Source organism: Magallana gigas, chromosome 6, assembly GCF_963853765.1.
Source record: "Magallana gigas chromosome 6, xbMagGiga1.1, whole genome shotgun sequence".
In the NCBI taxonomy this organism is placed as follows: Eukaryota; Metazoa; Mollusca; class Bivalvia; order Ostreida; family Ostreidae; genus Magallana; species Magallana gigas.
Genome location: NC_088858.1, coordinates 47,288,339 through 47,418,414, shown reverse-complemented (window position 1 = coordinate 47,418,414; position 130,076 = coordinate 47,288,339). Strand labels below are relative to the sequence as shown.

General features: G+C 33.3%; 10 protein-coding genes, 1 long non-coding RNA gene and 1 pseudogene across 20 annotated transcripts; 4 read left to right on the top strand and 8 right to left on the bottom strand.

Annotated features, from left to right (window-relative positions):
- Positions 1-30,815: 30,815 nt before the first annotated feature.
- On the bottom strand, positions 30,816-33,233 carry LOC136276590 (uncharacterized). Its single transcript, XR_010715109.1, has 3 exons — positions 33,032-33,233; positions 31,155-31,449; positions 30,816-30,944 (listed from the first exon to the last, which is right to left on the bottom strand). It is a non-coding gene; the product is annotated as an uncharacterized lncRNA (long non-coding RNA).
- A 1,205-nt stretch (positions 33,234-34,438) lies between these two features.
- Positions 34,439-40,098, bottom strand: LOC105337001 (uncharacterized). The gene is made up of 4 exons (XM_011441536.4): positions 39,952-40,098; positions 38,526-39,154; positions 37,346-37,554; positions 34,439-36,642 (listed from the first exon to the last, which is right to left on the bottom strand). The coding sequence occupies exons 2-4, from the start codon at positions 39,133-39,135 to the stop codon at positions 36,466-36,468; spliced, it is 996 nt and encodes a 331-aa protein (XP_011439838.3). The 5' UTR covers positions 39,136-39,154; positions 39,952-40,098; the 3' UTR covers positions 34,439-36,465.
- A 199-nt stretch (positions 40,099-40,297) lies between these two features.
- Positions 40,298-66,757, top strand: LOC105337002 (uncharacterized). 3 transcript variants are annotated; one of them, XM_066088817.1, is made up of 13 exons: positions 40,298-40,475; positions 43,605-43,637; positions 43,840-43,964; positions 45,161-45,294; positions 46,730-46,870; positions 47,984-48,079; positions 50,048-50,162; positions 56,997-57,118; positions 62,291-62,413; positions 63,332-63,431; positions 63,939-64,022; positions 64,137-64,232; positions 64,380-66,757. In XM_066088817.1, the coding sequence occupies exons 1-13, from the start codon at positions 40,444-40,446 to the stop codon at positions 66,326-66,328; spliced, it is 3,150 nt and encodes a 1,049-aa protein (XP_065944889.1). In that variant the 5' UTR covers positions 40,298-40,443; the 3' UTR covers positions 66,329-66,757. The 3 variants fall into 3 exon arrangements, with proteins under 3 accessions (XP_065944889.1, XP_011439839.3, XP_011439841.3); XM_011441537.4 differs by lacking the exon at positions 43,605-43,637; XM_011441539.4 differs by lacking the exons at positions 40,298-40,475; positions 43,605-43,637; positions 43,840-43,964; ... (1 more) ...; positions 46,730-46,870; positions 47,984-48,079 and adding an exon at positions 49,650-49,898.
- Positions 48,306-48,825, bottom strand: LOC136276542 (uncharacterized; annotated as a pseudogene).
- Positions 66,758-67,707: 950 nt separating the features above from the next.
- LOC105337000 (protein lin-52 homolog) lies at positions 67,708-71,602 on the bottom strand. The gene is made up of 6 exons (XM_011441534.4): positions 71,490-71,602; positions 70,341-70,409; positions 69,493-69,527; positions 68,713-68,785; positions 68,325-68,408; positions 67,708-67,890 (listed from the first exon to the last, which is right to left on the bottom strand). Exons 1-6 carry the CDS (start codon positions 71,521-71,523, stop codon positions 67,838-67,840), a joined length of 348 nt encoding a protein of 115 aa, XP_011439836.1. The 5' UTR covers positions 71,524-71,602; the 3' UTR covers positions 67,708-67,837.
- Positions 71,603-71,678: 76 nt separating this feature from the next.
- Positions 71,679-75,440, top strand: LOC105336998 (centrin-3). Its single transcript, XM_011441532.4, has 6 exons — positions 71,679-71,791; positions 73,215-73,350; positions 73,810-73,924; positions 74,135-74,249; positions 74,332-74,408; positions 74,749-75,440. Exons 1-6 carry the CDS (start codon positions 71,775-71,777, stop codon positions 74,790-74,792), a joined length of 504 nt encoding a protein of 167 aa, XP_011439834.1. The 5' UTR covers positions 71,679-71,774; the 3' UTR covers positions 74,793-75,440.
- LOC105336999 (uncharacterized) lies at positions 75,140-79,591 on the bottom strand. 3 transcript variants are annotated; one of them, XM_011441533.4, is made up of 12 exons: positions 79,286-79,591; positions 78,503-78,572; positions 78,050-78,271; positions 77,570-77,690; positions 77,340-77,456; positions 77,160-77,239; positions 76,893-77,064; positions 76,666-76,748; positions 76,365-76,581; positions 76,196-76,278; positions 75,946-76,092; positions 75,140-75,858 (listed from the first exon to the last, which is right to left on the bottom strand). In XM_011441533.4, exons 2-12 carry the CDS (start codon positions 78,558-78,560, stop codon positions 75,665-75,667), a joined length of 1,494 nt encoding a protein of 497 aa, XP_011439835.3. In that variant the 5' UTR covers positions 78,561-78,572; positions 79,286-79,591; the 3' UTR covers positions 75,140-75,664. The 3 variants fall into 3 exon arrangements, with proteins under 3 accessions (XP_011439835.3, XP_065944891.1, XP_065944890.1); XM_066088819.1 differs by lacking the exon at positions 79,286-79,591 and adding an exon at positions 78,807-79,040; XM_066088818.1 differs by lacking the exon at positions 79,286-79,591 and having other exon boundaries at positions 78,503-78,727.
- A 1,303-nt stretch (positions 79,592-80,894) lies between these two features.
- Positions 80,895-87,186, bottom strand: LOC117688859 (uncharacterized). Its single transcript, XM_066088816.1, has 5 exons — positions 86,855-87,186; positions 85,558-85,624; positions 81,665-81,886; positions 81,146-81,279; positions 80,895-81,063 (listed from the first exon to the last, which is right to left on the bottom strand). The coding sequence occupies exons 2-5, from the start codon at positions 85,610-85,612 to the stop codon at positions 81,058-81,060; spliced, it is 417 nt and encodes a 138-aa protein (XP_065944888.1). The 5' UTR covers positions 85,613-85,624; positions 86,855-87,186; the 3' UTR covers positions 80,895-81,057.
- Positions 87,187-89,151: 1,965 nt separating this feature from the next.
- Positions 89,152-95,506, bottom strand: LOC105336995 (dehydrogenase/reductase SDR family member 4). Of its 2 annotated transcripts, none has more exons than XM_011441531.4 (9): positions 95,301-95,496; positions 94,837-95,014; positions 94,216-94,293; positions 93,501-93,524; positions 93,299-93,369; positions 92,800-92,851; positions 91,941-92,075; positions 91,758-91,819; positions 89,152-89,488 (listed from the first exon to the last, which is right to left on the bottom strand). In XM_011441531.4, the coding sequence occupies exons 1-9, from the start codon at positions 95,417-95,419 to the stop codon at positions 89,374-89,376; spliced, it is 834 nt and encodes a 277-aa protein (XP_011439833.2). In that variant the 5' UTR covers positions 95,420-95,496; the 3' UTR covers positions 89,152-89,373. The 2 variants fall into 2 exon arrangements, with proteins under 2 accessions (XP_011439833.2, XP_034323454.2); XM_034467563.2 differs by lacking the exon at positions 89,152-89,488 and adding an exon at positions 90,223-90,803 and having other exon boundaries at positions 95,301-95,506.
- A 262-nt stretch (positions 95,507-95,768) lies between these two features.
- On the top strand, positions 95,769-101,448 carry LOC105337036 (thymidine kinase 2, mitochondrial). Of its 2 annotated transcripts, none has more exons than XM_034467565.2 (10): positions 95,769-95,887; positions 96,111-96,151; positions 97,488-97,562; positions 97,904-97,957; positions 98,211-98,300; positions 98,491-98,564; positions 98,681-98,769; positions 99,472-99,551; positions 99,741-99,821; positions 100,170-101,448. In XM_034467565.2, the coding sequence occupies exons 1-10, from the start codon at positions 95,809-95,811 to the stop codon at positions 100,248-100,250; spliced, it is 744 nt and encodes a 247-aa protein (XP_034323456.2). In that variant the 5' UTR covers positions 95,769-95,808; the 3' UTR covers positions 100,251-101,448. The 2 variants fall into 2 exon arrangements, with proteins under 2 accessions (XP_034323456.2, XP_034323455.2); XM_034467564.2 differs by having other exon boundaries at positions 96,108-96,151.
- Positions 101,449-104,224: 2,776 nt separating this feature from the next.
- On the bottom strand, positions 104,225-117,537 carry LOC105336992 (probable tubulin polyglutamylase ttll-15). Of its 3 annotated transcripts, none has more exons than XM_011441525.4 (16): positions 117,400-117,537; positions 116,111-116,295; positions 114,165-114,401; positions 113,026-113,181; positions 112,607-112,726; positions 112,115-112,190; positions 111,825-111,894; positions 111,577-111,660; positions 111,147-111,231; positions 110,778-110,856; positions 110,527-110,635; positions 107,796-107,862; positions 107,355-107,482; positions 106,840-106,939; positions 106,555-106,668; positions 104,225-106,370 (listed from the first exon to the last, which is right to left on the bottom strand). In XM_011441525.4, the coding sequence occupies exons 2-16, from the start codon at positions 116,144-116,146 to the stop codon at positions 106,242-106,244; spliced, it is 1,590 nt and encodes a 529-aa protein (XP_011439827.3). In that variant the 5' UTR covers positions 116,147-116,295; positions 117,400-117,537; the 3' UTR covers positions 104,225-106,241. The 3 variants fall into 3 exon arrangements, with proteins under 3 accessions (XP_011439827.3, XP_011439828.3, XP_019926486.3); XM_011441526.4 differs by having other exon boundaries at positions 116,114-116,295; XM_020070927.3 differs by lacking the exons at positions 116,111-116,295; positions 117,400-117,537 and adding an exon at positions 114,756-115,350.
- On the top strand, positions 117,501-122,716 carry LOC105336993 (dual specificity protein phosphatase 12). Of its 2 annotated transcripts, none has more exons than XM_011441528.4 (2): positions 117,501-117,640; positions 121,298-122,716. In XM_011441528.4, the coding sequence occupies exon 2, from the start codon at positions 121,339-121,341 to the stop codon at positions 122,287-122,289; it is 951 nt and encodes a 316-aa protein (XP_011439830.3). In that variant the 5' UTR covers positions 117,501-117,640; positions 121,298-121,338; the 3' UTR covers positions 122,290-122,716. The 2 variants fall into 2 exon arrangements, with proteins under 2 accessions (XP_011439830.3, XP_011439829.3); XM_011441527.4 differs by lacking the exon at positions 117,501-117,640 and adding an exon at positions 119,981-120,119.
- Positions 122,717-130,076: the final 7,360 nt, after the last annotated feature.

Here is a 130,076-nt window from a genome sequence, read left to right as displayed (position 1 = left end):
ATCAAACGCGGCAAAATGAATACCGAACCCTTATCATTTTGATATTTCCATGGCGTTTATGATGTTTCATTATACAATACAAATATTTCCATATTTTCATCGAGAACAACATTTCAACTGCAGCTCAGGTGTATGCCAGAAAATTTCTTCTATTCTCTAAGGAGGATATCTTTAAAGATCTGACAGTTATGATTCTATTTTTTGGTCTTACTCTCACTCAATCAAGTTGGCAGATCTAAGACGAGAACAAGAAGCGAGTGGTTCCCCCAGAATGTGACATGAGACAGGTTCCCGCAGTGGAGCCCCCCTCATTACAACCCCTTGCTCGGGGCGAAGGCGACAACGCGTAAATATTCTTGGCAGAACCACTTTATGAACGCCCTTCGTTTTTTGCCCAGTGATGTCTTTGTTTTTCCTTTCAAACAAATAGATGTTGATGGGTAGGTATTTCAAATATTTTCCCGCGCATCTCTTAAAAAAAGAAAACATCTTTTTTCATGCACTTATGATACATACAAAGAGATTCGCAAAACCCTTACGACCACCTATGTTTAGAAAACGTTTTCTTAGTAAATATTATGAAAACGTGTCGGAGTCATTGATAAAATTAGCAAGTTTTATGATTTCAATTGTAAATTGGTTCTCTAAATGATAATTTTGTTCTTTCAGTTATAACTCTGCACTTTCTTATGACACCAACTGAATACTAGTATATTTCTATAGTAAATATTTATCTTTTTCCATTTTGATAGCTTAATATTTGTTAATTTAGTGTCTTTTTTCTATTTGTAATATATTCATAGATAAGTGGTATGCTTTAATTTTTATGATGAAATCTTTTTCTTATTTAATGCAGTGGACAAGTTAATATCTTTTAGTTTTAAAGGACACAATTTGAGGTCAATATTTTCATTTTTAGTGTCTATAATGGTCATTATGGATGTGTTTAATGATTTTGTCAAATTTCGAGTTACCAGCGAGTTACCAAAGTTAGAATTCTTTGTTAAGTAACAAAGCTCGAGTTTTGTTATTGTGTACATACGTGTGGTATTGGTATACGTTTCAATCTAATGTTACTTTTTAGCTCACCTGAGCTGAAAGCTCAAGTGAGCTTTTCTGATCTTTGTCCGCTGTCTGTCGTCGGCGTCGGCGTTGGCGGTGTTGTCGTTGTAAACTTTTCACATTTTCTTCTTCTTCTCCAGAACCACTGGACAGATTTCAACCAAATTTGGCACAAAGCATCACTGGGTGAAGGGGATTCAAGTTTGTTCAAATGAAGGGCCACGCCCTCTTTAAAGGGAAGATAAATCTTCTTCTCAAAAACAATTTTGCCAGAAAAGCTCAAATTGAAATGCAAGCATCCTGAGTTAGTGTAGATTCAAGTTTGTTCAAATCATAGTCCCTGGGGGTATGGCGGGACCACAATGGGGGAATGGATTTTTACATAGGAATATATAGAGAATATCTTTAAAAATCTTCTTCTGAAAACTATTAGGCCAGGAAAGCCCAAATTTGAGTGGAAGCATCCCCAGATCGTACAGATTGAAGTTTGTTTAAATAATAGTCCCGGGGTACAGTGAGGCCACAATGGGGGATGAAATTTTACATAGGAATATATAGAGAAAATCTTTAAAAATTCTATTTTTAAAAACTATTTGGCCAGAAAAGCTTGGCGTGTAAGCATCCGTAGATATAGTGTAGATTCAAGTTTGTTCAAATCATGGTCCCTGGGGGTAGGGAGGGGCCACAATGGGGGATAAATTTTTATACATTGAAATTTTTTTTAAAATCTTCTTCTGAAAACTATTCGGCCAGAAAAGCTTAAACTTGTGTAGAGGGATCCTCGGGTAGTGTAAATTCAAGTTTTCAAAATCATAGTCCCTGGGGAAAGGGCGGGGCCGCAATGGCGGTTTGAATTTTTACATAGGAATATATAGAGAAAATCTTTAAAAATATTCTTGGAAAGTTTTCAGTCCAAAACTCAGTACTTTGTGTGAAAGCTCATTATATGCAGATATAAGTTTGATGAAACCATGATTCCCTAGAGAAAAGTGGGGCCACAAAATGGGGGGGGGGATATAGGATTAGAGAAAAATCTTCTTATAGGTACAACAACAAAAAGGGCTTGGTATTTACCCCAAAAAAGATGTGGATAAAAACTGGCAGATTTTAATTTTTTTTAGCAAGATCTACTGTACTTAGTTGTAAAGATAATTTTATTTTGATACTGTAATGCTAATTTGATCAGAGTTAAGGCTCAGATGAGCGATGTGGCCCCTGGGCCTCTTGTTGTTGTTGATGAAATTACCGGTATTCATGAACACATTGAATCATTTATTTTGTTTGTCACAAGTTAGTTTATCGAATACTTTTAAATGATAATTTCTTTACATTATTTCAAACAAGTATATGATTATATAATATTTGTATATGTATTTCGCTTGTAACTTGACTTCCAACATTCAAATTTTGGTGAACCATTCAAAATATACAGTAGACCATTTTATACATGAAAATAAAAATAAGATTTCATCTCAGGTCGTGTTTAGTTACTTTTAAGAAATCGCATTTTTTTTTTTACCCATGTATTTTTGAAAAATGATTTTAGAAGTAAACATAAAATTCATCTATTTCGAGCATTTCGTAAATTTTAAAATTCAGTCTAAAATCTGTACAAATAAATATTATGCATGTACAGGTAATTATGAGTGTATATATATATATACATGTACATGTATTACAAAAGGAACTACATGAAACGATTCCTTTTTGGTTGTAACGATTGTAAAAATAAAACTTTGTTCATAAAGTTTTTCCCGTTCTGCATGTTATATAAAATTATAAAAACCTTATTTTGACAGGAGGCTGCAGACTAACGTTGTTAATTAAACAATTAAAGTCACTTGATTAATTCAGCTCTTTCTCTCGGTGCATGTCCCAGACGCCAATGTAAGCGACTACGAGCTACCTCTCATGTCAAAGTTTATGAAATTGGAGGTGTTCCAAGTAAGCAAGAAAGCAAAAAAAGATAAATAAACCAACTGAGGTTCTTGATATAGATGTTTCAATTTTCCAATTACACCGTGGAGGTAATACATCATATATTTTCCTACAGTCTGTCACTACACAACAAAAACCAGGAGCTTCTCGCGAACCGTCCCGTCACAAAGATTCTCTTGTGTTTACAACCCCTCTTATCGGCCGTGCAATCAAAATATCATCAATGCACGTGCTTTTTACATTTTCTTTGTGAGTAAATTATCAAATATTCCGTTTTTGAACCCTAGCTGAGGTTAAAGATGTCAATATGTAAACAGAACTCGGTGTAGTCTTTACCTACGCTGTCAATGGTCTGGGAATTAATTAGTCACAGATGCTCAGTCTGAACTCTCGTATTCACTTTTATTTTGTCTGCTCGGTCATTCTTACCCAGCTTTTTGCCGCCAATCTAGAGCACCTGTCATTTTCAAATATCAGCATAAAAAGTAAATTACTTTTGTTTGTAAATAGCAGACAAGGTTGTTAGCAGGAGAGGACATGCTGATAAAACTGTAACATGCAATTCTTCACCCCTCACGTCAAAAGCCATGTCAAGACTCTCTCCCCCTGATATTTGATAAAGAAGTAAATTACAGAGCTGTGGGCAATTAATGAGTTGGAACCAGGCAGTTTTTAGGATTGTATAATAATAGAAAAAAACGTGCTTGCAGATTAACCACAATAACCGATACTACTGTCACATTTATTGAAAAAGGCTCAGTTAATACACACACAGGTTAAGAATGGAAAGATTTTCCGAAGTATTGCACATCAAACAATCTTTTCATGCCGCTAAAAGAATGAATTTATTAATGCTCACGAAACTCTTTCAGGAAGTCTCTCTTTATGACAAATCTTGTTTCACCGTCTAGTATTACAAAGCCCTTCACTTTGGCGTGCAAATACATTAGAAAGACAATTACGGTTTTATGTGATTGGAATTTCATGGCAAATCATTACAATACAAATAAAGGACCGTGCCCGCATCACTGCACTGCCCCGGCGCATCCTCCATCCTAGCAAGGTAATCCGTTGATTAGACCCATTACAGACGGCTAGAATCGGTTTTAATATAGCTCATTTCCACATGAATGGTGTAAAATCTATGATGTTGGTTAGATTATAACGACAGAGGACAACAGAAGCATAAAATATCAAAAAGACAATTGACTCTTGGAGGAGAAATCGGAGAAGCAGAAATATCCTCCTAGTTCTCCATCTCAATTAAATTACCGTCGTTCATCAGCGCCACCTATTGACCGTGTTGTGCTTAAAGTGAAATTCTTTTTCTGTCCAAATCTTTGTCTTACTGTGTTTTATGCATGTGTAAACGAAATGTTTGATTGGATTAACCACAAAATATCACTGTAGTTTTGCACAAGAAAGTAAAGAGCTCAGATGGGGGCCCAACAACCTGTCTGCTATAATTTACAGATTACTGATTCGGTTACATAAAAAAAATGGTTAGCCCTCTTCCGACCGACTGATAAAAAGCACCCGACTCAAATATTATACCATTTTTTTTCTCTAAGAAATCCATGCAGCTGTTAGCAGATCATTTTCTATTTTATCATTTTATTGTCACCCAACTTTGAAAAAAAAATTGACAACAATGAGCCGGGAGAGAAAATGTAGACTCAGCATCCTAAAAATTACTATGGATAATTCTCATTCAACATTCTCGACATAAAATAACAATAAACTAAAATACCTTTAGTTTGATTACATCATAATTTTTTATAGATGACTGTGTAATTGTGTTTTTATCTGAAGAAATTATATGGATAAACCCATTGAAAAGGCGACAGATATCAAGTCATGTTTGAGTGTACATTCCACAAAAATTGTCGGCAAATAGGAGAAGAATAGCGAGTTATTAAAATAATTGATCCCGCATCAAACAGTCAGTGATATTATCAAATATCAATGGGGGAACAGTGACAGGGCCACCATGTTTCCAGATATATCTTATATATATATTGATTTGGCGGAACATGGCGGTAATTCTCACATATGTCGAACAAGTTTTATTTTTAAAACAACGAGAACAGCTTGTCCATAAAATGAAAACACGCGAAAAATGTACTGATATAAACATTAATCTATTTTGTGAAAAATGTTAACAGGGTACTTTTTACGGGATCAGATAACAATGAATGACAACACATCGCCAAGACACGTTCTGTACATAAAGTTGTCATTAATGTAACAAATTATAATAATTATTCCACTGTAATGAATAAAAGACATAACAAAGTATTCTGTATATACATGTATGATGGATGAAGAATTTGCAGTTGAAAAAAACAGCAGAAAATGAATAAAAAAAGTAATTTTGAAGACACCCAAAGAGTAATTGAATACATTTACATATGAATCATTGTTGATTTCTTACAACAATATATTTACATTTTCCAGTGTCTTTACCTGTGATAACACTACATCTCGATTTTGTACTATATGTATATAACCCATAATACAAATGACGCCAAATCGAGGCGCCAGCGGAGTTTGTTTATTAATATTTAAATATATAATCGTACGATGGCTTAAAATTATATAAATATAAGTAATAAGAAATCATTCTTTGAATATTATGAGATGATAACTTCGGTCGGGGTGTGATCAAATCTATCATAAAGCCCTTCGGGCTTTATTGGATTTGATCACACCCCGACCGAAATTATCACCTCATAATACTTAAAGAATGATTCCTTATTCCTTATTTAATGACGCAGACTTTTTGCGCAACATTTTTGCGCGCCTGTTCTAGCTTTCACGGAAGTGATGACATGTGTAAAATGTGTATCAAGAATTACCGTACATAAAATGCAATGTTTGTTCCTAAAAGCGAAGACGATTAAAGAAATTCGCTCCTTAAGTTTTGGGTAGCCATTTTTGGTCACATCTAAATTCTAAAAATTCTGTATCACATACATGTGTATTATAATTCTAGCAGTATATTTATATTTTACAATGCCAAATAAACTTTATTGAATAAAATTGTTGTTTAAAAATTACATTTTTATAGAGTTTAGTAAAAGAATATATTTTGTGGTGGAAGGTTTTCAAGAAGGAAATGAACAATTTTCATAACTCACTAGTTTTAGAGTACTGTTACTTTAGCTTCCTAATTTTCAGCGCAGACCAAACTTCTAGATAGTTTGTGTGTTACAACAAATTCATGATGTTCTAAAAACACATTTAAACAATATTTTGATATTTCTATTGATATATTTTGTCATATTTATTTCATAGTAGGTAAGTAAAAATAAACTCCAATGTTGGCCTAAAATTAGCCTATTCCATGCTATATCTCAAATTTTTGAGATGTGACCCCTACTTGTTTTACTTGTAAATGAGACATTAACTATTTGTATGCAAAGTTTTGGAAAGATGACATTACTTTATTTTTTTTTATTTGCGTTATAATTTGATTACTCCAAAATTTTGTAACATCTGTTGTTGTGTTCATTATGTACTGGCTTTTAAAGCCACCAGTAAAGCAAGAATTTTTAAACATTGACTTAGACTTTATTTTTATAGTCACTATATGTGTTCAACTTCATACTGTATTAAAATCATAATTAAATGATAGTTCAAACTATAAATGTCAATTTTTAGCAAATATTTCGGGAAAATTTTTATTTCTGTTTTGGGCCCTATATTTAAAAAAAATGGCATGTGACATGGGTCACAAATAAAATAAATAAACATTTTAGGTTCCCATTTTTATATCCAAGTGGTTTTCGGAGGATTGAAATTACTATTTAATCAGGTGCCAACCTCTCTAACACAAAATATTTACATTTTCCAGTGTCTTTGCCTGTGATAACACTATGTATCGATTTTGTACTATATAACCCATAACTACAAATGACGCAAAACTGAGGCGCCAGTGGGGTTTGCTTATTTATATTTGAATATTTAATAGTACGATGGCTTAAAATCATATAAATATAAGTAATAAGGAATCATTCTTTGAATATTATGAGGTGATAATTTCGGTCGGGGCGTGATCAAATCTATGATAAATCCCTTCGGGCTTTATTTGATTTGATCACGCCCCGACCGAAATTATCACCTCATAATACTAAAAAAATGATTATTTCTTCCTTAAATATAAATATGCACGAAAAGGTCAACGGAGGTTAGATACTTTAAATAATACAGGGGTTAAACGGAAACGGAACGGTTATTTGATAAAATATATTCCATTCCTTTGAGTTGTTTAGTTGTAATTAAAAAACCAATAGAACACAGATTCTTGTTGAATTCTTTTTTTCAATTATCAGAACATATCAATAAATACCTGATGAGGACTGTAAATAGCTAATTGATGAGTGAATAGAGACGATGGATCAAAAGTTCTCCTTATGGATGTGAATTCTAAATTAATAGACTAGACGAAAGATCAGCACTATGATTATATAAATTCCGGATCAAAATGGTCTCACATAAATAAATAAATAAATAAATAAAGGGCACAAAGTGAGATCACAAAGACATTTTCAAAATATGTTTTGGGATTATTATTTCAAACTACACAAACATATATATAATATCGTTAAATGACAAAAAAGAATGTACGCTGAAACTGGCTTTTCCAAAATGCAAGCAAGCAATGTCATCAGATGAGATGATTTTGTTATTGATAATATATATATTTGGTATAATTGTTAACATCTGCTTATTTTATCAAGATATCCAGTTATACGGTAGTAGTGCGTGCTTATTCTGTTGGCCCCTTTCTGCAATAACGACTGTCTGTGCAACATATGTAGACTATGGTGACATACATATACCGGTAGGACTATCTATGTCTGATACACATAAATAGGTCAAAGCGACCCTAGCTATTGTTGAAGAGTTTATCGTTTCTTTGTCTCCTATTACTGTTCTCGCCTCATAATTTGTTTTTAATAGCGTAGCATAAGTGTTCCTGATCAATCTTAATACTGAATACTATTATTGGCATATCTTTTTATGTACACGATATCAAAAAAAGGAGAAAGATCAGAGGGATAAACGAACGTCCCTATTCGTTCTTATATAGTGAATTAAATTAACACAATTATACAGAAATTATTGATGTTATCGTATGAATGTACTGGTATATACCCAATAGACACAGGTTGATGGCATGATACAGACAATGTGTGACTCTAATAGCATTAGGGACGAATTTCATTATCTATACTACTATATTAAAATAATAGACTCGAATTTTTGGTCTTTAATACCGAGAAATCGGAAGAATACTGTCATTTGTTTTACACATTTTAAACATCATCGGTACTTGAAGATTACCAATTTGTTTTCATTTTTTCTAAGTTAAGCTTCGCTAATTAATAACCAACGAAAATTCCTCAAAACATCCCGGAAATCACCTGGATTTTTTGGATTTTACAATCTTGCGCTTGCGCAATACATTCACGCTAACGTGTTTCCACAATATCTCATCTGCATGAATAAACTCAGAAATGATAATACAAATACGGGTAAATTTTCATTGGACTTTTGCTATATATTCTGTCCATATATATTAATGATTTCTGATGAGAGAAAGTATAAAATAACAAATATACATTTTAACTAAGTACTTACTTTTGTCTTCGTGATGATAAAAAATATTTGATTACACGCAAAAAAGTTACATTATATTTGTTAGGAGAGTGAAGATAGAATATGTTTTATGATAATCGTACGGACCCAGTTTTACAAAGAATCCATTCTATGGATTAAAATATTTAGTTGAAAGGTATTTGCAGTCTCAAAAAGGTTTGTTCTGATGAACTTGACTGTTATTTTCAAGGCAACTTCATAAACTTTCTCCAAAAGCGATTCTGCAATTTTCTGCTACATTACGGGTATAAAGGAGGCATTCTAACTGTGGTGAGGGTCTTTTCCAAGACACAGTTAGGATTATTCAAACTAAGGAAAGTGTAGTGAAATTAATAGCAGTATTGTAGGCTAAAAGCTTTGTAATGTAAATGTCAATAATAAGGTGTGTCGATGTACCTATTTTGTAAATGTCCGATATGCAATGTCAACCCGTGCACGCACGCGTCAAAGTCTAGTATTTTAGAATGTATACATTTTGTAAACGATAGAAAAATCCTTTTGTCCAGGAGATACTATGAAAACTCAAATATTATAGAATTTAAAAAACTGATGAATACTTATGATGTTAAGAAATAAAACCCTAATAATATTGATTTAAGATTTATACAAAAATTTTCAAAGTCTGCTCTTCCTAAAACGAACACACACAACCTACTGTATTGTATAATTCAACTTTTTAAAACTCTTTATTACTACTACTGTACATGTGAGCCTTGACTATTTATTTGTGTTCCTTTGTATATACTTATGTTGAACCTCATGTACCAGTGAACTGGTCTTAAGTGAATAAAACAACTGAAAAATATCATTGGATGTCTATCAATAAATGTGTAGACAGGTTTACCCAAAATAATAATCAACTTCCGCAATATGAGATTTAGAACAAAACAATTCACACTGCGCTGCAATAACTGATAAGTTATGCTTAAAAACCAGCTGGCCTTAAGATTGAAATTAAAATATACTGAATGAATTAATTGAAACACAACGCATCAGAATGTAACTGCATTAGGTTCGGTGTATAAAAAAATCGCTTAAAACTGTCACTCGGGTGAGCAATGTTGCTAAAGTTTTGTTTCCAATTTTCTATCATTTACACAATAACCCATGCTATTAAGTACTCTGATGGAAACAGCTTGTGTCTGTTCGGTACGATCCAGCGATTGTGATAATAAAATAAATAAAAGAAGAATTAATGAACATATAGATATTTGTCAGCAACTTCATATGCCGTTAGGTTTGTTCCTTCTATTTAAAGAAATGACTTAATAGAATGACAAAACATATGGTTCCCATCCCCTTATATAGATTAAGCCTTTTGTTCTAATGAGGGAAGACCAATCGAACACGTCTCTAGCTGTCATGTCATGTCTTCCCAGTCTTCTTTTAAACACGGGGAAATCAAACAAAATATTCTACTTTGAGGTCGGTAGAAATTTAAAATAGATTTTTAATATACGCATTTTCGAAATTGAATGATCAATTGAAAAAAAATGTAATGAATGTCGTTATAGATAAGTGTACTTTAGCATTATAACTGCGTACATTATAGTATAAGTAGTACATATTTATAGAACTGAATTGAATAGTATACAAGTTCTATTCAGTTGTTTGTTAAAACTACAATAAGCTTAGATAAGGATAGATGGAATTCCTTTTGATAGTCCGTCTGTTTGTTTGTCCAATTGATTAGACCGAACAAATGAAATCAGCAGAAATGTCAATATAAATTGCAATTTTTCAAAAATATCTTTTGAAAAATCAAAATACTTTTCATTTAAGTCCAAAACTGTGCTTTTTAATTGTCTTTCCAAATTTGTACGATTATGCAAGAAATGTTCAAGCTGCTTGGTCCGATTTTTAAAAATAAAATTTAAGGAATTGGTATATAACAGATATATTTAAGGATGGTTTTGTAAAGTATATGCATATTATTAGACATCACATATACTTCCTAATATAATAGGTTGATAAAGTTTGGTGGGGTGTTTTTTTGGAAGAACAGACTTTTTCTTGATATAAATCTTGACATTTTTAAATTAGTTTTTCTACATTATAAGTATTCTTTAGCTCGTAAAGTATAATATTTGAGTTTTCATATAATATCTTTCGGACAAAAACATTTTTCTATCGTTTACAAAATGTGTACTTTCTAGAATAGAATGAAATTAATCCCCAATGCTATTAGAGTCACACATTATACAATTCCTTTAAGTTTTATCGATATTGTGCCATCTACCTGTTTCTTTTGGGAATCGATGGTTAAATGTTCACAAATTCATGGTAACAAAAATATATAAAATATATAAAAAAAATATAAAAAAAAAACTTTTCTTAGAAAGCGCTCAGAGATAAGTTTCCCGTCATTCGTATTAATCAGATGGCATGCGGATCTTGTTTTTTTTTCTCTATATGTAATCAAATCTGCTACAAGCTGTTGTCATGCACGGCGCTATCAAGTATTTTCTTCTAAAACATCTGTAGTTATATTCATCATTTGTTACAGTACATCTGAACCTAAATGTATCTACATCCGAATTTAGATTTATATACATTTGGGGCTTTGATGACAAAAGTAATAGCACATTGCAGCCGATATGTGGACTCGATCGGCAAACACTCATAATCAAATTTTTGCACCTTGAATAGGAATTACAACTTTAAAGTTTACGTGGTATTCTTAATGAGCTTATTTCTCAAATGTACGCTTAAACGACACAACACAATTGCGAAAAAAGGCGAATTTTGTAATCAATGACGTCAAACTGTTATGTCTTCGTAGACACCATCAGAGATGGTCGGTTAAAATTTGAAAGTTGTAAGAAATCGTGCGTTTCTGCGCCGAAATCTTAAACATAAAATAATAATGAATGATTTAAAAGAAGTGAAAATACGTCATTACTCAAATATTCAAATATTTAATCGTACCAGTGCTAAAAATAACATGTATATAAATAAAAGGAATAAGGAATCATTCGTTGAGTATTATGAGGGGATAATTTTGGCCGGGGCGTGGTCAAATCCAACAAAACTGTAAGGGTTTTATGATAGATTTGATCACGCTTGCGCCCCAACAATACATCATTTGAATTCATTGGACTGTACAAAACAAAATTGATTTGTGTTGTTGTCACAGACCGTGAAAGACACTCAAAAATATAAACATAACTATATAACATTTGATTATTATTTCTTATCGAACATGTATTTTTAAACAAGTTTTTAAATATAGGGGTAAACAAACATGTAATGAAAAGTAACATCATGGAGATCTTATAGGTATGGGGGAATTGTTAGGCATTTATTGCGAGTGCGAGACTACAATGTTTAAATTTTGGCATAATCTAAAACAGAGACTGTTCAACACGATTATTACATTTTTTTTTAGAATTAGATATTCATTTACATTTAATCTTATTCAAGATTATTGACATGGTTAATACGTACATACTTTAAAAAAAAATCTTTTCAAAATCATATTTAATTCACCTCTGTTAGAAGATTTTTTTTATCCAACAACGTTTATTTCCATATATTTACATCTATCTATGATTCCCTCTATTTCTTACGAAAATTGATTGCAATTCATAGCTCTGGAAAAACTGACGGGACTGAATTCTACACGGGCCGTTTATCGATTCGTCGGAACCTTCATTAACTGGAGAAAAATCATGGAAGCAAGATCCGCACAAGACATTATTTTAAGAATATACCGGGTATTTCAATCAGACTTCAATTGATAATGACGATACGCAAATGTTAATTTACAATGTTCGAAGACAAAATAACAGTTAACAAGTAGCATTTCTCTATTTACATTTATCGAATATGGCAAATCACATTGCTTAATTACATAAATTATTGAACCATTTGGCTTTCCATACACTAACAATGCGACATATTAGAATTTTATTTATACGTATGCTTACATGTCTTGCTCACCCGAGCTGTCTATACAATGAATTTCTGGTATTTCCATATTGAACAATGCATATCTTTATTTTAAGGAATCTCATTCATCAATGTTTTGTATTAAGAATTTCTTGACAAGCATATCACTGAAATCTGTAGACAAAACATTTGTTTGACCTTTTTTCGCCTAAAATGCCATTTCAGCCCGATTGACAGTTGTTGCCAGTGATTTTAATTAAGCAATATTATTTCATAAAATGGTGTTTTCAATTATGCCTAATAATCAAATTTCGATAAAATGCTGTATGAAGCCGCATCATTTTTGTGTGTGTCCTTTTAGCACTATAAATTTCTTAAATAGTTACAATTTGATTAGAAATATTGTAAAAGCTTTTCGAAGATAAAAAAAACTTATGAAATTAGTTCAGTTTGCTTAGATATGTATTCAGTATAATTTTGAAATAATAAAACATGAGGGGGTGGGGGTCAGTGATGTCTTATTTCATTTTTTTTTTGTTTACTCTTTTGAAGATACATGTTTATATCATGTAGTTATTTCGTAATTAATATTTCATGTTTTTGCTAGATTACCAAAAACGTACGATTTCTTACAACTTTCTTATCACATTACCGACAATCTCCTGACGGTTGCTAAGAAGACACAATGAAGATTTTGACTTTATTCGTTACAAAACCCACCCTTTGTCGCAATTGTGATGGGTCGTTTAAGCGTACATTCGAGAAATAAGCGTAAACAAAAACAGTTTGCCAAATCCGTATATCAGCTGCAACGTGCTAATACTTTTGTCATTAAAGCCCCAAATGTATGTAAATTTAGATTTAGATACTTTAAGGTGCAGCTGTACTGTAACAAATGATGAATATAATTATGAATGTTTTAGACGAATATACTTGATAACGCCCTGACAGCAGCTTGTAGCAGATTTGATTACATATTGTTTATAGAGAAAAAAACCATATGTTTGTATTTGATTTTATTACTATTAATTTAATGCGTACATACTTTTATTGATAATGTTTTCAAAATTATGTATAATTCACCTCTAGTTCATGATTTTCCACCCATTGACCTGTCGTATTAGTACCTCAATAAGAACATTTGTTTCTTTTTTCAGCGTCGTTAATGGTGTTTAAGGGCATTGGATCCTATGACCTCAAAGGGTTTTTTTCCAGAGTATTCTTAAAAAACCTACACACACAATTCAACCAATATTTTAAAAAATATATTGATTTCTGAAAAAATTTAATGTTCTTTTGGCATAATGGGTACTAGAATTAATTTTACTTTTCTGCACCGAAAATGCAACCTGCACATAAATCGCTTTTCCTTTTATACTTTTTTTTAATGAACCATGGCATCAAATACAAATTTATGCAATTTGCAATAAATAAAATTAAAATGATCATTCAGAAAAAAAGTTCTCAATTTCTTCACGTAATTAATATTTTGACTTTTTTCGCCGTTTTAAGTTAGTAACAATTCAACATGCAAAGAAATTATTTAAAAGTCTAAAATAAACTTTTTCTCAAATTATAAAAGATTTTTCAGAAAAATCTTATATATTCAGAAAATAAAACTTAAAGCATTGCAATGGTCTCTTATGTAAAATTTGAGATATGGCATTAAATAAGCTGATCTTATTTTTATTGGCAAAAATAGAGTTCATTTTTTCTTGACTTTTATTAACTAATACATGTAAATATAGGCTATAAAAATGTATGTCGACAGAAATATCAAAAAATTGTTAATTTATGTTTTTCGGAACCATATAAAAATATCCCAATGCACAAGCTATCTTTGGTCTGCACTGAACACTATAGGAAACGGTACTCTATGCTACCGAGTTATGAAAAATGTTCATGTTCTTCTTGAAAACCTTCTACCACAAAATATAGTCCCTAACTAAACTTTGTAGATAGGTAATTTTCCTTTAACAGTTTATTTGGCATTGTAAATTACGAATTTACAAGTAGAATTGATATATGACACATTGTTTTTAGACTAAATGGAGGAAAGAGCATCTTTAAACGATAGCAGCCTTCATCTTCGCTAGCCAAGGGTTTTCGGTCCACTTTGCTCCCGTTTATGGGGAGCAAAGTGGACCGAAAACCCTTGGCTAGCGAAGATGCACAGTCTTGTGCATTTCAAATCTTCTTATTTTATATAAAAGAAACTTTGGTTAACTGTTCTTATTTCGGCGTTTACTAGCATCAATTTCATTCCTGCGTCAGTTACATTTAGGAATAGTATAGCTACTATAGATAGCCCATTCCAGATCATTGAATCTCGAAGGATCAATTATCATTCTCTCACCCACGGCGATATGGAACACTCTCATCCAAAGAGAGACAGGGTCCGAGCATCCGGTATATTTTACTAATTGCGCACGCATTGCGTCTTGTACTACTTTATTTACTATGCAATGACATCTTCATGAAAATGACAATAACAAACTGTAAACCATCTCAAAAATCCATAAAACGAAATACAAATTCAAAGCAGAGCAACGCGGACCTCTAAAAAAGAAAATTTAGATTTTTAAAATCTTATTGCACATCTATAGGACAGCCCCAGTTATATCCCAAGAGATGACGTAGCTACCCCAAAAGTTGTAAGAGGAGTTCTGGGAACCATACTTTTTTTGCAAAAAAACCGTCATTTTTTGTTGCCCACTGATCCCCATAATAAAAAAAAAAATTCTGGAACCTGATCACACTTCAATATGACACCCCCAATCATATTCTAGAAGATCATTTGGCTACTGCAAAAAGAAAATGACGTTTTTGAAACCAGTTTTTTTTGTAAAAGAAACGTCATTTTTTAGCAATTAATTGACCCCCAGGACAAAATTGAAAATTCCGAAACCTCATTGCGCATCTATAGGATACCCTAAAACATATTCCAAGAGATGATTTGTCTACTGTTGAAAATGTAGGAGGAGTTCGAGGAAGAAGGTTTTTTGTGAAAAAAACGTCATTTTTTACCAGTTATTTGACCCCCAGGACTACCAGAGAATTTTTGAAACCTTTTTACAAAACAACATGACACCCCAAATCAAACTCTAAGATTTAAAGCTGTAATTTATGGGTTTTTACATTATAAAAGTTTACAGCTTAAATTATCATACTTTAAAATTTAAGGAAGATTTGATGGTTAATTTGTTGACCTTCCAGTCGATCTTTAAGACGTTACTTTAGGTAACGAAGGTTACACGTCTTACATCGTCACCAATGTCAAGGTATCATATCAAATTTGAATTCAACGTTACTGTACACGAATAAAGATGTATGAATAATATCAAATGTGTTATCAGTAAATATTGTAAACTTTACAGGATATGGGTATTTCCCTCTAACTATTTTTAGAATCGATGCCTTTAAGCGAAATAGTTCCTATACTTGCAGAGTGTATATATACATTTATTTGGACATTTTAAATCAGAATGCTTGACACATGTCAGAAAAGAGGATTTGCAATTTTAAAAACAAGTGTCAAAATTGAATTATCATTTGAAGAAAAGAATTGAAATTGTTTGATGTACACCCTTTCCAAAACTTTGAAATTCCCTACTTTTACTTTCGTTTTCAGAGTTTTTCAATACAGACGCATTTTGCTGGAAAACGAATCTGACTTCAAACCACGACATTTAAACAGAAAAGAGACAATTTGATTAGCTTTCATTCAAGAGGTCCCTCGTTGCTGAACGAAAATTAGGACCGGAGCTATAAACCCTAACGTTAACATTACCGCCTATGGAAAATGCATTAGCGGACTATACCCATATGTTCAGAAAAAGGTACACACAAGAGGAAAAAACTCGTATTTAAAGACACAATGAAATATAGCAGAGTTGAATGAAAATAAACTGATCTGAACTAGTTTCATTGTTTTTTTGTTTTTGTTTTTTTTGGTGTTTTGTTTTTGTTTTTTGTTTTTGTTTGTTTTTTAGATATTTGACATAAAGCGAATGCTTTCTGTTGTCAGTATCAACCAAAATCAATATCGCTTGACTAAATATATAGATATATGTGCATACTTTGTTGGAGTGAAATGGGTATAATGTGTGCCTGATAATAATTTTGCAAAAGTACTGAAAACCATTTTGTAAATTGTGATATATATATATATATATATATATATATATATATATATATATATATATATATATATATATATATATATATATATATAAACTCCGTCACCATAAGCAGTAAACATATATAAACTCCGTCACCATAAGCAGTAAACATTCCGCGTTTCTCTGTAAATTATTTTTGCGGTTTTTATCATTTGCAATCACTAAATATAACCTGAAACGTTCTAATCTATAAAATTATTAACAAAATTTTTTTTCATCATTCAAATAAGCCCTCTGAATACGACGTTTATCACACGTGCTATCATAACTTATGAACCTAACTCCGTCACCCACATGATCTATGATACACCAGGGAATGAAGAAAAATTAACAATTTAGTTTAAACTCAACTTGTATCTAGGCCAAATTAAAGTAAGTAAAATCGGTGTATACAATTTAAATTGTATTTAATTTCATCAAAGTGAAATGATCGCCAGAATTAAAAAATGGGTCCTTGTAACAACAATCACAATGACCTTTTCAGAATGTATGGAAGCCGTTTGATTTCTGTCCTTACATATTTCAAAAATATCATATCAATAATGAATATATTAATGATTACTACATTATTTATTTATTACATTCTAATAAATTTTGCATATTCTAAATACCTACATACCGTGTGTGTGTGTATATATATATATATATATATATATATATATATATATATATATATATATATATATATATATATATATATATATATATATATATATATATATATATAACCCTGTTTAAGGCAAAAATTACGGCATGAGCGATTTGACGTTATCATCAAGTGTAGTGCATAAACGCTATTGCGGACTGAAAAAAATGTATTAAAAAAACCTTAATAAAAAATAAATTACATGTGAAATGTTTCATCTTGACCTCTCTTAAAATGACTGACCACCGTAAATCATCGAATGGGCCCGCATGTCAGAAATATCGTTATTTTAGTGCACCCGTGAAAAAGTGTTAGCTGATTTCACGCAATTTTTGTTGCATAAAATAAACAAGATGTAATTTTGTTATGGTTGAACACATTCTTAAATTAAATCGTTATAATTTAATTCTGGCTGTAACACGCTTTCTGATTGGCTAAAAAATTATCTTATATCGTATAAAGAATGCTGCCTACGTCCTAGTAAGACTAACGTCAAAAACGTATCAATACGCCTGACGTTACGTTTGAGTTTTGTACATTTTTACGTCATTTTAAAGGTCAAATGACCGTTTTTATTTACAATGAAGAGTAAAAAAATTAGATTATAAGCAATGAATTCAATATTTATTACTTTTACACGATATAAAATGGTTTGAAACAGTTTACGCTTTTTTATAAACCGCTTCTAACATCAAGACAAGGAAGGAAGGATTGTGTGCCACGACGTCAATTTCTAACGTAATTGTCCTCTCTCTCTCTCTCTCTCTCTCTCTCTCTCTCTCTCTCTCTCTCTCTCTCTCTCTCTCTCTTATAATGTCATTAACCAAGTTTTCCCCGTTTATCTGTCATATATATCGTACAACAAATTGAACTGCCATTGAGCAACACGTACAAGAAATAAATCTATGGCAATGGTTTTGACAGCTGTAATTTTGCTGTTTTATTCCATAATCATCTGTGATGAGTTAAACACCTGTGACTCGGTGTATCATGGTTCAAATATTCTTATCAATAGAATGAACAATCCTCAATTCGATATACGTCATTTTCATTGAGGATGTACATATGTACATGTACTTTGTTCACTGTTTAATTAAGGACCAAAGTAAACTGCTATACATTACCCGTTACTGCGCAGCATTAATGCAACCTATTGATTGCAACATATGTTCATACATTTATTTATTTTTTTTTTTTTTTTACGAATTATGAATAGGGTTTTCCTACATTGACCAATTTTCTGATAATACATGCTTATTCCTGACCCTATCTTTCCATCACGTGTGCTATATTGGATTGTGTTTGGTATCAGCATATAACATATAAATTGACGTTGTATCCCATTTCTTACTAGACCCCCTCCCCTCCCCCAAGATATTTTACTGACCATTGTAAGATGTAGCAGTGAAATGTTTTACAGTTTTAAGAATCAACGGTATAGAGACGCCTAAACGTCAAGTAGCACGTCTTAATCTGTCAACGAGACATTCATTACGTAGAATGAACGTCTGATTAGAATCATCTTAACCACCAATTAAAAACTTTCTAATCTCTGTCTCTCCTAACGTTTATTCCCCGTCGTTAACTTCAAACGACGGTGTCCAATTAATTCGAAAACTAAATTACTTAGATTACTAATTGGGCCACCCTATCATAATTAAGGGCCTATAATTCGGACCATTATGGAAATGAACACAAGGGTGGTTTGTGGCCGTCGAGCGAATCCAGGTTTGGATTATCTGTCACGGAAGCCATTATCCCAAGACAAAGACGCGAGTGATGCTCGGAGAAAGTAATTTGTCAGCGGGCCCGTAATTCTAGCACACTCAAGCACAGAACGAAGACAAGAGATAGCACTTATCGAAATTAACTTCCGAAGAGATGGAAAATTTACGAATCTCTCTCTTGTCGGCGAAGCATCTTCAAGATATTGCAGAATCAGAAATTAAGTGAGTTAATTTTCGATGTCTCCGAGCGATGAAGGTTAAGCATTGATGTGCATTACTTTTCGACCCTACATCCAACACCAGAGCATCGTTGACCCTAATTGTCTGTTTTAGGACAGCGTTCTCGGTGATTGAGAGTCTGTATTTGATTATAGGGACAGGTCACCCCAAGCTGTTGCAGGCATTGGTCGTTGTTTTCTGCTAAATAAGGAATTCAATTGGTCACTTCATGAGTGATTAATCAGGACCGGAAAACCTGCACCCTGAAGTACAATACAAAACGCACTTTCGTTGAGTCGCTTTTAAAGATACCACTTCAGTATTATATTCCAGTTCTTGTAAAAGAGTTATTGTGTTTTGTTTATACGTTCACGTGAAAGTCAGTTACTTCGAAATATGGTCTAAACACCATTGCAATATGTGAAAATAAATTTCGAAATAAATTTTTTTTTTTGGGGTCTATCAAAAATAATATTGCAAGCAGTTTCCGCATTTTTACACTATCGTTTTAATTATAACTAGATATGCAAATGATAATAATAGACATTTTGTTTTAGTGACAATACATTGTACCTTTAAATTTTATGATTACAGCCCATATTCAAAACTTGTAAGGAGTAATACCCATGATGATCCATCTTTGCATGCATGGTTTGCCTGCTTATTTTCCAAAATATCCCATAAATTGCTCATGAAATCGATAAGTTCACAAAAAAGTTAACATTTTGATGGTATTTACCTACATAGATGAAATTTAAATATTGATAAAAATAAAACATCTGTTTATATCTAATGCATGGCTTGTTTTATTGGTCTCCCAGCACTTTCTCTGCAGTGTTAGCGTGCATTGAAGTAGGAGGTAAGTGTTAGAGATACCTCAGAGAATACGCCAGTCTGTTTGACCGCGAAGAAAGCATATTCCAAAACAATCGCTTCTCTTATATTTAGTTTACTCTAAGGAGATGTCCTTGGAAATGTTTAGAGAGGGAACAAAATTCAAGCGTTGTAGTATTTCTAGTAAAAAGATTATGGGAGATATATTTAGCACAGTAATGAAGCGGTGAGTTTTTTATGGTAATTGATAGCCCAAAATCCTGACTCATTTCACCGTTTTTCTTCAACATTAAAAGAAAAAGCAGGTGTGAAGAGTGTTCGTTTGATTCCTGGAAACATGTCTTTTATGATCATTGGGATATTTTTACAAAGCACTGGAATTAAAGAAACTAAGCATCACACACAAGATGGTTTTAATTATCAGTGGTAAACCCCCGTAAAGGGTGATCACCTTAATTCTACCCAAACAAAAGCAAAGATACCATTATTCACAATTAATCAAAGAAAGATCAGTGGCCCTTTAGGTCTGTTACAATATCAGATTAGTTTCTAATATTTAGTTATTATTTTTTATCGGTTCTTTATGATGTGCGGAAACTGTCGTTTTAGCACCGAGGCCTGTTGTTATTATACAGTATCAATACCCTTATCACAAAGAAAATGGCACCGCACAGCTGTTACTGGTCTTCTATATCTCACCCGGTCGCTTTGGAAATCATCAGATTTGGCGTGAAATTGTAATTCGATTGCTCCCTTTCGATAGAGATCTTAGAGATTTGTGGGCTGCGTTATTGCTCAATTACCATACCCTGGGCTGTTTTAATAATTCATTTTCTGCGATTATCCGTAAACCTCTATTTACAGGCCAATCGATTTAGAAACTGATTGTGTGGTTTTGATAAAAAAAAATATAATAAATAATGTTAGACAAATTGTTAATAATTAAAACATATTTGGTTCGGGTTATGCATTTTACTTGACATAAAAAGCAATTGGAGATGAAGAGATAAAAGAGGAAACAGTTTACTCCACAAACATATTTACAGTACTTAACTGGTGGGGTTTTTTGTGGATGTAATATTTTGTTTCTGTAATAACTATATTTTTTCTTTGTTTATTCATTTTTTGTGTTTTTTAGTGATATATACATGTGTATTTCTTTTTTATAATTGTATCTTTTTGCGATTGAGATTTAGCAAATATTAGCAAATTGAAGAAAAATCCAGTTTATTTGTGTATCCATGTATTCACATTTTTTTTTTAATTCTGCAAAAACAATAGAATGTCAATATATATGAATTTATTAAATAACACCCATTGAATAGAAACTATTTAAAAAAAAAAATTCTTTTTCAAATTGTTTTCTCTATTCAAATTTTAAAGGCGGTGTAAATTGATGTAATTTACTTAACTTTGATTTGCATTAAAACGAGAAGGTTAAACGTACATTTTTAATTTACATTCTGCAGAAAAAATATGCAAGCAATTTTCCAAACCGATTGGTTCAAAGTCTCCAAAACGTGACAAAACTTTGAAAATGCATAAAACTTTTTAAAATCACATTACAGTGAAAAATTCGTTGCTTTGGATATTCCAAAACCTTTCATAGAAACCTTGACAATTTTTTGCATTTTAAGACCGGGGGGGGGGGGGGGGATTAATACGTGGAGACAATATGTACTTTAATGAAATCAAACAGCGATGGCTGTTTTTTCAACTGCAAATTTTGTGTCAATTTCTCAAATATAAAATAAATCATACAAGAAAAGTCGATCAAATGTATTCCAAACATTCCTATGTTATATTCCAATTCCTATTTTATTATGAAGTGAACTCTGAATAAATATTGTTAAACTCATATTTTTCAAGATTTTGCCATTCCTTAGAAGTGTGTCAAAAAGGCATACAAGTCGGCTAAGACATGTTTCAGAATTATCCCCATTTCTCAGATTCACACACTTTGTATGACAAATTTCACAATGATAAATCATTTAACCCTTGCGTTCAATTCTCTCTCTCTCTCTCTCTCTCTCTCTCTCTCTCTCTCTCTCTCTCTCTCTCTCTCTCTCTCTCTCTCTCTCTCTATATATGGACGACTGCATTATTTTTAAATTTTTATGCATTTTACATATTATTGCCATTCATTTTCATATAAAGTTCTGGTATATTTTGAGTAAAAAAAGGAAACACTGGGAAGTGTAGATTATAGCTATATGACAAAGCTAAGAAAATTTATTGTAAAATATAGATTTGAATAGGTAACTCATATTAATTGTAAAGATATAGGTGTGTATATGTCCTATTTCAGTTTTCTCTGTGCATATTGTTTTGTTTTATTTTAATCATCTTGTTTTTCTTTTTTTCACCTTCTGCATTGATTAATAATCCATGGAAAAATCATGCTTCCTAGCTTGCTTTAAATAATTATGAATTTCAACAGGTAATACAAAAGACAAATTACGATACAAGACGATGAAGAAGTATACACATAAATGATAAGTAAGAAAGTTAGTAATTTATTTATTTATGACATGCATGTGTATACAATTTCAAATAGAATATTAACAGTATTAAGCATAAATTTAACTCCCATTTAACCGTGATTGAAAATATACATATATAAGTATAAATTCTAAAAGAATAATATAAGTATTGAATATTGATTTAATTGAAAAAGAGGAGAGGAAGACACTTTTAATATCCTCAATTATGCTGTAAATGAGATAAGCACCCTTAATGTTTTACAATTGATTTGTGAAATTCTCCTACAAACAAGAGACCGTGTTTTGGCAATCTATTTTGAGTTGATCTGGCATGTCTTCACATTTTTTCTCTGATTAACAGCGCACCTGGCTTGTAACAACAAAACGTTGTCACCCAGTTGCACGTGTTTGGAAAACATTAAACCTTCTCCAGTATTGAAGGTCATGATTTAACAGAAAGCTTCATCGCCCGTTACGTTAAAGCAACTCCGGCCATGGCCTCTGTCAAACCGATGTTCTCCATATACACGTGTCAACATCCCAAACAATACAGTTTGTTTCAGGTACAAAATTAATCATTGAGAACAACAGAGATAAAAATCGAAGCTTGCTTTTTCACATTATGTTTTAGTTTGAGTTCAAAATGGTCGCATGAAAAAAAAATTAGATTGCAGAAAATGGCGTGTGCGCTTCGTTTGTTTTTTCTCTTTTTAAGTCCGCGTTTCTGAAAAATTAATCTTGATTCCGGATTATTCTTTCGTCTTCTTTTCTAATTAGATGGTTAGAATTGTTATCCTGGATTCACAAATTAATGGAAGATGTCTCAAACAATTATTGATTTAACAAGCGAATAATGAGAAAATAGCGGAGCATCTTTGGAGAATTTTCCGTTGATATTGTTCTCTCATTTTTTTTCTTTTGAAAGTGTTTGGAACATCTTGCTTTTTCATTACTGGAAACGTCAATCTTGATAAAAGTATAAAGTAGTGAATTGAACTGCTCATGCTGTAATCACATTTGTCTCTCTGTGTAATTAAATTTTTACGGGGAATGCGAGGTCTTTGGGTGGTTTTTTTTCGCTCTAAACTTAAAAGGTATATTTCTAGTGATAGATTTTCAATTCTCGTTTTGCTGATTTTTTTTTCACCCGCTAAGAGAATCAACGTTCCAATTTCTCAGATATAAACAATTGACAACGTCGGTAAATTAAATGATCTTACGATGAAATTGAAGATAAAAAATTTACCTGTATCTGATTCCGATTCGTAATGGAATTAAGTATGGGTCTTAGACAATGATATGACAAACAATTGATAGAGCTCTATTACTGCGCTTACTGTATGTTTTATTGGTCCATAAGACGTCGTATGAATCTTAATAGGCATAATTGGAAGATCTCTCTCTCTCTCATATATATACATGTATATAGAAAAACGAAAAGGAGCCTTTCATTTCTAAATACATGTAAATATAAGGATGTTGACACTTTCTATGACATTTTCAACCCTTAGTTTGGTTTGATAAATATTCAAATTTAACCTTATTTTATAATTTTCTTTAAAACAAATTTACATGTATATAGCATATATGTATGAATATCTGTGTTATGTTGAAAAAAAAAAGTTATCGAAAAAACAGTCGTAACTCATTAGTATTTGTACCATTAAACGGCGTATTAATAAAAAAAAATACCACCGAAAAACAGAGCAAGACCAATCGCATACATCTTTGCAAGTAAATATTTTAACATTCATTTACATCCTTCCGGGAAAAAAATATCGGACTTATTTAATATGGTATCGACTTATTTCATGATAGAACAAGAAATATTGTAGAAAGACACGCAACATTTCAGTTAATTGAAACACCTAAAATGAGGTCGTTATACTTGTATTGTAAAGAGTAAAAAGATACTTCCGCTCGAGGCTTCTAACACACTGACTTCCAGTTCCGGTGAAAGAAAAGGTGTTTTGAAAACGTGAGAGACTGTCTGTTTGATGGTTGACCGCTAGACGGCGTGCTATATTAAATGTGGCTAGTTCTCGCCGTGATCATGACGCATGCTCGTCTGACGTGTAATTTACAAATTAGCAACTACAATACCTATCAAAGACTGTCACTTACACCAATATACACTTGTGTCAATTTAAACGGTAATTTTGGAGTCATTTAGTTTGATTCATCTTCCGATTACAAAAGATCTCTGACGTAATACTTAACTCTATAATGGCGGACGGCGGGGTCAAGGCGCGAGGTTCACCACGTGAAGCGTGGTTATCTCCCTGTGGGATTGTTGACAGTGTGTTGATATATTGGCAATGTAATTCATTCGCACAGTAGTGATTTAGGCGATTTTTTGTGTTTATTTTAAAACTGTTACGATCTTTATAAAAAAGTAAAATATTCTAAATCGCTTCCGTTTCATTTAATGAATCGAAAACAAGAATAATATTAACCTAGTTCTAAAGGATTGCACTTAACAACATTTAAACTATTTAAAGATAATCAATATTAAACTAAGTAAACTTATACATGTTTTGATGAATATATACGAGTAAATGCGATGTCTTTTGATCCAAGCTCTATTAAAATGTGATTTAAAAGTGATCTATTAAATTGACAAAACCAAGGTTTTTTAAAATCTAAAGTGGATAACTTTTAATATTTTATATCCCGTATTTTGATTGGGGAGTGATGGCAGACCAAGTGTTTTTTTTTTATATTTTGACGTGAATCATGTGATGTCAATTAATCTGTGGTGAAAAAATTGACGAAATGTCAAAATTGAAATGTGTAAGAGGCTGTATCTTTTTCATCCTTGCTTAGTTTATCTTGGCACAATTTTCAAATGACACTTGGTTAAACTATACGAACCTTTGAAATTATCGACCATCGGAACAAATGAAAATGCTATTATAAGATAAGTGTTGATAAAAAGCTGGTAGATCTACTCGCCGTTCATAATCTGACATTTCAATAGGCTTATGACTCAGCCCCGCTAGTCACTAATTGTTTTTCAATACGCTCAATATACCAAAAGGAAACGATTTCGGTTTCTCTCAACCAATACAGGTAAACATAATCAGACAATGTTGATTCGCCTGCTGAGAAATTGACAAGAGTGCGCTTTTAAACAGAGAAAAGTAAACTTAGAATTCTAGTGAGGTTTTTATACTGCGATCTTATCGATAGTTAGTGTTGTAATACATTTGTAAAAGATTTTTCTTTTTCGAATTTAAGAAGATTATTCCCTTGCTTTTATTTTGAAAGTAGGGTTCTATAAAAAAAAAAGACAAGGTACACTTAATGGCCAAAGAAATAAATACAAGACGAAAAAAAAAATAAAGCTGTAATTCGAAAAATTGCGAGAAATTTCTTTTTAAATAAAAAAAAAATATTTTGATTTCTTGCATGGTTTTTATTAAAGGAAGCTAATTATTACATTTTCAAAAGTTTACTTTGAGTTTTATTTTTAAATTTGAGTGCTTAGGTCCAGAGTAAATTCCAAGAATTGAAAATATTTATTTTGGAATGGGTACACTTGGTTGTCAGTTTGCTCGAACCAGTTCGAGGTCATTTAAGCATGTTGAAGACAAACTGAACCCTCTTAGTTGAAATGAGACAGGAAAAAATTCTCAGGTTAACGGGAAATCGATTTTTCTCTTAATAGCCATTTTTTCTTGCATGTTTTGTTTTTCTTGCAATTTACGTCCGGACTGACTTGTTTACGTTATTTTTTTTTAGCATTGATGAACAAAAATAAATTTCTGCATTCCAAATTCATACGACGTCAGATTTGTCTATATATTTTAGATATGAAACTCCGGTTATTACCTTCATCTGTCATTTTTCTACAACTGCAAAGTCGGTAATTAGTTGCTCCTTCTGATTCCGATAACGTGCGAGACGATAGCGAGATAAAAACAAAGGGTCACTGTTAGATTGGATCCACGTGGCATGCTAATTTCGGCCCCGGACGGCAATACCTGAGTCTGCGGAGATAGAGAAGTGTGCATTTAATTGACAATGAAGATTATGGTAGCAACATCTAAAATCACGTTATCCCCTAATTAGATTGCAAGTGATTGATCGCGCGTCCAGGACACGCGCATCGAACGCCACCGGAAGCCAAGCTTTACTGGACGGGTGACATTTTCGCACATTTTCCAGCACGGTCTCGTAAACATTTTTGGTGGCCGTTACCGTTGCTTTATGACAAATTTTAGTGATTAATGAAGATATGATACTCTCGTTGTTTGATGCCATTTGATGCACGATTAATTAGAAGCAAGGTCTTAGAAATATTTACAAGCGGTCACCACCGGTGGTCATTTAAGACGATTTAATTGACACAACTAGAATTTCAATGATGACGTTGACAGACAAACCCACAACTGAGGTCGCAAATTTTCACCCCTTTGTCAAACATTTCACCGGTTCTGACTTTTGGGATGATAACCTCGCGATAGTTTTATCATAGAAACTATGCATAACGATAACTAACAAATTGTCCGTCACTTGCCACATTTCTTAGGCAGATTGTCGGAATTTGCCGTCAAGCAGGGAGACGAGGATATCAAATACCGTGGAGGGAGAGAAGTGTTGCGTGAATACCCCCTCATCTTTGGGGCATCAACTGTCAGTTCCGTACAAAAACGCTCACATAGGTTAATTAATGATAAAAAACGCAGTCGTAACAACACGTTCGTCGCTTTTAGAGACTGTATTCTCATTTTCTTTACCGAGCTAGCTGAGTTGCTGACTCAAAAGTTCACAATTCTTGTTCGCATCCATGTCAAAATTTATCTGATTTTTTGTAACACTTTGTACGGATGCTTGCAAATTTACCTTCTCGTTTTACATGTTACAGCTTAGACAATTTTTTTTTATCTTGGGAATGAATCATTCTGTCTATGTTATATGCCTAAGGGATTGCATTTCATGAGCCTAGGGGGAGCCACATCTCCAAATAAAAAACGACGCATGTGAGTTATCGGGCACAATACGGTATCAATGCATGTCGGTTTTTATTCTTCGTCCAAAGTTTTGGCAATCTGCTCCTAGCAAGGGGAACAGATTTATTTAGACATTACGAAATGATTCACTTATCAGCGATCCTCAAGTTGAGGTCAGAAACAAGATATTTCTATTTTAAAACGTGTCCTCAATTTATTTGTTTTGTTTATCGATGGTCTAGATATATTAATAGAGGTATTAATAGAGATGATATTCATAATTTTTTACATGTATAGATTGATATCCGACCAGTAGCATTTAGCCACGTACACATGTATACAAATTCAAAGTAATCAGTTATCGTTTGCCACAACGGTATTCTTTTTATATCTTTTTGTTTTAGGTGAACATATAGTGTCACGGTTTGTGCTAAAATGAAATACATTTTCAATCTTGATAAACACTCTCTCTCTAAAATTGCTTTTTGTTACTTTTACTATTCAAGCAATTTATTTGAAAGCTAGTGCACTCCTCTGTAATAAAGGACTAAAAAAAAATAAAGAAAAATCGTGATTAAACGTTAAAAATAGTAAACAGACAAGCGTTAGATAGTGATGGAAACCTGTCATTTGTCTCAATACGATGACGAGATTCTGCAAGACCAGTAGACATATCGTGCGCTCACTGCAACAACACTGCTAATTATAGCAGAAGGGGAGGGAGAAGTCGCGGGAATCAGACCCCACCATCTGTACCAGGCAGTAAAAAATATGGCGGGAAAAAGATTACTGGTTTGATGATGGGCCGTGTTCGAGATGGTTAAGGTCTCTTTATAACGGGGTGACGACAAGAAAGATGGCAGGGGTTGTCAATAAGGATTCTTTAGAAATTCAGTGGAGCAAAAGTATCTCTTTTGCAGCCTGGTGTTATTAAAGTACTCGGATTAGTGTATTATTTATCCCAGTGATATGATATGTACCACTCTATGATAAAAAAAATTAATGATTTTATGAAAGTTTTCAAAATTGTTTCAAAAAAGATTGTGTTCTTTCATTATTCTAAACCATTCGTCGCACTTAGTACATGAAGTAGTTTAACACTGCACATATACTGTAGAGCCAATTGCAGAGCAATTGTTTAAACCTCTGGTCACACAGAGATATAAATTTTATACGAGTAATTGGATCTCATCACTTTGTCTAACTCTGAATGATTATATTTCGATTAATCCCCGTCATTTACTTCATCTCAGCCTCGGTATCGGATTAGGATCGGGAAGATTTTGATCTGTTCTGTGCCGTTAAACTTGAACTCGAGCTATGACTTCCACATGTAGATCAAATTTCACAGCATTCTCTATATCTAGTTTTTGTTTGTAAACATGAGTAGGATTGTTTTAGCCACGATTTAAGGACAAGTAATAGGACACGATATGGTATCACATGGTCAATCACCGCCTTCCTGACACAGTGTCGAATTCACCAGAGACAAGTTAGTGCTGACGTCATTTTGTTGGACAAAGATACGGCTCTATCCAATTGATGTACTATTATCCTAAGAACTTGGACTATTCAATTTCGATACTTATAAGTACACGCATTTGACTAAAGAAAAAAAATTACATATGACATAATAAGTGAAATATATATATATATATATATATATTTCTTATCAAAATTATGATATCCACATGATGACAAGATATCTTTGTCGTTATTCTTGAACCCATTACCCTCCACTATCGAGGGATGATTTACTCCATGGCTCATGTAAATCAAAATATAATTAAAAACTTTTTCCAAATCACTTCTCAGTTTGAATTATCTTTGGTGCTTATACTGTAGAGCTGAGCAAAGGATAAGTGTTTGGAATAAAAATGTTAATTCTGCACGTCTATTTAACCACTCAACCACAAGGACATTAAAAGTGTTATTTATTCGCAAAACATGCTTTTTATTTCTGGATAAAACACCTAGCTCTTTTGATTGTTTATTATTTCAATACTCGTTTTTAACTACATGTAAATGTTATGATTTCAGAATGTCTATATATATTTTACAGTTTTATCAAATCTGTAAAAATTCTATAAAAAAGAAAAGAAAAAAAAAAGAAGTATATATTGATATTTTGATATCTAATTCATTTTCATTACAATTTATGATAAGAAAAAAAAACTGCTTACAACATTCGTCTTCTTTTTTAATTCTGTAATCCATGACTCAGGAGGAGTCATCTTTCTTAATGGTTGTTGCTTTTATTTTAATTTTTCAGAAACGTGTTACATGGATTTATCTCACACGGACCGCGGCTGCTCTCCCGAAACATGTAATAAAACACGTGTGCTCGGAAAGTCAAATGTTTATCTCAGTACTTGACTTTAAAACGACTGATATCCCAGAATCAATTATAGTTTGTCGAGGATAAGTGAAAGGATTGATTGACGCAAGAAATGATAGGGTCGGGTTTGATTGACAGTCGAATTCCCGATCCCGATTACACGCCTAGCCACGAGACAGGCAAATGATAACACGCCCAGTCGCGAGATCCAAGGTGTCGCCTGTCAATCTGGCGGCGTTTCCGCAGCGAGACTCTCGTCAGTCTCTTGACTTGATTTGTTTTGCTAATTGCGTTTCCATTTGCGTGTAGTAGAAATGATTTATTGCCTAATAGGTAATTTTCTGAATATTCTGTGCATAATATTTAGGACTCTAAGTGTTATTTGACTTTGTTGTTCGCGTAAAATTAATTTGGCACGACAGATTCACAATAAAAGTAATTAAAACAGATGGAATAAGTGAGAAAATAAAGTTCGTGTCATTCGAAATTTTCTCTGTGTTTATTTTTAGACTGTTTAATGGATTACAAAACATTCTTATAGAATACTGAAGAAATAAATATTTTATTTTTTCATTAATTAAACAAACAAATGCTTAGTTCAAAAGAACTACACATTTCGTTAAAGTGTTGTTAATAAAAATGATTTGATTTAAATGTTGTTTTTGTCCTCAAACAACGCCTTTCTGCCACAAATTAAAAAAAAGATGGGGGGGGTATTTATATTTAATTTTTTCTAAGGTGCGAAGGACAAGAATCGGATCGTGATCAATCATGACTAAAATTAAAATATTACTAATACACATCCGGGGTTATCGGCTTGTAATCTTTAATGTATACATGACATGCACTGAACTGTTGTCTGATATATAGTACGCAACCACCAAGGTCAAGGACGGTTAAATGATAACAATCTTTATATATTCAATATGTATCATTGATCAAATTTAAATTTTAAATGTCATCGTCCTTGATGTATTTGCATACCGTAAAAGGCATTCGTGTTTACCTAAGGAAGAAGAAGAAAAGTGTTGTATGAATAAACAACAATTGTTATTGTCATACGTAACATATTAATGCATAGTTAGTTCACCAAGAGGCCCACTTGCGCATACAATTATTGTAAACTCTAAAAAAAAAAAAGCCATGGACGTAGGCCATTGAAAAGTGGCATATTTACTGTATATTTTATAGAATTAACTAGGGATAGTATACTTACTGAACAATGAAAATCGTCCGATGACTCCTGTGTATATAATTGCCAATCAACCTAAACGGTACAACCTATTGAGTAAAATGACGTTTATTGTGTAACGATAGGCTGATAAATTGCGTGTGTAGACGTGACAAACATCTGGACATCAATGTGAATGTGATTTAATTTTTACATCGTTTTTTTTTCTTCAATTTTCGTATGGTGTATTCCCGCCTCATGTAATATCAAAGTTGCTTACTAACTTTTCCTAAACAGCGGCTTATGATTTCATTTGCCTTCCTTTCCACAATCAATAAATCTGAAAGCATCATAATTGTGGTTAAAAAAAATCCATTATGATACGCGTATTTGTATCACAATTAGTTCATAAATTTCTAAGTGCCAGTAACTAAAACTGTAATCACTAAAATAAAAGAAGCTCTATCGTGTCCCGAGGGAAAGAAAGGATAGTTATGGAAATGTAGGTCGCTTGATATAACTAGGAGGTTAGTGGAGTAACCTAGAGGAGATCGACTCCCAGGATTAACCTAGTCAATACACGGAAATAAAGTCACACTCTCCCGTCAGTTCGTCCATCAGTCTGTCTTCCTTTATTTTGTCTATCTGTCTGTCTCTTGTTTTTGTCCGTCTTTTTTTTTCTTTTCTTTTTTTGCTGCATCTTCTTTGTCTGTCTTTTTTGTAAATCTGATAGTTTGTCTGTATGCCTGATTGTATGCCTACCCTAAAATGTGTCCGTTTGTCGGTCACTGGAGGTTAGTAAAAGCATGTATGAGCTACAACAGAATATAACGGTGAGATTATTATGGAAATTGTTGAAAAGAAATATTGAAATACAAGGTATATGAAATGTAGGACATGGTCAATCATATACATGTTAATATACTTTATTCTGTAGTATCGATGATAAGATTTAATTTATTTCCTGTTTAAAACATTATGTTTTTTAATCGGGGGAGGGGGTGGTTCTAGATTTGTTTGTCAAGTCTGTGTTCTATCTTTATATATTTAAAGATATAATCTATGAATGTGAGGAGTTTTAAAAAATCATTTAAAGCAAAGTTAAGGTCTACTGGACAATATTTGTTTTCCCCAATTTTGGCGCCATATAACAGGGTTTTCTTGTATTTATCAATCGTTACATCGCTCAGACAGACCCGAATATCGCACCGTGCTCATTTCATTTTCCTCTTTGATGTCTCACTTCTCTTCGATGAAAAAATAGATATATGCGTTGTTTATATTAAACTTATTTTCTTTGGAAATTTATACTCTTAAAGAAAGCAACAAAATATAGAAAACTCTGCTAGACCGTACATATTTCTTTTTCTTGCTGTTTTTCCCGAAGTTTTTTATTTCACTGGATACCTTTCAAACGTTCAGATATATGTGGTAGATATATTGCATGGGTCATAGATTAAAAGAAGATATTGGTAAAAATACAACATTTTAAAAATGAAATTATACAGGCTATAAATCAACACATTTCTGACTCCGGTTATCTTGACATTTCTTACCGTTACATATCGAGGCATTCGAGTGGTATCTTGATTATTCCTGATCGTAATCGCACAGATGTTTTGCCATAAAAATCCGAGTAACATCAAAACTAACAAACCACCTTATATTTCATGATTTAAAATAATTAAAACACTGACAAAAATAAGTAATGCATGAATTAATAAAGTGAATTATTAACCAAATCATCATTAAAATACTGATTCGATTGTAAAAGAACTAGCGTCAATTTAAAACAAACTCTCTCTCTCTCTCTCTCTCTCTCTCTCTCTCTCTCTCTCCGTATCTCATACACGTACGCATACACTGACAAAATACACATGTACACAACGTGCTTGTTGCATGTATATGTATAACAAAAGTACCTGCCCAGGTGTGATGTTAACAATCATGTGTTTGTACCAATAGTTGGCCCATGTCTTCAGGTAACGAGCTGAAAACAAGGACATCATTGTTCGCTGTAAATAGAAATGAAGCCTAATTTCAGACTGACGACAGACTTCCTCACGACATTTGGTAACACTATCCCGTGTCCATGTTGTTTTGCAGAACGGAAGAAATGGATGACTACTCAGATGTAATTGATAAATCCAGTTAACACTTAATGATCATCAATTACCTAACCCTTTTCCTTTTTTTTCTTTTGTTTATTATGTAAGCCAAAACATTGTTCAACAATAAATTAAAACAATAATTGAAAAATAATCTTGATTTAAAAGGACGATTAAAACTGTATACTTTAGTTAGAGTCAAGAGTATTGACACATATAGCACGCACTCTCCTTCAATTGCTTAAACAATCATTACGTTCTAGCGCACCAGGTTTGATTATTTTTTTTTCCATGTTGGTGTCAATGTTTAACTTTTTTAAAAATAAAAATCATATTTTTTCCAACGATTATCCATTATTTCTGATGCCTAAACTTTAGTCATGTTAAACACATAAAAAAGTTAAAAGTTAAAAAAAAAGAGTTAAAAGCCATGATAATAGTGATTCATATTTGAATTGTGTTGTGGGCTTTTTCTTTAATGTATTATATAAATACCATTTGTAGATTTTCGTTCGATTTGTGTCCTTAATTACAAAGAAAGCAGGAGTAATTGAACTCGATGAGACATCGTTTTTGGTTACTTAATTAAAATACAAGCGAAATCAAGCAGTATTATAGGGCATTAAACTTTTAAAGAGACGATGTTGCGGTTACATACATCTGCTAAGTATACAATGGTTTTGACCCCTGGAGGGGAAGATTTTATTATGAAATTATATTTCGCCTCGTCTAGACACTTAGTAAAAGAAGTCCTTTTGTGATATTTTTCAAGTCGTTTGAAGCGACATGCGTAAGTTACTAAAAATAAAACTCCGTAGTTGGGTTTTATTGGCGGGCTTCCAAATTTCGGGAAGGAATCATTTATATTTTTTTCACATTTTAATGCGCTCTTAAATTTGTTTAAAAACAAGCAGACCCTTTAAAAAGACCGATCGTGCTCTCTCGGTTACAGCACGCGCGCTGAAGATTGGCACGTTACACGCGATCGGCCGTTATCTGTCAAATTTGTATATCGCTGCAACTGCTTTCTCAAACAATTACACTATTTCCAGATTTCTGCGTAAAGTGGATAAGTTTTAGACAAACACATGATTATTCCCGCGAAAGATATCTTATATATACATGTACGTACGTTTGTGCAGGAAATCGATTTGATTTTTAAGTATTGAAATCAAATTCAATTTAGCTGTAGGAATAAAATCTAAATAGAAAACATAAAAAATCATTTGCATAACCTTTATTTTGATTTTTTTCATACATTATAAAGTTTTCATGTAAAACATCATGTTTTTTTTTAATTTTGTAATTTTTCAACTTTTCAATAGAAAAATAAAAATCGACAGATGTACCCCATAATATCACTCGTTGAACCCGATTTCTACATGGCCAGTGTAAGCACTATCTTTTTTAAAATAAAAAAACCCAAACAAACATCCAATGCCCATCGCAAAAATAAATCGCATGGCGTACCTGATATAAAGGAACAACACTTAGTGCTAAACCGCCTCCCCCGGTTTTCCAAGAACCGAGGGTGAACTAACATACATGATCATTGTGCGCTTATAATGTGTGATTGACCAAAAAATTACAATGTCATATATTTGTATGAAGAATAGGAGGCTTCCTGAGGTCCTTTGCACAATAGATCTGTTGTGTAAAAACATTAATAAAATAATAGCTAGTGTGATAATGTAGGGGAAATGCAGAATGTTGATTAAACAAATATCAAAAAAAAAAAAAAAATGATGAAAAAGATGTGTGTATATTGAATTGAATACTCGTATTTCATTACTAAAAATAAAGTGACGTTTTGAATACAAATTTTGTTGTAAAATTGGAGAACATTTCATTGTTGGCACACATGATAGGCACGTGACTGACCGGGGGATACTAGAAGTCGGCTGACTTGTAGCAAGAAGTTATGAGATCATAGGAAAACTCGGCAAAATATTTTTTGAAACATCTCAAAAAACTGAACTATTTACAAGAAAATATATACAATAGTAATACAATGTTTAAAACTCTTGTATCCACCTTTTCTTCATATGTCGAGCACAAAAAAGAATGGAACCAATTAATTCAGCGCTATATACAAGTCACAAACACAACAACCAAGTCTATGGATTATACTAGTTAGCAGTGAGAGAGGAAGTGATTAGAAAATCGTTTAAAACAGCATTACAAATATAACTGAACAATTGCAGTTTTCCCTTCCGGGTCGTGCTATCTATATTGGAAAAAATTACGTTTTAAGGTGAGCACAAAAGTCTGAAGAATTCGTTGTGCACCCTACACTTTACATCAGAGTAAAATAAGAAGAGCACAATACGTGCTTCACTATCAAAGCGCTAGTCATCTATCGCGCTCTCTGCTTGGTTATCTGATCTAACTAGAAAGGCGTCGCCCCATAAAACAATAAAACGCAAGGTCAGACACCATGACTGTGTCAAATCGATACATTCCTACAGAGTCTATCATTTTCTATACTTGTGTTACGTTTTCCTGTTTTTTACCCCCAAAATCGATAACCGCAGTCTAATTGCAGTGATAAAGTCAACTATAGTTATGAATCAGGAAATGAAGGGTGGGGTTTTTTACTTCTCTCACTCCCTTATGACTATATACCTCAGCTACAAATTTAACTATTTTTTTTTTCAAATCGAAAAAAAAAAATTCTGAACACATTTTTCGAGCACGATAAACTGTTTGATTTGCTAAGAGTTGGAGCGTTTGAACACAGTGCACTTTTTCGACACCTTGAAAATGAAAACAAAATTCTAACGGCCCGACATATTGAAGTACTTTTTGTGTGTAATGGTTGTTTTTTTAATGCGATTTCGATGAGTTTGCACCAGACATTTGATTAACCATGATGTCGGAATGAGAGACATGCACCAAAATATTGTATACTCGTGTGTCAGCACTAGAACTAAACGAGAAAACACTTAAATAAAAAAGAAAATGTACACTAACTAGTAAAAAGGACACAAATGAGATCCAAAAACCGGGCGAGGCCCCGATCTGAGCAAACAACAGCGATTATATCGATATTATACTAAAACTACAGTAATCTCGCCAATCTACGTTTTTTGACCCAAAGTCAACCGTCTGTTTACAGAACAAAAGAATCCATTGCATACTAACAGTTGATAAATGAAGCACCCATTGGAAGCATTTCGACAAGTTTCACGTTAAGGTGGATGTCACAACTCACATCTTATAACTACGTCACGCGGACGCTCACGCCGTCAACATTTGGCGGGAAACACGTCGGCGTCTTCTTGGTCGTTGTCGGGGTCAAGGTCGTCGTCATGGCGAACAGTCACCGGGCTGGAGATGAAGCTCCTGAGACTATCCCACAGGTTGGCCATGTTGAACCTGGCCGACCCCGGGAACGACTGGGGTCCCATAAAGAGACTGGGTCTCTGCAAAAGAAAAAAAACCCCATCTGATATAACCAGACAAAAACTTATTAGTTATCAAAAATAACATTCATATACAGTAATTTTTATCTTCGTGGCAACAATTTGATAACAACTCTCGGATTTGATAATGCCAATGCTATCTGTGGTTTTGGCCTGGATATGTCACGGAGCGGTTTTAGCTCAAGGTTACTACAGTGATTTTCCTACATTTCCCTGTTGCGTAAACTAGCGGGCTTGACACAAGCGGGCATCTGCCTTATCACGACGGATAAGTTTTATGTACTTTAGGATGTAATTGAAATTGACAAACATCTAGGACGCTTGTTTTTTGACGTTTGTCAAAAATAAACATTTACAACACACCAGTTGTTACGCCGTACGCAAAAGAACTCGGTGAACTATAAGGGTGTGGGTACATATATTAATTGCTTTCCTTTTATCGTCCTTTTTACCCCGGCATTATGTGCCAGACATAACGAGGGGGTATTCCTGGGGACAGGAGCATCTAGTGCTAGCTATTATTTCCACTAATGGTTGCGGTTATGCTCGATTTGAATCTAACACACGATCATAAGCCCCACTCCTCTTCCAATGTTTTATAGAGTTTTTCATCTAACACATCAGAGAAATTGACTTGACATTTCATAGGTAGACAAAAAGACTAGTAGTTCTTGATACGGCGGGGTGGGGGTGTTCTACTCACCCTGAGGGGCGTGGTGAAGGCCTCGTGGAACTCGTCGCTGATCCTCCGGAGCTCTCTCCCCACGGCCTGCTCTTGTTGCTGGCGGAGGGAGGGGACGTCCGGGAGAGAGACCGAGCGGTCACGTGACGTCGGAATGATGTCAGGAAGTGGACTAGAAGAGGACGGATGTTGATCCTCCGCCGAATTATGGCGGTTTCTGGTCAGGGAATCTGTAGATAAAGCAAAGATTTAAAAAGTGTCAAACTTTTTGTGTGAAGAACTAAAATATCATATTTTTGATATATTTTGTTCGAACAGTTTTTTATTTTTTCCGTATGAAAGAATTGTTATGATATGATAACAATGTGTAATTGGTTGCCAATTTCCGCAATGCCATTATATAAACTGATTTAGTAATAGTTTAAATAATCAAAGTTTCAAAGACGGAATGGTTGTGTGTTGACTTTGAGATAATGGACAATAGTCTACATGGAATAAAACACATGATCATGGTGATCGATAGCGATCTACAAGTCTATTTATATCGCTGATGTAATCATACCTGGAGAGTGTGAGCAGGTAAACCCTCGTTGGGGTTTACCCTTAGGTAAATGCAGGTGTAACTACAAAGACCTTGATTTTGAACATTGAACTTGATTGAAGATAAAAATTCTAATCCAACTTCTAGCTTATTTGTTTACACAAGAGACACATTACATCAACAGAATATCTATCCGAATGATTGATTAGAAGAGCTGTGTCAACCTCTTGTCAGGCCGACCTCATTTATATCAGCAGAAGACAGTTACCCTGGCGACGAACTTTCGTCTCATGAAGTACTAATAACCTAGATTTGTAATAATTATTATTAGTACCCTCGTCAACCATGTAGTTTTGCGGGCCCCTGATCTTACAATGACACACGAAGAGCAGAGCTGGGAGTTCACCACTTCAGAAATGCATGCAGTTTCCGCGCCACATTTCCGCAATGACTATCATCTGATTCACGATTTTGGCATTATTTCAGAACTATAAGTCTCACATTATGAACTGAATTGCTGGTCAATAAACTTTTCATACTTATTATATACACATCATCTCGAGTATATTGAGTTCACGAGGGAGGGAATTAGTCTAAAATTGGTTCCAAATGCACTTATAACATATATGAAAAAAGTAAAACAACATATATAACACTAACCTCGTACATGTCCATAGGGGTGAAAACGGTCTATGACATCGTGGACAATTTGGCAGGTGGGGTTCGGAGTCTGGGTCCCCACGGACCGGTTCACGATTGGTCGGAAATAAACTCCATTCCTCCTAACTCGGCTACGAGTCCGCTGCACACACGGTGACGATATACACGACTCACTGCTTATTCCCTGTATTATATCCAACTCCATCTCTGCCTCCCCTCCCCGTGGGAAGGGTGCAGAGGGCCGGTTGGGCACGGGGATCGAGGGATGAAGCCCGGGGGAACTAGGATTGGACAGGACCATTTCCACTTCCTGGTCACTGATATCTCCGGACACCGGGTCCTCTAATTCACCGGAATTCTCTAAACTTTCCTGTGCAGAGGGCTCATCTGACAATGGCGATGATGGGATGTCATCAAAACTAAACATAAGCTGGTTTCCAAGGGCAGCACTTGCTGGTGAATTGTCCGTGCCATATCCACTGTCGCGTTTTCCGGAAGATGGTCTCTTAATTTTCTTGTCCTTGGAACACACAGAAAAGGCTGAAGGGCTCTCGTCTGGTTCGTCTACTTCAAAATTCTCTTTAGAATTTCCTTTAGAAGACTGTTGCATGTTGAACTACATCAGGATTCTGTAGAATTAATCTAAGCTGTATTTCAAGTTATCAAAAAATAGCCATCTTTATCTTACACTCGATGCTAGAGAAATGTCTTAATAATTGATGTTCACTGCATAAATTCAAAACAAAGCTGGACGCTTGCCAATTTTAAGTTTACGTTTTGGAAGGATAAAAAATATAGTGTACAGGCTTTAGTACCGACATCACTTCTTCTGTTTTAACATGTTCTATTTTTCATTATTTAAGAAATGAACTCAATGTCTACCCAAGTTATACTCGTATAACCTGGGTTGGGGCAATTTACGCTTTATAATCCGCGAAGCGGATTATAAAAAAGCGTAAATTGCTCCAACCCAGGTTATACGAGTATAACTTGGGTAGATATTGAGTTCATTCCTTATAATTTAATTTTCTGGAATTTGCTGTACAAATTGAGTCCGTTTTATTTTAAAAATGATATAAATCTGTTCAAAATTCAAACGTAACGTCAAGTGAATTAGTACGTTGGTGCATTGTGACGTGTCTTGTGACGTGCAAACCAGGTTATACAAATTTAACTAAATTTTTCTATCCAATCAAATGCCGCGTTACAACCATAATTAAATTATACGTTAATGTATTTCACAACATGGAAATGAAAATTTACATTTTGTATATATAATTAAACATTACGTCATATTAATTATAGTATTTTCTATTACATAATTAATATGCACAAAATAGCATATATTATCAAACAATACATAAATATTGACTGTTATACAGCTATTTAAATGTATACCAGCATAGGTTATCGACGAAATACTTACCTATAATCTCTAGAAGGTTGTGAACGTTTCCCGCAAAAAATCGGTAGTAATAGTAATTTGCACACGTGAACCGTGATATACGCATGCTTGGTTTGTTTGAAAACACCATTGCATCATTATCCATATATGGAACCAACCAATCAGAAAATACGACAGGTCTGGACTTGTCCAAAGCGCATCTCGCGAGTGACCGCCCATTTTCTCAGAGTTAAACTGTAGACAAGGGTATCCTCACAATACCTTCAGAGCCAATAAAAGCCTGCCGTTTATTTGGTTCACCTCCGTGGGAAGAGGAAACGCGTGATGGACAGGAAGAGGCGGGGCTTGGTTCTAACTAGGAATTCTCGTATTTGGCGTGAACATACGAGAAGTGAATGAGAAATGGCGGGTACATCTAAAATGTCAACAATGAGTCTCAATGACTGATTGATCAGTATTGCTGTGAATTAGGAGGAATTTGAATACCTCTATTCGTGAGAAAATGGAATCGTGATGAATTCTAAATTTCAGGCCAAAAACATACGGTGTGCATTTTTTGATATAAGGCTAAGCATTTATTTTGAATGAGAAACTAGCATTTCGAATTTCCTCTTTACCTTCTCTACTCTGATAAACGCAATCATTAGAGAAATGATTGAAACCATTTGTTTATATAAAGGTTATCAATGCATAGTTCAGTTGCTTTATTTTGCTTCACACGTTGCTTGGATTAAACCCTTGAAGGCAATATATATTTTTATAGTAATAATAGTCAAATATGTAATTCACAAAATATTCTAATGGTGTGTAATGGGATGGGAGAAAGAATTACAGACAAGAACTTGTTTGAACCAGGGGTCTGGCTCACTGAATTTCTACTCAAATGGTGTTTGACTTTGGAAGATCAACATCCCCAGGCTCTTTTCCCTGGCAGGAGTTAACCGTCAGTTCCAGAGGTTTGCATGGCACCAAATGTAATGGATACCAGATGGGAGAAATAATTGTGGACCAGACTGGGTTTCGAACCTTGGATCTTTTGTTAGGTGCTCTAACAACTGAGCTATTTGGCCTTATTATTTGAATTGGTCTGAACATCACAGTTGTAATCTATATGTTGGGCATTGAGACTTTAGATTTGACTATATCTGTACAAACCAGTAGTTTCATTCTTTTATAATATGTCACTATTACAATACATTTACCAGATTTTTGGATAATTAATCTCTGCATTTGTATCTCAGAGCTGTGAAAGAGTAAATCTAAGAGCAAATGTGCCAACCACAAAATACCTGAACAGGTTAATACTGCCCCCAAAAATCATCATACGAAACAGGGGTGTGCAATTACCATCGCCCGACGCCCGGGGCTACCGATTTTAGAGGTCGGGCTAGCAAAAACATTAACTGTGGTGGCCCGTCGGGCTAGTAAATCATAACCAGAGTTGGCAAAATATGCCGGTAAATTTGCAGTGTCCTAGTAGGAAAAGTGTATCGTCATCGTTATCACAGAGGCATAATATCTGCTCTTTTTAAGTCATGATAGCCTTAAAATTTCTTAAGCATTTTTTTCTCGTGCTACATTCTTCTGAGAAAAAACACTCTGCTGTAAGTTTCACACTTTGAAGTTTTACCGACAGTGTTGACCTGACCAGTGGCTAGACGAGATAGTCACGCCTCACTGCACATGGCTTCCGTAGTTACCTGTGCAGCTGTTTCAAGTGACATCACTGTTAAAATGATTCCTTTTTCTTTAATATGTATTCATTGGCTTTTTTTTGATATGATTTTTTTTACAGAGAGAGAGAGAGAGAGAGAGAGAGAGAGAGATGCATTACAGAGATATTATAAATTTCTGCACCAACTATTCTCATGAACACATTTTTAAGTGACCTGCTTGGTGAATTAAAAAAAAAAAATCATATTTTGCATATTATTATTTGTGCACTTTCCATTATTTTTAATTAAAATTTACCATTACGTAATTAATTGCATAGTTGTATTTTGTACATGGAAATTAAACAGGATAAAATGCATGCACACATAGATAGTTGCAGTGATTTTAAAGAGTCTGTTCACATTCACAATGTTATGTTTGGGTTTTATTATATAAACAGTACCCAAACCAATTTTGTAACTAAAATGTGAGAGATCAATGAAGTTGAATATTTTTGAACTAGTCTACCACAGAAAACATGCAAGTAATAAATATTTTGTATATTAATAATTATATACTAGCATCATACAGGAGAAAACATTATGTACATAAAATTTAGGTTTTTTTTTATAAAATGAAATGTCGACATGTCTGAAATAGTCTGGCTAGTAACTTTGAATCTTGGGCTAGTAATTTTGGTACTCCCACTAGCCCCTGGGCTAGTGGCCAAATTTTGTAATTGCACACCCCTGCGAAAGTTTCTTGACTCCATGCAAACGGAGAAGTCTACATGTTTGTAACAGGTTGTTATCTATCTTAATGCAATATAAAAGAAAAACCTGGGATATCATAAGATGACTTCACTCTATTGGATATACCGGTAATAATTTCAAGCTTTTATACATTTCTCTTTTTTAATGCCCCCTTCGAAGAAGGGAGGGCATATTGCTTTGCTGCAATATGTCGGTTGGGTGGTCAGTCCACCAACAGTTTCCGTTCATTTTCTTCGCTGAAGGTGAACATATTGAAATGAAATTTGGTATTCAGGTTTATCATGATAATATCTAGGTCAAGTTCGATATTGGGTTCGATTGAGCAATTTCGACAGAGGTATGCCTCTTGGACGCAGAAAAATTCTAATTATTTGCAGTTTCTGCTCATTTTCTTCACAGAGGATGAACATATTGAATAGAACTTTGGTATGCATGTTAATCATGATAATATCTAGGTTAAGTTCCATATTGGGTTCGATCGAGCAAGTTTATACAGAGCAATGCCCATTGGATGTAGAAAAATTTGAATTATTTGCCGTTTCCATTCATTTTCTTTGTAGAGGATGAAGATATTGAAATGAAATTTGGTATACAGGTTTATCATGATAACATCTAGGTCAAGTTTTATATTGAGTTTGAACAAGCAAAATTAATACAGAGTTATGTCCCTTGGACTTAGAAAAATTCCAGTTATTTGCAGTTTCCGTTCATTTTCTTTGCAGATGTTTCAATTATTTGCAGTTCCATTCATTTTTTTCACAGATGTTTCAAAAGAAGGGGGCAATAAATGTTTTTTTGTATTATTTATGTTTCATTTTAAATAGTCCAATATATCTTGCAAATTTCCTATTTTTGTAATGGCGCAAGTTCTCATGTTTTCCTGGCATGTAAAATATAAAAATCATTGAAAAGGCCAAAAAACCGTCTGATACTTCTGGCTTCATTTGAAGCAACTTAGTTATTATGGACTGTGTTATGTAACTCCCTGGCTTATGTGATTGTTTTTATATGTCCCTTTCCAGATGGTCACATAAGACAGTCTTGACTGTATCTGCATATAGATCAAATAAGCACAGGGTGATATTATCGCAGTCGAAATATCTCATTTTTATCATGCTTTTAAAGAGAATATTTGCTTTTCTGTTAATGTTACTGTGACAGAAGTAAACAACTTGCAGTAATATAATGTACACTCTTATATGATATTTAAACATCAGAGCAGTGTTTGGGCTTTCCATTTTTTGATAGGGGGATGCAGTCATTGACCACCTGTGGCAAAACGTAATTTGTAAACTTATCAAATTGAGAATTTTTTTTTACTATTATTACTTTTGAATTAGACAAAATTTTAATTTTTTGTATAGAATTAATTGCAATAAAAAAGACTAAAATGTTTGTGATTTTCTTTGATGTATTATGAAGGAGATATATTTGTTTAAGAGTCGGAAAGGATAAAGACTAAGTTTTTGTCTTAATTATACAGGCCTCATGACAAACTGGTACACCTGGACCCACCTCAGGTTCATTTCTCTGCTTACGTCACCGGAGGCCTGAAAAAACTCTTCACCAAAATAAAGTCCAATGATGCCTCAGTCCTGCCTCTATATGGTAAGTGTGATGCTGGTACTGTACAATTATAAACTGGATTGCATTGAATCATCAGTTGGAATGTGTCGCAAGGTTTGATCATGAGATGCGAGCTATATAGTGTGTACTTGTGTTTGAAAATCCTTATAGCCATTATTAAACAATTTATAATTAAATGATTTCTGTTCGATGTACCAAAATGAGAAAGACAAAAAAAATGCTAAACACATGAAACACAATATACATGTAAAATTGTAGAAGCACTTTGATATGAAGATGAATTCTGAGTACATGGAATGGAATTGTGATTGAAAATGAAATTAAATCAGCTGGTGTGAAATTTCTTGCATTTTTTGTAACCACAGCTTTCTCTTAAATTGACCTTTTGTGGACAAGATCTACCAAATAAAAGTCTGCATTGGAAATGTGTACCTAACAGTTATACATAAAAGTTAAACATGAACTAATTTTCACACCCTTGTATAAATGCACTCAATTTTGAAAGTATTCCTGAACTTTGAATCCACTCATGGTATTAGGGTGTAACTGTTTTATTTTGTTTTCAAAACATCTGGTATAGGGTCAAGGTGATTTCCTGATTAAGATAATACTACTTCCGCCATTGTAAGTATTTCGATACATCTTTCTAGTTTGATATGTTTTTCAGGGTTTTTTTGTAGAGTACAGTGATGATTCACTCATGAAGTCATCTTCCTTTCAAATCATGAGATATTTATGTAATACTATTTTGAGCAAATATAGCAATTGTGAGGACGGTAATATCCGCGAAACGTCAATGAGTGTGAGAAAATGTAAATATTGTATTCACCAAGCGCTTTGTTCTTACATGTATTGTGTATTAGGTTATTTTTTGGGTCGGATGTTAATAATTCATATAGACTAATGGAAAACAAAATCAGCATAGATATTGAATGAAGATACATGTTGAAAATGTTGAATGAAATAATTGATTAAATATTTGTTAAAAAAAGCGACAAATGATGCGCTTTCAGAGATTTTGACCTTTGTTTCTTTTACCAATGACAGCCTGAATAATCTTAATCCTTTAAGTATTAATTTCATGTTCTAATATCTTTAAGGTCTTCTGACAAGAATTATTAAGAATGTACCATACCTACTGTAGGTCTTAATTCAGACAATTGAGGAATCCTAGGGTAAACTCGTTATCTTATAACTTTTTCTTTTTTTTATCATAGAATATGGACGCTTTACTGACATCAATGGGCACTTTGTACCAGAGAAGAACAGCTTGCTGGCCTCTCGTTACCGGGTGCTGGGTAAAGTGTCGGCTCGGACACATGGGCAGTCCTCCGTACAGATCTTTGCTAAGGTTTAAAACTAGAACATCATTATTGATTACTGATGAGTAACAATGAAATAATGAATTATCAAATTTCATTTACCACCAGGTGATGGTTGGTGTATATATAATTCATCATATCTATTCATTTTGTTCTGATGGTAATGATTAATTTTCATTTCTAGACTAATTATTTATAAAAATGTTAACATTGATCACAAGTTTGGATCTAACTGAAGCTGAACAATAATAAAATGCACTAAATAAACCTGTTGATACATTAATTTTATTAGAGGCTCTCGGACTGTTACAAAATGTCCTCAGGTTAAGGAGGAAGCCATACAAAATAGTCATGTGATAATCTATATATGATAAAGGACATCAATTTAAACTGTGAAATTCATGATGCTCATTTTTTCATTGAACAAATATTTTATTAAAAAGGGCAAAGATTAGCTTTCCATCTTCAAACAAATGTACATATGTTTTTTTGATGCCCAGATGCAGCAAGTGGGTAGTAGGGCAAGTGCTTGGAAGGGGGGGGGGGGTGATTCCTACCCAATAGCCATATAATAATTTTTTGTAATTTTTTATGTCAAGTTTCAGTGGTATTTTCGGCAAACACTGGAATTTATATCTACACCCTCATTTCATAGATTTTTAAAATTAGATCAAGATACCAAGGATAAGGGTAAACTCAGAGACATGTATAATTATGCCTCTGCCATTGTTTTTTTTCATATTTAGATGACAGAAAGGTTAAGAGTACAACAAACAAAACAAAGACAAACATAAACTCAATGACATGAATAGTTTTCATTTTAAAAATAATGAAAAAAAACTGAGAATTTAGAGGTTTTAGCTTAGAATAAACAAAATATACGATTATGAATTTCATTATCATTAAACTTTCTCTATTGTGTACTTACAAAGTCAGAAAGATATTGTATACAGGGTTATTTTTGCCCCATGTTTTTTTCGCTCTCTTCCCTTGCAAACAGTTTCGCCCCATCTTGAATTCGCCCATACATAGGTGTGTCTAAAGAGAGATAATTTAAGACGTTGGAATTCGCCCAGTTATAAATTCACCCTTTGACAATGAGGGTGAAAGGGACAAAAATAAAATGGGAGCAAATATTTCCCTGTATAGAGTAGTCACCGATGTTCATGTTACCTTCACGAAAGGTATGACACAATGAAGAGTTCCACAAATTTTAGCACACTCATATAAATGAAACATACAAATTTTATTGCATTGATAAAAGGGATAAACACATAATACACATATTATAAGCCTAGTAACGGAACATGTATTATCTATACCAATCCCAAGTTTATTTTTACCATGTTAAAAACTGTTGAATTGTCTACCGGTATTTAGCTTTTGCATGGTTGTTACACCCCATGGAGTTCTTGTTTATTATGTAAAATGTTGAAAAAAATAAATCGGAATTTCTTTTCTTAGGATGAGTTTAACTGGGACTCTCTGGTAGTAATTAAGGTCCTCCACAAGACCTGGGGCCACCTGGCCTATCAGGAGATCCACTTCCTGTGGTCCCTCAATGTGGCAGACCCCCACAAGGCCTCTCGAGTGGTCCAGTTACTGGTATGTGGGTCAGCTGGTTCAGACATTATCATCATCAACTTGATTATGTGACTTTATCAGAAGAGTTTTCTACATGGTCGTTATTTAATGTTAGATTGTGCCTATTTGTGGGGTTATGAAGAAAATTTGTGAATTATAAAATTAGTTTTGGCTATGAAATCAAATATTTGAGGTCAATTATAAGAAAAGATGTTTGCCATTTACTGTTTATATGGTTAATATGATGTATAATTTGTATCTATTAAACATGTATACTTTAGTGTTTTAGTTATTGAATAAAGTCAAATACATGAAAGTCATTTATAGAATAGGAAAGTCTTTTTGCTATTTACTGTTTATATGATAAATGTAACATATAATTTGTATCTATTAAACATGTATACTTATAGTGTTTTAGTATTGATTGAAGTCGAATATATGAAAGTCATTTATAGAATAGGAAAGTTTTTTTGCTATTTACTAATCATATAGCTGCAGGTCTGTAGCTCCCAGGTCGGAAAAAATTGGGATGAATGACCTGGGAGCTACAGTGCCAACCATTGAAAAAATTGTGTATTTATTGCGCACAGCAACATGCACTAGTTTTGGACTGATTAACCTTTTTTATACGCAAATTCTGTGAAAACAACACTATTAAATTAAATGCAATTTACTACTGATATCGTCTCTTTACTTGCCTCTGATAGTCTTTTATACACCATCACCAGCCCCGTAAAGTGAATTGGGGGCAGTTTGTTTACCTGTCAAAATGGCAACTCTCGATGTCCATGTTAATTTAACATACTTGATTTTCAGAGGTCAGTAGCGGAGAAAGTCTGAGGCAAATAAAGAGATAATATCAGTAGTAAATTGCATGAATAATTTAATGGTACTAATTATTTTCGCAAAATTTGCGTATAAATAAGGTTGTTCAGTCCAAGACGATTTTTTGGTGCAGTAAATACACAGTGTTTTCAATGGGTGGCACTATAGCTCCCAGGTCATCCATCCAAATTTTTTCTGACCGGGAGCTACAGACCTGCAGCTACCAATCATATGAAGTGTGTATTGTATGCATGGTTTGCATGTATTATATACATGAACTCAAAATGATTTTTCCTTCTGCCTTTTTAGAATATCTTTGAGCTGGATGATCACTTCTGCCTGGTGTTTGAGCCACTGGTACCTGCTCCTTTGACCCGGGTGTTTCAGGGCTTTAACAGGGACCAGGTGAAGTACACATTACGCTTTGTCAGTGTGTAAGTCTGTGTCAGTAAAGTAAAGTACACAGCTTTGTCAGTGTGTAAGTCTGTGTCAGTAAAGTAAAATACACAGCTTTGTCAGTGTGTAAGTCTGTGTCAGTAAAGTACACAGCTTTGTCAGTGTGTAAGTCTGTGTCAGTAAAGTACACAGCTTTGTCAGTGTGTAAGTCTGTGTCAGTAAAGTAAAGTACACAGTTTTGTCAGTGTGTTAGTATGTGTGTCAGTAAAGTACACAGCTTTGTCAGTGTGTAAGTCTGTGTCAGTAAAGTACACAGCTTTGTCAGTGTGTAAGTCTGTGTCAGTAAAGTAAAGTACACAGCTTTGTCAGTGTGTAAGTCTGTGTCAGTAAAGTAAAGTACACAGCTTTGTCAGTGTGTAAGTCTGTGTGTCAGTAAAGTACACAGCTTTGTCAGTGTGTAAGTCTGTGTCAGTAAAGTAAAGTACACAGCTTTGTCAGTGTGTAAGTCTGTGTCAGTAAAGTACACAGCTTTGTCAGTGTAAGTCTGTGTCAGTGAAGTAAAGTACAAAACTTTGTCAGTGTGTAAGTCTGTGTGTTAGTAAAGTGAAGTACACAGCTTTGTCAGTGTGTTAGTCTGTGTCAGTGAAGTAAAGTACACAGCTTTGTCAGTGTGTAAGTCTGTGTCAGTGAAGTAAAGTACACAGCTTTGTCAGTATAAGTCTGTGTCAGTGAAGTAAAGTACACAGCTTTGTCATTGTGTTAGACTGTGTGTCAGTAAAGTAAAGTACACAGCTTTCTCAGTGTGTTAGTCTGTGTGTTAGTAAAGTAAAGTATACAGCTTTGTCAGTGTGTTTGTCTGTATGTCAATAAAGTAAAGTACACAGCTTTGTCAGTGTGTAAGTCTGTGTGTCAGTAAAGTAAAGTACACAGCTTTCTCAGTGTGTAAGTCTGTGTCAGTAAAGTAAAGTACACAGCTTTGTTAGTGTGTTAGTCTGTGTGTCAGTAAAGCAAAGTACACAGCTTTGTCAGTGTGTTAGTCTGTGTGTCAGTAAAGTAAAGTACACAGCTTTGTCAGTGTGTAAGTCTGTGTCAGTAAAATAAAGTACACAACTTTGTCAGTGTGTTAGTCTGTGTGTCAGTAAAGTAAAGTACACAGCTTTGTCAGTGTGTAAGTCTGTGTCAGTAAAGTAAAGTACACAGCTTTGTCAGTGTGTGAGTCTGTGTGTCAGTAAAGTAAAGTACACAGCTTTGTCAGTGTGTAAGTCTGAAAGTAAAGTACACAGCTTTGTCAGTGTGTAAGTCTGTGTCAGTAAAGTAAAGTACACAGCTTTGTCAGTGTGTAAGTCTGTGTCAGTAAAGTAAAGTACACAGCTTTGTCAGTGTGTAAGTCTGTGTCAGTAAAGTAAAGTACACAGCTTTGTCAGTGTGTAAGTCTGTGTTAGTAAAGTAAAGTACACAGCTTTGTCAGTGTGTGAGTCTGTGTGTCAGTAAAGTAAAGTACACAGCTTTGTCAGTGTGTAAGTCTGTGTCAGTAAAGTAAAGTACACAGCTTTGTCAGTGTGTAAGTCTGTGTCAGTAAAGTAAAGTACACAGCTTTGTCAGTGTGTGAGTCTGTGTGTCAGTAAAGTAAAGTACACAGCTTTGTCAGTGAATTATTGTTCATTTAAAGTTAACAGCCTGGTCAGTCTGTATCAATCATCAACAGGCACCGGGTAAAGCTTAGACAGTTTCTGTGTTTGAATTGTTCTGTTTAAGGTTAACTGGTAGACAATGTTTAATCTGATGAATAGGACAATTTAGAAGTTGGCTAACAATTATTGATATCATGGTATTTTTTTTCTCATTCATCACAATCATAGAAACATACATATGCATTGGGTTTATGTAAGGATGCTTAACTATCTGTTGTGAAATTATTTGAATGAATCACAATTCTATCTTCTATGTTATTTTGTAACTGTTAACCTTCTTATGCAGTTAATTCCCAATATAAAGAAAGTGACTCTGAGAGTTTTAACTACGCTTGGATTTCTCCAGCAACAAAACATCATCCACGCAGACCTTAAACCAGAGAACATTCTATTAAAATCAGGTATCTACATATAAACTACATGTTGTAATTGTACAGCTTGCAGTATTATATAGTTATTGTTTCTAAAGCATATAGCCATTGGTTTTTTTTTTTGGCAAAAGAAAATAACAATGTATTTCTTCTGTATTACCAAGTATGTACAACTTTTTTGTCAACTGAACAACTAAGAAAGCCATTTATTGTTTAGATAATCCTCACCTCAATATAAAGTTACAACTCTTTGCCTATACTCCAAACCCTATTGTTATACTTTCATGTTAAATACTGAAATCTGATTGGTTAAGACGCAGTTCATAATCCGTTCTATTACCCTCAGCGTTAGCAACGCACTTAGCAACGGGTAACATTACAAATTGTTACATGCGCGAAAATTATGCGCGTATGGTTCGGTGTAGAATTCACATTATTCCTATATAAAAGCAGTAAAATTTTCTTTAAAATTAAGACATTCAGTATAACAATATAAATAGTGCCTGTTTGGGAGGGTAACAGTTGAAATTGACACCCGAGAAAACCATTGTCAACCTCCGCTTCGCGTCGGTTGACAATGGTTTTCTCGAGGTGTCAATTTCAACTTTCGCGTCAGTTGACAGTGGTTTTCTCGGGGTGTCAATTTCAACTGTTACCCTCCCAAACAGGCACTATTTATATAATGTAAAGTTACATCTCAATAACCCTGAGTGTAAATTTACATCTCTTTGCCTGTGACGCATATTCTCAGCTAGAAATCTTCACAATGACTTGGCTCTCGCGAATGTTGCGAAAGTTTCTCGCTTGCGAATAAATGTTGGTTTTCAGTAAGGGGTTGCAGGCATTGCCAAAATAAGATGAAAAAGCAATGTAAGAAAGATGTTGAACCTATTTCTGTGTCACTGCAGCTTAAAAAGATTTTTTAAAAATGATCTATTTTTCAATTTTGGGCCCAGAGGTTTAAAAAAAGGTTTACATAAAATAGTCAATGCACACATATGATGTGCAGCAGTTGGTTAAAGCAAATACTTGGTGTGGTGCCTTAAAATTAAGCAAAAAATAGCATTCTGCAGAAAAGGTACAGTTGTAATATAGTACATACATGTACTAGGACTGCTTATATTGGGCAAATGCTCTAAAATACTATAACTAGAACTGAACAAAAATTAGAAATAAAGGAGAAAATACTTAGTGGATAAAAATGAATCTATATGACCCTGACCTATTGTATTTCACTGTGATTCTGTCTTATCTTTGTTCTGTAAATATTTTCCTGAGTCCCAGATTTTAATACTGCAGTGCTTTGGCATTATGTTCTCTTGGTACATCATTTTGTACTTAATTAGTGGTACAGGTCATATCAAACTTCCCCAAAGTTTTGATGTGATATCAGTTCATGCGACTTTTCAGCAAGTCTATTTCCTTTTCATCCTTTGACTTTACTCAATATTTTGTGATATCCCTTAATTTTTTTGCCATAATTCTTTTTTTATTGTAAAATCTTTACATTTTCTGTATATAATAATAAATTTCAATTAGAAAAGTTTTTGTAAAATTAAGGGGGAAAAGGGGGAGAGGGTTGAACTCTCTCTTTCTTTTTCTCACTTTCTCTGGGACTGGGACTCATTGGATGTGAATTAAAAAAGTTATACACGCAACCCACAATTTAACAAATAACATGGACAAGTGGAAACAGTAAATTTATCATTCTATGTTATGGTTGAGTGACGGGCCAATGTGGCACAAATTCCTAATTATTTTATTAACCATAAATTATCAAAAAATTGAAATTATATTTTCTTCACATCAATTATATGGTTAAAATATTTCCATACTGTAGATTTTGTGATAACTCAAATTTACTTTGAAGAATATGGTAAATACTTTAGTCTATAAATATGTTTACCACATACTATTGCATAGTACAAAACATTATCCATCCGAATGCTGTGTTAGGTTGTAATTAAGTTTATCTTTCATAATTAACATTGTACATATGTGAGCTTAATTCAATGTCAATGCTGTGTTAAGTTGCAATTAACTTCATCTTTCCTAATTATCGAACATTGTGTATTTGTGAGCATAATTCTATATGTTAAAATTTCACTATTGAAAATTGCAAATTCCGTTTGTTCCTCTTGATAATATGAAAAAATCAAATTAATGAGACAGGGTGCTTGCTGCAATTTCAGATTTTTATTTCCTACCCTATAACAGGTCGGGTACACTACCTTATATGGATAGCATTATTTAACACGTGACAGTATTTTCGTCAAACAGATTCTCCAATCCAGTGAATGAGTTGCAATGCATGACGGTCTACAACGTGTCTACGATTCAACAAACGCACGTGGTTTTTGTCTGTTTTATTCACAATATTTAATTGCTTGCCGGAATGTTTGTACATCTTGATTTTTACTTTAGAAGGTAAAAAAGGAAAGATTACGTATCATTAACTTTGTTCCATGCTCACATTGAAAAATACTGTTGTTTTAGTTGATCAATTGTTGCTTCAAAAATGATCAGTATCAAACGACTGACAAACATACGCATACAAGTACAAACAGGTTTTGATAAGAAAAAACTGCACAGTTGTGTATTGGTGACTTTATCATTGTGCACTAGAAATAAATACAGGTAACTGTACATTTGTAACATACGTGAATAGCCACGGTAGTAGAAATGCACAAATATACAAACGCAGAAGCGCAAGCTGTGCAGCATGTAGTATTTTGTCCGTGAAGCATTCTGATGAATGTCCCTGAAGAAAATATCAACGCGCATTCTAATAATGTTGCTTTAAATATGGGGTATCATGTGAAAAAACGGTACTCGCTGCTTCTAATTCTATAGGACGTACCTCTCTTTTGAACAGTGACAATGGGGTATTTAAATAGGTTGATATAAGTCCTCATATGCAATAGTTTTTAAATGTGAGCATAGAAATTGAAGTTCAGACATAACTGTCCATATTAATTTCATAAATTCTGAAAAATCATTCATAATGAGTTTCCAAAGGACAATTCAAAATGGTATATATTTTCAATACGCTTTGTATACACTGAAACTTGTAGTAGCCCACAATGCCTTGCAACTCATTCACCTGATTGGTTTGTCGATAAAAGTAAACAGATGGCTAATTTAGTATGCAAATTTATGCCGACGTCACAAAATATAGTGGTCTCGACCTGTATAACATATAAAGAAAATTTTAATGAACTATGGAATTAGATTATTTATTGAACAATGCATGTGAAGGTTACCCTGTCATGGTGTCAATTAATTAATTTTAAAATTGATCGGACCAATAATTGACCATGCACCCACTGGCCAGCCTCTTCAGAATTTTTTATGTGTAATATGGGGGTTAGACAAGGGGAAAATTTATCACCATTTCTTTTTTCTTTGTATATTTAGAAAACTACCTTGTACAAAATGGTATTAAAGGAGTTACTAGCCTCAGCATATTATTATGTATTACCTACATCATAAATAAAGTGATGTGGTGATTAACATGGAGTTGTTGTCACAAAGAATCACCCCTGCAAATGTGTTCGGAATGTTTTCTTTATCGTTGCTAAGTATGTAATAAATCCAGAGGTGCTCGAATAAAAGTTCACGAGACTTCACCGACATTTGTTTAAAGTCCTGTGAAATTTTGAGAGGAAGTATAAGTGTACGGATAATATTCTCAAAAATATGTAAGTATGGGTCGTTTTTCATATCATATCCTACTTTGATTTATGTTAAAACATGAAAATCTTTTAAGATGTATGTCTGTACCATCTAGCGGTTTATTATATTAATCGATAATATTCAGAACAGAGTTATCGTTCGTATTCAACCACGTGTAGAGTGGATGAACATGTACCGGTAAACATTGGGTTGCCTAATAAAATCATAGCCATGTTTGATGCTTGTGGTGTGCAATACCATGTTTGTAGAAAAATAATGGATGTCTGTTTTGCATAAAAACTAGTATATTGAGCCATTTTCAAGGAACATTCTGCATAAAATAGTAAAGTCTGTTTCACTACTGATGCTATTACTAGGTCAGACGCGGATCGAAAATTAATCCTACGGGGGATCTCTTCTAAAGCTTGTTAATTGTTGCAACAGCAGACAAAAACAATTTTTTTTGTATTGTCACATTTATTTCTAGAACACATTTTATCCAACAATTAATGAAGATAAAGTTTAAAATCAATAAACCTCTAGATTTTTTATTTGATAACAAATACCTAGATTCTATGAAATAGACTATAAACACGAGGCATGATTTTTACTGCGAAACTGAAAGGATCAAATAAAACCATGTGGTCTAAAAATTTTTTTAAAATGACAATAACATTCGCAGGGGTAGGAATGAAATAAATACAACAATCAAGCTAACCTCCTTAAAGTTAGGATTCAGTGACTCTAGCTGCATAGTACAATCTGTTTCCTCTTTAATTTGAGAAGTGAAGATTTTTTAAGTGGCTCCCAATATATAAATATGTGTATTTGTTAATAACACTTGAGTAGTTTATGAAGCCAATTAGTTACTTAAATAAATGCCCATTGATTGTTAGGTCCATGGTGCTTAGATTATATTCTATTTATTATTAAGTGTAGTAAGAAGATTGTTAAGATCTTGGATTTTCAACTGAAATATGATATGAAGTGTTCAATTTTGAGAGGCTAATGACCTTCACTGCTTTATTTCTGATTGTTAATAATGGTGAAATTGTCACCATAGCGATTGAATCGGATGATAGCTTGATTAAAGTTGCAAGCATTGAAGTGTTCCTGATGTCGTAATCCTTCTCCTCACTGCAGCGCTTGTGGATTTAATCAAGTCCCCGATCTATTATCCAATTTTACATCATTAGCCAATATTTATTGTTGGCTAGATGTTCGACTTAAGAAGCTTTCATCCATTTAGAATTAATATGGCCGGAAAAAAGCACGCGAGTGTTCAAAGAGTTCTCCATAAAAACATCTTTTTTTGACAGGTTTGAAGTTTTGGCCCAAGTTTCTCCTCCGTTGGAACATCTAAAAAGACACAGTTGGGTGCCATTTATCTCCAACCCGCGCTGTTAATTCAGCTTAATTTACTTCTCTGGAAGGCAAAATCTCCATAAAAAGCCATTTTTATCAGGCCTACTCATTGTGTGTAATCCAAAACTATTAACATTAGTTATAAAAAGTGGAGAGAATAACTGCTCATAATGAAAAGACACCTAATAAAAGCAATACACAGTAACAGAGGGGAGGGGGTCATTCAGGCATTTTATGAGGCACAAAAAGATTATTTTGTCAATAAAAGTCTACAATGAGATTTTGATATGATCTCTTTTGTGCTGATCAATAAAGAACCAGACCAACCCACAACTGTTTCAGGAGATTTATTGGGCATTTAGAAAAATCTGAAAACGGGGAGAGATGTTGGCTATATCTGATTACAGGTGCTGGGTACGATTTATTCCATCATCGTCATTTTCTGATGAGGAGGAAATCGTGTAATTTTCTGTCGGCTTTACTTTCCCCGATAATGGAAATCTAATTGTCAATTGTCATCATTTGATAGCATTTCCTAAACATTTATGTCCTGAGTTGGAATTTTTATTCTTTCTCGAGTTTCTTGACTCATTAGCTATTGAAGTGAAAAATGAGATGTGAGCTTGCAAGTCATAAAATGAAAACAAAATGGCCCGATATTACGAGTTTTAATTTCCTAGTGCAATAGCTTTGTAATTAAGATTCAGTTAACTAGTGTCAGCTTCGCATGGGTACCATGCTGGTAAACTGTTTTCTGACTGGTATTTTTTTGTTCATTAATTTTCTTTTTTTGGCATTCCAAAAAGATTTCACTAGTTATTCATTTCATATTTTCAGTTTAGCAAGGAATGAAGATTTCTATTACAATTTCTGGTTGATGTTTAAAAAAGAATTTATTAAAGAAAAGTAAAATTTGAAATAAGTAAAAGTTATAATATGAATTGGAGGTGTTCAGAAATTTTTTTTATTAATGTTTTATTTTTATTCTAGAAAAGACTTATAAACTTTCCCTATTTTCAGGTTTGCCAGAAATAAAGATTTCTTGTTTTTAACTTTTGTTTGATGTTTTACATGTAGGAATTTTTTTTAATTTAAAATTTATTATTTAAAAGAGGTAGAATTTGAAATATCAAGGAAAAGTTATTGAGTTAATCGGAGATATTCGGAATTAGATTTCTTTCTAGAGGGAATTCATAATTATTTTTTTTCCATTAAATTATTATGTAAAGTTCTTTTGTTTCTTTAATTGTCATTTTGTCTTGAACATTTGGCTTGTAGCTAAACATTGAAACTGCAAATTGTAAACCTCATATTCACATATGAACTTTAAAAGTAATCTATATAATCTTTCAAATGTGTGTAATTGGTTCAAGCCTTCAAGTCAAATTATCAGATCAAGGTTATACTAGAATATTATCAAAATAAGGCTAACAGGAACACATGTACTTTCATATGTTCTAGACCCATTGGGAGTATATTTAAATATTTTCAAAAAATATTAATTGAAATAAAGGGAATATTTTCCTAGCTGGTCAATATTAAAAAAATATTGACCTGTCAATATTTTTCGGATGACCTAATATTACAATTATTGACAACTCGTCTATATAGAATTATATAGTGAGAATATGCTACTGAATATAACAATTTTATATGTTCTGGACCCATTTGAAGTATATTTACATATTTTCAACAAATATTTCCAATGCTTTAAAACATTGATGTGATTTGATTTGAAATATTTTCAATGCTTCAAAACTTTGAATGATTTGCACACATAAGTATGCAGGCTTCGTTGCATATCAAACTTTTATATCTTTGCAGAATCGGATGTTGGGTCAGTGACTGTAATAGATTTTGGAAATGCCATTCATAACAGGTTTAAAGAGGTAGCGCTATACTTCAAGGACTTTGAACTTCAGACATTACTCTACAGAGCCCCAGAGGTAAGGATTTAGTTGTAGCATTATGATGTAAAAATGAATTGAAGTATAACTAAAATCAAAAAGATATACAAAAAAAAAGAAAAAGAAGAAAATCTGGAATATGTCAAATGCCTACAGTTGCAGTAGAAAAAACTTATTTTGGTATGTTTCATTTTTAGTAAGTTTTTTCAGTGAAACAATATCAAATAGTGCAAATTAAATGAGTTTGTCTATTAAAATAGAGTTATAAAAAAATCTTAATTGTAAAAAGTGTATTTTTTTGGTCTTTCACAGAAATAAGGAAATGAATGAAATATTTGAATTAAAAAATCTGTACAAAGCTCAATTGCTATGATGGGTCTAATCTACACTATTGGAAAGTTTAAATCTTTTAATTGAATACAAACATGCTCTTGAAACATCCATTATTCTTGATTAATAAAGGTGGGGAATTTGACACCAGCTGATTAATGAAGTCGTTGGAACAAAGATCAAGATAATGAAAATCATTTCTTCTTGTCAGTCGGAGCTAGTTCCATCAATCCTGTACAATTTTCACTGCTTCCATGTTTATTCATGAGCAATGACCAAGTTTGCTGTTGAATTATCATTCCATCAATTTCCTTTAAAAACATGTCCATACTGTTTGTCCTGATAATCAGATTATGATTGGCCATTTCTGACGACACAGAAAAAGATTTCATAGAAAATTTAAATGAGAGGGAAAATGAATTCTTAAGGGCAACCACAGATTTCTTCTCATTGCTCATATCCCACAAGGGAGACACTGGCTTTAAAAGGATTCAGCCAAATTGAAATAATTTCCTGGAACATGTTTTACAAGAAACAGATTTCTATGACTTAATCTGACGGCTATTCATCATTATGGGTGACAACATATCCTGGACGTGGGGCCCAAAGAATTTTTATCAGCAGAAGCCATTTTCATTTCTAGGTCTCTGGAGACAGGGATTTGGTCATTAAAGCATTAATGGGATTGTTTTATCTGTTTAAAATGATTGATAATGAACAGTTTATAGAGGAGAAAAAAATTACGGATTCGACTCTGGGAACAAACTAACGGTTTCTGTCTTTAAAATGGAAGTTGACATGCAATAGGGCCGAGTCTTAGGAAACTAACTGGAGGCAATGGAGATTTCTAGATTGCTTTGATAAAGTAATTTGAATGAGATGACATGTGCCCCTGATAATTTGACAGCCAAGAATACACAATTGAATTACCAGTTTGAGCTATTGACAATTCTTCATTAATATGATGCATGATCTCATCCTTACTCCACTGTTACAAGAGTGAGGAATCTGCAATGAATTACTCATTGTCTGCAGCAACTTTTTAAAAAACTTCTTAAATGAAGAACAATTCTAATTTTCTTTAAGTCTCCACAAAAATCAAGCTTGGATCATGTCGTACAGTTTTTTACCATCCAATAATTGACCTCTTTTTCAAGATTTTCTGTATTTTTGCAAAAAAATAAAATAATGGATCTATGCATTATATATATATGAACAACTTTGAGATTATTATGCCCCCCCTACGTAGAAGGGAGGGCATATTGCTTTGCTGCCTATCTGTCGGTTGGTCCACCTACAGTTTCCGTTCATTTTCTTCGCAGAGGATGAACATAGTGAAAATGACAATTGGTATACAGGTTTATCATGATAATATCTAGGTCAAGTTCAATATTGGGTAGATCAAGCAGTTTTCGACAGAGTGATAGCCCTTGGACGTTGAAAAATTTCAGTTATTTGCAGTTTCCGCTCATTTTCTTTGCAGAGGATGAACATATTGAAACGAAATTTGGTATACATGTTTATCATGATTACATCTAGGTTAAGTATGATATTGGGTACGGTCGAGCAATTTTCAGCAGAGTTATTGCTCTTGGACGTAGAAAAATTCCAGTTATTTGCAGTTTCTGCTCATTTTCTTTCAGAGGGTGCACATATTGATATGAAATTTTGTATACAGGTTTATCATGATAATATCTAGGTCAGATTTGATTTTGGGTATGATAGAGCAATTTTCGACAGAGTTATGGCCCTTGGACTTAGAAAAATTCCAAATATTTGCAGTTCACATTCATTTTCTTTGTGGATGTTTCCAAGGGAGGGGGGCATAAGTAATTCTGAAACATCTCTTGTTTTCTATTTTATTTCTATTTTATTCTCCAATTTTCACTTTTATTAAAGAATGATTCTGTTCTTTAAAGCATTTTAGGCTTCAAATAATTTAAGGTGGAATAACACACCTGAAAAATTCATTCAAATTAACTGTAAATTATTTGATTATGAATGATAAATAAACTATACATATGTCAAAAAAGCGAAAAATTTGCAAAATGGGGATAAAAAATGAATATCTAAAAAAATCAATTCAGTAAGTAACAACAAAAAGTCCCTGCGGGATTCAAATTCGGTATGTACAGATCACAGGCATGATACTTTATCCACCTGGCTCGGAAATAAGTTATGTTGCTGTCAATAAAATCCTTTTAATATAAGAAAATGTCGCTTCGATCAGAGGTCAGCCATTTTATGACGATGTATTATTCCACCTTAAGCAGAGTTGTGCATTTTTTAATACTTACACTTGAGTATATGCACACAGTTCACACCAAAAAGCAAGAAACTACCGTGTAAGTACATTGTAGTTATATTTTATTGTAGTGTATTTTGATCACAGTGAAGTCAGAATGTTTGCAGACCCACAAACACTTGTTCTTGGTGGTTTGTGACTGTATCAAGTTTTCATTGATTGTCACAGGTTCTCCATTCATCAATCTAATTTTATCAAACATTTAACACCGCAGACAGATTTTTTGAAAGAATGTGTTCCCTTTTGGGGGAGAAATTCTAGCCCTCTGACTGAGTCTGAACTCTCTAGAAATTAACTGTAAATTTCAGATAATTAGTAATGCCAACCAAAAAAACAATGCCACACTCGCACAGAGTTTCCTCCCCTAATCACCGTGACGATGACACCATTAGGTCATCCATCACTCTTAAACTCAGCAACAGGAAGTTAGCTGCAATTTTCTCCATTAATCTGTCCAGCGCGGGTTTCTCTTTTATTGACGCACAATGGATTGTTACGTTACATTTGACTACAAAATTAAGATATGATTGATTAAACGCAAAATTGGAGCTGTAGAGCAGATTTTTCTGTCATTAGGAACATTTTCAAAATGATTTCATTATTTTGATCTCGTGAAATTTAACCCATTTGTTGGGAATTACAGAAGTCGGCCAGTAATTGATGCCCACTGGATTCCCCTGATGTAATTCAAAAGATCAATTTTTGTAATTATTGTGTCTCAAGCTTGCAAATTATTTGATATTGTGCATGAAGGTTGTTTAATCAACACTTCATTACTCTGAGGGGTTCCTAAGTTCATCATGATATTGACTAGCTAATAATTACTGATGAGGAAAAGAAATCTCATGAATTTGAAATTCACTGTAAATAGATCAAACTACTTTGATGTGACATTGCCGAATTCAAGGTCTGAAATTGATCATTAACGTGTAGAAACACTGTGCAAAGGTATTTGATGTTTTTGTGAATCCATATTTTGTTGGATTATAAAAATTAAATTGTGGTGTATTTATCTCTGATTGCACTTAGAACTTCATTCTTTCCAAATTTTTCAACAATCTCCATGTCATTTGTCTGAAGGAGTGTTTCATGCTTAATTGTTCTAGTTTTAACCCTCATTTGTGTCTGTTTAATCATAATATGCCCTGGTCATTTCACAAATGATTAAGGTTAAATTTTCTGTCTTTGAAAAGCGAAATGAAATGTGTCAAATTCCTCAAGTAGTCCTCAGATAATATTTGTTAAAGACAATTGAATGCTGCAGAGCAGTTATTTTCCAAATTAGCACAAATGTTTCAATTTTAACCAATTATATTAAATATATTAAGAATTAAGAAATCTGAAATTGTTATCAACCTTTCATTTAAATCTGATAAGCGTAAGGGCACTGTTTATTTTATTTACCCTATTTGAGTTTTTACAAAAACAATACGACATGTATAGTTTGAGCCTTTGAGTGCCTTTTGGTCCAATAGCAATAATCACTCTAAACACTGAAAAGTTCTCTAATACATAAAAATAAACTTTAAAAATGTTCCAAAACAAATTACTTTGGATGATATCATACAAGTAGGTGTATTACAAACCATCTATATAAAAGTGCTTAAACATATGTCAGTTTGAAAGAAGGGCAAAGTGTATATTCATTTATCTCAGAGCAAACAAATTGATTGAACTTGGGGCAACGAATGAATTGAACTAGCAACATTCTCATGATTTTTTTGTTGTTGCCAATTAATTGACTTAATTTTAAATAGGAATGCATATATATCAGGTGATTTATGATAAATCATAAATTTCAGCTGTTTAGAAAGTCATTATTAAATGATGTAGTACGGTAATCCTATCCTTTATCCTAAGGTAACGAGTAGATTTGGTTTATTAACAAGTATAGACCTATAGATCATTGATTACATTTGTCTACTTTATATTAGGTTTAACTTTGGCTTCCTTTGAGTTTTTGCTGTTGGAGCTATAGTATTAGGGTCCACTCTGTAGAATCTAGTTCCGTACACTTTAGTATCACAAGTCCACAAAATATTTCTTATCCCCTTAGCCTGATTGGCTATAAAATTCATTCACCTTTAGAGTGGTTTTATTTAAACACTGTGCAGTATCTTTGAACCAATATTCTAGAACAAAGGCCAAGACCAAAAACACATGTAAAATCCTTGCTCAGAAAACATTCCCTCCATTGACCATATCTGGCTCCGACTTCACAAACACAGTGCTCGGAGGTAAAGGTTTGTAGTGACCTTGAACTAGGATTCAGGGTTAAAGCTGTTGCAAATCTCTGTAGAAAATCTTTATCCTAAACACATTTTTTCATCCCCTTAGCACAATCTTGTACCTATTAAATGCCTTTGTATTAAAGTACAAGTGAAGGTCAAGGTTAAAAATATCCTTCTTGAGTGTCTATTTTCACCACTTTGTCTGTTAGGTTTGAATGACCATGAGTAAAGTGTGAACAATTACATTTGATGTTAAACTTGGTCCTTTTTAAAAGGGTCCTTTACAAGACATGGAACCCTTGGGCATGGTCTCTCAATGATACATAAGTTCTGTCCTATTTTTAGGTTTTATTTGGACTTCCCTTTGGGACGGAGATTGACCTGTGGTCCCTGGGATGTATCCTGGCAGAGCTGTACTCAGGGATGCCTCTCTTTCCTGGAACCTCAAAAATCCCTGTCATCAAAGAGGTAACATTGCTAGCCATATCTCTCAGGGAAATACTGTGTGCAAGGCCATAACATGCATCATATTGAATAAATGAATTGTTGAACATTGCTGAGTGATTAAGGAACTTAATAAGTGCCAGTAAGATGTTTATCAAGGGGAAAAAAATATTGTAAGTACAAAATCTTTTACAGATCACATTCATAGTGCAAAAAGCTTGGCTCTTAATAGTTGTTTATGTTGTAAGAGGTTTCAAGTTCATTGAAAACAGACCCTTCATTGTTTCAAGTATTTAAAATTCATCATCTCTATTTAAGGATAGGATGTAGGCTAACAATAAATACTAACATCAAAAGATATGGAACAGAATAGTCCAAGTATAATAAGCAAGTAACTATGATGCAGGTGTATTGAAATTGTATAATGCCAGCAGCTAAACCAACAAAACCTAACCTATCTGAAAGTTGAAATAACAATTTTTAATATAAGGTGGAATGCACAGTGGTAGACCACAAATTATTCATAAAACCTTTAGCAAAATTTTTCACTGAAAAAAGGTCTCTATCATCAATTTAAAAATATACTGAACATTGTAATTGGTTGCAGTACAAACAAAAATACTGTAGATTCCTTATTTAATGCAAGGAATTAATATTCGTGTAAAATTGTGAGAAGCCACCCTCACGGATTTTAAAATCTTACTTTTATTTTTCAGACAGCCTTTAACTACATAATATTATAACCAAAAATTGGTGCTCACTATTTTATATTCTCAGTGTGATTTGATTCAAACAGTATAGTGAAATTAAGTACTTGTGTAAAATAAAGAATTTACAGTAAGGCATAATGCTTTAATTTGATGAAGTATCAAAGGGAAAAGAGAGCTATATTGTCACAAATTGAGGCTTCTATTTATAAATATCAGCTTCATGTATTTGTAGATGACCAGATTACTAGGGCCATTCCCCAGAGGCGTGTTCCAGAAAGGCAAATTCTATGATGACCTCAAGGGATACACTGATGCTTGTGAACAGAAAAATGGTAGAGACAGGACTTCTTTACAATGAACTGAAACAAATATATAAATATACTTTTCCACAGTTTAAAAGCATAAGGTTGCCACAAATATTGAACATGACTCAAACCTGAAATATGAAGAGTTTTATCCTCTAATACTCTGTACCGTAAACAAACTTTTATTCGTGTGCGACAAATATTCGCAAGGTTCACAACAGTCACACCATCGTAATTCTCACCCGAAACCAGTTCTTAAATATCTCTAATATTTTATTTTCAGATGATCTGCATCTTGATTGAAAAAATAACATGTTGCAAACCAGTTGTAAATTTATTTCTGGTAAATTGCGAAATAAAGTTGTCGCAAATAAAAGTTGGTTTACAGTATGATATGTCAAACACATGACTTAATGAAAGATATTGGTAACAGTACAGTCTGCTAGGACTTCCGTTGTTTTGTTGAAGCATATCTGTATTGAACATGTTTTAGTCAATTTGTATCATGTAAACATCTGTTTGTTTGAATTACAGCCTCAGAGGTGCTCTTTAAAAAATTGGGCTGTCGGGATTATTTATTCCGCGACTTCCTGTCCGGTTTGCTGAGATATGACCCAGGTAATCTTGCAAACACTGTACTTTATTTAAAGAAGATGAAATTATGCAACATATTTTGTGTTGCTTAGTTAAAGTTATGAAAGATTTGTCTTATTATTTCTCTTGACATTTCAGCTGATAGGTTGACCCCATTGCAAGCTGCACAGCATCCTTTCTTGGCTTCAGAGCTTCCTGTAGCATTTCTAATGCCATCAGAGCAAAATCAGATAGGTATGGAGAAAATTTAAAGGTTTTTATCTTTCTCCTTTTGGAGGTTAACACAAGCATACATAAGTTTTTATGCCTTTTTTTTGCATAAATAATTTTAAACTCTCAAAACTTCAGTTTATCATTTTTTGCTGCCTTTATTTTTTGTAGTGACAAAACCCTCTTCAAGTAAGGAACCTCCAGTAAATTCAACACCTCTGGAGATAGACCAGCTTAAACCAGATCTCCTACAAAAAGTAAAATTAATCAAGCCTCTTCAGAAGGATACTGTTAAAATAGAGGAGAACCTTGGTGATTTCCAGAGACCAATAAAACGTGTAAAAGAGTCGCCAGGGATGTCTAGAAGATATCATTCCATGTCAGATGTTAAAGATCACAAATCAAATTCTGATTCTAAAATACAAAGACAAGTCAAAATCTCCCCATTCCATGTATCGAATGACAGGAAAATCAGTTCACTTTTTTCCCCAAAACAAACTGGGACAGGCTTGGAGCAGTTTGACAATTTGATGACAAGTACAGAGAATCCGAGACAGAGAAACAGCAAGTCACTGGTTAAAGTAAGAGAAGATGGAAATGCAAGTGGTCAGAGGGATAATAACAGGGATAGGATTAGTAATGATGAGAGACACCTGCAGTCACTGATGCGTGAAATCCATGAGGTTCAGGAAATGGTGGAGGATAGCATGGACCAAGGATCGGTGGACAGTGCAGACAGTTTTGAAATGAAGAGAAGGAGGTTTTCTGATTCCCAGTTTTCTACTGTAACGCAGGATAGGAATAACCCAAGATCTTGGGGACTAAACAGTGAAACTGGAAGAACAAGCTCAAAGAAAGAGGATACGGATTTTAGTGTGCAAAGTCCCAGAAATTTCAGATTTTCTAGTGATGTTACATCGTCTTCAAAATTGAACAAAAATTCATGGCCATTTCTGCATGAGGCTCAACCAAATCGGGTAGGTTCTAGGCACATCAAATCTTGTGATGAAAGGATTAAAAGTGGAGATGACAACCACAAAGAACCCCAGTCATATTCTGTCTTTGGATCCAAAGTCAGACCTTTCATTCAAGCGTCTCAGAGTGCTTCGGGTTCCAATAGAAAAGAGTCTACACCTGTATCCTACACTTGCTCAAACTCTATTTCACCACATAATATCAAGTTTACCTCAGAGCACTCAGAGCAACCATTTAGGAGGAATCTACCAGAACATGTAATGTGTCCAAAAACACAAGAAAAATCTCAAAATGCTCAATCCTTCTTGCAATCCAAACAAGGAAAGAAAAACAGACTTATAATTTCTAGTCCAAAAAATGAAACGGGGCATCTTCAGAGTCAGAAAGAAAAGGAAGTCCAGTGTGACAAGTTTTCAGATAACATGTTACAAGGAGACAGTAACCTGGATGAAGGACTGAGGCTGTTTAAGAGAAAAATTAGAAGTAATGATGAGGAAGATAGTTCTCCAATACCAGGAAGTGGCTTGAAGAAAAGAGGCTGGAGTGATTTTTATAAGGTCAAACAGCCTGTGGAAGTTTGTCGTCCACGAGTTCAGGACAGGAGAGATCAATCAACATCTAGTGGTCTTCATTCCATCATGAACACAGAGGAAAATGAGAGAATGGGATCTCTGGCATCATCTGAAGGAAGGCTTCAGCAGAACTCTAAAAAAGCTGTTCCCAGGAAAAGACTCATGTTTACAAATGCACTCAATATGAAAAAGAGAAGGAAAAAGGATGTTGCCACATCAGGTGCTAAAAGGAAGCAGAGCAAAAGTGCTGATCAGATAGAAGAGTTAGATAGATCAAAAGATCCATTCAGGTTCCCCAACAAAAGGACACTATCCAATGAACACAGCAGACGACTCAATGCTGGTGATGATGGTGCTTCACATTCGTCCAATGACAGTTCTTGGGACAGTCATCACCAGGGGCTGGAGGAAGACAGCAGAGCGGGGACCAGAGAGGGTCAGAACAGCCTACAAAACAACCTTCGAAAGTCACAGGCCGACAAGTTCAACAAGAGACAAAGGTTTTCATTGGATTTCTCTCCTGTGGAACAGAGGGATAGTCAAAAGAGATACGATTGGACTTTTGATCAGTGATCAAGAATTGTTGCAGCTCAGGTTCTGCCTGTCATTGTACATGTACTGTAAATCAAGATTGAATGAATATCAAGGATATTTATTGTAATTGTTCAAAATTGTTATTGTATGCATTTGACATACTTGTATTTTATCATAAAATCTATTAATATAAATGTACAAGTGTGTAAAATGGAAACAGACTCTCGAGTTATTGACATTATAATACAGAAATATTTATGCGTGCTCTTCAACATTTGACAATTGATTAGAAATAGATTCATTTGTGCATTGATCTTAGCATATCTAATCCTGCACCCAGATAAGGGGTGGTATTTTTATCTCCATGTTCACTTCAGTAAATATTAAGTGAGATTGTGCAATAGTTCAGATTTTTAAAAATTACATCAATACATTTGATGTTTTGGCTTTATTTTATCAACTGCAATTGCCTTTTGAAGGAAAAATAGGGCTGGGAAAATCATTTTCCATATACCGGTACGACCCGTTTTGTGTTCTTTGTATTGTTAAATGAGGTTTTGAATTATGGAGATGCGTGTATTAATTTTATTTCATTCCCTGTAATCAAATTAACTCTTTAAATACTGGCGTATGGTACCAATTAATCTTAGCTATCTGGTAAGCCACAAGGGCAAAGCTTCCAGTACAGTGGTACATACATGTCGTCTGTGGTCAGTCGAGATTTGGTGGATGGTGACTTCTCGTATTGCATGCACTATCTTGCTGCTTGCATTTCCTCATAAAAAGTCATATTTGCAATTTTTGCTTGCAAAAAATTGTTAAAATATATTTATTTTTTTTGTTACATATTTGTGAAGGTAACTTTACTCAAATTATTGTGTGCTATATCAAATGTAGTGTCAGTGAATAATTGGTTCAACAGTTTAACAATAATTTTTGTAAATATTTATTTTAATTTTTGCATGATCAAGGTTAGAATGTGAATGGTATGAAAATATATGCTGTGATAAAGGATCATTGTTAGGCTGTCTGAAATATTCTACCCAAATGTTTATAAAACAAAGGGAATACAAAAATTCAAATTAATTGAAATACACCTGTACATGCGAAGTGAAAATTTCAGTACCATCAATATAATTTGGCGAATTGTACAGCTACCAGTCCATTAATGATTTTGGTTAAATTGTCTCGGTGTGTAACCCAAATAAATGTTCTAAATGGCTCCAAATGTTGTTTCTTTTCTATAGAATGATAAAGTACATTTGAAACAAAATTGATGTAAACAAAACCATGATTCTATTTTTTTTTCTTTCCAAAATATCAAATCCTCTGAATATTTGTGATTTTAGGAAAAAGTTCTGAGTTATTGTTTTTAGCAATGTGAGATAACCTAGCATACAACAAATGGGAGACAACTCACAACCATGTTGTTTATTATAACATGATGATATTGCACATACAAATTGTATAATGCATGTACAATGCATTGATGATTTATGTACTAATTAAAATAAAATTCTGTAGGAAAAAGTCATTTGTAAAAGAACTTTAAAACTTCTTCTGTAAAATGTTAAGAAATTTTCCTCGTGTCATCTCTCTTGCTGAAAGTAGTACAAAAAAAGAAAGGAAATAGGTAAAAATGTAAGCAATACAAACAAGAAATAAGCAGTTAGAACTGGGACACTGATAACTTAATTGAACAGAAGAAAAAAAGTTAATTAAGGCAGATGTCGGTAAAGTGATTCTTTCACAATCATCTGCCTTTACAGTTTCAGGGCTACCGGTACTTCGGTGGAAAATTCATAATAAAATTTAAGTACATTGTATAGGTATGATGCAATCTCAAAAACTTTCAAAATATGTGATGTAAAAATTTCTTAACTGTAAATTTTACTTCCATAGTAAAACTGCAATTGTGTGTGGGAATGGTAGATGTACCTTATTAAACAATGGTGTGAAGACAGTTGTAATAATGAGGTGGTTTTGATATCTAATCCAAAGGTTTTACATTTAGATAATGTAGTGCAATGCATACCTTCATCTAGCCCTAACTGGTATGCCAGATTTTGTAAGCCTTTTATTTTTTCCATCAACTGTGAAGTTGTCAGACTGCCAAATTCTGTGTAGACAAACGATACAGTATTAAACAATGATTTCTTGGAACAATTTGAATACAACTAAAAATTTACAAAAAGAGGTAACAATTTAACATTGGAAAAAATAACTATTTTTGCATGTAATAAAGATTTAACTACTTTTTTGTTCATCTGTTACCAGTACCTGGTAAATACAGTCTTAAACATACATGTACTGAACACTTGAGATTGAATTACATTGCAAGTAAAAGTGTTCAATTTTTGTTTTCCATTTGTGAACAGAATTTTGATCCCTGATCCACTAATTATGAATTTGATTGAAATCACCTTGTAGTAATCCTATATCTTCATTCTCTAATTCAGCCATCCATTTAGGGGAAGTTCCAGGTCGGGGGACAGGCTTATAATAAATAAATACAAGCAAAATTTTGAAAATCTAGTGCATGATAATAGGTTCTTTTTATAAAACTCTGAACAACCATGCATTAGGTTTATAAATTAAACAACTCTCACTTTAGAAAAAACATGTTTCAAGCATAGGATGAATCCACCAAATTTATCACAAATTGTAAAATTGTTGTCTTTTAAGACTTAAACTAAATTAACAAGATTTTCGTTCCAGTGAAGTTAGGTTTTTCCTGTGGTCTCTATTAGGCCATGGGTCACAATTTGAGTACCGGTACACATATTTACAAATGAAAAAGCTTTCATTTAGATTTAAATATGACATTTCTATTGCAGGAGTCTTAGAAGATTTTTTAAGGACAAACACATAATTTAATTCAGTCTTTGAAAAATTATCTCCCCTTTCAAGACAGCATAGTCATTTATATGAAAACCCTTTTCTCTCTCTCTTATTTAAATTGGTCCTGTTAAATAATGCAGATTTGAAGATATAAAATTACAAATAGTAAACATATGCATAGGACATGGGTGCTTTTCATCTAAATTGGTGTATTAAAAAATGTCATCCATAAACTATAAATTCAACTTCACAGGGAGTGCCTATGTCCATGGAAAGCAACTAAATCAACAGACTCTGGAATAATCCTAATAAGAAAGCAAGCCTTTGCTTAAAAAGAAAATATTTTACTTAAACATACTTACGCTTTTAAGTGAAGCAAACTCAGAGACACCAGGTACTGAAAATAAGAAGTAAATGATACAATAAAATGAAAATTCAACCATGTGATCAATAGATTAGTTGACCATTGTTGGTGACTAAATATCTCATTTTATTCAAGTTTAGGGGTACAACATTTATTAATTAATAGAACCATTTTCATAAGACCTTGGACTTTCGATAGGACCTAACTATCAATTTCTTGTGTTTAAATGACGCTGGTTTCAAGTGAAATATACACAGATTGCGTAGTCTTAGCTCAAAAGCCAGACAAATCTTGTTAATTTCACAGAGCCTTGGCTGAGTTGCCAGCAATAAAATAGACAGGCCTAAGTCACATTGCCGTTTGACACAACTACCCAAAGTCCAAGCTCTGGTTAAAACGGTTCTAATTACATTACTTTTGTGTACATATCATGTCAATGATACATACTGATGAATATAATTATAAGCTTGCTATTGGAATTTTATGTCTTCGGGAGTAAAGACCAACTTAAAAGACTGGTTACCATTTCCATCATTACAGATTCTGATTGCCCAGCCTATAGGGATACATGTACATATTGATTGTATTGTCTGCTTCATCCACTTATACCGTACACCTTCTTCACTCTTTTCTCTAGATAGAATGTTCTATCGTTTAAATGACAGATGTCCTACGGACCCGGTTTAACCTGAGCGTAGCCTGGTCATGGTAAGATTATTCTTTCTATCTTTTCTCATTCTCTTTTAAAGGCACGAGTAGTATACATTTCATTCACCCCTTCTAAACGAAAATTGTTACTTTCATGGTATGCAAATATGATTACAAACAAAAACATAATGCACGCACTCTGCTCTGGCCATAGGTCTGGTGAGGATCGGTCTAACTTTTCAAAACTTAACAGGTCATCATCTCCATCTGTAATAAACAAAACGCAGTATTTGTAGGAAATCAAAAAAGAGTAAATTTTAAACATGTTTTTACCAGGTCTAGGCAACCTCCGTTTTTGGAGGATAGCTCAATTTCAAGATGGCTGCTGATTTTTACCATATATGGAAAGTCACTTTGCATTGTGGGTGAAATTATCCTCCATTTTTGGAGGATAGCATGGGTATATTTCAAAGGCTTCGTGCATATCTTTAATGAGAAAATGCAAGCACCAGACCATATGGGAATTAAAGTTAAGGGAATAAACTAATGATTGTATGCGGCGATTTGAAATTCTATGTATAGTATTTTCACAATATGCTTTGAAAGTGTGTACTTCCTGTGTTCAGTTTTACAAATGACATAGACTATTTACATGTTTCATTTAATAAAAATCACAAAATAGTGATGTTTATTACTCATTAAAACATTAATGAGTTCATTCACGTTTAGAGACACACAATAGATATCTTGATCTGCTATATTGTACATGTACAAAGTAAATGTTTGCATATACCTTAGGAACTTTGTAGCTCTTATTCTAATTAATTCACATGTTATTAAGTATCATTTAAATTTAATCCCTTCACACAAAAAGACATTGTTAAGTTTTATTAATCAAAATGATACCATTTATAGATATCAATTATCCAGAATATTGAAAAAAAATGTGAGAGTCTTCACATAAGATATTTTTCTTTAAAATCAGCCCTGCAATTATTTAAACTTAAATATTTATTAAATATTATCAATAATTATAATTATCAATAGCTAAATAAGCTAGGTGATATTTTTATAGTATAATAATTATATTTTATTCATAGTTAACTCCCTTTGTAAAAACAGAGTTAATTGCCCTTCATCTGAAAAGATCCACCAGGGGGCGCATACATCTATCCTCCAAAAACGGAGGATAAAATCTATCCTCCAAAAACGGAGGTTGCTTAGACCTGTTTACATAAAAGAATAATTACTTCCCCTGGATCGTATTAAATTCAATTAAAAAATAAGAAAACAAATCCAACCTTCGTTTTAAACGTTTCAAACAAAATATAAACACAAGCAAATTACCCGCACTTGAAGTTGAATTCGACATTGTTGACATCTCTTGTATTGCTATATGTATTTTCGTATTTTCTCTCTTTATTTCTACTCAGGGTTATTTGATTGAAGGTTTTTGGTGACTTAAAAAAATATAATGGAAAATAATAAAAAGTCAATTTATGGATATAATTTTTTTTCTACTACCATGTTGTTTACGAAACTAAAGCAAAACATTGAAAGCGGCTTTTCAAACGAAACAAGTTTCTACTCGACGAAAGTTCTGAAAGGGAAAAATATCATACTTTTGCAGAAATGAGCTTAGCTCTTCGGTAAGTGACTTTTATGAATTAAATTTATCAATGTTAGTTTACTTGAAGCTTTAGATCATTGCGATGCGGTGTCCGACCCGTTTCTTTTGATTATTGACAGTGCCCGAACAATGTGCATTGTGCAAGGTATTATGCAAAGAAACATTAGGCTAATGTTGTTATGTTACATTCATAGGCTTTACATGAACACATTATTAAGGGTGCCAGAATATGATACCCAACTGACTGTCACAATGCAAGATCTGACAGGAAACCTCTTTATAAACCATTAGTTAACCAAATTGATGTCATTCTTTGATTTGTAGTGACCAAAGACCAGTTCTTGCCGAAAACCATTTGTCTCCAGTGCATTTTTACTTCATTTTATCAATGATAAATATGTATGAAAAATGGCAAACAATGCACTGTCTATGAATAGTACTTGGCAGGAATTGGTCTTAATTTGTTATATAGACTTGACTTCACAAAGACAACTGATACATTAGACCTACCATCTCGCCTACTCTCTCTTGAGAAGTGTACTGGCGTGCGACCAGTTCTCGCCAAGTACCATTTCTCACCAGTACATTGTGACGTCATTTTATCAACTTGTATAAAATTATATGCAAAAAATGATGTCGCAGTGTACTGGCGAGAACTGGTCGCACGCCAGTAGGCTATGCCTGTACACTTTTTAAAAGAGATTACCATCTCTCCAACAAATCCATCTGTTATGAATTGATACACTATAAGAAGGATTAAGATCTTAATCCTTTAAACATTCATAGAGGTTCTGTTGTCCAGTGAAAATGTCCAACTCCAACAGAACAATGTTTTCTCAAAAAGTTGGTATTTTTAATAGGATTTATAAGAAGTGTACAATACATGTACATGTTTAAGAAATGCAATCCTATTAAGCAATCCAATGCTGTTGCCTGGCTTAGAAGATGTCTCAAGCATGTAGGAGTTATAGGTATAGGTAAGATATCTTCAATGTAAACCAACATTGAGTATGCCTCATGGTAACTGTATCAGCAAATCTAATCAACATCCACAAAGGCCACAAGATCAGTTGGATACTAAAGAAGGAACCTCAAAATCTGCAAATCTTTTCTGCAACACATCAAGAGCCAGGCATATTTACTATTTATTAATAAATATAGTTTTGGTAAACTTTTTGATTATGCATCATTGATGACTGGTATCGGATCCTTACCAAGGACAATAGATCAAACGGCTGTATGATGTCAAACACAGAGCAGCACGGCTGAAAAACTCTGAAATCAATATTAAGATGATATTGTAATTCACCTTATATCGTATTAATGATATATGTACATTCTTTGAGAATATCAAATAATCGAAATTATTAACTTTTTTCAAAGTGATCTAGTTCTAAAATGATAAGTGACTATTAACACAGTCATCTTAATGTGTATTGCAGTGCAGAGTTTGCCTTGGACAAGAGCAAGAAGAAGAAAAAAAGAGAATTGGCAGATGAACAGAAGCAGGAGATTAAGGAGGCCTTTGATTTGTTTGACACAGACAAAGACAGAGCTATTGACTATCATGAACTAAAGGTAAAGACATTAGGAGGTCAAATTCTTAATCAATACTGTTATTTTCGTCCCATCTTTTTTCGCTCTTCTACACTTGCAAATGATTTCGTCCTATCTTGAATTGCCCAGACGATGAAATATATGATAGTTTCTTTTTCTAATGAACACAATAACTTAAGAATTGTTTTGAATTTGCCAAGATTTAAATTCACCCAATGACAAGGATGGCAAAAGGGGCCAAAATAAAATGGGGGCAACTATTTCTCTGCATACAGTATATGATCGACAATCATTTTGGTTTCAGTTGATTATTTGCAACCAGTTTGTATATAATTCAATCCAGTTCATTCTAAAACTTTTCATGGAATTTCTGTAAAGCATCTCTTAAACATTAAGTGCATTATGATTTGATAGAAGAAGCTATAACCTGGCCGTAAGCTTGGTAACAAGGTATAAAAATTCAGTGCTTTTGTGAATCAGGTGGCAATGAGGGCTCTTGGCTTTGATGTAAAGAAGGCAGATGTGTTGAAAATTCTTAGAGACTATGACAGGGAAGGAACCGGAAAGATTTCTTTTGAAGATTTCAATGAAGTCAGTAAGTATATGTCAGAGGATAAGTTTCATACAAACAAATGAATGAAAATGAGAAGAAAACTAATGTCTTGCACTCCTAGATGTTCTATATATTGTATTACAAATAGTTCTCCATATTAGGGTTTTTTACATTCAACATGTTTAATTCAAGGTCAATGTATATTTTTCCATTTCTTTCTTTTCTCATTTGTTTACCTTCTTTTGTTCACAGTGACTGACATGATGCTGGAAAGAGATCCGCAGGAAGAAATCTTAAAAGCCTTTAAATTATTTGACGATGACACTTCAGGGAAAATAAGTCTTCGGAATTTACGGCGGGTAGCTCGGTAAGGAGAATAGTTATTTATTGGTGTATAATTTCACTTGTACTGGACATGTTTTCTCTATTTTATATTTTGTTGTTTACAGAGAACTTGGTGAAAATATGACAGATGAGGAGTTGCGTGCTATGATTGATGAATTTGACAGGGATGGGGATGGTGAAAGTAAGTGTCTATAATATTGAAAATACTCAAATAATGAAATGCAATTATAAATGATGAAAGTGTTGCCTTATATACTAGTTTTTTCCCAACAAGTGTAATTTTTGCATTTTGAATTTTAAAAAAAAGTTCACTTGTTATCTATAACATTATTTTTTACCATTTTTGAATTGATGATTTAAGGATTAATATAAAACAATTTCTTTTAGCAGTTGAAATAAAACTGTAAAATTTAGCAAAATGTAGCACTTCACAAAAATCTAATTAATATAAGTTATGTGCATTACTTTTTAACCTATATACATGAATTATATTAAAACAAAATTATGTTTTCCTGTAACAGTCAATGAAGATGAGTTTATTGCCATCATGACAGGAGATACATGAATGATTCCACCTCAAAGTGACACCAATGTAGTTTTGTTTTCCTTTTACTGTCCACTTTTTCCTCAGTCTGTTTTGGGAAAGTGCTAGCAACTAGACAAAAACTTTAGTTATATAACTTACTATATCTGAAAGAATATTACATCTGAGTGAAAGATGAGAATATGTAAAGTAAGGTGTAAAACCAGTTTGAAGAGGACCAAATCATTGCTGATCTCTATTAAAGCTGTTGTCATGAAAGTTTGGTTGATTGTATAAGTTTGTATGTGAATGTTGTCGGTGTGTTGTCTTGTTGTCCTATCTTGTTTTGTGTGATGTTTTCTGTGATGATGCTGTTTTGTTTAGAAAGAAATGTGATCATTATTTGTTAGTTTGATAAATATGTACTGTACTGAAAAAGTTCAGTATTCAGTAGGTACTGCCTAATTATGTCTACTTAATATTCAAATTCACTGTTTACTGTTAGTACTTTTCAGAGAAGTACATACTGTACTTAATGTAATTTTGCCCAGATGAATGAATGCTTCATAATTTTCTTTTAATCTAGAAGAAATAAATGCATGTTCAAATTCAGAGAAGAGATCAATGATTGAATATTTTTATACTGCCATACTTTATTATATATATACACAATAAAGAATACATGAATACAAATTATTTTCATGTGATTTATGATAAATGTATGAAAATGAGGAGTTATATATAAAGTTCATAACTACAATATATATTACTCAGTAATATCAGCGTTATTTAAAATCCATTAAATTAAAAACTAGGTTGCATTGTGTAGCACTTCAATCTACTGGTTTGAGATGCATTTTTGTCTATTTTTGAATTTTTTGTTCATCCTTTCTCATGCTCCAGTTAGTTCAGATCTAGGCACGATATGAAGCATTAGAACTAAATCTGTCATATATTTCTTGATCCATAGAAAGTCTGTGATTCTGTTGCAAGGCATATTGAGAATTAGGGCGTGCTCCATGCATACCATAAACATCATTTTGGTGCCCTGACCAGGATTGTCTTGGATGATACATGCTTGGCGGATTAGGGTCATGGTAAACTGGTTCTGTAATGTATCAATACACAGAACTGAAACAATATTTATTTACGTATTTATGAGAAGAAATTCTATAATTCTGAGTAAAATATTGACCATTAAAAGTAGTCTCGGTTGTATTTTCCCTGATTATCAACACTTTCCCACTGTTTGCCATGAGATCATTATCATCTGTGATTTCATGAGTTTCATCATTTTCCAAAGTAACCACGATAGGAGTGCGAAGTCCAAGGGCTTTTGAGGCTGAAAAATATACATACAGTATTTGTGAAAATATTTCCATTTTAATTAGGAAATTTGCAATAAGGTATACATTATTTTATATTGTCATGAACACAAAACTTGCCTTTGATATGAAGGTCTACAACATTTTCTGCAAATACTACTTTTTTCATACTTCGATCGTTTGACCAAACTTTGAACATGCCCCTGCAAAAAAATTGTTTCTCATAAATCAAATAAAAAGCCAAAAATCATCGGCACCACTTTTTCATAAAGAATTCAATGATACATACATTTCAAATTGATCACTTGTACTGTTGGGAAAAGATGATATATCAGCAGACGATGGAAAACTGATCAAGCCACGAGGAGATCCTCTCCACGAATGCTCAGCGCCAAGAAGCATGAGTGTTTTAGTGGAGCACGAACATAGTATCCTGTCAGTATCTATGAGAGTTCCATCTTCCTCCAGACAAACTGACGTCACGGAGTAACCCAAGCTGGCGGATCCTAAATTTAAGATACTTTGTATTTTCGCACTAGACGATTTCTTGTAACCATTATGAAAGTTTTTGTATATTTAATGGCAAATACCTTGATATTTTAGGTCTTTAATACTGTCTGCTAGGATCAACTTTCTGACCTTTCTATCGTAAGAATACACTTCGAATGTTAACCTGCACAATATTTGAAATGATGGCGAACATGAATATTACAGTATTCAATCATTTGTACCTTTTTAATGTCTATGATATTATTTGCACTCCGTTTAATTAAAAAATTAAGGTATTGCACTCACGGTATCTTAGAAAAGCACTTGCCTGTTGACATGATTGTCATAGAGACCAACCTCTGGTTGCCAAACCTCATTGTCACCAAGCAACAACATCACTCTTCCAGCGCATGCTCTGAGCGTCTCATCCGAATCTATCTGTGTCCCATCTTCCTCCATCACCAGTCTCACGTTGCCTTGACAACCAAAGTCTGAACCAGCTGCATAATTTGAAAAATATAAAATTGTGATACGATGGATCTTGTCTTGCACAGATTTAGACTTCAATACGTCTTGATGCAAACTAAATTATTACCTTTGGCAAGGAGCTCTTGTACTGTATCAGCGTAGAAAAACTTTTTCCTTGTTCTTTTACACGTCCATACTTTGTGAAGACTGCAATATTACGAAGACTTAATTTATTGATTTAGCATCAAATAATTGTCTATATGACTTCGATCAAAACACCATGAGAAGTCTCTGCAAAGGTGTATACCTTAAGTCTAGATCTATAGAAGCCATTTTTCGACCATCCAGACGTTCTCCATTTGGACCCAGGGTGTGGGAACCAAAACGCTTCATCCTTCTCATCTCTTCTTTTTTCTTCTCAGATCTACATTTATAAAATTAATGAATCGGATATTAGTACCTTTAGTACCTCGTACAGTCGGTTGAACACTGGCTTATATAGAATGAAATATAACCTTGACCCGGGTGACACCTGACCTGAGTTTGGACCTGTAGCAGACGACTGACACGATGACTATAACCACGATGATCAGCATCGCCCCACCCCCCAGTCCCCCGCCAATGTACTCCCATTTATGGTCTTTTGGCAGAGGTTTGGCTAAAAAAAAAAGGAGCATAGGAGGATAATTTTTTTTTCTTAAAAAAATACAGTTCAAGCTTATGAGTTGGCTCACTGAATGTTTTAAAAGCATCTGACCAATGTAATATTCGTTTATATCATATTGATTTTATAAGAATATAATTTTTCAACACTGTTTTTTTCTCACCAATTTGATAAAATTATAGAATATTTTATATTTTAAAAGGGACCAATAGACATAACAACATAATGAATCTATAATAAAACAAATGCGAACCACCGTTCTCCCTAACTAAAAAAAAGTATTAATTCAAAGCATGCTCACAATGTTTGTCACCACATTTCGAGAGATCTGCACAAAATAGAGGTACACATACCGATACAATTCCCGGGTAAGGGTGGGCTCCATTTTTTCCCCTCACAGACTGATTGTGTGGAACCGTTCACCATATAATCATCGGTCAGACAGGAGATCTTGGCCTTGAACTTGTTGTTGATACAGCTGTAGGAAACTATAGGGGTAACAATGGTCTTACCGCTTACCAAACCAGAGACCTTGTTCCTATCATCTTCCACAGGACACGGGTTGGTCTTGCAATCTTGGAAAAAAGGGCCCAAAGTTTATGATAAAATTAAAAATACTAATTCAAGAAATTGTTCCAATGAAACGTCCAATACATCAACATTATTCTGATACCGGCAACATAACAGACTAATTATGATACTAGTTAATGGTAACCAAAATATTATCCGAAAAAGTCAATTCAATTAATTATGAATTGTTTAGTAAAGATTTTGATTCCTGTGAAAAACATGTGACTAATACTTACTTTCAGAATTTATACGAACTGCCAGCATGAACATTAATAATGAACTCACTCTAATCATTTTCCAATGTGTCTGAAATAATTTAGTCATACAAAAAAATACATCCGAATTAGACATTATATGTCATATTCATATGTACATGTAAATAGAATCAAAAAATTAAAATATGCTTTTGAAATATTTGTTTTTGTTTAATATTCTTATAAGCAATTTGTGTACCATGCTTTTAGCTTTATTTTTGTTTTCATTTAGATTAATGATAAAATTCATTTACACAGTATAAAATGCAAATTGTTAAAACCATACTTTTGAAGACTGAAATCGTTAAATATTCCCGACGCAGTACACTGGTGATCACCCACTCATACTTTGATTGTTAAGAAAGACACAGTTATTGTTTTAAAAAAAAAGAAAACATAGAATAGGTAGTGTTCAATGCACCGCCTTGTATTAAGCCAATATTTCTTAAAACGCTTGTTTGACCTTTTTCAGTAAAGCTTAATTTCACACTTATTGGATTAATTGATTTCAATAAGAACTTGTTTAACGTCGGTTCTCTTATTCACATTCTTTGTTTGGGAGAGATACTGTTGTTAGAGATAAGCTATATGGTTCACCGAGATATCTTACAAGTGCCCTTATTACCGAATCGGAGGTACTTATGGCATATAACGTATAAAAAAAAGTATTTTGAAATAATCTAATAATATACAAAAAAGGAGATTCCTGCACATGTATGAGATTAAAAGCAGACTAAATAATTATACCTTATTGTAAAACCTTACCGTTTGTACAACTTTCCCTTTGTAAAATAAATTTAAGACATGTACTACCGCTGTAACGTTATCTGAGCGTTAGAACATTGGACGACGATAATCAAAGGACTGCTGGTTCAACCACATAGGGGGCACGTCAATCAGGGTCTCTATCACAGCAACACGGAAGAAGAGGGGGACCCACTGTTATCTGTAAATAATGATACTGAGAGTGTTACGACGTCTCCGTTTTTGTACGGTTTTTTAGATAAAATTCAGGAGTGTCGCAGTAAATAATAAATGCGTCTCTGAAAGGCACGGTATTTTCTACAAGTCGATCATCCTCTGGTCAGTAAATTTTGCTAATTTTAGGATTTTTGTCAATTTCTTATCTTTAAAGGTGTCTATTATTCTGATGATTTCTGAAAAAATCTCCCACGTTTACAATTAATGACCAATTATTGTTCTGTATCTTTTCCAGGATTTTATATTTTATCATATCTTAAAATTTCAGATTTTCAGAACTTTTCCTCAGAGCACAGAACCATTGAACAGCAAAAGTCTGATCGTTCTATGTCAATGTATTTTGGATATCAGAGTACATGTATTTCCTTCATAAAACATATATGACATTCTTTCCAGTACTTTGCACCTGTAAACAGATGGTACTTCATGATTTTTTAAAATTGTTATTTGCAACCGAGTATACAAATTAAAACAAAAGTATGCTAAACTACTGTGTCATTCGGACAAATATTATTTGGTATTATTTTATTTCCACATACAACATCTGAATTTTGTGTGGAAGCATTCACATATAGTGTAGATTCAAAGTTGTGAAAGTCATGATCCCTGGGGTAGGGTGGGGCCACAATCTGGGGTCGAACTTTTACATAGGAACATATAGAGTAAATCTTAAAAATCGTCTTTTCAGAAACTGATTTGTCAGAAAAGCTGAGACTTGGGTGAAAGCACCTTCAGGTAGTGTAGATTCAAGTTTGTTCAAATCATGACCCACGGGGGTAATGTGGGGCAACCAATAAGGGGCGAATTTTTACATGGGAATATATATAGAATAAATCTTTAAAAATCTTATATGGTATATTAAAGGTTGTTTAAACCATAATTCATTGGGGTATAAAAGGGTCACAACGTGGGAGGAGGGGGGGGGGCAAATATTTACATAGGAATATATATAGAGAAAAAAAATCTTTCTCTAAAAACCATTTGCCATACTTTTGTGAAAGCAACCTCAGATAAATTCAAATTTGTTCGAATCTGTTCAAATCAAACTCTTGAGGAGTAGGGTAGGACCACATATTTGGGGGTCCACTTTTACAAAGGGAAACATTTTGATTATTCACCACAAACTAAAATGTTATAATTTATTTTATATGGATTTTCTTAAATACAAGCATTTTGACATCATGCTGATTTTTAAAATTGTTTAGACCTTGGCCCCTTGACGATACTTGGACCTCACAAGGGGTTAAGAGTTGGTTGTAGGTTTATATATCCAATACATAACAATTGCACATGTTTAGGAGAACTGCAATGCTCAACATGTAATATGGCTTTAAAATCATGATCCTTTTATAAATGAACTTGTTTATAAACATAAGAATACCCAAAAGGAAAATGGATTTTTATTTATACAGGATTTACATATTTCATACTAAATTGTCAAGATATTTTGTAATATGACTCCATTACGCTGATTTTATCATGGTATTTTTGCTCAGGTGAGCAATGTGGCCTATGGGCCTCTACTTTCTTCCCCTTCTCATCTCTTCTTTTTCTCCTCAGATCTACAATTGAAAAAAAAAATGAATTATAGAATTCAGTACAGTCGGCTAAACATTCATTGGTTTATATCGAATGAAAAATCACCTTGATCTCTGGCCTGACTTTGGACCTGTAGCAGACGACCGACACGATGACTATGACGCCGATGATCACCACCGCCCCACCCCCCAGTCCCCCGCCAATGTACTCCCATTTATGGTCTTTTGGCAGAGGTTTAGCTACAAAAGAAATGAACATTAGAGGGGAAATAAAGTTTGGGTTTTTTTCTTCAAAAAATACAGTTTAAGCATATGAGTTAATTGGATCTTTGAATGATACAAAAACATCTGACCAATGTAATATTCGTTTATACCAATTGATCTTTTACGAATATGATTTTTTAACTCTGTTTTTCCCCATTTTTCATCAATTTGATAAAATTATAAAATATTCAATATTATCTAAGTGATCCGTAGACCTAGGCAACAAAGCGAATCTATAAGAAAAACAACGGCGAAACCACCATTTCCCCTTCCAAATAATTTTATTATTAAATTTAAAACATGCTAACAATGTTTGTCACCACATCTTGCAAAGATCTACTCTAAATAAAGGTACACATACGGATACAATTCCCAGGTAGGGGTGGGCTCCACTTTGTCCCCTCACAGACTGATTGTGTGGAACCGTTCACCATATAATCATCGGTCAGACAGGAGATCTTGGCCTTGAACTTGTTGTTGATACAGCTGTAGGAAACTATAGGGGTATCAATGGTCTTACCGCTTACCAAACCAGAGACCTTGTTCTTATCAACTTCCACAGGACATGGGTTGGTCTGGCAATCTTGGAAAAAAGGGGTCCAAAGTATATGGTAAAATACGAGGGTTGTCCCAAAATAGCGTAGACAAGTGGCGTTATTCAGTTAAACGAAGACACAGGAAGATGAACGTTGTGCCACAAAGGGTTCAAGCAATTTGCATTTAAAAATGTTTAAAAATCATATATTGTTTGACATTAAATAAGTGAAATGAATTATGTTAGATAAACAATTGTGTGACAAGTCGAGGTGTTTACTCGTAATAAAATGACGACGTCAGCGTTTAAGACGACGCAACAGTAACCGATAAAAGTCGTAAAGGCCTTGAAATAAACCTTGGGCAGCTTTCAATTAGAAATGCGTTTTGTGAATAAGAAGTTAACAATATTGAAAATATTTGGACGAGTATGGTGCCATAAGTGAACAAGAGGCCCATGGGGCCACATCGCTCACCTGAGCAACAATGGGCGTTCAAAAGATATTGTGCCATATGGTCCCTCGGTAGAATAACAAAAAATAAATATTGTAAAGTATTCGTATTTTACACTTATTTCTGCATACACGTAATCTTTGACATTGTACCTTCATGAAATACTATTTTTTACCAGAATAAGAAAATCCTACGCAAGATATAAAACTAAACAGGGGTACACTGTTAAGATGTTGACTTCCAATTCCCTATATTTTCGTTCTGCCCCCCCCCCCCCCCAACTTTGTAAAGCGATCAAAATCTATGAGAGCATATAGGTACATTTTTTCCATCAACTACTTACTAGTTATTGTATTTTTAAAAAAAATATATAATAGTTATTTGTTTTTTATTTAAAAAATCCTACATGTGAAGAAAAAAATTGTACCTCAATGTGCTCAATTCCTCAAATTAAAAACATTCAAAAATTTTATTTGTCTTCTCCATTATAATTAAATGACTGTTATTTACTTCGCGTACAAACCAGGATAATTTTCCGCTGTGATATTTTCTTAGGAATAGTGATAATTACTTTATCCCCGCAACAGAAATGTGTCAGAACTATGGAAAATGTTTTAAAAATGTCGTTTTTATTTACTCGTGTCTGAAAAACTATCAAAATTGATGTAGATTTCACATTATTTATTGTATAAAGAGGGGGCCCCAGAGAGTAGGTATATACAGATTATCATTCTTTTATTTTGTTTGTACAAGTATTTAACATACTCTTATTCATATAGAATTTCTAATGTTCAACCAAAATTTCAGCGTCAATCGTAGAATTATAAGCAAGATACCGAGCTCACAGTTCGCCTAGGTTTGAGTCATATTTTTGTTCACATGAGTTTATTACATTCAGTTTAAGATTTTTAACTTGGTATTTCCTATTCAGCATTTAAAATGGGAAAAAAGAATGGCCTTTTATTCACTCAAGACCAGTTCACTGGTATTTGGGGTTCAAAATCAGTTTATACAAATGTACACAAACACAGGCAAGGATCACATGTAAAGTAGGAGTAATAATGATGAAAAAAAAGTTTTACAATACAATAAGTTGTTAAAGTTGGTTTCTGGAAGAACAGACTGAGAAAATTTGCTTAATAAATATTGACACATTTTTTACTTTTTTAATCTTTAGTTTTTAAGATCTGTGTACAAACATAGAATTGTGAGCAAATCTCTGTATCTTGCTTATAATTCGAAGCTTAACACTCAAATATGGTTAGTAAATAGAAATTGTAAACAATTAAACATAAGAAACATGCACTATAACAAATAAAGAACACAATTTATTTTCAGTTCGAAATGAATCATATATATACATGTATATACCTATATATTTCCGTCAGCGATATCAAACTCTATTTAAACTGAATAAACTCGAGAAAATGCCGAGCATCTCAACAAAACCTATTGCATTAATCTACCATTACGCAAAAGATAATGCCGAATTACCGATAGAATGAATTGTATTTAAGTACTTTTTTGATACATCAGATTTTGCTTAATTTGCGCAGGTAAACAGTTAACTGTTTGATTTATTGAAGTCTCTTTTTGATTTGATACGTAAAAATCTCGAAATACAGACGATAGTTCCCAGGTTACAAAGCATAAATAATGAAAACGAAACGCAAATCAGAACAAGCTAACACCAACGTCATGTGTGAAAACTGCCAACGCATTAAAATATTTAGCCTCAATTTACTTCACAAAATCGGCACCAATATATTTTGCATGTTTCAAAAATTTCCCTTCATACGCGAACTGTTGCACAACAAGCAAATTCATCATAGTGAGATCGACCCTTTTTCGTATAATGTCATGGCTGCTTTAAACAAAGAACCTCGTTTTAGAAGTATGGAATACGAGTCTTGGTAAAATGGGTATGCAAACCCGGGCCGTGGTAAAATAAAAGCCGGGGCAGATTGGCAATCGTCAATTCCAAATACGCATTATTTTGCAGCAATATTTACAGCGAATACAAATATACTGGTCCATCAAATATCCTGAAATTTTAATGAGATTGGCAGATTAATAACTGCCAATCTTTTGTTTTGCCCAGGCCAGGTATTGCCTACCCATTTTACCGGATGCCGAACCCGAAGCTATTAAACTGATTGAAACACGCCTTTCCTTTATTATTATTTTCGTAATAACTCAGATTTGAAACAGAATTAGCGCTTAATTTTTGCAATTTATATTTTCCTTCCCATAAGGATAATTTATGCTAAATTAAACTACGTTGAATTTGAGTCAGTAGTTCTTGAGAAGAAGATTTTTAAAAATGCACCCCCCTTTTTCTACAGTTTCAAGGTTTTCTCCGCTTTGAATACAGATCGGGCTTTTATTTCTGCAATTTATATTCGCCCTCCCATAAGGATGCTTTGTGCCAAATTTGGTGGAAATTGGATAAGCGGTTTTAGAGAAGAAGTTCAAAATGTAAAAAGTTTACAGACGGACAGACAGACAGACAGACGGACGGACAGACGGACGACGGACAAAATGTGATCAGAATAGCTCACTTGAGCTTTCAGCTCAGGTGAGCTAAAAAAGAAACCCCGACCGATAGAAATGAACGTCAAAACGCTGAACGACACATTACGGTGAGACGGACGGTGGACAACAAGTAATACAGGGCAAGTTTGGAGTCGTCCGATCGTTAATACTTAGAAAATATTTTTAAAAAATCAAAACTAGAAATGTATATTGAATGTGCACTCAGGAAACATGTTAAAAGAAAATATTTTTTTCCAAGAGATCTTCGGAAATAAAACGTAAATGTTATCGTAAACGATGTGGAGGGTTTATAGCAATAACGTAAAGACTGGTTTTCGACGTCGCACATTAGGCTGCCTGAATGGCAAAACTTGTTGTTACTAATTATTCATTTTCTCAAGAGATAAATAAAGAACAGATTTGAATTTTTGAGTATTGTTTGCAAATGGGTCTTTGAAGAAATTGTAATGAAATTGCAGTAAACAAATTGTAAGTTATGTGTCCTGTCTACGCTATTTTGGGACAACCCTCGTAAAAATACTTTCAAGGAATTGTTCCAATGAAACGTTCAATACATCAACATTAGTCTGATACTAGTGACATCACAGACCAATTTTGATAAATGGTTACCAAAATATTATCAGAATGGTCAATGCAAAGAAAATTAATTATGTATTGTTTATTAAAAATTGTGATTCCTATAAAAACCATTGGACTAATACTAGTACTTACTTTCAGAAATACGAGCTGCCAGCATGAACATTAATAATGAACTCACTCTTATCATTTTTCAAGGTGTCTGAAATAATTTAGTCATACAAAATAATATTTGCATTAGACATTATGTCATATTCATATGTACATGTAAATAGAATCAACAAATTATAATAATCATTTGACTACAAATTTTTGATTATTTATTTTTATTTTTGTGAACCATGCTTTTTAACTTTATTTTTTGTTTTCATTTATATTAATACTGTAAGATTCATTTATACAACATAGAATGCAAATTGTTAAAATCATATTTTTGAAGACTGAAATGTTAAATATTTCTGACGCAATATACTGGTGACCTTCAACATCCTACTTTGATTATTAAAAAAGAAACATTTAATGTTTTTTTAAACAAGCAAACATAGAATACTTAACAGTGCACCACCTTGTATTAAGCCAAAATTTCTTAAAACGCGCTCGGTTGACCTTTGTCAGTAAAGCTTAATTTCACACTCATTGGATTAATTGATTTCATTAAGAATTTGTTTTTTAAAAGGTTGAGGTTGAGCCAGTCAAATCTCTTATTCCTATTTCAGTTTCTTTGTTTGGGAGAGATACTGTTGTCAGAGATGAGCTGGTTCAACGAGATATCTTACAATTGCCCTTAATACCGAATTGAAGGTACTGATGACATATAATGAAAAAAAGATTTTGAAAATAATCTAATATTATACCAAGAAAAGTGAAACTCAGATTTAATTTTCTGTACATGAGATTAAAGGGGCATGGTCACGATTTTGGTAAAAAATTATTTATCCGATTTTAATGTTTACAATGCTTCAGTAATGCATTTCTAATAGTCAACCAAAATTTGAGAGTCATTCGTTGAGTTATAAGCGAGTTACAGAGCTTGAAATTCTTTGCAATGTAAACAAAGCGTTTGGTTACATTTTGAATGTTGAAATGAAAATTCCAGTTCTAGACCAAGAATGAATGTGTTAAACGTTAGCTGTTTATATATGATTAAAATGAATAAAAAGACAGACAGATTGGCTTAAAAAATATTTTAACTGGTGTATTGAACCTATGTAAACAAAAACAGGGCACGAGCCTTGTTTACATGACAAAGAATTGTGAGCTATGTATCTTTCTTATAACTCCATGAAAGACTCTCAAATTTCATTTGATCATTAAAAATGCATTTTTAAAAGCAATTTAAATAATAAAATCAGAAAATTAGAATTTGGCCAAAATCGTGACCATGTCCCTTTAAAAGCAGACTAAATAATTATACCTTAATGTAGAACCTTACCTTTTTGCACAACAAACAAGATTTAAAACATGTTCTACAACTATAACGTTATCTGAACTGGCGACTTCGATTCCTAATCGAGCACTCGAACTACTCGAGTTGCAATCGAATGATTGTAGTTCCTACTTACGCTAACCAAAAGGACTGCTGGTTTAACCACGTTTGGGCACGTCAAATAGAGTCGCTATTATAGCACAAGAAAAAGAGGGTAATTTTAGGACAAGCTTGACCTTTTCCCCAGAGCACAGAACAATTGAACAGCAAGTCTGATCGTTCTATGCCAATGTATTTTGGACATGAGGGTGTTGCCTTCGTAAAACACACATTACCTTCTTTCCGGTACTGTGCACCTGTAAACAGTTGGTACTGCATGCATTATTTTTTTTTTAATTTTTAGTTGCAACTAGGTACACAAAGGCAAACGAAAGTTGTTTGTTTACATTTTGAATGTTGAAGTGAACAGTTCAAGTTTAGACCTCAAATAAATGTGTAAAAGGTTAGAAACTGTTTATTTATGCCTAAAATGAATAAGAAGATAGACAAATAAGTTTGAAAAAACGATTTTTTACTGGTATATTGAACCTATGTAAACAAAAACAGGGCACGAGCCTTGTTTACATAACAAAGAACTATGAGCTATGTATCTTACTTATAACTTAATGACTAAACCTCAATTTTCATTTTATCGTTAGAAATGCATTTCCAAAGAATTATAAAGAATAACAAAAAAAAAATAGAATTTGACGAAAATCGTGACTACTATAGTATGCCCCTTTAATTAACTACTGTGTCATTCGGACAATTACTATTTAACATTATTTTATTTCCACATGCAACATCCTTCAGTGAACACAATCATGTTAGATTTTTGATAACTCTAACCGTGATAGCAAACAATTTCAGCAAAACATAACACATTCATATGAAAAGTAGTGAAAACTACATTTTGGGAGTTGATTTTAATCAACTCACCTATGCAGTTACTCTGGCAAACCGAAAGTCAAACAGTGTTTTGACCTAATCACAAATCATCACCGCTGACAAGACTTAGTTCTTGAAAATGATAGAAAAATTCGATGTAATGTAAGCTGAAGCAATGCTTTTCACGAAAACGTATGTATAAACACTCAGATTTTATATAATACGAACAATTTAGATATTTTTGTAGTCTCGTGTATTCCTACGCCAGAGTTTAATATAGTCTCGTTCAACCAGACGCTCGTCTGTCTCCGTAAATCTCCGACAAGCAGGGAGGCTCTCTTGCTTTTCAGAGATTACCAGCTGATTAACGGAGACAGCCGAGCGTCTTGTTGAACGAGACAAGAGTTCGATATCAATAGTGCTTGGATCCATACAATTTTTAGAATTGTTTCAATTACTATTACATAGTTTGAAATCTATCTTTAAATATTACACAACATGATTCATATTGGGTTTCTCGAAATTCTTGTTTGAAAAGTCTAAAAATTCATTTTATAAAAAAGTGCGCAATTCAAATACAGACTAGAAACTAATTGGCACGCAAAATAAGTTGATTTTAAAATAAATGATAATCGATAAAATCAACTCCCGTCAGTACTTCAGTACTTTGATTTATTAACGCAGAGTTACCTTCCTGTCTAATGATCTGTAAACCGTAAAATTGTTGCACATGAAACCATGCAGTGATTCTATCCCGTACATGACGTTATATGCACATTGACGAGAAATGTACGGGTAGACATTTTTATAACTGATAATTCAAGATGTGTTTCCTAGAACAAATCGTGTACAGATCTGTTTAAAAAGCAGAACATCGCTGCTTAAAATTTATAAACGAATGAAAGGCTATTGAGTAACAAAAGCATTTGTGTCGGTCATTAACGCCAGAAACAATAAAATTTTATGCTATTAGAATAATATAGTTTGATAAGTAAAAATATCCCATGTGCACTATTTTCCACTTTGAAGTCTTAAATGCTGATAGATATGCCTATAAATTTATGGCAAGTCCACCAAAGCAACTGGGGACAAAACCAAATGGGTTTATTTGGTTTACATTCATACTCTGTACTTTTTAAGACCCCCCCCCAAAAAAAAAAAATAAAAATAAAAAAAAATAAAATTATATATCATATATATACACACACTTTTTTTTCTTCAAATTTCCATACCTTATTATTAGTTATGATTTATGCAAGTAATCAAAAATAATTTTATTTGATCCATAAAAGAGAAATATATTGAAACATTTTATTTTTACATCACTTTCCTTCATATCCATAAAAATATGACATACAACAATAATTTGTCCTATATATAGAATCAATTTTTAATATCCCAAATATGAATATCATTGTACATTAAATTATCAGGAAATATGAAATGCTGTTTGTTATGAATCCCTTATCACAGTCTTCAAATAGCCACATGCACACAAAAAATACAAATATAACAGTCACAGAAAATACTATCTAAGAAAGATAACTGTGTTTGAGCTGGATTTTTGCTTTGATCAGTGGTCTTTGTTGATTGGCCCCCTAAAGTCTTGCATCAATGCCCCCCGTGACCAGAATGGTTTCGCCAGTGATGTAGGAAGCATCGTCAGAGACCAGGAAGGACACAGTCCCTGCACACTCTCGCGGCTCACCGAACCTAGTGTAGACCAAGAGATATAAGATCAACAACCATCAACTCAACAATGTTTCTTTGTTAATGAAAGTGGAAAATAATGAGCCATGCGCGGATCTAGAGAAAGTATCGCAAATATCCATCGGACCCCCCCCCCCCATAATTAACACAATTATCCAGGATCTGCAAATGTGACCGTTTGTCTGAGCTTCGTTGATCAGAATGATGATTGATGGCACTCACTGAGGTTAGTAATTGAAGAGATCTTTGTATCAAGTGTGAGTTTATATGTTTGTCAGTTGCTGTCAATGAACAAAATCATGCTAGTATTCGATTGACAACATTGATCTTTATTAAAGGGGCATGGTAACAATTTTGGTCAAATTCTATTTTTCTGTTTTTATTATTTACAATGCTTTAGGAATGCATTTCTAATGATTAAATTAAATTTGAGAGTCAGTCTTTAAGTTTTAAGCAAGATACAGAGCTCACTAATCTGTGTCATGTTAACAAGGCTTGTGTCCTGTTTTTGTTTACATAGGTTCAATATACCAAAAAAAAATCTTTTTCAAGCTGATTTTTCTATCTTCTTATTCATTTTAGGCATAGATAAACAGTTCCTAACGTTTAACATATTCATTTTAGGTCTAGAATTGGAATTTTCACTTCAACATTCAAAATGAAAACAAAAGGTTTGTTTACCATGCAAAGATTTGTAAGCTTTGTATCTCGCCTGTAACTCAACAAATGACACTCAAATTTTAGTTGCCTATTAAGAATGCCCCATTGAAGCATTTTAAACATTAAAATCAGAAAAGTAGGGGAGTTTTCTAATGCAGCACTGTCCAATGCATAATCTATTTGATATAAAAAGAGACATTCACCCATATTAGAATTGTCTGAATAGTATTGAAGCTATAACATAAACTGTTCATTAAAATAAAGAGGGAAGGGGGATGACGAATGTTTTAAATGTCACATCCCATAATTGTAAAATTAGTTGCATTATGCTGTCCAGTATTGACGTTAAATTTCTTAGACGCAGAAATGAAAAGTACAGTACATGAAGAGGTAATTTCATTGCATGATCAATATAAAAGTCCTAACCCAACCTAAGACCCCTTAAATAATCCATGTGCTACGAATTTACCATTTTTTTCATAGCCACCTTGTTCATCGTGGAGCACATGGCTCAGTGGTCATAGGTGTTAGGCCAGTAACCAAAAGGTCGCTGGTTTTAACCCCGCTACACTGTGATCACTTGATGTTTTGTGTTGTGCACTTAGACAAGGCACTTTATGTCTCAGTCCACCTGGCTGAAATTGGGTACTGGCTTGTACTGGAGTTTAGACATTGAAAACCATAAACTAAGACCCATTGACCTACATACCACCAATTTCACAATTTCTCTTTGTTTACCATAATCTCACAATTAGTTTGTATGTTGCAGGTCTGAAGACCATAAATTGCAGAGAAAAAACTTCAGTCAAAATTTCCTTTTAGCAAAACTTTAGAAACATAGGCCACACCAATATAATTTCTTGCTCGTCAGACCCCGCGCGCTCGTTTTTAAATAAAGCTATACAAATAATATTATTAATCTGCATTCAGGAAATTCTGTGTTGTTTTCTGCTCTATTTTCGCTCTATATTTTTCGCATTTGAAAATAGTTTAAATATATATATCAGAAACAAAATTTAAGTTTGTACCCTTTTTCACTGGATGTCCGACAAACAATTAAATTATATTGGTGTGGCCTTTAAAAGAAATCATCATTTTTTTGTACTTGAAAATAACTTACATATTCAAAATCTGTCTGTTTTCAATTATGGTCCAGGAGATTGGACGCAGGAAAAAATGCCTATTGGGTACTTTTTCTTATTGTGGTACATTGTAAACTGTAAATTCCTAATTAAACACGAGGAATTAATATCCGTGTAAGAATTTTAAAATCTTACTTTTAATTTTGGGACACATGTAAACAACATGAAACTAAGATAAAATTTCGGCATTCGCGATTTTTATGTTCTCGCGATTTGATGGTAAATCGTTGAATCTCGGAATTAAGTACTCGTGTAAAAAAAGGAATCTACAGTATTAAGTTTTATTTTTTTCCAAAACTTACGGCCAGGGGTGGTTGGGGTGCAATGAATTTTAAAATCCATGCTCCCTTCCCTATAATTATGCTACCTATCACCAGGAGAATAGCATGCATTGTGCATTTTAATATAAAAAAAAGTATGATTTTTTACTTGTATGAAAAGTAGGCAAATTAATTTGACAAAGCCTTTACCTTTTAATGGGTATCATTTGAAGAGAAAGTTGACTAACTGAGCTCTCTTCATCTTTCCACAACTGCACAAAAAAAAATTAACACAAAATAATAATGAAAACAAATCTTTATACAACAAAAGAAGAAAAGAATGTGATGCAATTATAATCCACCAAAGAATGCCATGTTTTTTGCATTACTTACTTGCTCACTGAAGCGGGTCTTTATAACACCTGGTGCCAGTCCGTTAATGCGTATATTTCTGGAAGAACACTCAGGGACCAGAGCTTTAACTAGACCTAAAAGACTCGTCTTGCTGACTGAATAGGCACCAATGATCTACATATACAAATAATACATCCTAAGCAAAATCACACAAATTTACTTTAAACTTTGAAGTGTATGAAAATTACCTGGTAACCTAAATGTAGCTGTTTCACCAATTGTTAAGGAATTATTTTTCCAAACTCATTTTTTAACATACAGTCATATTCTTATATATACTGAAGATACATATAATATCTGTAGTAGGAAAGGAGGAATAAACATACATATGGAAATATATGAATGGACCAGGAATAAAGCACGAAACCCCGACAACTCTAGTCAGGAGCTCTATCACTAAGCTTCCCAGGTCAATATCCACCGTTCTTTTCTAAGACACCCATGCTATTTTCACTGTTTCATAATTGACTCCCTTTTAAAAAGGATTTTGCCCTTTATTAATTAATTTAGAATCCCCTTTACGTAAGGATGGCTTGTACCAAGTTTAGGTTAACTTGACCCAGTGGTTCTAGAGAAGAAGTCAAAAATGTGAAATGTTTACAGACAGACAGACATACGGACAGTGGACAACAGGTGATCAGAAAAGCTCACATGAACCTTTGTTTCAGGTGAGTTAAAAGCCAGCTTTATAGTTTTAGAGAAAACTATTTTTGAGACAGAAGCTAACTGGACCAATTAGTCAGGTGAGCCAAATGGAACAAGAAATATTATATTATTACTCTGTCATTCCACTGAAATTTTTAACTTACAGTAAACATAATAATGAAAAATTACTCACTTCAGAGGGTTTGTAACCAGCAAAAGAACTAACAACAACAATAGAACCTCCCCTGTAAAAATCAACAGAATATAATTGTAATGCATGTACATGAATGTAAGCTTTTTTAAGGAAGTTAACAGTATAGACGTGCAAGATTTGAGAGCTGATGATGTCAACTTGTTGATATAAACAGGTCACTTGTATAAGTTAGGACTTCTAAAATCATTTTTATGAAAATGAAAATCATGTGTACCAATTTGCAGTCCTTTTGGTAAGGTACTATTTTTTGTATCAGTGTGAAATTTGAAAATAATTGAAGCTTGCTTATACTTGTACAGTGCAAAGTTTGGAATTTGTTAAAACTTAATACAAGCATCATAATTGGTACATCTTAATATTTTTAAATTTCTTAAAATTTACACCTGCCGAAAAAACCTGCTTAAAGGTACTGTATTTGACGTGAAATTGTTTCAAACCTTAATTAGAACAAAAATATTTAGTCAATTTAAATACTTACCCTCTTTTTTCCATGAGAGGTACAATTTCTTTGCATAACATAAAAGTTGCTTTGACATTAGTTTCAAAAATCTTTAAAAAAAGGAAAATATATTAGAGAATCTGAATGAGAAATTTTAAGAATACAATACATGTATAATATTTTAATATATGCAAGTTAAACAATTCCTATAAACAAGAGCACTTTGTAAAAAAATGTTTACCTTATCCCAGGCTTCTTCTGAACACTAAAAAATATGTTATATGAAAAAATAATATGGTGCCAAAAAATTTGATATGAAACAACGACAGTGCTTTCAATCTGTAACATGAAAATATCAGGCTAGGGACAATTTTATTTCACAATATTATATAAATATTGACTGGGGTTGAGGGCAACATTGATTATATTAGCCCCCAAACTATCTGTAAGCCAGTGCTCACTAGTGATTACCCCCGCTTTGATGTGAATATACAAAATAAGCAAAGTCCACATTTAACAGGAAGTTGTGACAGTCATTGAATTTTTCAAAAATAAATCTGGCAACCATATGGCATGCCTAACCAAAGAGTGTAATAAAGTTCCAAGCATCAGCAACGAAAAGTTTGCTACGAAATCTATTATGAAAATTTGTTTTGATAAATAGGCCAGAAAAACAAAGTTGTCATTTAACAGGAAGTTAACATCTGATTGGTACAAAAATGAATTTCACTAAAAGTAAAAAGCATACCTAAACAAATAGTGTTTAAAAATTTTTAGCACCTGCGATCAATAGTTGCTGAGAAAAATGCAACAGAAATTTCTTAAAGACAGACATACTGACAGACTCCCAAGGGTAAAACAATATGTGGAGGTATAATAAAAATGTAAAATAACATTTATTTGGAGATACAAATGAACCTGATCAGGTATTGTAGTAATTTTAAAAATATACTCACTGACAGAAGAGGACCAAAATGGGGATTGGCAGCAGCATTGGAAATGAAAATGTCAACACCTCCAAAATCATCAAGAGTCTGAAAATGTTATTTTGTAATTAAATGACAAGTTATCACATTTCCATTATAAACAAAGAATAATTAAGATTGATAAACAGCTATTCATTAACATTTTAAAAATATTAAACAGCAGTGCACTTATACAAATAAATATCATTCATTGTAATGGTTATAAGTAATATAAGTAAGCACAGAAAATAACCATGAAAGTTTGGTATCTACCATTAATCACAATATTTACATATACAGTATGTAATTATAGTATTGTACCATGCCCTTATTATATTATGGAAGAGTTACTCTCCCTTAAACTATCAGTCTTATCCCCCTTTTAAGTTGTTTTTCCACCAAAGATCAGCCACTACTAGCTACTTGTACTATTTAAAGTGTGTTTTGATGACGTAGAACAGCTATATATTGCTTCATAAGCAATTCTTCATGGAGTTTTAGTGATTGTGATGTAATATTGAGAATTCGATGTTTGTAACAATCACTCCTCTTGGGTGCGCAATTTATCTGCAAAAAGCGAATTGGGTCCGTCATCTTTAAGCCTCACTGTACCTTCTGTATCATTTTCTGTCTGTCTTCTTTCTTGGCTACATGGCATACTATTCCTGAGGCCTCAATCCCAAGGGATTTCAGTTTCTGAAGACTGGCATCTACATTTTTTTGTTTTCTACTGCTAATCATTACTTTGGCCCCATCCTGTCCAAGTCTCTCAGCTATGGAATATCCTATTCTATAGATTAGTAAATAATAAATTTATCAATCTCGACTAATACAATAATTAAGTGGCCCAGGAGCCACACTACTCATCTGAGCAACCATGCCAATGGTCACATCAATAGATACTACATAAGATAGGTGACTAAAAAATGTTTGATCAATTATTTTAAAAAAAATATGTGAACCATATAAAATAAATGGTGAGTAAATGTAACTCAGCCCCCTCCAAATATTGTTATTGAACAAGAAATTAGATGATTTATAAACAAGTTAAATTGTTGCATTTGAATTGACATTACCCGTCAGTGGAAGCTGTGACAATTGCTACTTTTCCGGAGAGACGCTTTGCTGAGGAAGAACTCATCCTTACTAAATGCCCTGCCTGCACAGGTAATCGGGATATCATGCGAAATATCATCCTCCTTTATGACACTTTAAAGCGAAAGTTGAACTCGGTAGAGTGAAAGTAACATTTTGCAACCCTCTGAAGGCATCGGTCTCCAAGCTATAATTGTATGGGTAAAGTAACATTCTGCATCCCTCGGAAAGTCTCGGTCACCAAGCTAGCTATCCCGCCCTAAACTGTCAAAATATTTGTGGTTTATATGAAATTAATAAATCTACACATCTTCTCAAATGATGCACATTTGTTATATTGTCTGAAACTTGGAAGTAAAATTTCATTTGGGTGAAAACTAGTGGGACGCATTCTCTCGATACCGTTTAGCTAATCGTCAGTCTGTAGTAGTACCACTGGCAATCACAAACAACCCGAGTAGTTCCGAATACTAGAGTAGTAAACAAAGCATGGTCCTCCGTCCAGTTTTGAACCGTGTCTTGCGACACCGATGCTTAAATATTTCCAGAATGCATACGTCCACACAGGGTGAGTGATCATGGTTATTGATATATTATAACTATTGTTTAACAAACTATCTTTAGTTTTTGTAAATGGGTGACAATCAAGATGTTTTATAGTAACTAAAGTTATGAATTGCGTATAATGTTGCACAATCATCTTACAAAGCGTTTGTACATAATAATAACAACGTGTTGCATCTATATTATATAATATATACTTAAATCTAACGCAGATATCTCTTTAGCAGGTGCAAATTCAACAAATGGGAAACACAGAAAAAGCTTCACGGTAATATTGCAAAACTTCGCGAAATATTAGATTTCACAAAATGTTAGATTAAGAGAGGTTAAGATATGTTTTATACTTGTAAGGGAACGTGTACTCGTACAGCTGTCTTAGTGAAATACTTACAGATTATATAACAAGTCATTAAGTATATACGTCCCTGGCAATAGCAATTTTATTTTAGAATCAAAGTTGAATACAATCTCTTTTCACTGTTTCATTTGCTTTAATTTGAACGCTTTATACCTACATGTACAGTGCTTTCAAAATTTCATTATCACCTTTACAATATTAAAAGTCAGGGTATTAAAAGACAAAAATTGATGTTAAAAATTAAAACATAAACAGTTAATCTACCAGAAGATTTATATATGAAATGTAATGTTATACAAGACATTGTAAACCTGAATATGATCATCCAATATTAACATTAGAACCATTTTAACAAAAGCTTGGACTTTCAGTAGGGCGTAGCTCTGTATTTCTTGTGTCAAAACAAATTAAAAATGACGCGGTTTCAAGCAAAATATACACCGATTGCGTATATAGTCTTAGCTCAAAAGCCAGACAAATCTTGTTGATTTCAAAGAGCCATGGCTAAGTGACCAGCAATGAAATAAACAGGCCTACGTCACATTGCTGTTTGACCTAACTTTCCAAAAACCAAGCTCTTGTTAAAATGGTTCTATCTTCTCTTCAATCAGTCTTTAATTTTTTTCAGAAATGCATTTTTAATACTGAATTTGTAAAATGATCGAATGCTCATTTCATTCAAAATTCACTGAAGAAATTTCTTCAAATGTATAGAAAGTTACAGACACGAGAAATGATGATGTATCGTAATACACTATGTTTTAAGGGAATTCACTAGTACTACAAGTACACATACCCATACATGTTAAAATCTTAACCTCTCTTTTGTCATAAATAGATTATTAAAAGGAACTTCATGTATTATTATGATTATTAGTGATTATGTTCAGCAGGGAAATGGTCAGCTATGATCAGGATTTAAAGCTGTTTGTGGTTGCATCAGAAGTACCCTAGACTAGCAGATCTACCTAATATAATGTGCATGTATATGTATATATTTAATGATTATCTGAGAATTCCAGAATTTCCACTCCGCCTTCTAAATATTGATATGAATACTATATGATAACAGTTATTGTATTAAATCACAAATTCTTTTTTGTGCAACTGACCTATTCACAGCCATTTACTGGTAGCTGTATTGCCCCTCTGTCCTCAATAGATAATATGAATATTATGCAATTGCAGGTTCAAACATCGATTAAGTTGTAAATGTTACCGTGTCATGTTTTTATCCTCATGGCAGGTATGTGTGGAAGGAAATATTGCCAGTGGAAAAACTGCATTTTTAGAATACTTCAAAAAGAACAAGAATGTTGAGGCAAGTATTACTATGAATGTTAACCCAGATTGGTATTCTAGCCAGAGATATTCCTCTTATCAAGACCTGTGTAGATTTTTTTTTGTTATTTTGTAACAATAGATGAGTTCTACTGAAATTTCTTGTTCCTGTTCCTGTATTAAGACATTAACATGACACAATGTGTGGTACTCCAGCTTTTTTCTAGTTTGATTGCAATGTAGTAATAAAACAGTTATTTTTCAAGTCAATATTTGCTTGCAACATCATTTAAAAGGGAAGATGTTCTCTTTTGGCTTCATTTTGTCTGAGATTAGGCCGGTATTTGGTTAGTATGATAATTATTGGTCTATGCTTTGTAGATTTTTGAAGAACCAGTTAAGAAATGGAGAGATGTCCATGGGAACAATGCTCTTGTATGTATAACAGGCTTAGACTTTTAACTGGTATTAACGAATAGAATTAAAAGTTTTTGATATGGTAAAGGCAAGGATAAGAAATATCAATACCTGCATTACCTTTAGCCAGTAATCTAAATTGCAATTGTTTAACAATTCTTAAACTTGGCAATTACATGCCTACTTGATTTATTCTGATTTAAAAGTCGTGATACAATGGATAAGAATACTTCAAGTTGTTGAATGTGTGGGGTACATTTTTCTGTTGCAGGCTATGATGTATGAAGACCCGACTAGATGGGCCCTAGCCTTACAAACTTACATACAGCTGACTATGTTAGAACTCCACCAGAGTGAAACGGTCAGTCTTCTTTTTAATACATGGAAAATTACTTACTAGTCTATAAAATTTGTAATTTTTTTTTACAACATCAGTAATGTATTTGGAGCTATTCATGTTATATATTGGATGAAAATTTGGAAACAGGCAAATTGTGTTAAAATGTTGAATTTCAAAGTTTTTACATTTGTTTTTTTTTCTGTTTGGACAGGATAAACCGGTGAAATTAATGGAGCGCTCTATTTACAGTGCCAAGTACTGCTTTGTGGAAAACCATTTCAAAAGGTTTGTGTGATTGAAACAACAAGAACTTGAAAAATCAATTACAATGTATCAGTTCCCCTACATTTGGTTTACGATAGAATTTCAAAATGTACACAGTAAGTGGTTTTTGTTTGTAGTGGTATGATGCCAGGCCTGGAGTATGTAGTACTTACAGAGTGGTTCAACTGGATCATAAAGAACAACCACTGTAATGTGGACCTGATAGGTCAGTCTGTCTCTGTCTGTCTGTCTGTCTGTCTCTCTCTAGACTATGAGGATGCTAATAATAATCTGGAAAAACAACAATTGTAACAATATTTCACACACATTTGCAGTCTTATCAGCATCAGAAACCTCAGTCTTACCAGTGGCATTCTTGCATAAACTTGCCAATCAAAGGCCACCTCACTGAAATGTCCAGGTTATTCTGTATATTTCATGTTCTGCTTCAGTTGACTTATTTACGCATCATGAAGGAAATTTCACCAACTGGGTGGACACATATACATCTGTAGTGGTGTGATGAATAATCTTAACCCGCCTAGATCTTAGTTTTCATACCAACATAAACCAAGGAGTATCACTTTCTCATTGGTGGAACTAAAAACTCAGTTATCCAAGAAAATTTATATGTATTGGCCTTTAACCAGTTAGTGTATGCCACACCAGTCATTGGTTTCCAAGATGCACCCTTAATAAAGAGGGGCATAATGTAATAATTTGATTTGGCAGGCCTTTATCTTAAGAAGTCAGCAAGAACAAAATACTATATGGTTACATATGCAAATCAAGTATGACGTTTGAAAGTTGTACAATGTTATGTGTCAAATTATGTTATTGAAAAGAATTTTATGAATCAGATAAATATTATGATCTTTTGTATTAATATTCATTGTGTATTAAAAAAAAAATTCTGTGCTTTTTGCAGTTTATTTACAAGCCAAACCTGAGACTGTGTACCAAAGAATCAGGAACAGAAATAGACATGAAGAGCAAAATATCTCACTGGTAACCAGAAAACCAAACTTTTAAAAAATCTGTCTTGAAGTGTGTACATCATTGCACATGTACACAGATTTATATAAAGAAGATTAGACTGAAATCATTAAGGGAAAGATGTAATGTAACTATTCAGTAGCACCTGAATATTGGGGAAAGGGGAATAATTTTATTTTAAAACATTTCTTATTCTTTCAGGATTATCTGAAGTCATTGCATGACCTTCATGAAGACTGGCTTGTGAAAAGAACCAAATTTTCTTTGCCATCAAAAGTTTTGGTAGGTAAAATATACCTGATACATTTTCACTGAATCCATCAGTGTTGTACTTAAAATTTCTGATAGTTTGTCAAAAACTGTCAGTCTGGGTACCTTTTTAGCCACCTACCATTACAGCTGAAGAGAACGATATGATAGTTTTTTCAGTCTGTAAGTTTGTTCCACATACACAAAGTTTATTGTTGTTTTTTTCATATTTGATCTGAAAATGACCAGATACTTGCTGGTTAACTGTCCAGTGTCAAAGTGTAGATTATGAGTGACTTTTGATTTTTTTAATAGATGCTTATTTAAGCACAGTAAAATTAGGCTCTAAACACACCTGTTTTTGACTGTTTTTATCTGTAGGTTATCCCAGCTGATAATGATTTAGAAGAAATGCACCGGATTTATGACAAAAAAGAAAAAGAAATCTTGTGTGGAGTTTAGTGAGACTGAACATGCAAATTTGTGCAGTCGGGATTATTGTACTTGTCTTAAGTAAATGTAAAAATGTTCTATCTAACGAATAGGGATAAATGGTCACCAGGTGAAAGAAGATAAAACTTGGGCATTATACACTGGCATGTTCATGAATTAAAAAGGTGTTTTACCATAGGTAGAGAAGGGGTCTTTAACTACCGTAAAATATACATAACCACTGCCAGCAACTGATTTTTTTGACACTTTATTGTGTTTATAGGCATTCCTTTCATGAACTTATTTTAAATTTTGAAATTATGTGTTCTATGCCAAACAAGATACATGTATTTTATTTTTGGATCAGTGATACCTTATCATGTGTTCATAAGAACACTACCTCAAATTTTGTGTTAACAGTAAACACTTAGTTTAATCTTGTGAACTCCAGTTTTAGTATACATACATAAATGTACCATTGATGAACATGATTCAAACTCATCTAATAGAGTCAACTTTTTAAACTCTAACACATATTTGTAAGAAGTTGTTCATGAATTTCAATATGAATTCAGATGTTGTATGTTCCGTTTCTTTGTTTTCATTTTGTTTTTAGTTTAAACTAGAAGTCTGTAAATATACATGTACATGCATATGTATTTAAGAAATCCAGAGTGAATGGCATTACCGTAGAAAAATGAACTGTTTATACATTGGTGTTGTTAAGTGTTTGTGATAGATTAATTTTAAGGTAGTGTTCAATATGCATTATGTTCAAATAATATTTTCCTGCATAATTGCTTTTACATGTAGTATTTTTATATTGTTTTTATATTGTGTTTACCTATGTATTACTATTATATTGAATCTGAAGATACAGACTTTGTTCATTTGCTAATATTTTAGTTGGAAAATATGCTTAATTTCAAACATGTTTTTGTTTAAATTTGATAGGGAAAAAAATCATTGTATAAAAATGTCAAATACATTGGAGATGTTTGTAGCATTCAACATATTAATGTGTATGATGTTATTTCCAGTGACAATTGCTCAAATCATACACATGCAGGGCATTAAAGTTTGTGTAATAATGGTATATTTACTGCCAAGTAAGGAAATAATTGTCCAGGATGTTTCCTGAAACAAAATTATGATGTCAGTCTGTTTATATGCACATGTAAATATGTTTCATGATCGATACATGTTCAATAAATATTTAATATATACAGTATTGCTTTATTATGGCTATAAACTCAGTTTAGCTTCTATTGTATTGGACTAAATAAAGCATAGACTAATGTGTACATGCACTTAGTATAAAAGTTTATTAATCTAGTATTTGTGATTTCAATTTTTCAACCTTTTATACCGGTATACATTTAATAATGTTAATTTTACAGATCAGCTAATTTCATAATATGTTCTTTACCTAAAAGCATGCAATCTAATATATAATGTTAATGACTTTTGAGGAACTTTATCAGTGAATTATTTAAGAGATAGAGGTAATGTAAATCACATACATGTATATCTAAAGTAGTATAAAACCAAAAAGAAATGTTCTCTGGCATTTTCGCATTAGGTTACCATGAATGTTTCATTATTGGTAACTAATTTGGGTGCCATATATTTAAAAAAATAAGGGAATACTGGTAACTCTATTTTGCATTTTAGTTTGAGAGAGAAATTTTCAAATGTGAAGCACATTGGCTTAAACTCTCCCATTGGTTATACATGTCACAAAGTCTATGATTTAAACTAATTGATGGCCTGATACATGTAGTCGGATAGAGAACTAACCCATCTTGTCTGTTATTTTATTATAGTTGTTCCCATAAATGTTGGTCCAGTTGGAGGGGGTGGGGGGGCAATAATCAAGACTATATATGTCAGTGTGATTGCATTCTCATGGGAAGGTTTTCAAAGAGTTTCTGCCTCTTGTTTGAGAATGTTAAATCCCTTTTTAGCTCACCAGAGCCGAAAGCCCAAGTGAGCTACTCTGATCACTTTGCCCGGTGTTGTCTGTGAACTTTTCACATTTTTTACATCTTCTCTAGAACCATTGAACCAATTGTAACCAAACTTGAAATATGTACAAATTTTCTTCTCAAAATCTATTTGGTCAGAAAAGCTGAAATTTGTTTGTAAGCATTCTCAGGTAGTGTAAATCCGAGGCTTTTTTTTTTCAAATCATGACCCCTGAGGGTAGGGTGGGGTCACAATTTGGGGTAAGGGGGGGGGGGGGGGAGGGTGATCTTTTACATACAACCTAAAAGAAAAATCTGAAATTCTTCTCAAAAACCATTTGGTAAAAAGCTGGATCTTATGTGGAAGAATCCACAAGTAGTGTAAATTTTATTCTGTTCAAATCATGATCCCCATGGATAGAATGGGGCAAAAATGGGGGTGGGTGCGTATGTATGACATTTTACATCATAATAAATAGAGAAAAAGTTTTAAATTTTTTTTGAAAACTAAACAACAAAAGGAGCCTAATGTTAAACATTAAAAAATGTAAGTGAAATTTAAAAATTTTTTAACATGATCTTTTCTAATATTTTGTCCAGATATTTTGTATTTCATATTGTAAAGCTGATTTGATCAAGGTTTAGTATGGCCATTGCTACTCAGGTGAGCTATGTGGCCCCTTTACCTATCGTCATTTGTATTAACCATTCCTCTTGCTTGTGAGTACATGATAAGAAAACGTTTCTTTGTAGTAATATTTAACTTCTTTTTTATTCTGTTCAGATAACAATTTGACAAAAATTCAACAACAGGAATTAATTGCATCATATAATTATGTAACAATACATTTATATCTTCATGAAAACATTACATGTTTGCTTTTATGAGAACCAATTTTCATGGATTTCCACTCATTTTTCTTACAACTTTGTGCATGGGAATGTATTTAAATGGATTCATTTTCATAAAAAAATAGATAATGATCAAATTTCATGATTCATCACAGATGCTTACTTATGGATGAATGGTACCCACAAAAACTGAACATATCTAAAGTATGAGAAATGAACTACGGTGTTTTGTTTTACAATCTATTCTTATTCAACCGAAAAAAAAACCCAAGTCATTTGAACATGTAAGTAACACATATTTCTATCTTTTAAAAGATCAATGAATATTAGTTTCTCCCACTTATAGTAAGATGTTTAGAACTCCATTGTTCTACTTTACCTTAGTCGAGAGTGCACATACATATGCATAATTTTAAATTATCAATAAGATATTGCCTTGCTAGTTAAAAGGCTCAGTAGTGCCCAACATATTATATAACAGACCAGCTCACCATGCTGTGTTAACTAAGACCCTGTATGTTTCACACCGTATACAAGTACATGTACCAATACATATGTACCGGTACATACAATTAAAATTAATTAAAATAATTCTCTTTAATATTAAAATATTGCACTACTGTAAATTCCTTATTAAACACGAGTGATATATATCCGCGTTTAATCGCAAGAATCATCCCTCGCGGATTTAAAAACCTCGCTATTACATGTATTTTCTGAGAGTTGAGGACTATCAGAAATATGAATATATGTCCCGCGTTCGTGATTTTATATTCTTACTTGCGATTTGATGCAGAACAGCAGGATCGCGGAATTAAGTACTCGTGTAATATAAGGAATTTACAGTATGCAAAAATTAAAAAGAAAAGATGTACATCAGTATACACCCAAAAGTTTACATAAGAAGTGCTGGTAGATGTATTCCTGTATATACACAAGCTACTAGCTAATTATGAATTGTAACTGTAAAAAGTCTGTGTCAAGATAATGTAAACAGAGATATTTCATAAAAATCAAAATTTTAAAATATCAGGCATAAGTTCTTCCATAATACACATTACTATGAACTGAACTTCTGAAAATCATTGAGAACTGGGATAGATTATTGTAATAGCCAGGGCATGTGATAAAAAACACCTAGAAAATAAATCTCTATTAATAATTAATATTCTTAAAAAAAATATAGATGTTGATAATATCTATTTCAATACATGTACTTTAAATATTCCACAATTAGCTAAAGAAATTGATGATAACAACATTGATATAAGGAAAAAGATATGATAAAACATCTGGATCTTGGGACCCGAGAGTGTTAGAAAAACATCAATACAAGTAATGGAGAACTAGCCATATAGAGTGTTTTGCTAGTTTTACTGTACTAGTACTGTGGTTTCATTAATTTTCGTGGGTATCAATTTTCGTGGATTTTCTGAAAACCACAGTTTCAAGGATACGTAATTTCGTGGCCAATGATCCTATCAATACAAAATGTTAGTTGATATTGAACTTCAATGAACATTTAATTTCGTGGATCAACTTAAAGCTGAACACCGCTCGTAAATAGGCACCGTCACACAGATACCTGGTATATAAACCCTTCGATTTCGTTACACCCGATTGCACACCTGAACCTCGTGGCCGACATGTAGCATTCCTTTCATGGTCTTTAGATTTTATGCATTTTTTTCCTATCTTATGTTCATTTTCTGTTCGTAAATCATGCATTGACCAATTTATTTGATGTTAGTATTCTCCTGGCTTCAAAAAGTGTGTAAAATTTGATAATTTCATCGCGACCGGGTAACACGGCTAGGAAAAATGAACGTCCACTGTTAAAAATGTTAAACACAGGTGAGACCTCTACAGCGAAGTACTTTGAACTGTTTAGAGGTCTGTCCCTTATATAAGGGTTGTAGGGACAGAAGTGATTAAAGAGAAATATGGCGGACAGTGCCTATTTACGAGCGGTGTTCAGCTTTAACAACGAAATCCACGAAAATTGGTATTCAATGAATATTGATGAAACCGCAGTATTTGGACATCCATGAACACAGGATACTGAATAAATAAATTAAGTAGACCTTGTAATAGAATAAAAGTGTATAACATGATACTAAAACTACAAAAAGATAAGTGTAAAATTCTTTCTTTGTTGTATGAAACAGTGGAAGATAATAGAAAATTTACAATATAACAGAATACAAAGTAAATACAATGTACATGTATATCACATCACTTGTCGTACACATTAAATATATGCAATAGTTGGTAAAACTTGAGATTCAGTTGATATTAATCTTATTGTTCAATCAGACCACAATTCGGTATGTATTGCACAAAACAGTTTGCTGATATTCAGTATTTGTATATATTGTATACCTTTGGTAATAAAATGATATGATTTATGTTTTATGATATGACTTATAAAATAATATAGCTTATAAGCAGCTTATAAGCATTCAACATTGAGCAATTTAAATCACTTTTATAACAATACATAATAAATTCAGTGGTTAAGTGAAAGCTAATCTATATCACAGAGTCATTTACACATTTACACATTATATTTACATTTACACTTACACATTACATTTACACATTTCATTTACACAGTACAATCTAATGAGTCTTGTTGTACAAAAAGCGCCAGGCCATTCTATAAAGATGATATATTTGGTCAATATCACATGTATGAAATGTTTGGGGCTACATTATTGCTGCTACTAAAACACTGTTCTCAAAGAAATGAAAATAAAAATACACTTCAGAGATAAAAATTTTGTCTCTATTACAGCTTACAATAAAACCAAAATGTTAAACCCCTGTAACAACACTGGCCTGTTAAATTTCATCTACCAGGTAGCTTCAAACACATCAATTTTCTGCAGATATAAATGTAATATTAATGTCTCTGTGGACAAAATGCCCTACTTTAGCATTTATAAACATGATAAATTGATTAAATTCATTTATGAATAAATCTATATAGATTTTCAAAGTGTTTCTGAGATGGCTTGATTTGTACATTCATTAAAACATAGTCATCTAACTTGGGGGATTTTCTGTTGAGCAACCATCCTTAAGGCTGCAGCTTTCCTTGGGGTGTCCCTGGGTAAGCTTTAAGCATTATACAGGCACACTTCCTCCGGGGCTGTGGTTTGCAATAGGTATCGCCTCTGAGGCAGTAGTTACCTAAGTTTCAGCACCAAGAGGTGCTTTGTCTACACTTGCCCACAAACCACATGTACATCAGCTTGTTTCTATGGTTCAGACTGTGGAACTCCGGGTCACTGTGGGATGGAGTCCACTGTAATGCAAACTCTCCTGACTGAAACAAAAATTCAAAAGAATGTTAAAACTTTACGATTGCTACCTCTAAAATAACTGGCGATATACAAAGCATATTCTGAGGCGTAGCTGTAAGTTTAGAAAAACTTGAATCATTCATAGATAAAAGCTAAGATTAAAGGGGAATAACTCTGAGTTATTTTCCTTGATCACTGAAATCTCACCATTCTTTGAGGAAGAACACGTCCACAGTTTCCTTTGTTGATATGTTCTAAGTACGCCAGTTTCAGAGTCTTCTTCATAGACAGAGACACACAGGGACTGCATAATTTACACATCTATAAATAAAGGACAAAGCTTTTTGAAAAGTTTTTGGATTCAACTATCATCAGAGCAAATCAAACTGTTTGACTAGGTATTCAAAAGAAAGCCATCTGTAGCATTATAGAGTTGTATAACAACCACAAAGTATGTAAACACAGGGAATGTAAGACATCCTGTTAGTTTACCTCATTTTCGCAGCTGTGGAGGCACTGTGCACTGAGGCACCATTCGGGGAAAACAGAAATGTCTTTGTCTGACACCCTCATGTTGGCCTCGTCTTCAGAACTGGAAACAAATCACACAAAATTAAGCGTGAAAAATGGAAACCTCTCTTAATTTCTTTCATGACATTGAGTTAATATCAAGCTAGCATTATACACAAACATATCTGAAATATAAATATAATAAATATTTGATGAACCATTCAAATAATATAATAATATACCAGAATGCAAAGGAAAAATTTGTACCGGTACATGGTAGTTCTCTTTTATACAATGTAATGGGATCAGCAAGTCTATATACATCTTAAACATTGAGCCTCATTTAAGCCCCAGAGTTGTTTCAGTGGTTGTTCAGAATCAAAACAATATCAGGATGATTCAACAGGATTTGGTCTCCTAGAGTCTACCTGTTTTATCACAAAATTGATGCTGTAGAGCAAGCGATACTCTGATGTACGTTTGACAGGTAAGCTTACCTTTGTGAGAAATCATGGCTGACCGGCCTGGTGACAAGGACCAGACTCAACAGGTTAAACACCACCTGTTCGTACATTAAGGTATTCTCTCGGAAATGACCAGATGACAGGTTGGGAGACATATTCACCTGGCAGAAAATATTGATACATGTACAGTCAGTACCGGTATTTTGATTTCATAATCTACAGATCCTTTAAAAAATTCTGAATCATTTGAAAATAGATCAAACTTAACTATTACGGTATATGTAGTGTTAAGTGTGTATACTGGGGGTACATATACATGTATCACAACAGAAATGTTGCTACCAGTATGTTTATTGTACAATCTTCCTGTTGCCCTTTGAGTGCCCTTAGTTGGTCAATAAAGAAACTGAAATTGCCAGTATGTGAACTAATGATATACTATGTTGCACATTCATGCACAAATAATTCTCTCACCTCCATGAGGTAAACATTCAAATCCTCATCCAACGCAAAATCAAATCGAACCATTTCAAAGAAATTTCTAAAAAAAAAAAATAAAATAAAATAAATTAAAATAGAATAAACAAGAGGCCCAGGGGCCACATTGCTCACCTGAGCAACAATTGCCTTAATTCTGAGCAAATTAGCATTACATGATCAAAATATCTTGACAACTTAGTACAGCAGATCTTGCTAAAAAAAATTGAAAATCTGCCAATTTTTATCCACCTCTTTCTTTTGGTAAATACCAAGCCCCTTTTGTTGTTGTACCTGTAAGAAGATTTTTCTCTATTCCTATATACCCCGCCCCCCATTTTGTGGCCCCACTTTTCTCTAAGGTATCATGGTTTCATCAAACTTATATCTGCATAACCTGTGCTTTCACACTATGTACTGACTTTTGGACAGAAAAACTTTCCCAGAATATTTTTAAAGATTTTCTCTATATATTCCTAGTATGTAAAAATTCAAACCGCCATCACGGCCCCGCCCTACCACTAGGGACTGTGATTTTGAATTTACACTACCCGAGGATGCCTCTTCACAAGTTAACGCTTTTCTGGCCAAATGGTCTTTAAAAAGAAGATTTTTAAAGATTTTCTCTATATATTCCTATGTAAAAATTCATTCCCCACTGTGGTCTCACCATACCACTGGACTATTATTTTAACAAACTTGAATCTATATACGATTTGGAAATGCTTCCACTCAGATTTCGGCTTTCCTGGCCAAATAGTTTTGTCAATGAGAAGAAGATTTTTTAGAGATTTTCTCTATGTATAAAAATGTATCCCCCATTGTGGCCCCGCCCTACCCCCAGGGACCATGATTTGAACAAACTTGAATCTACATTATCTGAGGATGGTTACCCGCCAATTTGAGCTTTCTTGGTCAAATAGTTTTTGAGAAGAAGATTTTTTAAGATTTTCTCTATATATTCCTATGTAAAACTTGATCCCCCAATTGTGGCCCACCCTACCCCTGGAGACCATGATTTGAACAGACTTGAATCTACACTATCTGAGGATGCTTCCACTCAAATTTGAGCATTCCTGGCCTAATAGTTTTTGAGAAGAAGATAATCTCTATATATTCCTATGTAAAACTTGATCCCCCAATTGTGGCCCCTCCCTACCCCCAGGGACCATGATTTGAACAAACTTGAATCTACACTACCCGAGGATGCTTCCATTCACATTTGAGCTTTCCTGACCTAATAGTTTTTGAGAAGAAGATTTTTAATATATATTCCTATGTAAAACATGATCCCCCCATTGTGGCCCCACCCTACCCCCAGGGACTATGATTTGAACAAACATGAATCTACACTACCCGAGGATGCTTCCATTCACATTTGAGCTTTCCTGACCTAATAGTTTTTGAGAAGAAGATTTTTAATATATATTCCTATGTAAAACATGATCCCCCCATTGTGGCCCCACCCTACCCCCAGGGACTATGATTTGAACAAACATGAATCTACACTACCTGAGGATGCTTCCCTTTTAATTTGATCTTTTCTGGCTAAATTGTTTTTGAGAGGAAGATTTTTATAGATTTCTCTATATATTCCTATGTAAAAATTGATCCCCCTATTGTGGCCCCACCCTACCCCCGGGGACCATGATTTGAACGAACTTGAATCTACACTATCTGAGGATGCTTCCACTCAAATTTGAGCTTTCCTAGCCTAATAGTTTTTGAGAAGAAGATTTTTAAAAATTTTCTCTATATATTCCTATGTAAAACTGGATCCCCCTATTGTGGCCCCACCCTACCCCCGGGGACCATGATTTGAACAAATTTGAATCTACACTATCTGAGGATGCTTCCACTCAAATTTGAGCTTTCCTAGCCTAATAGTTTTTGAGAAGAAGATTTTTAAAAATTTTCTCTATATATTCCTATGTAAAACTTGATCCCCCTATTGTGGCCCCACCCTACCCCCGGGGACCATGATTTGAACAAATTTGAATCTACACTACCTGTGGATGCTGCCATTTTAATTTGAGCTTTTCTGGCCCAATAGTTTTTGAGAAGGAGATTTTTAAAGATTTTCTCTATATATTCCTATGTAAAACATGATCCCCCAATTGTGGCCCCACCCTACCCCCGGGGACCATGACTTGAACAAATTTGAATCTACACTACCTGTGGATGCTACCATTTTAATTTGAGCTTTTCTGGCCCAATAGTTTTTGAGAAGAAGATTTTTAAAGATTTTCTTTATATTCCTATGTAAAACTTGATCCCCCAATTGTGGCCCCTCCCTACCCCCGGGGACCATGATTTGAACAAACTTGAATCTACACTACCTGAGGATGCCTCCACACAAGTTTTAGCTTTTCAGGCCAAATAGTTTTTGAGAAGAAGATTTTTGAAAAATACCAACAAATTTTCAATAATTCTCAATTATCTCCCCTTTAAAGAGGGCGTGGCCCTTCATTTGAACAAACTTGAATCCCCTTCACCTAGTAATGCTTTGTGCCAAATTTGGTTGAAATCTGCCCAGTGGTTCTTGAGAAGAAGATGAAAATGTGAAAAGTTAACAACGACAACGACGACGACGACAACGACAGACAACGGACAAATTGTGATCAGAAAAGCTCACTTGAGCCTTTGGCTCAGGTGAGCTAAAAATACTGTGCAAAGACAGGTACAATGCATAACAACAGACAAAATTTTGACCAGTATTGGTACTGACCTAGACGATGTGTATTTATTGGTGGCACCAATGAGAGCAGCCTCTTTCTGTAGGTACACTGTTTTGATGGCTGAGGTTATATCTGCCCAAAGCTTCCGCGAGTTGTGGCCTGTGACATACAACAATATGAGTTATCTCCCTTAAGATGCATACATTAAATAATACTAAAAACAATTTATCGTCCCAAAAAATGCTCAAACAAAACAAAACTTTAATCAGGGATTGTGATTTAGTAAAACATGTGTCCTTACCTTTCATATCTAGATAGGCATTAAAAGCATCCTTAAAGTTAAAGTTCAGTTCTCTGTACAGCTTCTTAAGTGAAGGAATCTGAAAGAGAATATTCATGTAGGGTTAAAATTATCAAAGCACCTGAATACCAAATGATTCGCAACAAGTAATTCAAAAATCAAATAAATAATAAAGAACAAAGAACATGCACACAAATTTTTTCCAAGGCTAACATATTTGGTGCCAATGTTGAAGGAAAAGAGACAGATAAAATTCTTTAAAAAAGATTGGAACTGTACAAGGGATGTTTGTGATGCACATTAACTGTGCGGCACTGTGCCAAATATAGAATGTATGCTACTGATTACCACACTTATTCTGTACAGTACCTCCCACACTGGTGTGTAATCATCCCCTACAACATACTTCTTGATGTCTCGGGCGTCAAATGGGTAGTAGTCATGGGAACAGAACCTAAAACAATCATATTCAATACAAGAATTCAGTCTCATTTGAAGTTAACTCTCAATGGATACCACAAAAATACTATGTCCTGACCATGCATTAACCAATTATTGTGATCAATTCAAACTTGAGGAGTGACCTTCAACTTTACAATTCATTCAAGTTTGGCCTTGAGTTTAGAAAGCTTGAAGTTTTACATGTACATGTATAGAAATTTAGGTCTATTTCATAATTTTAAAAAGTTTAGGACAAAGAGACATACTAAACATATTGTTATCTATTCTACATCTTGGTTGTTATGTAAATCGGCTAACATAAATAAACTATGTGACACAACCAAGGTAAAGTACTGACCTGAACAATGCCTCGGACTCCAGAATGTACACTCTAAGGGGGTCAATGGAGGTCAAGGTCGTGTACACACCAATGTCAAATTTTCTGAATATTGATAATGGAATGTTAAAAACATGTACCTGGTACATATATATTTCAGATTTTAGCAATCGTTACAGTTGTTATTATATTTCTAACTTTCCATAAATTCTATCTAAAAATAGGTTTAATGAATGTGCAGAATACAGGGATGAAACTTTGCTACCCACCTCCCATCAATAAGGAACGGTCTATCCACAAACATCTGAACAAAAGAGCCGTCATCTGACAAGTCCAATTCTAGAGCAAAATCAGAGGAGAAGATAACTCTCACACCACTTAACATCCGAGAACAATCAAATTATTGTTGTACATAACTACAAACAATATTGTATAATTTGACAAGTTTCAAAGTCTCCTTTTTAATATTGAAGCAATTAATTTATGTTCATAAACAAGTTGATATAATGGAAAAATGAGGAATATAAAACTTTGAAGTATAGAAAAGGTATACACCTACCCTGCACATGTTTGATCTTGATGCCCCTATGGCTGTTTCTCTTCTGGACCCACAGCGTGTGTGGGTGTTCCTCTGCCTGCAATTTAACGCACGAGTGTCATATTGTGTATCTCAGTCCTTCATCTTCGAACCATTTTAACAAGAGCTTGGACTTTGGTTAGATGTGTCAAACAGCAATGTGACGTAGCCCTGTCTATTTCATTGCTGGCCACTCAGCCATATATCTTTGAAATCAACAAGATTTGTCTGGCTTTTGAGCTAAGACTATGCAATCGGTGCATATTTCGCTTTAAACCGCATCATTTTTAACTTGTTTTGATGAAAGAAATAGGTAGCTAAGTCCAACAGAAAGTCCAAAGTCTTGTTAAAATGGTTCTATTAGCAGAAAAATCAGTGATATACCAAAACACACTTCACATGTATAAGATAATAAAACATTTACCGGTACATTTTACTATACTATTATATGCAATAAATTTATCACAGACTTACATATTGGAGGAATTGTCTTTTCTCCTTGGGGATCTTGAAGGCCCGGGGTATGAAAGGGTTGGTGGACACAGCTAGACTGACTTTGTTGGTGATGTATCCAGAGCCCGGGAAATGGTTCACCTGTGAAGAGAAATGACATCTAACAAAGTTTTTCAGGGATATATTCTGTCAATCAAAGACATATACCAGTTGTTGCATTTACATTCACTAAAAAAAAAGCCATACTAAAAATTATAAATAAACTAAATTCAGAATCCAAATGTCACCAAGCCACAAACCTTTTAGCTACAACAAGGTTTTAAAACATTGCATGTCCTTGTGCTTGTAATCAAGACCAAGACATTTTACCCTTCTAGTCCTTATTAAATATGATAAATGAGATAACCATTTTTTAATACACAGAGGTGTACAGTACTAACCTTTTGGTGAGGTTTTAGAATTGACATTTTCTTGGCCAGAGATTCAAATGGATACTCATGAGACCAGAGAACATCCCAGTCAGATTCGCCATTGCCAAGTGCATATCCAATTCTGTCAAATACTGCAAACACATGCTTCAGGTAGCCAGACTCTAACTGTAAAAATAGATAGAAAGTTAACAAATTAAATGCTTCAAGTAACCAGACTCTAACTGAAACAATAGCCAGGTGGTTAACACATGCTTCAAGTAGCCAGACTCTAACTGTAACAAAAGTCTGACATTAACACCATACAGGTAGCCAGAATCTAACTGTAAAAATGGACACACAGTCAACAAATGCTTCATGTAGCCAGATTCTACCTGTAACAATAGCCAGAAAGTTAAATTGTGCATAAGGTAACCAGTCACTCTAACAAAAGTCTGACATTAACACATGCATCAGGTAGCCAGACGCTATTTCTGTAATAATAGTCAGACAATTAACACATACTTCAGGTGGCAGGACTCTAACTGTAAAAATAGATAAAAAGTTAACATGCATCAGGTAGCCAAACTATACTGTTAAAGTATTACATTTGGCTGTGTATTCTGTTTAGCATTTTTTGGCGGAAAACGGCATCCGTTTAATCAAGTACATCACCAAATGTAAAATATATACATGTAAGTAGATAAATAGGTACATTCAGAAATGCGCTAATTAAATCAAATTCACTCTAATTTGCTGATAAATCATATTCCGCAAAATATCGTACACGACAAATATAATACGCTTACAGTATTAACTGTTCAGTCAACTAATGCTTCAGGTGTACTTTGATTGTAATAAGCAACATGGTGAACACATAGGATAGCCAGATTTTCTTCTATTTGAAGTTGAAATAATCTTTTATTTTCAAATTTTAATGCTCTTTGACATGAAATATACCCACCAATTCAAAAGTTTCTATATAAGTTGTAGAATTTTTGAAAATATAAAGATATCAACAAAACTTCAAAATCAAAAGAAAATTTGATGACATTGCATTTAAAATAATAATGAATCATTTGATCATGCAATCATATCAACCAATTCAAACGGGAAGGTGATCCAGGTGGCATATCCATTACCCATATTAAAACAACAGTGTTCTCTTGTACCTTTTTTCCCTCCACCCACACAATGGGGGTCCGGACAGCATATTTCCCTGGCTTTCCCTCTGCCTGTGGCTGAACAGCTTGCTGAAGGTTCCCAGTTTCCCTCATCTTATGAAGCTCGTAGATGTTCAACAGAGTGAGGACAATCCCGAGTGCCAACACAACAATCACCAACGAAAACAGACGTCCGGGCTTCTTCATTTTGGGCTTTGGCTTTCCAAAAGTGGGCAACTGGGCATCCTAAAAATCACAACAAGCTTAGTACTCAATGTTTAAGAGTTGTCTATCACAACACTAACAATTTTTGAATACAGCATTCAAGCTTCTAACTAAAGATAGAAGTGTGAATCGGTACAATATGGTATCAGTACGTTGTAACCAGCCTTATTATAGTAAATCACAATCAAAAATAAAATACATTATGCTTCAATACGGCATGCAGAAGTAATTAAATCATTACTGAATTCTCTATGCACCTAATCATCCAGAAATTTAAATAAAAATGACTGAATTGCTAATCTTAAATATTTATGACTTTCTGTGAATAAAGAAAATGATAAAAAGATTGTAAAGATTCTATGACAGTCACCATACCAAATTTTACTCGGAACAGATCTACAATTCCCCTTCTCCCTAGTGTCTCTTTTATGAAACGGAGAAATAAAGCCACATCACAAAATAATGGAATGTTCAGGGATCCAAATTACAACAATTTACATTTGTAATTGACAGGAAATAGAAAAACAAGATGAAAAAACAATGGCCTCACTCCCAGGAATAGTCCAAAGCATGTGTTATCTGTGTTAACATTCAGTTTGGTTCACACTTCTAAAAAGAACGCTCCTGTTTGATAATGTCAATTTCTGTTTAAAGGTGTGTGTCAATTTTTTTTACCTTTCCTGGATTTAATTATCATATCACTCTATCTTTTTGACACTTCAGAACTGTACATATCAAGCATTACAAATTAACTTATACAAAATTCACTAAAACCTTGTACACACCCCATTAAAGTTAATTTGTGGCTTACATATTAATTATGAGACCAAGATTGTCAGTTTTACAGCACTGCCACATATAAATAAATCAACCATATTAATTTTCCTTTTAAAATGGGGTCATCCTACTATGGTTGTTCATCTGTGACAAAAGCATACGACATTTTCATTTTAATCAATAAATTCAAGGCTTCATCATATACACATAGAATTGATCTAATCTGCATGATTTAAATTATCACATTTCAAATGATTTCAGTCTAGAAATCAAGTGAAAATTAATGTACTGTTTGTTAGGGAAATAGATTCCTACTGCATGTTGCAATAATTTCTTTGAATATTTGATAAATAAGTACATGTAATACAGTGCTTTTAAAGTCAGTAAAATCAACGTCCTAAGTAATACTTATTAAGGTGTATACTGCAAACTACTTATTATTTTTGGAAAAAATTCACAGCTTCAATCTCAAATTTTTCACCACCTAAATGTGGTCACTCACCGTAAAACATTTTTAATCTCATTCGAGAATGCGATGTCACTACTAGAACCTGTTGACAGAAATATTTGTCGCTGTAAACCAATTTCTTAATGTCTCTTGCAACTGTAAGTGTACAAGGTAATTTTTTCAAATCAATAAAATAGGCATGGTCTTAAAAAAGTCAATCGAGAGAACCAGTCTATCAGTGGTATAAAACTTGAAATAAACTTTTCGTCAATAAAAATGGTCAACAGTACACTGACTGTGGAATGAATGTTACTTACCTGTAGTTGGTTAATGTTACACTATCAGTGGAATGAACGGTACTTACCTGTAGTTGGTTAACAATAGTATGACCATCAAATGATCAGTACTTACCTGTTGTTGGTTAACAGTACACTGTCCATGGAATGAACAGTACTTACCTGTAGTTGGTCAATGTTACACTGTCTGTGGAATGAAGGGTACTTACCTGTAGTTTGTTGTAAGGTGAATTGAAGCTGTTCATGATGTTTGCTATCTGTACAGACTTTGTCTCATCAGTTCAGAATAGGACCTCTACTTTGTGCCAAGTTTGTGTGTGTGTGTTTGTAAGAGATCTACCGGTATACAGGTTTCAGGGTAAATATCAACTCATCCAGTCCACTTCATGTCAACCTATTCATACAATGAGAATAGATCTAAGTCAGTGACTAAGATACTTCTTTGCATGTTATTCTTTGTCTTTTATCAGAAAAAGTTTGAGGTTTTACACCATCGCTGATAATTCAACAGACAGAGCATACCAAGAATTGATTATAACCATAAAGCTGATACTTTCGACAGTTTTCCTGAGAACACATTGTTTGTTATTGATATAAATCAAACAGGATGTTCTGACAAGTGTAGTTAGATTATGTTAATATGCCACATGTACTAAATAAACTATACATAATAAGATCAGTAGCTGGAAAATGTACTGGTAAGATAAATAGGGTTTTGGAAAAAATCTTTAGGAAAATGGTATTTACCATGTTATGTTGAATCATAGCAATGTTATTAAATTAATTAATGTGTCATACATTCATTACAAGTTATATCTTATTTAATATATATTATTTAATTATTACACACATAAAAATTAGTCAAAAGATTTCAACATCAGTGGAATGGAAAAAGAATATTAATATTATCAATCTATCAGAATAAATTAATCATTGTCTTTGTGTAATTTCAGCAGTACAAAATGATATATATATAGTGTACAGAGCACAAAAGGAAATCCTACCAATGTTGTATACTATAGAAATGTTATACAGGTCCATGGGCAAAATTACTTCTCTAGAAATAATAAATGACCATGATGTATTAATTAAGGCCAAGGGATACACCAGTCTTGTTTACGCATAAAAATTACATCACGAATGCAATTATAATTTTATCCCTGTAACTAATTTGAAAATAGAATGTGTACAAGTTTTCATATGTTTATAAATATTGATCATTTTATGCAATGAATTAACAGTCCTTTGATAAACATGAACACAATAAAACATAAAGATCAATTCAGCAATTGTAGTTCATATTGACTCTGCTTAATTGTTTCAATCTTTTAGCTCATGTCAAAAATCAGCCACATGCTTACAGAGTTTCTTTACAAACAAACAGGCTCATCAATACATTGAAAGGATTATATTTCACAGTATCAAACACTAATTAAATAGATGTCTGATTACTATCAAATTTGAAAGAATTTAAATTTCAAAATCTGCATGATATTACCTGTGATAACGATCTGGCCGCCTGATATACAGAAAGAGCTAGTCTTTGTAAGTTGTCCGCTCATTGTCAAATAACTTGGGGGTACATGTTTATATATCAATCTGTGTGTTAACATTTCCCCATCAACTGTTCCAAATCCTGTTCAGATGAAAGTCGACCCTGCAGCTTTTTAAGTGGCCTGCATAATCCCTGCCTAGAGAAATTATTCAGTGTTTTAACATCAATCAACTTTTAGCATCAGGTATATATATTTCATATATTTAATATACTGTAACAGTACTGATCATTTTTTTTTCTCTTGAAATTTCATGACAGTAATCCAACTTCAAAGATTTACTGATGCTTGAATGGCTTCAAGTTGAAAAATGTACTTTATATAATCAGATAATAGGGGGTGCATTATACTAGCTGTTGATGCACAAGCTCAGAAAATGTAAAGTATAAAGTTCACACAATATGTATTGAATAAGCTATATGTATAAATTTTATGAATTCTTAAACACAATCAACACATATACCTCGTAATAGTATATCCTTGAAACATAATCTTATAATTTTCATTCACCTACTAGACAATTGATGATATATAGCCTAACCACATCAAGGACATCATGCTTATTATGGATATATACAACTGACAGGTTTATTCTCACACATGCTGTGAGGGTTTCATTAACTTACACATATACATACACTAGTTTTGTCAGGTCACAATATAATAGGACATTGTAGCAGTTATAGACTCTGTGAGGTGTGTTTTTATTTTGCCAATTTTTACTGCAGTAGTGTTATTAATAAGCATACTAAGCGAATTTTAAAATATATACATTTTACAATATACTTTCCATGAACATTGGATTATTTATACAGATTAACAGTATTTTGCTATGATACATTTTCTATCATTAAATAAAAATTAATCATCTATTCATATATAATATATATACAAGTGGCAATACATCTTCAAACCAAGGGTTTGCAGTCCACTCCTATCCCTATAATTAATATGGTAAGCAGAGTGGACTGAAAACACTTGGCTATATTGAAGATGGTGGCTATAATGTATAAACTATTTTTGTTTATATATCAGTATAAAAGTATGCTTTATAAAAACATGAATTAAAACCTTGGGTCTATACTTTGGTAGGGGGGGGGGACTAGATTGGCTGTTCGTTCACCTTAAAACGCATTTGCCCTTGACGCCATTCGCCCTTGTTTACGTTTGCCTTATTTTTATAAAGGATTAATGTATCTATGTATTTTTGTATTCTGATCAATTTAAACATTATGAAGAGATTAATTAATGAAAACAATACCACACTTTTCTCTTTTACATAATAATCACCAATCGACTGACGGTGACATGATATAGATACGGAGACTTCTGGATTGATTTATCTAAATTTTTTTTTAATGTTACAACATTTTATATTCTTCTGTTACTATTTTGTAATTACATGAATTTTAAATTTCACCTAATAATAAAACCATATTGAAATCTCGATATATTTATCTCGGATTGTGTTATGTAAATTTTTAAAATATAGAATAGGTGATAATCATCTGCTTACTAGCTTCTGAATGAGCCAATTAAAGCAATTTCTTTAATTGTTAAAAAAAACATCAAGTGAATGTTTATATTTATTGTACTGATAAGCTGTATAGCTTAAAGTTAATAAAGAACTGATCTGAATCATTATAAAAACAACAAGACGGTTATCAAAAATTTACCGAAATAAAATTTTACAATTATCCCAATTACGTCTTTTTTGTTGAAAGAATTTAAAACAAAACGCTAGAATATACATATAATTATTAAAAGTTAACATGTTTTAAGTTAAAATTAAATAAATAACTTATGCTGTGGTTGATTTAAAAACAAGGCGCGACGAATTAAGTTTAGGGCGAATGATTATTGGGGCGAACGATAATTAGAGCAAACAGACCTAGGGCAAAGAACTCGGGCATCATGCAGCAATGCATTTTATGACAAAGACATCAATTTGTAAACCTAAGTCAACCATATAAAATCGCTCAGATGTAAGATGTATAGGTTCAAGTTTCTATGAAAGATGAAGACAGCCTATATGCATCAGATTGCGCAAGTCAGTTCTTTACCCCCCCACCCCCACCCCTTCAAAACAGGAGGGTTAATCTTCCTGGCTGCACACTTCCTTGGGTGCTTCGCGTCTGATTTTATTAAATTTCCTACACGTCAAACCAACGCTACCTACACCTATGACAAGTTTATAGTTGTATACACAATTCATATGGCATTAATTTCCTTGTTCAGTAAGATGCCTACAGCGCGGCGCTGTGTACAGAAACAGTAGGCCTTCATGTTTCGGGTTTTTTTCTTCTGTTAAACAAACAGTTAATAAAATGCATGCTACGAAGTTAGATCTACCTGTAATCGACTTGTGTTAAATAGCGTCTCCATGTTTTTGTCGACTTACATGTACAGTCTTACCTGTCATTAGAAGTGGTTCCTCCAACTTTCACTCAGCACCTCGGCCGATTCGTATCTCATCTATGTAGGTTAGGGAATCGTCCGAGGTTTGCCGAATGTCCAACTTTTACTTTGATTTCGTAGCTTTTCGGGTTTCTTCATCGCGTAGCATCAAAAGTCAAAAGGGTTACGAAAGTTTAAGAGGCAAAAGAGTTCCACAACAAACACATTTCCCCATTTTCAGAACTTAGCTTATTTCATAGGTTTCAAGGTGAGAAAAGGCTTTTATTTTTGGATTACATGTAATTTGAATAAGAGCATATAAAGGGGTAGATGTCATGGGATTTTTATTATCACATTGAAACTTTTGCAATCTTTGGACCACGTGAAAATATCCGAATTTCCTCAGGTGTTAAATTTTTTTTTATGCCATTGTAGATTTCCGATTTTATTCAAAGTATCCGAATCTCGAAATAAAGTCATTATATAATTTTGAAACACACTGTTTACCTTAAACTTAAATAAGAGTGTAAATTGTTATACATGATGATGAAGCTGGTGTGACATTTCATAATCATATTGAAATACATGTATTTGAAAAAGTATATCGAATTTTCTTATTTGAATTATTATGCTGGTAAATAAAGCTGTTTTTACACGAGAAATTTTAATATGTGTCAAGTTATAGCTCAGTTTGGTGATGTTGTTTTCTTTTAACACAGTTAAACGTTACTATTTTACTACTATACTAATGTAACAGTTACAGTAATTCTCTTAGCTGATGAAATCAGACTGAGTTACCAATAGGAAATTGAATTATGTATGATAAGTAAAAATTTAAAATTTGATGATAAAATTATGATAAATCCAGTTATAACCAGAAGCTTAGTTTGCCAGGTTTCAAGTCAACTTTACTTTCCAAAATTAACAACTTAGGTGCTGAGTTGACTAGTCAACAAGTTATATAAAACATGTATTTATCTAAGAGTTTTATTTAACGAAAAACTTCTGGTGTGGCTTTGGAATTATATGCAACCTTCAGTTGGCAATGTAAAGATTTTCAATTTTCCTCTCTTTTACCATGGTATTGTAATATATTCTCCAAAAAAGTAGTAATATATGGAAAAAATAACAACATAGAAATAAACTCAACTAGTGTCATTATCAGTCATCAGGAGTTTCAATGTTTGATAAATAATAATGAAACTAATTGGGTTTATTATTATATACAGCTTTATATATTGTTAATTTTATTATTATATGAAGGGTTCATTATACATGTATATATATCTTTATGCTCTTAATACTCTGGCAACCATATATGTGACAATTGTAGATTAATGCTTGCCAATGTGCTTACATTTTAAAACTTGTTACAGTACCGGGTATGCAAGAATGTTTTAAAAAGGTACTACCAATATTTATTTGACATGTTATTTTTTTGTTCAGTTATAGAATAAGTGGATAAAGACAATTTGACACAAATAAAGATGGAAGGTTCTAAGGAGTCAGACTTTAGCCACATAGTGGACAACATCTATATAGGGGCAGAAAGGGCAGTACACAGAACAGACCAGCTGAAACAAAATAATGTCACTCACATCTTGACCATCAACAATGTTTCCCTACATCGGAGCATCACAGAAAAGTACAAGTACAAGTTTATTTATGGACTTGACCTTGAATTCACTGACCTTCTCAGCCATTTTGAAGAATGTTTCCATTTCATAGAAGATGCCACTGAGAGTGGAGGCAGTGTTCTTGTGCATTGCCTTATGGGGTGTTCCAGAAGTGCAACCATTGCGATTGCTTATCTTATGTATAAAAACAAAATAACTTATGAAGAGGCCTTGGAAATTGTGAAAAATAAAAGACCAATGGTGTGTCCCAATGAAGGGTTCGTTTCTCAGCTACTTTTATTTGAGGAAATGGGTTGTGCCATGGACAGGACACATGAGAAATACAGGCAGTATAGACTCAAGAAGCTGGCCGACAACTTACAGGGCTCCACTTCTGAAGAGAGACTTAAGCTGCAGGCCGATTACTTTGATACTGCTGAGGAACTCAAAAAAGAGGATGTAGTGTTTAAATGTCGTAAATGTCGACAGGCCCTGTTCAAGCAGTCAGGGATCATGAAGCACTGTGTCGGAGAGGGAGAGGTTGCATTCAGCTGGAGGGGGAAAGTGTCCACTGAGAAGACCGAAAAACCTAATGACCCTGCGGTCTGTGATTTATCATACTTCATCGAGCCGGTCAGATGGATGGCAGGATCCATTCAGGATCTTGAAGGAAAGCTGTCATGTCCCAAATGTAATTGTAAGATTGGCTCCTTCCTGTGGTATGGGGAAAGGTGTCCGTGTGGTTCCTGGGTGGCGCCTGCCTTTCACATCCAGACCACCAAAGTGGATATGTGTAAACCCAGAGTTGTTCCTCCTAGATGATAAAGTAACTCTAAAATTAATATTGTCATGTGCTATGTGCACATTACATGTTCTAGTATTTATTATCTTTAATTTGCATGTGAGGGACTTACCCTCATTCCTCACTCAAAAACAGATACAGAACTATAGTTAATGTATATTGGTGTCAAAGTCCTTGTCACTTATGATGTTGCCTATACATTTGAAAGTAAAGAGTCGGAAGACATATTTTTAATGTTGTTCTGATAAAAAATCCTTTCAAACATACAAACAATTCATGTAAAATGGTTTATTTTTGTGATAATTTTTTATTTTCTGTCACTCTCAGAATAACTCATCAAAAGATGATTTATACTTCATTGTCTTATCTTCCTAGTAAGTAAATGTTATTACAGTAGCATTTAATGTATGTTTATAAAATAAAAAGAACTTATATATTGTTAATGTTTTAAGGTTGTTGAATTTGTAATTTAACAAAATCTAAAGATGAAAAGCTGCATATTAAGCAATTATGAAGCAGAAAGTTTGGAAAGAACTGTGCAACACCCACTGGCTTTTAAAAATAGCCATGCGGTTATATATGTACATAATGTATTAAGAACATTATTGATAGTCTTAAATCTAGATCTGTTACTAAAAATCACATCTGTATCTTTCTGTATTCATAATCAGAAAATTGATTAAATTAGGATTAAAAATATGCAACATGAACAAAATAATGTAAAAATATTGTGAATACATTAGGAATACATGTATCATTTTGTATCCCAACAAGTGAACATTCTAGGAAAATAATTCAAGTCTATAAATTTTAGGCCAAAATAACATAAAGCATTTAAATATAAAGTATTTTGTTGTGATTAGAATGGCTAAGAGGTTTGAGCACTAGACCTTAGGTAGCATTATCCACCCAGATTAAGAAAAAGAGGCTCCGATTTCACAATAAAACTTAAGTCAAATCTCAGACTTAAAGTCTGAGTTTTTTCTCCAATATTTGAGTTTTTTCTCAAATTTGAGAAAACTCAAATATCTGCGTTTCACAAAAAAATCTTAGTCGTTTTTTTTTACTCAATTTGAGAAAAAACTTAAGTTACCTTCATAGCAGACTTAAGTCAAAATAAATTCTCAAATATGGCAATTAACAACAGACAGCAGTGTCGCCATCGTAGACATTGGCAACGAATTTGCCATTATCGTCTTGTTGACAGACAAAATACACTAGAAAACTTGCCCGAGTAAGTAAAAAATTCAACTCAGCTGAGAATTGACTAAGTTTGTTTTGTGAAACGCAATTTGAGAAAAATCTCAGCTGAGTAAATTCTCAGGATTTGAGATTAAACTTAGGTAAAAACTTAAGTTTTTTTGTGAAATCGGAGCCTGGACCTACTTATGGACTTGACAGGCTTGAATGCTGAATCTAGATCATGAATTTCAGATGCTGGAGGAGATTAAGGTTTTTAGAGCAGGTTAAAGTTTTTGGTGCAGGTGCCCTTTGAAAGCATTTCTAAGTTACTACTGGTCCTAACTTCACCAAACTTGCATGAATGATGCGTCTCATGATACTGAGGCACTTGACAGGCTTGAATGCTGAATTTGAGTCATAGGTTTCGAATGATGTATGAGGTTACGGTTTTTTGAGCAGGTGCCCTTTGATGATTATATCATGCATGGTTATTACTTGTCCTAACATCACCAAACTTGCATGGATGTGCATCTTATGATACTGATGCACTTGAGAGGCTTAATCTGAGCCATAGATCTCGGAAGCTGGATAGGTTATTGTTTTTTGAGCTTGTCAAAGTTTTAAGAGCATGTGTACTTTGATAGACAAATCTTAGTTATTTTGGTTCAGTCTTTATCAAAGTTAAATAGATGATGCATAGTGGGATTCTGATGCACTCCACATGCAGGCAAGGATTCTGAATCAGAGCTATAAGTTTCAGATGCTGGAGGAGGTTTAGTATTTTAGAACATGTCGCATGATTAATAGATAATAGTACTTTTTCAAACTTGCAGAGTTGATTTAACTATATTATAAATGAATCGCAGAGGAGGTTTCAGATACAGATCAGATACCTGATCTAGATCCATTAACAAGGATGCTAAAAAAATCTCCTACCTTACTCAAACTTGCTTGATAGATGTGTTTGTTTTTAAATGATATAACATGATTTTTATAATACATTTTATAAAAGATATTGTATGATATGGAACGCCATAGCTGCCTTAAGGTCAATTTCATATTATATGAATTGGTATATCTTTTATATGCAATAGTAATAACATTATATGCATTTGTAACATCATTATATGCAGTGCTAACATAATTATATACTGTAATTTCTCCATTATACCCAGGGATAAAATCTTTATATGAAGTGGTAACATCATTACGTTATGTCGTAAGATCATTATGTGCAGTGGTTTATTCATTATATGCTATGAATAAATCTTTATATGATATGATAAACTCATTTCATACAGAGCTAAACTCATAATGAACTTTTGTTCAATGGTTACGTTATGTGGTACACTCTTCATGTGCAGTTGCAAAATCCTTTTATGCAGTGCAACTTCTTGACATTAGGTGATAAGTTCATTATATGCGGTACTAACATCATGTTATGGTGTGTTAAAATCATTATGTACATTTGTATGGTCACGGGTAAAACCTTTATGTATTGTGGTGAAAGCTTTACATGCAATTGTAAATCCTTTATATGATGTGACAATTTTATTATATACCGTTGTTGAGTCATTATTTGATGTGGTCAATTCTTTACATGATGTGATCATTTCATTATATGGAGTGGTAACTTCTTTATATGCAGTCGTATATGAGGCGTCATTTTAACCCTTTGTGTGCTGACTTGTTTTACGGCAACTTATGTCCCAGTACTGAGTTGTTTAAGAACATCAGCAAATTTAGTAGCATATCGTATTTAACATTAAGTAATTTTAGTAATTGTTAGCTTACGCTGTTGAAATTTGTCACAGATATTGTTTAATATCAGCTCTCTCTGACACAAATTAATGAAGATGGATTTTTACATTTATGCCCATTTTTCGGTAACCATGGCAACATAAATTAAGTATAATGAAGATTTTTTTGATATTCAATGTTTTAATATGGGGATTACATCAAACTTCCCAAAATAAAATGAAAAAAAATTAATACAAGTACTTTTGAGAAATTAAATCAAGAAAATAAAAAGAATTGCTGGCAAAATTATCAGAAATCAATTCAAAAAATTCATTATAATGCATGCGTTAAATCAATGAATATCAAATGTCAATTAATGTCAATAAATTATAAATTCCGATAAAATGTGGACAGTTAAATATATAGTGAAGTGAGTTCACCTCTCAGTGGGCTGGCCTAATAACCTCTTAAAAGCTAGAACATAGTCTTGCTTGGTGTGGTATATCGCAAAACATGGCTCTATGCACAATGCCACATTGCATTGGCTACATTCATATAAAGTCTGCCTTCCTGGCCTTTTTCTTCCTTCCACTCATCTGCATGCTTTGCAGCATATACAAAATATTTTTTTCTAACAATTGATGAAATTTAAGTCTGTTAAGTTGAAATCAGTTCGGTTTTTCAACTTTCATCAGAGAATTTTACGAGTATGGAGTTACCTTAATTGTATTTATATGCTTATTCCTCCTTTCCTACTACAGATGATGTCGTGACCTTCCTTGTTCAGGCAATATAAGTCTTGACAAGGTGAACTTGTGTTGCGTCTTCGGGGTCAAAGACTATTTAAGGAGAGAGGAATGTAGTAGTTGGGGCTTTATGATATGACAGTGGATATTGGCCTGGATAGCTCAATAGTAGGCTCCAGACTAGAGTTGCAGGGGTCCCAGGTTCGATTCCTTGTCCAACCATAGATTTTATGCTCATTCCTGTTTTTGTACCACACATTAAATGTTACCACCAGAGTTGCTCAGGAGCTTATGGATCAGTTTTCTTTGAAAAAGCCTATGATTTCTTCACAATTTTCCTTGTAAAGGACATAAGTATTTAAAATAATGAGGGTCAAAATGGGAAAAAATACTTTTTTCCACCATTTTAAAGTTTTCACTGCAAGCAAAGATCAATTCAAGAGTCCTAATAAATACATTTTACTTTCCACATGCATGGTTGGAAAGTGATTACAATTCATGCATTTTAAAATTGCTTTTCAATAAACTATATTTTTGGTAAAGTTTGGTTTATGTTGAAAACATTTCAGATCAACAGAGCACAAAAAAAATGTTTATAGCAAATGCAAAATAGGAAAGTAGAATGCTGCAATGACTCTGAAAATAGTTTGGAAACCTCTTAGGGTATCCCACGTCAATAAGAACCGACTGTGCCAGCTAGTAGCACCCATTACGAGACACCATAGATCCATGAATAGTTGTGGACTTGAATAATACATGTAATTGTCAAAGTATAGAATGTGTCCAAAAGCATAGTGGTTTCATAAAAGTGACATTACCAAGTCGCAAGTTTCACCTTTGTCACGGGGGGGGGGGGGGGGGGGGGGGGGGTCTGAAGATTTCCCTGTGTGCAACTTCATTTTCAAACAATACTTATTTTCTGCATCACAAAGTTTGTAAGCTTTAGGCCCATACTTGTCTGGCTTAATTATCTGGACTGTACACTTGGAAATGTAGATTTCCTCTCCAAGGGACCATGGCTTTATCTATGCATAAATTTTGATGGGGCTGATACACATGCAATGTCAAACCTTGAAAGAATCAAGTTAGCAGAAATATATTCACAGAATCAGTATTTATTTCAGTAAACAAATTCTTTTACTATGACCATTTTAAAGGATATATCTTTAAGAAACGGACTAACACACTCTGTAAAATTGAATTTTGATTGTGATGTGACCATGACTTGATCAAAAACTCGGATTAGGGACATGATGCATCCTCAGGTCAAGTTTGACCAAAGGGTTTTGAACTAGTGACCATTCGGTTACTGATATACCGGTAATACTTTTGACCACTTAGCTACATGTATGTGCTCCACAACATTTGATGTTTCTTACAAGGATTTATAATGGGTAAATCTTACATATTGTATCCATCTCTATCTACCAGAAGGGCACAAACATATAAGTGTTTGATTATCTACCGTAAATATTAAGCAAAAGATAGTGGTAGTAGAAATCTGGGACAGAATATTGAAGTGGTCTGCACAAATCACGTCCTCTAGCTCACAAATATACAGACAAACAAGGTGATTCTAAAAACCCCCCAATTCCATTTCAGGTAGGTATCATAATAAACAAAGTTCTATATCATCAGACTTTTTACATGCATTACATTTTCTTTACCCCTCCAAAATCTTGTGGTACAATGGACCCAGTTTAGAGAGAGAATCATAGCCATCTTCCCCATGTGGCACATAATTGGAGTTGTCATTGAGATGAAAAAACAGTCATCAAAGACAAACACCTGTCCCTTGGCATGACACTTGGAAAAAAGGGTGTTGCAGTCAGTTAGTCTGTTTTCCAGTACTTGATGCAGAAGTTCCACCAGCATGAGAAGTGATATGAATTACTTCATATCTGAGGAATTTGTTTCATACCGTTTGTGAAACCTACTACATGAACATTGTCAATTGAGCAGAGCTCAAGAATTGCTGTGCATACAGATTTGTCTGTTGTGCAAGAAATTCAAAAACAATGTCATTGAAAAATGATTTAAATATTCTTGAGGTGAACCTTTGTTGTTAATTGCTTGTATTAAGCCAGGAGTTTTTGCAGTCAAGGGATGGGGGCTCCCTGTCTCCTGCCACCCAGTTGTCTGAATCTATAAAATTTTCTAAGTTTTCGGTAGGTCGATCTACTCACAAATCAAAATCGTCAAATTCAAAATCACTGTTCTCTGCTGCAAACTCTGCATTCAAAAATGCTTCAAAATCGATGCTCCTTGCTGTTGCCATTAAATTATCTTCTGCTCAGTACACTCAGAAGATAAGTATTTACATGTACACTTGCGAATCAAAAGTACGTCAATTTTTTTATTTTTTCCCTATATATTTCATTGAAAACAAGACTTATTTGAAAAAAGTTTTCTGTTGTTATTTTTTGACAGATTTTGAAGAAATTTATATTGATTAAAGTAGATTGAATTCGCAAATTTTGACATTCATTGAAATATTTTTTTGATGACTCATTTGTAAAATTTGATATTTCAAACACAACACAAAGATATTTTTTTAAAACTCTACTATATATCTTTTGTAATATGCAAGCCTTTGGATTTTTACATGTAACTCCAAATCTCTGAAACAAAAGATTGGAAAAAATATTTAAATATGATGCAAAAAAGCTATAGAAATTCTGAATTTATCAATCCAGGTCTTTTCAAAATCGGTCAAGGGGTTACTTTTTAATGATTCTTTGAAAAATGTTGGTTTTCAATGAAATATATAATGAAAAGGAAAAACATTGACATACTTTTGACGTATGCATAGCAACATTCATTATAGCTACATTTTCTATGATTTTTGCTGTGTTCATACTAGGTTTAAATAATAGTTTCATGAATAATAACTTTTCACTTTAAAGATTATAAATAATAAGGACAAAAGATGAAAGAATTGTGGTTAAACTTTTATTTTAAAACACTGATAACATGTAAATAACTCGCGTTTTCTGTTTGGAGATATCTCGCGCGTTTTCGAACGTGTTTATATAATTATCATGAAGGCATATGTCGTACTTACAGCAAGGATGAAACAATCAATTGTACACACAGTCCGAAAAACAATTAATCACATTGGTGTAATCATTTTTTAGCGAAAATGTCACGAATGAACAAAAACAACCTGCAACTTTCGTTTTAACCGGAAGAAATACGCAAGGTTAAGGTCAATGTTAAGAAAGTCTCAAAATTTCCTCTTCTTCTTTCTTTTTTATACATTAACTTAAGTAATCTTTTACTTTTTTATCAAAATTATAGTTTTTTTCTTGACTATATATGTTATTGATTTTGTTTTCTTTGTTAGAGTTTTAGATTGACCGATTGTTTTAGAGATTAGTAATGGCGCGGAATTTCCCTATTTCCAAAATTAGATGACGAATTTAAATTCGTCTTTTAAGCTATATTCTTTTAAAAATAGGTTTATATTTTTCATTTTTAAAACAGAAATCATTTATTGTCTTTAAATTTATTGATTCACAAGAAAAACACTCGACCGTTTTAATTTTATTTTAGGCTAAAGTAACCAAGTGCTGATTTCTTTCTCAAACCCAACATGTTGGGTTGCCGCACGGTAACGTCGGCTATTCCATACCCAATATGTTGGGTCGCCGCACACAAAGGTTTTCTGATATCAAAAAAATAAATATCTGATATCAATAATTCGAATTATTGATATCATAAAATAATTATTGATATCAAAAAATCTATTTTGTGATATCAGAAAATCATTTTTTGATATCACAAATTCGAATTCTTGATATCAAAAAATGATGAATTTCTGATATCACAAAAATGTTTTTTTGGTATCAAGAATTAAAGTTGATTTTATTTTTTGAATTCTTGATATCAGAAAATCATTTTTTGATATCAAAAAATCGAATTCTTGATATCAGAAAAATCATTTTTTCATATCAAAAAATCATTTGTATTTTCTGATATCAGAAAATCGATTTTTTGATATCAGAAAATAAGACCTACATAAAATTACTATCAACTTAACTAATGCTCCCTGTGATGCAACTTTTGTAATTTGTAAGAAATTGTTTTTCAAACCTGTAGATGTATGTTAAGAATAATAATGTATGCCTAATTCTAAA

What these genes read in the sequence shown, in the direction of transcription:
- LOC105337001 (XM_011441536.4), bottom strand. Translation starts at nt 39,135, where the DNA reads ATGCAACAGTCTTCTAAAGGAAATTCTAAAGAGAATTTTGAAGTAGAC. An exon ending in CCCCTATGGACATGTACGAG is followed by an intron (nt 37,555 to 38,525) that starts GTTAGTGTTATA and finishes CTTTATCTACAG; the next exon opens with ATTCCCTGACCAGAAACCGC. An exon ending in CCTTCACCACGCCCCTCAGG is followed by an intron (nt 36,643 to 37,345) that starts GTGAGTAGAACA and finishes TTTCTTTTGCAG; the next exon opens with AGACCCAGTCTCTTTATGGG.
- LOC105337002 (XM_066088817.1), top strand. Translation starts at nt 40,444, where the DNA reads ATGAATTCTAAATTTCAGGCCAAAAACATACG. An exon ending in CCGTACAGATCTTTGCTAAG is followed by an intron (nt 45,295 to 46,729) that starts GTTTAAAACTAG and finishes TTCTTTTCTTAG; the next exon opens with GATGAGTTTAACTGGGACTC. An exon ending in ATCAGAGCAAAATCAGATAG is followed by an intron (nt 64,233 to 64,379) that starts GTATGGAGAAAA and finishes TATTTTTTGTAG; the next exon opens with TGACAAAACCCTCTTCAAGT.
- LOC105337000 (XM_011441534.4), bottom strand. Translation starts at nt 71,523, where the DNA reads ATGTCAACAATGTCGAATTCAACTTCAAGTGCGG. An exon ending in GAATTCAACTTCAAGTGCGG is followed by an intron (nt 70,410 to 71,489) that starts GTAATTTGCTTG and finishes TGTTTATTACAG; the next exon opens with ATGGAGATGATGACCTGTTA. An exon ending in AGACCTATGGCCAGAGCAGA is followed by an intron (nt 69,528 to 70,340) that starts GTGCGTGCATTA and finishes TCTTATTTTCAG; the next exon opens with TACCTGGTGTCTCTGAGTTT.
- LOC105336998 (XM_011441532.4), top strand. An exon ending in TTGACTATCATGAACTAAAG is followed by an intron (nt 73,351 to 73,809) that starts GTAAAGACATTA and finishes TTTGTGAATCAG; the next exon opens with GTGGCAATGAGGGCTCTTGG. An exon ending in AATTTACGGCGGGTAGCTCG is followed by an intron (nt 74,250 to 74,331) that starts GTAAGGAGAATA and finishes TGTTGTTTACAG; the next exon opens with AGAACTTGGTGAAAATATGA.
- LOC105336999 (XM_066088818.1), bottom strand. Translation starts at nt 78,617, where the DNA reads ATGTCTAATTCGGATGTATTTTTTTGTATGACTAAATTATTTCAGACA. An exon ending in AGTTCGTATAAATTCTGAAA is followed by an intron (nt 78,272 to 78,502) that starts GTAAGTATTAGT and finishes CTTTTTTCCAAG; the next exon opens with ATTGCAAGACCAACCCGTGT. An exon ending in TAAAGACCTAAAATATCAAG is followed by an intron (nt 76,582 to 76,665) that starts GTATTTGCCATT and finishes TCTTAAATTTAG; the next exon opens with GATCCGCCAGCTTGGGTTAC.
- LOC117688859 (XM_066088816.1), bottom strand. Translation starts at nt 85,612, where the DNA reads ATGATAAGAGTGAGTTCATTATTAATGTTCATGCTGGCAGCTCGTATT. An exon ending in GGCAGCTCGTATTTCTGAAA is followed by an intron (nt 81,887 to 85,557) that starts GTAAGTACTAGT and finishes CTTTTTTCCAAG; the next exon opens with ATTGCCAGACCAACCCATGT. An exon ending in CCTACCTGGGAATTGTATCC is followed by an intron (nt 81,280 to 81,664) that starts GTATGTGTACCT and finishes TTTCTTTTGTAG; the next exon opens with CTAAACCTCTGCCAAAAGAC.
- LOC105336995 (XM_011441531.4), bottom strand. Translation starts at nt 95,419, where the DNA reads ATGATATTTCGCATGATATCCCGATTACCTGTGCAGGCAGGGCATTTA. An exon ending in GTCACAGCTTCCACTGACGG is followed by an intron (nt 95,015 to 95,300) that starts GTAATGTCAATT and finishes ACTAATCTATAG; the next exon opens with AATAGGATATTCCATAGCTG. An exon ending in CAGAAGAAGCCTGGGATAAG is followed by an intron (nt 93,370 to 93,500) that starts GTAAACATTTTT and finishes CTTTTTTTAAAG; the next exon opens with ATTTTTGAAACTAATGTCAA.
- LOC105337036 (XM_034467564.2), top strand. Translation starts at nt 95,809, where the DNA reads ATGGTCCTCCGTCCAGTTTTGAACCGTGTCTTGCGACACCGATGCTTA. An exon ending in AACACAGAAAAAGCTTCACG is followed by an intron (nt 96,152 to 97,487) that starts GTAATATTGCAA and finishes TCCTCATGGCAG; the next exon opens with GTATGTGTGGAAGGAAATAT. An exon ending in CTGTAATGTGGACCTGATAG is followed by an intron (nt 98,770 to 99,471) that starts GTCAGTCTGTCT and finishes TGCTTTTTGCAG; the next exon opens with TTTATTTACAAGCCAAACCT.
- LOC105336992 (XM_011441525.4), bottom strand. Translation starts at nt 116,146, where the DNA reads ATGAACAGCTTCAATTCACCTTACAACAAACTACAG. An exon ending in CCGTTCCTTATTGATGGGAG is followed by an intron (nt 111,661 to 111,824) that starts GTGGGTAGCAAA and finishes ATCAATATTCAG; the next exon opens with AAAATTTGACATTGGTGTGT. An exon ending in AATAAATACACATCGTCTAG is followed by an intron (nt 107,863 to 110,526) that starts GTCAGTACCAAT and finishes TTTTTTTTTTAG; the next exon opens with AAATTTCTTTGAAATGGTTC.
- LOC105336993 (XM_011441528.4), top strand. Translation starts at nt 121,339, where the DNA reads ATGGAAGGTTCTAAGGAGTCAGACTTTAGCCACATAGTGGACAACATC.